The sequence below is a fragment of the Centruroides vittatus genome, unplaced genomic scaffold (assembly GCF_030686945.1).
Source record: "Centruroides vittatus isolate TY-2023 unplaced genomic scaffold, ASM3068694v2 scaffold_899, whole genome shotgun sequence".
In the NCBI taxonomy this organism is placed as follows: Eukaryota; Metazoa; Arthropoda; class Arachnida; order Scorpiones; family Buthidae; genus Centruroides; species Centruroides vittatus.
The window spans coordinates 292,617-436,795 of NW_027122719.1; the positions used below are offsets into that span (position 1 = coordinate 292,617).

At 27.8% G+C, this 144,179-nt stretch overlaps 6 protein-coding genes across 9 annotated transcripts in view; 4 read left to right on the forward strand and 2 right to left on the reverse strand.

Moving 5' to 3' along the window:
- Positions 1-6,792: 6,792 nt before the first annotated feature.
- Positions 6,793-14,486, forward strand: LOC136990261 (forkhead box protein L2-like). Of its 3 annotated transcripts, none has more exons than XM_067288648.1 (2): positions 6,793-7,350; positions 10,078-11,399. In XM_067288648.1, exons 1-2 carry the CDS (start codon positions 7,281-7,283, stop codon positions 10,920-10,922), a joined length of 915 nt encoding a protein of 304 aa, XP_067144749.1. In that variant the 5' UTR covers positions 6,793-7,280; the 3' UTR covers positions 10,923-11,399. The 3 variants fall into 3 exon arrangements, with proteins under 3 accessions (XP_067144749.1, XP_067144747.1, XP_067144748.1); XM_067288646.1 differs by lacking the exon at positions 10,078-11,399 and adding an exon at positions 11,862-12,990 and having other exon boundaries at positions 6,794-7,350; XM_067288647.1 differs by lacking the exon at positions 10,078-11,399 and adding an exon at positions 13,325-14,486 and having other exon boundaries at positions 7,014-7,350.
- Positions 14,487-16,905: 2,419 nt separating this feature from the next.
- On the reverse strand, positions 16,906-57,833 carry beta'COP (coatomer subunit beta'). Its single transcript, XM_067288701.1, has 21 exons — positions 57,681-57,833; positions 51,479-51,616; positions 50,994-51,080; positions 50,791-50,917; positions 48,106-48,254; positions 47,141-47,287; positions 45,678-45,777; positions 35,752-35,894; positions 35,474-35,673; positions 35,157-35,356; positions 34,964-35,070; positions 34,696-34,839; positions 34,487-34,617; positions 34,190-34,397; positions 22,867-22,977; positions 22,578-22,792; positions 22,379-22,471; positions 22,094-22,271; positions 17,632-17,715; positions 17,370-17,558; positions 16,906-17,295 (listed from the first exon to the last, which is right to left on the reverse strand). The coding sequence occupies exons 1-21, from the start codon at positions 57,681-57,683 to the stop codon at positions 17,257-17,259; spliced, it is 2,793 nt and encodes a 930-aa protein (XP_067144802.1). The 5' UTR covers positions 57,684-57,833; the 3' UTR covers positions 16,906-17,256.
- Positions 57,834-57,844: 11 nt separating this feature from the next.
- On the forward strand, positions 57,845-67,696 carry LOC136990316 (transmembrane protein 107-like). Of its 2 annotated transcripts, XR_010883038.1 has the most exons (5): positions 57,845-57,991; positions 58,210-58,277; positions 63,797-63,897; positions 66,125-67,095; positions 67,234-67,696. XR_010883038.1 is itself a non-coding variant. In XM_067288708.1 (4 exons), exons 1-4 carry the CDS (start codon positions 57,908-57,910, stop codon positions 66,286-66,288), a joined length of 417 nt encoding a protein of 138 aa, XP_067144809.1. In that variant the 5' UTR covers positions 57,845-57,907; the 3' UTR covers positions 66,289-67,696. The 2 variants fall into 2 exon arrangements, 1 of the variants encoding a protein (XP_067144809.1); XM_067288708.1 differs by having other exon boundaries at positions 66,125-67,696.
- Positions 67,697-71,123: 3,427 nt separating this feature from the next.
- Positions 71,124-79,743, reverse strand: LOC136990274 (ciliogenesis and planar polarity effector 2-like). The gene is made up of 5 exons (XM_067288659.1): positions 79,427-79,743; positions 79,077-79,223; positions 76,998-77,125; positions 72,199-72,338; positions 71,124-71,378 (listed from the first exon to the last, which is right to left on the reverse strand). The coding sequence occupies exons 1-5, from the start codon at positions 79,509-79,511 to the stop codon at positions 71,168-71,170; spliced, it is 711 nt and encodes a 236-aa protein (XP_067144760.1). The 5' UTR covers positions 79,512-79,743; the 3' UTR covers positions 71,124-71,167.
- Positions 79,744-80,230: 487 nt separating this feature from the next.
- On the forward strand, positions 80,231-97,202 carry LOC136990275 (solute carrier family 35 member E2A-like). Its single transcript, XM_067288660.1, has 7 exons — positions 80,231-80,351; positions 86,568-87,035; positions 88,211-88,346; positions 90,094-90,342; positions 90,455-90,508; positions 96,627-96,830; positions 96,926-97,202. Exons 2-7 carry the CDS (start codon positions 86,705-86,707, stop codon positions 97,134-97,136), a joined length of 1,185 nt encoding a protein of 394 aa, XP_067144761.1. The 5' UTR covers positions 80,231-80,351; positions 86,568-86,704; the 3' UTR covers positions 97,137-97,202.
- A 46,480-nt stretch (positions 97,203-143,682) lies between these two features.
- AstC (Allatostatin C) overlaps positions 143,683-144,179 on the forward strand; it is a 5,517-nt gene continuing 5,020 nt past the window's right edge. The window contains exon 1 of the mRNA XM_067288720.1: positions 143,683-143,868. Coding sequence (XP_067144821.1) covers positions 143,755-143,868 — 114 coding nt within the window. The 5' untranslated portion in view covers positions 143,683-143,754. The remainder of the gene's footprint in view (positions 143,869-144,179) is intronic.

The following is a 144,179-nucleotide window of genomic DNA, read 5'->3' on the forward strand; positions in this document are numbered from 1 at the left end:
TTAATCTTGAATAAAGGTTTGCCAAAATAACGTTATAAACGTTATTTTGTCATAGATTTAATTTGTAAATTTTCATAAATTTTTATAATAATAATTTCAAAGTTTGTAAATTCTAGTTTGACTGAAAATTGCATACAAAAATAAACACAAATACACTTTAATTTAAATAGATAAATTTAAAAAAATTGTATAATTTTAATAGGATAAGGCAACGAAACATTTGGGCGATCTACCAGGGCGAAGATGCCCTCCGGAGGACTTTCTATGGGAAACTGGCACTTATTTAGGTTTTAGACACACGAAGAAAACCCGGAAAACTCCACGTGAGGCGCTAATGAATTATTCAAATATAATGTTACTAGTTTTAAATCTTTTTAGACCAGGCCTGGCCAACCCAAATTGTTTCGCGGGCCACTTTGATCACGCGTAACATTACGGTGGGCCACAATTTAGGTAAACATGTTTTTAAAAAAGTAAAACAAATACAAAATGAATAAGATTTTATTGTTATACCAAGAGTTCGTACTCGCACTAGCGCTTTGTAACAATGGCACTTGCAAATTTTCATTTAATTGTTTTGGTATACACATAACGGGAAACAAACATTTTAATAGATATATAATATCGCTTAGTGGGCCACACAATTTAACCTGACGGGCCGTGGGTTGGCCAGCCCTGTTTTAGACTATCTTCTCTCTATCTTTTATATTTCGTCACCAATTTTTAGACGCCCCCATATTGATGTCACACTTAATCTGTCATCCTCGATATTAAAATTAAGCATTTCTGTAAAACAGATCTACAATACATTAATTTACTCATATTTACCTCCAAGGCAAGGCTAATTTTAAAAATAGACCAATAAAAAAAAGAAGAAAAAAAAAAAGAAATTCACCGATTTACCATAGAAGAAGTCTGCTGACACTATACTAACCTGTAACTTCTAGACTAAAGTTAATATGCTATATACTGACATTTCTTTCAGCGGTATCTTTATCTGTAATCTGTATTTGTAAAGGTTAAATTGTTGCCATTATCCTTTCATATTAAAAATTCTACTAGAGACCTTTCAACAGAGCTTGTTTAGTATAGCACCTCTACTAAAGCTCAACTATATAAATAAGCAAGAACTCGCTGTATGATCATTGATAAAAATATTTCTGCATAATGATTTTGGTAAGGAAATTATTTCAAATTTAAGTTAATTGTAAATCTTTTAATGTTTTAAAACGTTTGACGTCAAGAAATTAGTCAAAAATAATCATGCTTATAAAATACCTCGTCTAGAGGCTTAATCCGGCGCTGGGCCTAAGGCTTTTGTATTAACATTTTTAAAATTATTTTTTGAAATTTTATGGCTCCTCTGTGAAAAGTTAGTGGCAGATTAGTGTGTCGAGGTATCTTTGAGAGAAATACTGCTTTATAGTAGCATATATTTCCAATGAGATAAGCACTATTTACATAAATTATTTCAATAATATTTATCTTACATTAAAAATCAATTTTTCAAATCTTGTTTTATTTTAAATATGCGTGTAACTTGTCTATTTTAATTAAATAAATTGGATAAGAATGTGGAATTTAGAACAAAATTCAGAACATTTTATCCATATTCTATTCTTTCTGCTGGATTTATTTTCTTCTTCATTTTTTTAACATCATCAAATACAAATAAATAATGTATTATTAAAGCTAAAAAATGTAAACATTTTCATTAATTATATTTTATTATAATTTAATTGTATATAATATATTTAGAGGTTCTATTTGCATTAAACATGATTCACTCTTATATTAAAATAAAGAAAATATAAAAATACAAAAGTCCTTTTCAAATTATATTAAATTTTTTTTAAAAAACATTTTTATTATTTATTTTATTATTTTAAATGTTAAAACTATTCCTTTTTATATTCAGTCCTCTCATTGGTCGGTCTGTAGATACTAAAATATGGCCTTTAGACCTACAGTTTAGGACATATTTTGTTACGCTGATGATGTAAAAATAATAAATAGAGGCTATAATATTCGCAGAATGATTTACATTTTAATACCGTCTACCTTAGAATTAATAATTTAAATTATCACACTAAAATATCTTACATATTTGCCAATTTTTTGACGTTCTCTTCTATGTTAATAAAATAATTACGTTCTAACAATTTAAAAAAGATGTGTTTTCTTTGGCAGGATGCTAAAAATATTTCTAAATTTAATTTTCTTCATGGGTTATATCATTGTATCTATTCTATATACGAATTATTTTCTATTTTGTTTACCTTACTGTTGACATTGTATTTAATTAAGATGCTTGCTTGATACATTACGTTACTTTATTGCTTGATAACATTGTGTTTGCATAATATACTGAAAATAAATAAAGATGTAAAACTATACGTGTATTGTACCTTAAAAAAATTCGAAATAAGAACTTAAAAATGCTAAAAATATATATTAACTCTATATATTTTTATCAATAAAGTTGTATTATAGATTAAAAATACAACGCTTTCGAAATTCTGTTATAAATAACTTAACTTTTCAGACATTTAAATATATATGAATATATATAATTTTACCGTAAGATATTTGTTTAAAATTTATGCATGGAAAATATATCTTTAGTTCACTACATTAATTATACTAACGTAAACAATAGAAGATATAAGCCACTGAAGTTTTATAAAATTAATATATTTATTAAAAAATAAAGTCCTTATTTAATTTATTGTGGTATCTGCAATACATTTATTATATAGTACCTTTAGTATTATGTAACTAGAATACCGTAATGTATAGTCAGTCGCATTATAGTTCATGTTATGTCTCCAATAGCTTAACGATAAAATTAAAATGAATTTAATATTTGCCATATCATAACTATTCTAATTAAAAACTAGTTTTATAGTATTGAATTTAAAGAATTTTATAGAACATTTTTATTATTTACATTACCATAAACTGTTAGCAGTTATTCATAACAGTTATAGTGTGTCATTGGCGAGTAAAGAACAGTATTTTCAGGTAAATAATCCTATATTAAATTAATGTATCATTCACTTTTAATATTTATACCATTAGAGAAAGAGAGAGATATGCAATTATCAAAACAATATACAGTATAACTCAATGTTATAGAAGTCTAGTACCTTAATTTGTAGGCCTAATTCAACTAACGTTTTGTCATATAAAACATACTTTTCAAACCTTAGTTAATTAACCATGCATGCTGTATGTAATAAATGTAAATCTTGTTATAGACAAAATTCGGAGATTCATTCAAAGAGTTTAATACCATTAGGTTTATAGCATACATTTATACTAATTAGTACGACTAAAAATTAAGAATATATAGTAATTAAAACTGTTAAAAATCCCATTTCGAAATGAGGATGGGCGAATTTGATTCTGGAATAAGAATTGTTAGAGTGAAAGAATTGTGTGTTTTTTACAATAAATAATAAACAGTAAGCAATTTAATAATTTTCACGAACAGTGGATAAGACGAATAGTTTAAAAAATAGGCAATGCAATAAGCCATATATCATTGTAATTAAATGAAGTGAATGGGACAACTATGTGATGTTGCATTAACAGATTTACTTAAAAAGTAACATTATCTTTTCGTCAGATTTTGATCGTTCACATATTGAGTTCATTCCTTAATTAAATCCATTTTTTTAAAAGCGAAACTTTGTCGAAATTAGTGCTTAGGTTCTTAATTTTCTTTAACCTAATGAGTTTGATTTCATTTACTATGATAATGAAGCATAACTTTGATCGAATCACAAAATTAACAATTTCTGTTGCATGCAGTTCACCAAAATTTAGAATAAAACTTCATTTTTATAAGCCCGTATACCGAAAGTATTGAAGAAATATATGGATCACACGCTCTCTTACATATATATTGGCTAGCAAATGAATAAATAATAAATTATTATCCCATTTTGTCGAATGAACTTTAATCCGATATGTTTGTTAGTAATTGAAGATTGTTTAATATATGTATCTATTACTGAATATCTATTAAATTATTTTATTTATGCGATTAGGTGTTTATTATTCTTATATTATATGATTTAAATTAAACGATGATAAGATTTAATCTGAGTTCATCTTAAATATAATAACCGCAGAGGAGAATAACGTTAAAATTAATGCGGTAACTTTTAAAATATTTATTAAATAATATATATTTAATTTTAAATACTATATAGCTATATAATAAGGTTTGCTACTTTATCGTAATGTAAAATTATATTGATGTGTTTAACGTAGATAAAGATACTTAAGCTAGTGAATAATGGTTAATTTTCTAACCAAATTTTAAATATTCCATAACATAACTAGAATTAGGGGTTAGGACTGTCCATGAATGACATTCACACTGGAAGGGAGGGATGGGGTCAAGACAAGTCGAACGAGGGAGGGGTTGAGCTTCAGTGGAAGTCCATTTAGGATATTTCATTAAATTTTATAAGTTTATGCACTTTATTTCAGAATTTCTTCAATGTTTCGTTTTTACTTATGGTATGTATCATTCATAGATAGGTTTTAAGGGAAGTCGAGTATTGTTGGACGTCCGAACGGGGAAGAGGTACGGAAAATTGGACAAACTGGGACAAGAGAGGGAAGGAAAGTAAAATTTTCAAGAAAAATGCAGACGTAACTTATGGACAGCCCCTTAGGGTCCCGAATTAAAACGTGCAAACCAACATTTACCACTACACCCTATTACTCAGTGTAACCATTAGCACTGTGGATGAAGAATAAACTCTTAGATATATATACACGTGCATATGTGTGCTTGTCACATTCAAATCTTTTTCGTGTGTTTATCTGATTTTTTCTCCATTTATTTATTTACAAAGATATGGGAGACTCTCCTCCCGTTACTCTACTGAGAAGTAATCATTCTTTTTTTCAGTTAATCATTCATTTTAATCTCTCAGATAAAATAAATATTGAAATTAATTTATATATAAATAAAGATGTAAAAGAGGAGCATTTTCTTATCTACTTCATATTTTATAAAATTTGTTTGCCTATTTACTAAAGAATAAAGAGAGCTGAATTTAAAAAATGGATCCAATGTATAAAAGCAATGTAAGACTTGGATAAATAAGCATAAAGACTGATAAAAAAAAAATCTTATAAATGCTCAAGTAACTGATTTTTTAAAGATATTTTCAAATTAAATTGATTATAAATTTTCTAAAACACTCGAAAATATTTCATAATTTTGAATTCATTTACTGTATAATTGTCAACTTCAAAGATTTGTTAGATAGGTTTGATATACAAGTAGATTAATTAGTTATAGTGGTGTTTGGATAGAGTAAATATATTTTCTAAGAACGCATAATTTTTTTTAAACTAAATACATGTAAACGTTCACTTTTATAATTCAACAAACATTCAATTAAAACGTTTTAAACGGTAAAAAAGGCGACAATTTCTCGAGTAGAAAAACAAAGTTAGTGTTTACTTTGAAACAACACCAACAACTAATTTCACTAAAATAATGCAATGTCCAATTACAAATTTAAAAATGTCATTTTCTAGAAATGTTCCATTTATCGTAATTTATAACCGAGACACGTCAAACTTAAAACCATTGAAATTTACAAAGCAGGCATTTTTGCCCATCCATCTAGTCTACGCGTTACAGATTTATAACTCGCCATTATATAACACCCATAAATCCAGACCATAAAAAATCTTTTCTACACATCATCTTTTCTACACAAAATCTAATATTTAATATTAATTTTTTTTATTATGTAAAATATTATCCACTTTCTATCATTCACGTAAAGAACGTGAATGAATATTTTATTCGCTTAAAAATTCTTCAATTATAATACAAAATTAAGCAACGTAACACAATTCAATATATATATATTTTCCAATAGGTACCAATAGGACTATAAATTTTTTTTTTTTTTTTTAAACAAATAAAGAATCTTATTACACGATATCCAGCACTTCAATATAATTATAAACAATAGTAGATAATGCTTATATAAGCAATAACTTTGTTGATTTTTGCAATTAAATCCAATTTATGCTTATAATTCTCATTTTTTACGATCCTATCGTAGATCAAAGGTGATAAAATTCTCATTAAATCGGTAATTACTGTCATGATTTTTTTTTTTATTGTTGGTTCCAAGTACTTTCGGGGCATCGAGCAATTGTTCAAATTACTCTTCGTTTTTATTTATTTGTCCATCTACAAGATATATGTAATTTAGTGACTGGAGTATAGAAGAATACGACACTTAAGGTGTTTATTTGTACACGTGTTATTATTATATCCTATACAAACGTGAGTGAATGCTCTTACTTTAAAAAAAAAGAGAGAGAGAGAGAGAGAGAATGTTTAAAGCTTATATACAAAAAATATCAATTAAATATTTTAAATGGAAATAAAGGAAAACATTGATTTGATTTTAAACTAAATATTACTCCGATTTTTTTAAAAAAAATAACAATTTTCTCAATGGATGAAAACTGTGTAAATAACGGTGTTATATATATTTATATATAAGTAAATAAACATCCTTGAAAGAGTCACTGTACATTTAAACAAAAAATAAACTAATATTTATAAAAATTTCGCCACATCTCGCTTATAAATATTTTTATTATGCAGTCGATACTTTTACTCCATTATTTTATTTTATAATCATTCCTAAACGAAATATCCGCATCGAAGAGACTAGAACTTGTGTGTAGAAACGTATACAAAAAAAAAGGGGGATATTTTTTGTCACTACCGGGTATATGGAAGCTTGAAGTTGTTTGTTTTTAATATAATGTGTCCAACAACGTGTTAATTAAGTACTTTCCAAAATCAAAACAATCTTTAAGTACAGTCGGCTCGTTTTATCACCAAGCACAAAACTTAAGTAAGTTAAGACGAATTTTAGGCTTTCAAGAGGAGGAGGGATTGACGATTAAGTCGAAAGAGAGTAGAGGGATGTTGAAATCGTTCCAAAAAACTAATTCTTCACTCCTTCGCTCGTTAAAGTCAACACCTGACAGTCGTTTGTATCATTCGGTGGCTGACAATGTTGGCATCATTTCCGGTTAGGAGGTGGGATGTTTTTAACTATCCTCCAATAGTATCACTTTATTTCAAATCTTCTGTGTCACGAGAATCGCATTTTAACCCAATTAGAATAGTTTTTACACGAGAAATGTTCGAATAAGTATATGACGAGATGACGGCAAAAGTGTGATGTTAAATTGTTTAGAGATATGGAAAGGAGATGATGGAAAGATATCAAGCTAACGATAAAGAAAGCGTTTCCACTAATATCGAAAGAAATTTGCTACCAGGTAAATATTTTATTATTATTATTATTCAAATTATATATTTATAAAGTATTAAATGCTATATAAATATTATAGATAATTATGTTCTGGTTTCTATTTTGCAAACTCTTACAAAAGAAATCAAACAAAAATTTCGACTTTTGTGAATTATTTAAAAGAATTCATTTATTTTTCTAATTATTAATGATTAAAATAATTTTAATACTTCAAATCAATAATATTTATATAAAAATTAAGTTAATTTTAGTAATACATTTAATATATTTTTTAAAGTTTAGTATACAAAGAATTTCGTATGAAATTTTGATTTACACTAAAATGTTTATTCTGTATTAAACTTAATCAGGGTCTATTATATAAATAATAAATTAATATGATTAAATTAAAATTTATAATTGTTTAGTATCAGTAAATAAAAATATGAAAAAATATTTTACTACTGATACTTGATGATACATCTACTGATTGAATAGTGTTATAATTTATAATACTAAAGGACTATTTAGTAATGATTTTTGTTTAATTTTGGAGTCATGAATATAAAATTTTACGTTGCAAAATGTGTGATTAACTTTGAATGATGGACCATGCAACGAATTCTAACGAAGACTATAATCTGCATAATTTAAATGATTAATTACTGAAATATTTCGTGGCCTTCATTAGATTTTTCTATTAGTTTAAGATCTGTTATAAAAGTTTTTATTAATTACTCTTTTCGTTTCGAATTATAACAAATGTTTATTAAATAATTTGAGGCTTTTTAATATTTATATGCATTTTTTTTTTTTTTTTTTGGTAAATATAAATTAAATTTGATATTTTTTTCTGGATTGTTAGCTATTTGTTTTCTGTGTTTCCGGTAACAATGGCTCTGTCTTTAGCCAATTTAGCGAACTGTTCCAAGGTTGTCGAAACTCGTAAATTAGATGGTTAAAAGAGCCAGATGTAAATTCGTAAATCATTCTTAAAGGCTTATAAATCCATCCAAAATTATAATATTAGAAAGAATTTTTTTAAAAAAAAAGGACACAGATTCAGGTTGTAAAATAGTATCAAGATTATTTTGTAAGCCTTTTTTTGTTTATGATATTTGAATTTTTAAATGCATTAGTCATTGGTGTAGATTGTTTATGAAAATGATTAAAATATTCGAGAACAAATTACGCCATTCTTAATAGAAACAAAGAAAAAATGATATTCAACTTTTGTCCCATTTACTTAATTTGAAACGTTGTGAATCATTGGAAGATGTCAAAAATATGAACTTTTTAAAATCTTTTTCATTAATTTTAATTAATTTAATTGTTAAAATATTAATTTAAGAATATTCCTATATTTTTAAGCAGGTTAGGAATATTTGTATTGACGTTCTACTCCGTTTTGATCCTTAAAAATTCCTTCAAAAAGTTGGGGGAATCCTCTGGTCCTCTTTTCGAATTAAGTTTAAATTAATTGATATATAATTTTCCCGATAATGAGATATTATTTTTTAATGAAAACAATAACAAAATGTAATGTTATTAGCAAATATGAATAAAATTAGAGAAGCTTAGAAAGTGCGGTTTGCTACAGAAAAATTGTTTTTAGGAATATCAGAAAACTGTAAAGGATATTGCACAAACATTTGTCACATTGTATGCTCTATAAACATTGTTTACATCAACTAACTGTTAACAAACGTCAGAGTTTCTCAGGTATCATCGTCCTTCGAATCTTTCTCTTCATAAACACCTGGCTATGGGTATAATGTTATGAACTATGTACCTACCGAAATGTCATATCCGGTATCAATTTTCTTTTGATTTAAAACAAATTTAATGTTTTATGCAAGCACACGTATGACTGGCAGCTAGTTAAATCTAGTTACTATTAATTTACGTCATTTTAAATTGTTTCGTTCGAGGTGAGTTAAAAATATTGAGCTCTTTTTAAGTGGTCGCATTTTTCAATTAAACTCGGAAAGATGCGGAAGATCAGAAACATTCATTTATATCAATTTTTTCCCATATATTTTATAAAATGTAACTTCATTATGTTATACATTCCATTCGAAAAATGACAACTCTTATTTTTAGGAATTAGTTCATTTTTAAAGGAAAGATTTAACTCTAAAGAAATAAACGATTTTAACAGCAAAGTCCAAGAGAAATTCAACAAAAATCATTATTTTTCTACTTTTCTAACGACTAATTTAGCGCTTTCAACTTTGTACAAGAATATTTATATATTTCCCACGTTCAAATAAGCAGTTGTAATGTTCTTTGAAGGATAAACAAACAGTTTATCCAATAAGTTACATCGACTTTACCGAGAAAAGATACATCTTTGAAGATCCGAAAGAATATATATATATTGAAAATAATTAACAATCTGTGTTCATCGGTCTTAGACGGATTGAAAATCGCTTTAACGAGGCGAATTTTTGTCTGAATAAATAAACCAAAAGAGTTTTGTCAGCTGGAATCGATTAAACGACAGATTTAAATACCTATTTCGCAAATTTGTTCAATGGTTTGTGCCACAAATCACGATTTAAACTCAAATTTAAATGATCTTAATTAGGTTCAATAGATTAATGATGGAAAATTTTACTTATGATATTATTACAGTCAATCCAAATTAAGGTTGATATACGTGTGATCTAAGTATTTATTATGAAATTTTAATTAGCTTAATGAAATTGTATCTTGATAATGTTTAGAATTGCAGCAATTTAACTTTTTACAGTTTACAAGAACAACTATGAAGAAAAGAAAAGACTAAATATTGCAAGTTCCTCATCAGAACAAGTCATGTCGACTCCACAGAAAAGTAACGAATCATTAGACCACATTACGGATGTCAAACCACCATATTCGTATGTTGCCATGATCACAATGGCCATCAGAAGTTCTCCAGATAATAAACTTCTCTTAAACGATATATACGAATATATAAAAAAGGAATTTCCTTACTACAGGGATAAGCCTTTAGATAAAGAAAAAGCATGGAAGAACAGTATCAGACATAATCTGAGTCTGAATAAGTGTTTCAAAAAGGTACCTCGAAAGGAAGGAAGTGGTGACAGAAAGGGTAATTATTGGACGATAGATCCAGCAGTCGGAGAAATGTTTGAAAATAATAATTATAAAAGGAGACGTCGGATAAGGAAAAAAACATATCCTCCTTCATCTACTCTTACTAAAGAACACTTTCCAGATGCTCACGGCGCCTTTCCTTTAGGCCACAACACTTATTTAACTTCTAATTATAACAGTGCAGCCGTTTCGCCAAATTGGTCGTTATCACATGTTCAAACTTCAGGATACAATTCGTGCCAGAGAGTGACGACGGGACAGGCAGCATTACACTCTCCTTACGGTCATGTCCAGCCGCAGTACGATGCTGGCTTGCAGTCTCTGCAGTTGGGTACTATGGGCGGATATACCTCTCACGGTTTTACTGGTAGTGCTACAATAGGATCCTTCCCCGGAAACTTTCCTTCGTGTAGAAGTCAGCCTCCTGCTGACGGAATGCACACGGTTCATTACTATCCGTGGCCTGAAAACAAATCGTTCTCGACGAAGGAATGAAGAAAAGTTTCTTATATCATAAAACCGAAAATGCTTTAATAAAAGAGGAACAAATGGACGGAAATAGGCTATTTTATGCTTAAATATAAATTGTAATGCTTTCCTAATTGTTGCAAAGGCTCCGTGTATTTGTATGTATGATGTTCGATAGGTGTATATATCTGGATAACAGTATACATTGTTCTATGTGCTAGCCAGAATATTCTATCGAATTTTCTATTTAATCTTCTATACTTAAAGAATATCTTAGAAATAATAACGTTAATGATATTGTAGTATATTAATAATGTTTGTAATATAGGTCAACATTAGGCGTAACCGCAATTAATAAGCCTCCATTGTTAATTTTCTTTATTAAATACTATTATAATAAAATATACCTCTAATTTAAAATTTTTGTGTTTATTAAACCCTTCTACTATTAAAATATCAGCTACTTTGGGGTTAGAAATTTTAACAAAAAATTAATTTAATTCAAAAATCAGTGAGCAACCGTGAAAATATAATTACAGTTTCCTTTTCACTTATTAAAATATTAATAATAATTAAACTAAAATCTCAATTTAGTTTATTCGTTAATTAAAAATTAACCGAATTTCTTATTATTTATTAACTGAAAAATGAAAATCACTATGAAAATTTCAAAACAATGCACTTTAATGTAGAAAGATAAATTCGTTTGCTCTTATTTAATATTTTGTTTAATAATTTTAATTGAATTATATGATTAATTTAATTTGTTTAACAGAAATGAACCGTACAAAATGAAAAACTTGGTTCTTGTGTTGTTATTAATAATCATTATTAATACTTAACAAGTAGCGTAAGCTACTTCAGGATATTTGTTATTAAAATTGATATGTGTGATGTATTTCTTTGAATTATCAGCTTAATGAATAGTTTATAATGTTTGGATTTGTAGCAATTTAAATTTTTCAGTTTACGAGGACTATGAAGAAGCGAAGAGGTTAAACAGTCCAAATTCCTCGTCGGATCGAGATACATTATCTCCCGAGAAGAACATCGAATTAGGAGATCAAGATCCAAATACTAAACCACCCTATTCGTATGCGGCTCTGATCACCATGGCTATCAAAAGTTCTCCAGAGAAAAAACTCACTCTGAACGAAATATATCAATATTTTACCAAAGAATTTGCATTTTTTCGAAACAATAAAAATAAAAATTCTTGGAAGAACAGTATCAGGCATAATCTCAGTCTGTATCAATGTTTCAAAAGGATACCTCCCAACGGCAAGGGAAGTAAGAAGGGAGGGTTTTGGATAATCGATCCCGAGGCTGAAGATATGTACGAAGATAATAATTATTTAAGACGTCGGATACGACGAAAACCGAATCTCTCACAAGCGACTCTAACTACATATTTTTCAGATGCTTATAACCCAATATCTTTGAACCACGGCACTTGTTTCACTTCAAATTATAGTAATTCGACGGTTTCACCCAATTGGTCCCTATCTCATGTTCAATCGATTGGATATGCTTCTTGTCAGAGAATAACAGCAGGACAGGCCGCTTTATATTCTCCTTACGGACACACTCAGCCGCAATGCGATGCAGGAATACAATCGTTGCACTTAGGTGCCATGAACGGGTACGCTTCCCATAGTTTTAATAACGGAACCACTATTGGACCCTTTCATGGACATTTCGCTTCTTATCGAAATCCTCCTTCCACAGAAGGAATACATCAAGTCCATTATTATCCTTGGCACGAAAAACAAATTTCTCTGGATGATGATTTGAAGAAAAGTTTGTTTTATCATAAAATTGAAGATAGTTTTATAAAAGAACAGTGCGAAGCGAACAGAATTTTCTATGCCTAAATCAAGTATTTATTATAAAGTATCTGTCCACATACAAAATTCTTTCTTCTTAAAATTAAAATATGCTCAAATATTATACCATTTAGCTGTATGACAAGTGAATATTTTATTTAAGAAATGCGAAGTACGAATATTTTAGTTTAAATTAAACATTAAATATTTTCACCTCTAGTAATGCAATATATAAATTGATTAATTAAAGAGTTAGACCTAAGTAAAATATTATTACAAGTTTCAAGTATGATAAAAATTTGAAAACAACAATTTTCGCACTATTTATTATAAAATTTTCTTTGAAAAATCAATTTAGTTTTGATTTATACACAGCTTTAATTTAAAAATTCTGTTAAAAATTATATTCTTAATAATACTTTATATAGTGAAAATATGTAGATTTATTCTTACAATTGATTGTTATTAATAATTTCTAGACGGTGGAAATGTTAAAAATATATTCACTTTAATCAATGATTTTTTTTGTACTGAAAAATATTATCAGCTTAATGAATGGTTTATAGGTAATGTTTAGAATTGTAGCAATTTAAAATTTTTCAGTTTACAAGAATAACTACGAAGAAGCGAAGAGTCCCTCATCGGCACAAGTCATGTCTTCTCAGAAGAACGTCGAACAAGGAAGCCAAGATCCAAATTGCAAACCACCCTTTACCTACGGAGCCTTGATCACCATGGCTATCAGAAGCTCTCCAGAGAAGAAACTCACTTTAAATGAAATATATAAATTTTTTATGAAAGAATTCCCATATTTCCGCAAAAAAATGGAAGACAACGAGAAAGGTTGGCAGAATAGCATCAGACATAATCTTAGTCTAAATCAAGCTTTCAAGAAAGTATCCCGAGAAGAAGGGACGGATCGTAAAGGTAATTATTGGGTAATAGATCCAGAAGCCGAAGATATGTACGAGAATAATAATTATAGAAAGAAACGAAGGATTAGAAAGAAACCTTATCAACCGCCACCGTCTATAACTAAACAACTTTTTCCAGATTCGTATAATCCATTATCTTTAAGTCATAACACATATTTAGCTACCAATTATACGGGTGCCACCGTTTCTCCTAACTGGTCTCTATCCCACGTTCAGTCTCCGGGATACAATTCCTGCCAGAGAATGACAACCGGACAGGCCACCCTGCATTCGCCGTACGGTCACGTTCAACCGCAGTATGATACAGGACTACAGTCTCTACAGTTAGGCACCATGAGTGGTTATACCCCACACAGCATCGGTAGTGGTGCTGCAGCGGGCTCATTTCCCGCAAGTTTTCCTCCCTGCAGACGTCAAGCTCCCGCAGATGGTATGCACACAGTCCATTATTATCCGTGGCCAGAGAAACAAGTTGTTCTAGACGACGGCGTGAAGAAAAGTTTCTTCTATCATAAAACTGACGATGCTTTTATTAAGGAGGAACAAGTGGAAGGAAACAGAATTTTCTTCGCTTGACCGCTTTGGTTCCTTCCTTCGCGTACAATTCCATATATTAAGAATACGTGGTCCAACTTAGAATCGCTAACGAATTTTTGATAACGATAAATGTGATATTCAGAAAATTATTTTGAAATATTTCTGTTTAATCGCCATTATACCTCAAAAACTAAAGGAAACGAACTTTGACAATGGATACCTTACACACCGCATCTTTTTTATAATTTCTTGTTTATTTAGAAAATTATATCAAGAAAAAAATATTTTAAACATAAATTATAAAATTTTCGACCAAACAAAGTCTTAAATGTATGAAAATGTTTTATAAACGGTGTAGTAAGGTATACAGATTCATAATTGTTAATCATTTCTAGCAAAAAATAATGATGAAATTTTATAAATTTCTATTTACATTTTTCAATTATTTTATCATTATTACTACAAATCAATGCATTTGTAATGATTTTCATTATGCAGAGAAAATAACCATTATTCTTTCATAACAAATATTAAGATTCTCGATTTTGTTTATTCAATGTTTATAAATTTGCTCTGTGTCAATTTAAAAATAAAAATATGTAAAACTTTTTTTTTTGCAAATTGTAAACTTCTTTTTAAACACCCGAATAAATAGCCATTTTGTTTATCATTAAAATGTCTCCGAGAGTTTTTAAGTAGAAGTTTATATCTTTCATTCAAACCATTATTTTGAGGAAGAAAAGTCATTTACATAAATTGTGGTAATTCGAAACTCGTACTGTTTTTATTACGATGTTATTAAGTAAACTGATACCAATTTTGAAAACATGTTCAGAAAAATATAACAAATTATCTTTTATTTATTATTTTTTAAACTAGATCTTAACATTCTCTACAATTGAACAATAATCTTTTTAGATTCAACAACCTATAGTTTTAATTTTTTTTTTAATCAATAAAAATATTTATTTAGCATATTTTATTAATGTAACCTACTGCAAAATTATATAAAAGTCTACGTTAAATATTAGCAATGTCATTTTGATAATTTAACTATTAAAAATATTGATTCCTTATGAGTCAAAATGTATAGAATAATCTATCACTGTAAAGAATTATAAATTTCTTCTAATTTTGTGTTGGGGATTAATATGTAGTGTCAGGATGTAGATTCGGGTAGGATATTAGGAAAGAAAATAAAACTTTTAATAAGAAAATTTATAATGTGATAGAGAAAAGCGTAAACTGAGTTGTCACTTAAGCAGCACCTTTAAATGTTGGCAAGATAAACAAACAAGCGCATAGTTGATGTCAAAAATGGAAAATTATCGTCGGTGAGTAGATATTAAAGATGCTGGAAGCGTTTTAGTCCAAAGGGCCAGCTGTTAGTTGCGAATATCCTGTTACAAGGCGGCGCATCAATTGAACTGACAAGCGCCTGTTAGGTAATTTCTCGCCTGCTTTAGCTGAGGATTTGAACTGTCAACCACGTTTTCACTCAACTTCCAGAAAGCTGTTTCTATTTACTTTCACTAAATCTAATCTTACATGGAAACATCAATAAATAACTGCAGTGCTTACGTTTACTGATAATTCCAACAATAAAAACATCGCAAATTATTTAATATGTTTATATATTTTACTTTTAATTATCCATTTCTGAATATTAAATTGGAAACTTTCATCGTGTTATATGAGTTTAAGGCTTAACTAAAGTAGTTCAGACTTTATATTATAAACAATAGACAATTTTATTGTTTCCTAGTGATCATAAAACATGTGACCCTTGAAAACTTAATAATTCAATATAAACTGAGTAATATTTTTGTCAAGAATGCGTTTTGCAATCGTAACGAGAAGGGAATTTGATATTTGGCATTTATTAATTAAAGGGATCAGTCCAAGTCGTTTAATTTTGTACCAGGTTCATTTTCTCAGGAAGGGTTGGGTACAAATGACGTGGAGCATTTACACTTTGATCTACATCTGTATAAACAAACATGAGCGACCAATCATTCTCATAGACAAGGTTAGAGAAATATGAGGTGTACTGCACCTGCTGGGTCAACATAATTTAATATTGTTTTGTCCAGTTGTCATTTCTAATGTCACATTATTAAAATTTTTGTATCTTCATTTAGAATAAACAGAACTTCATTAGGACTATGGATGTGGTCTTCTACATGATAAGGTTGTTTCAAGTAATATCCGTTATTGAATCATTTAGTAACATATATGGTTGCCTGAGATAAATTTTATTGTCATTTCTTATTTACATTTACTTAATGTCAACAGCATCTAGAATGTCAATATTATTAACGGATGTGACAAACATATACAAAATGGGGTGTAATGCTGTCTTCCTCTCCTTAGTTAGTCGTGAGAAAGAACTTAAACAGTAAACAATGACACTTGGAAAACTGTCAGGAATCAAACAGGATATAGTAAATTTTAAACAGAAATTAAATACAATTGAAGAAAAGTATGGGTATCTAACTTACAACTAGAATATGAAAAAAACATATATTTTTATTTTCGTTTGCTTGTCTAAATATTTTATTAAAAATAACAATAATTAACAATTTGAAACTGTTACACTAACAAAAAAATAACAATAATATGTAATAAGTACCTTTATGTACTAAAACTTTGATGAAATTATAACAACAAATTTCACCTTTATTATGAAAAAATATCACTCAAACACATTGATTAATTATATTTTTAATTTAATTAGAAATAAACAATGACATACAATTCAGCAGTATTTTTTCCAACGTGTATCGGGCATTTCATCTTCAAATTTACAAGACAAAATATACATACTTCATTTTGTGCCGACAGGAGTTTTATTCAGAATCATGTAAAATGCTCAAAAGACGAAAATATACTTTGTATTGTAGATTTGGTTCTTGATATAAAGTCAACATTTCAATAAATGTTCTGAAATATGTTCTGGAAGTGAAATGTGATGTTAAATTGATCATATCACCAGAATCTTTCTCTATATAGAATAAGTTCTTTTATTTTAATATAATCAATTATGAAATATTCCATCATTCATTAATCTTCACTCAACAAATCCTCGTCTAAATTAAAATCCTAAAATTTTAAACAAAAATATTTATTATTTGGCATGAGTTATTCTGAATTAAAAACGGATGAAAAATTCATACCGATGTATCAATATTGTCGTCTAAAACCAAATTGTTGATATCTATTTCTAGTTCTGCATCTATTTGAGATAAATCAAACTGTCCTGGATGAGACCTTCCTTCTGCTCCAAATACTTGTTTGGTATCATCTGTTTTATCAGTTTGTTCTTGCAAAATGGGCAAATCTGATGTTAACATACTGCTTTTATCCTTCAGAAAAAATAAATAATTTTAGTACTTTCAAATTAACAATTATATTATAAAACAATTTAAAATTAAATACTTGATCATATTCATTTTCCACTTTATATTCTTCTGAAAATTTAGCACTTTTAGCTTCATTTATGGGATTTCTTTCGTGATTTGCCTAAATTTAAAACACGCGTTAAATTGTATATCTAGAATATCTTAATAAAATTGACTAATTTATTATTAGAGATAATATACTAATTTTGGTACTTAGAAGAATAAATATATAATAATTAATAATTTAGGTTATTTATACAGATAGAATATAATGACAAAGTTGTTTTTTCAGTTAATCTAGTTTCATTTCTAGAGACTGAACACTTAAGTCTAAATATGGATTATATATTGACTAAAAACATGTAACTTTATATAAAAATTTTTATGGGAATTAATATTTAAATTTAATTATGTATATAAATCAAATTTAATTAAAATAAAATTTATTACTATTATATCTTTAATAAAGTTTTGATTTAAAAAAATATATTTAATTAAAAATAATTCGCAAAATGGCACTTTCCATTACTTATTTTAACTGAATTAGTGCAAAATATGTCTTTCTATTCAGAGTTGTTATATTCCAAATAAAATTTTTTTCAAAACAAATCTTTCTTTACAAACTTTGAAGTATCAATTTTATTGAATAATTACATATATGATTAATACTTTTCAGTCTGGGGATGAATCTTACTTCTGAAACCAATTTTATTCTAGAAGACAAAGGACAAGTCTCACTTGTTCACAGTTTTATATGTTTGGAGCTGGATAATTTACACTTGTCTATAATTAATACAGGAAGTATGTTTAAAGGAAAAATTATCTATTCTGCTGCTAAGTGACTTGCTTTAATAATTCGTTCTTTAATATTTTGATGTTTTGTAAAATGGCTGAGTAGAAAAAGTTATCAGTTGATGGAGTACACTCAAACCTGTTTTTGTGTGATTTGTTTTGTGCAATTTTTTTGTGCGGTATATGAATTTCAATCAAATTGGTATACTGCACAAAAAAAGACCGCACAAAAACAGGTTTGAGTGTATTATATTTAATCCCAGGTCAGAAATACATAGTTATAACACTGAAACTGAAGAAAAGACATTCAATTTTAAGCTCAGTCAAATTAAATACTACACTTCTATATTAGACATTTTTAAATTAAAAAAGCATTTTATTCTAATTTTTTTAAACATTTTTTTTCTTTTTAATTATTATTCTGTTAATTGTTTCATGTTAAGAAAAGTACAAAGAAATAAATCCCAAAATATCATGACAAATATTATTGTTTTTTTTCTATGATTTTCTGAAAATAATGAAAAAAAAAAAAACCCAGTATGCACAGGCATTCATGAGCTTACCTCAGTACAGAGCGTTTAACTATTAACTGATAGAATTTTAAATTTCATCTCAACATACATCTACTTGTATATTATAATCTGGTTTAAATAAAACATCTAAACACCGAGTAAAATAGGTACAAATATAAATTCATTTGTAGCTGTAATTTAATAAAATTACACTTAATGATTAAAATTATAAACATATTGTATTTTAAACTGTGATAAATATTTTCTCTTGAATATAAATTGTAAATTACTATCACTATTTGTAAACATTAAAGCTCACTAAACATTATATTAAATGATCATATTATATATATATATATTTAATATATTTAATATATATATAAATTATATTATATTCTCAAAGAAATTAGAGCCTGATATTTAATCAATTCTGAAACAATATAATTATGTAAAAGATAAAACAGCAGCATCTGTTTAAATTTTTATTTTAGAAAATCTATCTAAGAAATTTTATAGAAAAATTTTAACAAAAATTTTTTTTATGATTCATAATAAATGAATCATTAAATATCACACTTTTAAGTTTCATTAATAATTTATGAACATTGTAAGTAATCTAATTAATTTTGTATATAATAAATAATTCAATTGTAATTTCCATTATTAAATAAGCTTAGTATATTTATATTTAAAATAAATTAATATTTATATCAAAACGGATACTGAAATTTTATTTTATTATATTTATTTTTTAATATTATTTTTAAAACTATTCAAAATGCCTTACCTTTGTAAGAAAAACTAAACTATAAACCAATTTCAATATAATAGAACAAATACAATATAAAACAACAAACTACTAAGTTGTGTTTTTACAAATATTTCATAAATCTTTTCCAAATGAATAATAATAGCCATATATTTTAATGATCAAATGTATAAAGAATTAGCATGAAATTAAGTTGTTACAAAAGTATTTTTCGAGTATAAACAAAATTTAAATAAATTTTTAACTAAATTAAGTTGAATTAAATTTAAAAAATGTTTTAATGTTATTAAATTTGTAATTCTGTGTAAAAATCCAAATGTATTATTTAATTTCTAAAACTATAAAAGAATATTCATAATACAGTAAAACCTTGCTTAATGCTGATTCGATATAATGCAGTCTGCTTGGAGCCTAAAAAAAAGCTCAAAATTTACACATATTCAAATTATTGCTGTATTTCATTGATTTGTATATAATATGATTATTCCCAAACACAAACCAATCAGCAAGAGGTGGCAATTCGTCATAGCACTGTACTTTCCTTAAATCTATGTTTGTTTGGTGCAATTTTGAAAAAATATATCATCATGGATACCATAGGCAATATCAACTTCACATGGCAAAAATTAACTGATAAATGCATGAACAGTGTGTGGAAGAAAATATGGCCAGAGGTATCTGAAAATTCTCACGAGAAGAGCAGATTGTCAAGCTAATTGGCAGAGCAGGACTAGGAGATGTAGACAAGTAGGATATTGAGGAGTTACTGCATGGTTTCTGGTGAGAGCCTTACCAATGACAACCTTCAAGAACTGGCAGAACAAGGAATTCATGTAGAACTGAAAAATAGTGATTCTGAAAACGAAGAACCCAAAGAATTTCTCTACAGATTTCCAAAGTAAAAGGTTGGTAACGATAACCAAAATTGTTGATCAAATTGTAGCAAATGATCCAGATTTTAAAAGGAGTGCAAAAGCAAGACAAGGAGTTTTGGATGCAATCTCTTGCTATTGACATTTACTTAAGGAAAGAAAAAGAAAGCGACAAATGAAACTATATGACTTGCAAAAAACAAGAATTTCAGAAGACCCAGAACCTTCATCACAAAAACTGAACTTTACATTTCTGTGTGCATATGTTTATGCATTATTTAACATATATTATTATAAAAATAACTTAAAGTAAAATTTATTTTTGGTCACATGTTTCCCTTTTCCTATTTACTCTGTGTTAAAATGACCTCGTTTAATGCTGTCTCATTTAGCACTTTGTTGTCTAGAAATGTATCCCCTGTGTTAAGTGGGGTCTTACTGTATTTTATTATCTTCTCTTGTTTTACCATGTTATTTTGTTATCATATTGATAAATTATATAAATATTAACAAAATATATTTACTAACTGGAGGCTCAATTATAAACTTTAAAAACTATTCTAGTTTAAAAAAAATACTGTATAGTCATAATTAGCAATCTCATCATATGTGAGTGAGTCAAAAAGTAAGTTGCACTCATACCAAAAATAAAAGTATGAAACATACGGATCAAAAAGTTTTATTTGTGTGAATGTACAATCAAAGTGCTACTTTTTGACATAATCACAAAGTTTATTTAAACATTTATCATGGTGTGTCATGAGTTTTTCTATCTCTCTTCGGAAGTATTCCTGTCCAACATACAATAACCATTCTCATGTTGCATATGTGACATCTTCATCAGATTTGTATCAGTGATTCAAAGTATCTTTTTCCATGGAGCTGAACACATGGAAATCACAAAGCAGGTCTGGACTATAGGGAGGATGTTCTTATACAGTCCATTTGAATTTTTCCAGTAGGGCCTTCATGATGCCTGCTGAATGAGGTGTGGAATTGTCATGCAAAAGCTTTCTCATCATAAACTTCCCTCAACTGGCACTGAATTTCAGTGGAGTTACTCTTTTTTTCCCCATAAGAAAAGAGTTTATGCGCAACTTCCGATTTGGAAGCTATACCCAAATGATGTGACATCTTTCTGGCTGAAAACGGATTAATCACTTGCAACCACATTGACAAATCTGATACATCTTGTAGCCTGAAGTATTACCAATGTTGCTACCAGAATTCATCTAAATATTGTTTATCAATGATAAGTTCTTGATAATTGCAACTTACATTTTGACTCACCTTCATAAGTACTAAATAATAATTTATATTATTAGTTTTAAATTAAATTCAGCACTTGCACATATTATATGACAGTTAATCATATATTTTATATTGCATTTCAATTAAAATTTCATATAAAAATTTTGAAATTCAGACATATGGAAGAATAATGATTGAGAGTTTTTATCATATGCTAGCATAGTAAATGCATATTTCTTTTTATACAGAATAATAAAATTTTAGATACATTACAAAATTAAGATTTAGATATATTACACTTACAAGAATTTTCAAATAATCAGAGGCAGGATGAAATTGATTTTGCTGTTTTAAGAACTCTTCAGCAATTATTGCATCTTGAAGACCAGGAAATAAATTTTTGTATTCTTCAGGATCAGCAAGAGCCTGAGATGCTTTTTCATTTACTTTTTTCAAACTTTCTTTCCATAACTTTACAATACTTAAAAACAAAAATCAAATATTCAAAAATAAATAAAATATTTATTAAATTATTTCATAATAAATAATATATTATATAATCTTAATCAAGAAATTAATATATTTTACTTTGAAACTTGACTCGGAAGGTAAGCACGAGCAAAAAAAGCGGCTTCTGGAAGACGTCCAGTCTGAATTAAAACTTCTAAAGCTTTTTCTTTTCTGATAAAAACATAATTAATTTATCATTTCTATTTATTTAAAATTACTAAAAAATGTTATATCAAACATATTTTGTAAGTATTTTATTATTATTCCTTAAACTTACTCGCCCAGAAGAAAATAAGATAGAAAAGCAACATTATTTTTTCCCATTTTCTCTGCACTTTCTGCTAATTTAGCAACTGTTGAAGCACTGCCTGATGATGTTGCTAGAAGAAGAAGACCCCCAAAATCTTGTGCATGATGAAGACATTCCTGCGCTAAATGAAACTCGCATCGAGACATTGCCAACTCTGCTAATTGTTTCCATTTTTGTTCACTCTAAAAAATTTCATTAAATTTTATTATATAACAAAACATTTAATTTTATAATTCATTTTTTATTTAATAATTACCAGAGCTTCTTGAGCTAACTGATAAGCAATCTTCAAATCACCAAGCTGTAATGCCAATTCAAAACGATGTTCAGGATCAGTGCTAACAGCTAATGCCTGAGCCTTAAAACCCTAATTAAAAAAAATGCTTCCATGAATTCTTAAAACAGTTTAGTCAACTATACTACACTAGTCAAAAAATATTAAATATAGTTTGTAGTAGTAACAATAATTTCACTATATTTTAAATATACTGCTGTAAGAATGATATATTTATTTTCATGTATAAAGTAAACTTTTATAAGAAACAGAAAACAATTTAAATTTTTTAAAATATTGAGCTACATAATAAAAAATATACTATAAACAGAATGTAAAGAATTTTAATTTTGAAAGAGTTACAATGCTAACAATCTAATAAACACACATACTTTCCAAAATTCTTATATTTCTTTAGACCGTTATTTAATTGTTTCTTTAGATAATTTTCAACAGTACCAGTTTTCAAACTGGACAATATATTGTACTTTAAAGAATAAAAGTATAAGAATCACCTTAAAAAAACCACGGAAAGAATAAATAAGAAAAAATAAGAATAGAAACAATTTCACAAAAGAAAAAGTAGCATCAATCTAAAATTTCAATAAATATGTTTTAATTTGAATGTTAACAAAGTTACCAATCATTAAGCTGTATAATGTGTTTTAAATATAATAAACTGATATAGTATATAAACATACTTGCACAGCTGTAAAAACAACAGTCAATATATTATTAATTCAATGTCCAAGCAATTATTGCCAATGGGATAGCAAAGGTGTTAAAAATCTCAATCATTGCAGAATGGAGGGTGGGTCATTTTAATCAATCAATTTGAATAATTTAAAAAATATGAATTCTATAAAAAATTTGTTAAATCAAAACTACAAAGGGGCTACAAGATTTTCTTAAATGGACCCTATTTTTTCTTCTACATATTTATCATGCATATTTTTTATTCTATATTATTTACAATCTTACAGAAAAGACAAAACTTTTATATGAAACAGTTTTTCAAAAAGATGCATTTATCAGAAGTTATGAGCATTTGAACTTTTGCATGGCCATGACAATATGCAAATGTGTCTGTGGATATTTGTCAGGTTCATTAAAAAAATTACCAGGCCTAGACAGTCACCAAATTTGACTTCACCTGATTTTTATTTGTGGGAATATTTAAATAATGCTGTCCATAAACAGAAATCAAGGATCCGGAACTGTCTATGAACAGGAAACAAGTAGAGAAGAAATGATCAAAAGAATTCAAATAGCTTGTACAAACATAACATGAGAACATGTTATTAAAGATGTGAGACATTTCTAACAGAGAAATTGACTTATGCATTCAAGGAAATAAAGATGTTTTTGAACAATGTTCCAATAGGAGAAAAATGTGAGAGGCAAGGGGACTCATGATAATTAAGCATGTGCTAAAAGTTTAACATAAAAAATGTCTTGAGAAAATTTAAGGCAACATTTGAACATGAGGATAAATTTTGAAAAATCAACCAAGATATCATAAACTTTATAACACACTGCAGCACATGTTTTTGTATCAGTTCATTATTTGAAGAAGAAAAATAATTCCACTAAATAATAATAGTTTCCTAATGAGTTTTCTTCCTTTTTTCTCACTGAACTTCACAGATATCCATATACATGCACACGTGCAGTGCATGTTTATGGTAGCTGCGTAAAAGTTCAAATGCTGTTAACTTCTGATAAGTGCATCTTTCTGAAAAAAATTTGTCCAAATAAAAGTTTGTCGGTCTTTTTATGTAGAATCATAACATGCAATAAAAAATGAGGATTCCCATTTAATTAAATAAAGTTGATTCCATTTTCACAAATTGGAAGAATAAAATCCTAAGAATAAAATGAACCACCCTATACATCTAACAACAGGATATAATGGAAAGTCAAACTGAAGTTCATCAACTACTTAACTATTTATTAAAAATATATGAAATATATATCTTTACAGTTTCAAGTTTCATGAACATCTTTTCCTAAATTATTTTTATCTGTTAAAAGTTAAAAAATACTTAATTTTACAAAGAGACTATTTCAAAATATTTCTCTTTTGAAAAATGTTGTGAAAAACAAGTGATATATTTTTCAAGTGAAAAAACTTTTCTGCTAGTCTTTTTTCCTTTTTAAATTACAAGAATGAGTTGAAACATATTGAGACTGATTTTTCTAGTTGAAAATGTATCATTAACAAATTCCTGATCTACTGTATATCACTATAAAGAATAGCTATCAAAGCATATGTCCAAAATTTGCATGAAAATATGAAGCTTTCTTTGGTCACTATTGCATATAGAGAAAATCTGTCTGTATAAACAAGAAGGCTTTCTCTGAAGGCTAAAAATCAACCTTGAAGTAGACAGGTGTACAGACTTCTATGAATAATATAACTGAAGAACTCATTAACATTGTTGATATCATTGAGAAGAATGCCAGTTATCATCAATGAACTTGAATATACATTGAATACTTCTCATGGGAGTGTTCATACAATTTTGCACAATAACTGGTACATATAATAAATACAATCAATCTGATAACTTCAAATATCAAGTAAACTGCCAGATTCTTTATAACCTGTCTTTTCACAAGTATCAATATGTAGCTGAAAATGTGCAATTATTCTGTTATTGGTTATCATTATTCAGTCTTTAACCAGTGCTTTAAACATTAATCATTTTAGTCATTATTTGTTCATTACTCTGAATAACAATACAGTGCAGTTTCTGGCATTTCTTATATCAATTTCACATTATATGAATTACTATTAATTAATAATAAAAATTATAACTAATAAATTTTAATTAAATTTCTTGATTGTTGAGCTGCAATTTGAAAAAACTGTAGACCTATAAATTCTCACTGCTGCCCGTCTGTCTTTCCTTAATCTTGAGAATAGAGTTATATAAATAAAAAATGAGACCAGATATTGGAAAACTTAAGGCCCCGATTAACTGTATATAAACTTCTGATGCAAACTGGAAGTCATGTTATTTCAATTCAAAAACTTTTCCCTGAAAACTGTTAGATAGATGACTGGCACAACTCTATTGTTAAAGGAAATGTATGATGTATTAGGGGCAAGCCACTACTAATTTGAGGTGGAGAGCATATATTTTAAATTAAATAAATTAAAAATATGATTAAAAATTGCAACTCAGCATTGTGACAATGTCACAATAAATAATTGCTCATTTAACATGTTTTTTAATGTCAGAATGAATAAAACTAGAATTTACACTTATTGTAGCCTTATTTACTTATCCTGCTTAATATCATCACTATAAATAAATCCTGAAGTGATTACAGAAGTGAATTCTACTGTATATATAAAAATTCTCTATCAATTTATTATAAATTATAAATTAAGAATCTCAATTTTGCTTTAAAAAACTTTTTTTTAATGAAATGAAGATAAAAGTATTCTTATTTCTTGTGTTACTGACATTGGTTTTAAGATTAAATCCTAACAAGACAACCTTATAAATCCAAATTTTTAATGAAATGCAAACAGCATTAAATCCAACGATACTATTTGACGAAAGATAAAAAGAAAAACCTACAAGAGCATACTAAAAATCTACAGAATATAAAATAACATAAATGTTTCTTTAAAAAACTATTAGCTTAAGTAAATTCAGAAATATTGCAAAAAATTAAAAATTTGACTTGCATTAGAAGGTAAAAGATAACCATAAATAATATACAGTATAATGAAAAAACAACAAACAATGCACTAAATTTAATACTTCAATATTTGTATTTTTATTAAGTGAAATGTACCACAATCAAAGTATAATTATATGTTCAATCAACCCATATGAATTCATTGAAGTTGAATGAACAGTATAGTTGCAACAGTTTCCAAATAAAGAGAAATAATCAAAATTCAAGTAAACATTTTACTGAGACATTTCAAATAAATGTAAAAATTGCTCACCATCCAAAGTATACATTTTGGCAGATAAGGAAATTGACAACAGTTTAATAAAGTTAATATAATTATAGTAAATATAAATTTCGTAAACTTAATAGTTTGATACAGAGAATAGTAACAATGTACAACGTATGAACAAATATATCCATATTATTTTACAATAATAATAATAATTAATGTTTCTTGAAATCACACTAGTCCACTAGTTAAATAAGTTCAATCTCTGTTTCTTTCAAATAATGACTGATATTATTCATATAAGTTCTTTACGCTAATATAGTAAGAGAATATTTTCTTATATGTATGTAATTTTTTTGTAAATAGAAATGGCCTTAGAACAGGTAAAAATATTGCTTAATAAAGAATAAAGGATATGTTGCATGATAAAGCTGCTTCAGTTAAGTTGCTAGAGATCCATTTAAACAATTTTTGCTTTGCTATTTGTAAATGCCATTTTTTAATATAAATCAAAATATTTACTAAAAAATGACAAAAAATTTTTGCTGATGTTATAGAAATTATATTGTCAGAGGCAATCAATGACACACATTTCTAAAATTCGTCTTAAACATTCTTCTCATTGATTCCAAACTTTGCTGCACTAACACAGTGGCTAATTTAAAACAGAAGTTGCTAAATTGTCTTTTAACAAAGTTCTTTTAAACAGCGTCACCAGTCAATGCACCATAAATTTTGGTTCCTGAAGTTAGCACTTTTATTTTTAAGTTATAGTAACTGAATCCTTAATTTTTATTATTTGTCACTCTCAATCTACTTAATTGATAGAAAATTTTATATTTATTTACAGAATTAAAGATGTATGAAATCTAGATAAACATAGTTTATTTGATTTGTAAAATAGGGCTGATGGAAACACAGTATTAACATGGAGTATCTGTTTATGTGTTTTAACATTGTTAATAGTTTATTTGAATCTAATGTGTCTTTAGTTAAGTCTTTTGTTGTCACTATGCATAATTAAAATGTAGTCAGAATTTATTTTAGAAATTCCTAACAAAATTAAAATTCTAAATTTCAACTTAAATTATGATGTAAATATGAAATAAGAAATATAGATATTCATTCATATGTTCTGTACATACATGCATAATTTACAATAAAATGCAAAACATTTTATTATAAATTAAACTATATATGAAAGCTTTAGATTTTATAATAATAATAAATATGTATAAATTGGTTATTTAGAAATACTTCATTTCTCACTATTTAAGATTTATTTTTATTTTTCTGTTTTAAAAAGTTTACTTATAAATATTTAACTACCAATGATTACATAATAAATTCAAATTTTGGAAAAATAAAATAGTTTTCATAAAACAATGTAGCTGTTCAAAAAATGGAAAATTTCTTAACAATTATCATAATTTTCTTTTTAGTAACAGTTTTATTGCTCAAAGGTTTGAAATAATCATCTTCTACAAGTAGGAATTGGACTTATTGTTTATAAATTTAAGAACATATTGCTATGACATTTCTCTCTATAATACTGATATCAATTCTTATATTTTATGCTAACATACAATTGTTATTGGTGTTGAATTTAGTGTAAAACTTTCAATGATAATTTGAGATTTTTTAATGTAATTAGTTTTCTTATTACACAATTTTCAATTATCAGTTCATTAAATATAATTTCATTTTTAGAAAGCTTTTGCATCAACTACCTAATCTTGTTAAATTTATCAAAATAGGAAATTCTATTATTTTGTCCTCTTTCTGTCCTGCAGGCACCAAGGATTTTTTTTCTTAGACCCATCATGGTTTTGCCAGGTCACAATGGGACATCCAGATGATGAGAGGTGGCACCTGACCTATCAGGACAATCCATAAAAAATTCCTGGGATTCTCTGCCCAGATTTGACCTGAATCTCTGAGTAAAAGACTGATCCTTTACCACCATTGCTCATACAGCCAACAATTCTATTATAAACAAACTAATTTGTTTATCATGTCATACAGATTTAACTGTCTTTAGCATAAAATAAAAATATTCAAATATTTTAAAATTTAATTTTTCGAACAAACTAATTCAACCTTATTAAATATGAAAACATTCAATTCTTTCATAAATGTCAAGCATATTTTTTGGCTTAATTTTTTCCCTCCATTTTACATGCTAGATAAATTTTAAAAACTATTCAAAAATTAGTCTAAAGTTTAAGTCACTCAATAGATTAAAACAAAAATTAAGTTTTCTAATGTTTAATTTTTCTGTATAGTAAACAGAAATATTACTATGGTATCAATAAACAATTATTACTTTACTTTTATTATTAGACATTTCACATTGAATTACTGATTTTATGAAACTGCAACAACTATCAGCCCCTATTACACTTAATATGAAGTTGAACTAGCTATTGTAGGTAATTTAATGAAATATACAATACACTTTTAACAAGAGGTAAAGTTGGAAAAACATTAATGTTTTTGACTCAGTTAACAAGCCAAATTCAGGCATGAATAAATGTACAGATTGCTTCCTCATAATATTCCTCTTACATCTGTTCATGCCTGTTAACTGGGTCAAAAACGATATTTCTCCAATCTTATTTACTGTTAAAGATGCATTGTTTACTTCATTATACAGTGGTTGATCGGTTAATGAATAAATCGAATAACAAACACTTTTGCAAAAGATTTTTATGTTTGAACAACGAATACCTCACAGAACAAAGACAAGAAGAAGCAAAATAAAATAATGAATACCAATTGGTCTTCCTTTATCTTCAGGCAACAACTCAAAACTTTTCTGAGCATGGGAGACGTTGATATCGATGCTCAACCTGGTCAGATAGTATTCCTCTGAACTTTGAAACTCTCTCTTGTAATTCCAGCCTTTTATTTTTCTGACAGAAACAATTCTTTTATAGTATTCATGAGACTGTCAGGTGGGCACTCGTTAAGTTTTGTGTCAGTTTTTATTTTCAAAAGGTGGAAGTATAATAGCAAAGATAGAGAGTAGGCAGATGTCTGATGTTGCTGGTAAGTATGGCCTGAACAGGTCTACAGTAGGCCGCGATTCAATTATCTAAGAAAGAAACTGTATAATCAAGAAGACTCAAGCAGATTAAGGAATAACAAAAATCACATTTGAGAAATAAAGAATATTGAAGAGCTCATAATGAAACCTGAAACTGATCTGACGACAGAATGCCAAGAACTCTTGAATGAACACCAAGAAACTTGGCAAAGTATTCTTCTGAAAAAGAGGATTAATGCTGATATCTGCTCTTAAACATCTTTTGAAAAAGTGGGAGGATGTCAGAACAATGGCCTTAGAATAGCATCCAAACCAGGTTGAGGTTAATAGGCTTGGGGATCTCTATAATTACAATGCTATTAATTACTTCTGAAAAATCCTGAAGAGAGAAAAGCAATTGACATTAGACAGATTCTTTAACCCCCACAAATGGAAAAAACATGACTAATAAAAATGCAAGACTGTATATATGTATTTTTATTATTAAATATAAATAAATGTAGTAAGAAACCACCAGAGGTCTAGAACCTGATATAAATTGGATAAAAAACTTGATAGTATAGTGAGAAGCTTGTCATTTTTAATGTAAAAATGTCAGAACCTCAAATAAAAGGCTGACATTTGATCATTTTTAATATTGTGAGTTTTTACCTATTATTATTTGTTTTTTTTTATTGAAGTTTTTCTTCAAACAAATGTAATGGGTACTTCTGTGGTTGTGTTAAAGGATTAATGGATAGACTCAAACCAACTTTAAATTAACTGGAAATTAGACTTAATATGAAAATTATCACCTTTAATTGTCCAGCACAAATGTTTTAACAAAAATAAAAACGTTTTCGATCGTTTTCAACGGTCATCTTCAGTTACAACTCAAATTAAAAAAAGAACGATAAAATAGAATTAAATACGAAAATAATATAAATGCGCTATTATTTTCGTATTTAATTCTATTTTATCGTTCTTTTTTTAATTTGAGTTGTAACTGAAGATGACCGTTGAAAACGATCGAAAACGTTTTTATTTTTGTTAAAACATTTGTGCTGGACAATTAAAGGTGATAATTTTCAGATAGACTCAAAAATTATATTTTTGTAAATAGTCAAACTTCTAATTATAAGAAACTGTATATTTTATTTTTATTTTTTGGAGTCTCTTGAATGAATTAATGGATCATTTGAACACCAAGATCAAAGACCTCAGTCCAAAAATTAGCAATGTCCAATACTGCCTGACAGTGTATTAGCATATAGAGCAAAGATGACCTTAGAGAAGCTGGCCAGAAATTGCCATTCATAAGGTGGTGAAATGGGAATAGTTTCATAATATGGGTTGTCATGGATGGCTGCATAATCTTTGTGCACTTCTAACAAGTTCTGCAAATGCTCAAGAATAAAGGGATGAGATTGTAGAACCCTACATCAAGTCTGCATGTGAGACTGGTAGCAATTTTATCCTGAAGGAGTAAAATACCTATCTTCACAGTGCCAGAACCAGAAAAATGATGGTAGGATAATAAAACAAATGTTATTTATATCTTGGAAAGTTGCTTAATAAGTTTAATTTTTACTCAAGTGCTTTAGTTAAGTCAATTTAACTGTCATCAAGATCAAACAAAATGAAAAAGAAAAGAACATTACATTTAAAATGTTGGACAGAGCTATTTACATCAGAGATAGCAGTTGTAACAGAGCTAGAATTGTTGAGTAATATCTTATGGAAAATAAGAGCTGCTGTATGAATTGGCCAGTCCATTTCCTTGAACTCAACCCTATAGTACATGCACAAGAGATTCTAAGCTGACAGGCTTTAGGTCTTAATCCTTCTCCTCAAACCCTGTAGAAACAATGCATTAGCAGAACAAAAGCCATCAATTCAAAAGTCTCTCTGAATAATTTTAGCTTGAAACATCAAAGTGAACCTGTTTTTATGTGAGAAATGACCACACTCCTTATTAACTTATTGTTAATGTCATTAATGAATTTTGATTGCTTTTGACCATGCATCAAATTTTATTTGTTAAATAAGTATATAGAAGAGCAATTCCTTTCCATGTGAATAAAATTTACAATCCTCTCAGTTTATGTAAATCTATAATGTCATCAACAGTTATACTCAGTTATGTGGCTGTTCTGCTCTTGAATTAGAGCACTGTACCTCACTTTCCACTGAAGGAGACTGACCTGAACATAAGAGAGAAATAGTTTGTTCCATTCATCTACACAAACTTATCAAAGACTGTCCAGTATTGTGATATGGCATTTTCTAATTGCTGTTTTCAGCATCCATAAGTCACAAAAGTCCATCAAGCTGACATCAGAGGACTTCACAGGCATGTCATAAAAACATATCAAGGTACCTTTTCATGAATGCATAGAAAGAGGGATGATTTTGCAGACCTGCAGAGTATCTATGTGGTGTAAACTTGGTCAACATGTTGTTGACCAAGTTTACACCACCATTTCCTTACAAGATAAACCATTCTCAGAGGTAGATTGGTTTCATAATGTTGTCTTGGAAGTACTGAACATTCACCTTGCTGTTCTTGGCTACTCATCATATTGAAGCTTTCCTCTGTGAGAGTATCCAGCAACAATTAGGAAACATTTCTCAAATGTTTCCTTACATTGTCAAACTCACCAATAAATAACAAACCATTAGAAGACTAAATAAAAGAAACTACACACCTTATCAATCTCTAGCACAATTTAACAGTCAAGAATGATTTTGATCCAGTTTGATGGTTACTGTTGCTACAACATATTCAAATGAAAAGTACAAATGCATTTGAATACAAGGGCAATTCAAAATTTAAACAAAATCTTAAATGAACTTATAATGGTTACTTGTTTAACTACAAAACTTCAGAATCATAAGAGATGAAGTAAAATAAAATATGCAAACTATGTATTATTTACAAACTATATAGAATTAAAAATAAACAAACATGCAATTAATGTGAATTGAACTGTCAAGGTTACAGTTCATACAAAGATTTCCAGATGGTTAAAAGTTCAACCCACATTATTTTTGTTTGTTAATTTTTAATTTTATATAGTTTGTAAATAATATATAGTTTTTGTATTTTACTTTTATTTCATCCTTTATGATTCTGAAATTTTATAATTGATCAAGTAACTATTATAAGTTTGCTTATGTTTGTGTTTAAATTTTGAATTGCCCTTGTATTCAAATGTGGTCATTCTTTTCATTTGAATACATTGTAAGCAACTAAAGCAGATCCATCAAACTGGATTGAAAACAATCTTGGCTATTAAATTGGGTTAGAGTTTAATAAGGTGTGTGTTTCTTCTCCAAATCTAGCTGCGATTTGATAGGTTGATCCAATCTTCATCTAGCATAGTTATAAACTTCTACTTCCTACTACCAAGGTACTCTTCATACAGACATCAGAAATCTGTCTTTCATTTCTGGCAATGCTGAGATTCAAGTTGTGTTCTTGTGTTTTATGAGCTGATGCTTTTGTCTGATGATCTTGCTGATGATTGACTGCATAATTTCTTCCTTCTGACCATAGCATATTTATTGTGTTGGTGGATTCTTTTGTAATGCCAAACACCACACAGTCCTATGGAGGGCTAGTATTGCCTTTGAAGCCTGGCACCATGGAACAACTTTAGTTGGAGTTCCTTCACAGATATTTCATGATTTCATAGCTACTTAATTATGTTGCTACTTTCAGCCTTACTAATGTTTAGACCATGTGGAAAGGAATCAACTTTTTATATTTCATTTTGGCTTGATTATTATTAATTCTGGATCACCTAACCTACAGTCCAGATCTATCACCACTTGATTGTTCTAATCGTTTGGACCTTTAAAGTATGCCTTGGAAGACAGCTACTCTATTGCATTTGAGAGTACTCATCATATAGTGGCTTCAATACCAATCAAAATACTTCTATTCTGCAAGCATACCATCAATGCCAAAACAATGAGAGAAGTGTCAGTGTTTGGAGGGAGGACATCTAGAGAAAAAACATAAATTAAGACTATAATACACACAGTTCTATCATCATAACTGAAATTCAGATAGTAGAAGTTAAACTGTCCTTGAACTTTTCCAAATAGCTTCAAATTTCACTTTGTTTCTTAAATTTTGGAAACCAGTGTACTTTTACCTTTATTAGCATGCCATAACTTACTTGAATTTGTTCAGTAAATTATTGAATGAAGACATCAATTTTTTCCAAATTACTAATAAATTATAAAATGTCTTAAAAAGTTTCTCAACTTTAATATATAAACATTTCTATACAAAACAAAAATTAATAGAACCACAAATCAATAAATATAAATTAAGTACTTACTTGTTTCTCTAAGAAGTGTGCAACTCTTGTACGTTGTTCTTTTGGAATTGTTGGTAAAACTTTGTCTGCTGTTTCAAAATCTGCTCTCATTACAGCTGTTTGATATTCTAAGACTGACAACAGTAGGGAATAGGAAACAACATTTAATTCTTTATCACCAAGATAAAGTCTATTATCTTTTGGAATATATCCCAATAAATACATAGTCCTATTAATAAAAAAGTTATATGAAATATTATTATATATTATTTTCACTTAGAAATTCTTCATTACATAAATACATATGAATTTTGTTACCTATCAAGATGAGCAACCGTGACAATTTCACCTCCTACATAATAATTTAATCTGTTTACACTATTTGTATAAATGAAACAGTCTCCAATCCAGAATCCTGTTTTCACACATTCTTGAACTTCACCTAGGACCTGAAAATCAACATTAACTTAATTGAAATTTCTCAAATATAGGAATTTTCTAAATTTTTTCATAAAATAGTTTCTTACATCAAATGATTCTTCAATACCATCTTCTGTCATTCCTTCTTTAGTTTCTTGAGCTTTGGTTACAGCTTCAGGATTATATTTTAGAATATAAAAACATTCATCTGTTGCAATACATAACAATTCTCCACTTTCAGACCAGAATACCTAATGAAATATTTAAATATATTTAATATAATATTTCATAATAAGATTTTATTAACTACTTTAAAAATATTTATATAATTTAAGATCTAAAAATTTAATCTTAAATTTTATACTAAAAACTTACATGCTTTGGTTGTATTTCAATACGTCTAATAAGATCAAGATATTCCCAATCGTAAAAAGCAAGTCCACTCACAGATCTTACTCCAAGCATATGTCCACCAAAAATAACTATTCATTAAAATATACTATTTCAATAAAAATATTTTCTTTTGGGTATTTGATTTTAATTTTTAGGAATCAATGAAATTTTTTACCATCAGCACCAAATTCTGGTTTGAATGACTTCTTCTCTTTGAAGTTCTTAAAAATTTTAACAGAAGTACTATTTTCTCTGACTGCATATTCTGAAGAATCTAATGCCCAAACAAATTCTTGAGCTGTTCCAAAACTTTTGTTTCTTAATGCCATGGCAGTATAAATTATATATTCACCATCACCGCAAACAACAACAAACCTATTATAAAATTAATGGAAAATAAACTGTTAAAAATATGTTTAAAATATTATCTATATGTTGTAATAAAATGTGTTATTAATATTTAACAATAAATAATTTTTATTACTATTATACCTTCCATTTGGATTATGAGAAATGGTTTGAGGATAAATTTCACAACTACCCATATCTTTAACTTGCAATGGTAAACGTTCTCCATCTTTAATTTCTGCATCTGTCATTGCTTTAAGATTTGCTTGTTGTAATTCTGAATGTTTGGCCCAAATTATTTTTCCAGAATTATCCATGGACATAGCTGGTTCTTCTCGTCCAAGCTAAAAATTATTTTAAATAATAATTTATTGTTTAATAAATATTATATAATATATAATTTTTTAAATTAAATTAATTACCTTTACAATAATACTTCCTTCATCATAACCAAGAGCAACACTATTTGAACCTTTCAAGCAAGCAATTGTCCAAACTCTCTCTAATCCATAATTTAAAGTACTTTCTAGACGATAGGTATTTGCATGCCAAATTCTAACAGTACCTTAAAATATAAACAGAAATTTTATATTTATGAATTCAATATCATTTAAAAAACAACAAGTTTAAACACAAACTTCAAATATATAAACTATATGTTCATTCAAAGCAAGAAATCAAATCAGCATAGAAAATTTATTGATCTGTTGAATGAAGAATCAATATCTTTGATCAGTACACAGAGCTAAAGCACTTAATATATTTTTTGATAGCATATCAAATATCAGGCAATTGTAATTAAATTAAAGTATCCCTATTTAATACTGTCTCAAAGTATTTAGCAGATCACATGCAACAAAATCTGATATGGTGACATTTCAAGATAAGACATTTCTGTAAAAAAAATTCCAATGGGCCTTGACATGCTCTATGACAACCCAGAAATATTGAGACACACTCAACACTTTTGTCGTATCCCAACTGCAGTAGCAACAATGCCCGAGTCTAGCACTTTCATAGTGACTTCAAATATTGGACATTGCTTACAGATATTTCTGCAACATTTCTCCAATAACAGTGATTAGTTATGAGTTTCCTACTTTTCCTAGTTTCCACCTTATTCTTTCAGATCTTAATCCACATAGTTTTCAGTTGAAAAGATAATTAAAAAGTGTGATTTATCAAGACCATGTTGCAAACTGTGGGAAAAACTATAGCTTGGGAAATATTTTTGATTGGGAAATTTGATTTAATTTATTATATGCATTAATTCTTAATTTAAAAAAATTTAAATTCAGACTTAATTTTTTCAACTAAGTGATATTTTGAATAATAATAATTTAAAAATTTTACTTCAGTTATCGCATTTAACTGTTTAATGTTTAACATTCACTTTTTATTATTTCAGATAAGTAGGTATTTTACTATAAAAATTTTTCAAAACTACAGTGCTTAATGAGTATGTATGTTTGCTATGCCCCTTAGATTGTTTAACCAATAGCTCTGAAACTTGGCAATTATTGTGCGTTACCATACTTTAACTTAGATAATATAAAACATACTGTCTCAGAATACTGTATTGATTTAATTTCTGTATATCAATTAATTTCTGCCTACATCAGACTTCCTGCCTTTAGATGTAGTGTCACCTGTATTTTTATAGAATTAATAATTTTATACATTTTAAATTACTCTCTTATAAACTTGGACAATGCCAAGTATAACAAGCTAGTCATTTCTAAAATTACAATATTTCTTTGTTCATATCACATCACAACTGTATAACATTATATTATAATAATAATAATAAAAATTTCAGTAATAATGATAAAAAATAATAAAATTCACAAAACACTATTTACAATAGCATTGTATAATATTCCTTTTCATTATAACATTAATATTTAAGAATTTCAAACATTGCCTAATAATGTTTTTAGTTTGTTTTAAATATTATTATTTTCTAAACTAAAGTTTCAATAATATATTGCAATTCAATATAACAACATTCTTCTAGGTATATGTGATTGTACTTTACACTGTTATGCAAAACTAGGAATTTAAGGTCTCTGTCCTGTTTTATAAAACTAAAGTTCAAATTTGTTTAAATTTAAAAATCAGTTGAAATTTCAAAATGACAATAGATAAAAATTACAAAATTATCTCTCTGTAAATATATTTATATTTTTTAGTATAAAAAATATTTCAACACTTTCACAGATTGCTAACAAAAAGTATTATTTTTTTCATTTTTCATTTTCTTTTAAATAAATCTCATCAAAACCAAAATATTGACCAATTCCAACTAAGGTAAATTCTTATGTTTAAGCAAGAGTTACATTCCAGAATGTCTTGCACAATTTAAATTAGTGCATAATATAAACAATCACCAAAAACTGTAATAATAAGCCTATGAGACAAGTCTTGCATCCTAGTTAATTTATCACTATTGGAAAATAAGTATAAGCAAAAAAAAAAAATTACACTCTTCCAATAGACAACTGATCAACAATCTTTAGTAAAACAAAATGAGATAATGATAAGGCTATTGCACTGGCCTCTTGTGCAATAATGCATTATTTTATATCTGCATAATTTAAGCACACATAAATTAAGAAGCCATTGTATTAGGCTCTCAAAATACTTTTAAACAGTCTTTAGTCTTTATTTTTAAAAAATCTTTGAAATTAATACTATTTGCATTATCTAATTATATTCTAATACAATATTTTCATTATATAATATATATTGAAATGTAAGGTAGAACTACAATTTTAAAAAATTTCCACTTACATAATTTAAATAATTCTGTTTTGTTTTCTGATTAAATTGTTAAATTACAAATAATATTTCATTAATGTGATAATACATCTAGTGTAATTGAACTTTGTAGCATGCTCATAACAGTTTTTTATTTTAATTTAAATAATGTGTGTTCCACTTACATTAGAACACTATTCTATTTTTAAGTTTTCGTTTACCAGATGATGATGATCATAAGTTTGTTGAAAGCATTAGCAAAAATAGAAAACTATTAATGTGATATATCTATAAAGATAATGTAGTATGGAAACTGGCTGAAGTAGACAGAATTAAAATTGATAATGTTTGCAAATTCAACACATGCCTTAACAGAATGAATTTAGTGAAATAATATAAATAAAATTAAAATAACTGGTCATCTGTCATGTTTTCTCAATCCCTTCAATTTTAAATCCTCGGATATAATTAACTCTTCATAAATTCATTGTATTATATCATAAATTCGTGATCAGAACCAACCATAATGCCATCTAACAGGTCACAGTTAAGGTAAACATCAAAATTTTCTATAATCATTTTCCACAAAAATAAAATAATTCATCTTTTGACAAAGGATGATGATTGAAAGCTAAGAATTCCAATAATTCATCACAAGACTTCAAGCATTCTGCTGCTTATTGTCTTGAGTGACTTTGCAGAGGGTGTGTTTACAAAGTATAATGTTTACAAATTGCATAAACAAAGCTTTTATGTAGGAAATATCAATAATAGAAATTGTAAGGCTTTGTTCATATTCCTCATATAGTCAACTTCCAGAATTTGTTATTAGATGGATAGCTCTACTTTTTTTATACAGTTTCTACTTCCATTTCCTCATCTAATTTTAAATTAAGATTAAACTTTTAAATAGCCAAATTTTTCTAAAAAGACATGTAAATTACTCTAGGTAACAGGTCAGTTTTTAGCTACTTTATACCAAGAGGTCTATTTTCTGTCAATTTAAGTCTTTTGCATAAAACATGGCAGCATGATTTTTCAGCTTAAAAAATGTCATACAAATAAAAATTTGTTTTGGTCTTTGAAAGAAAAAAATTTGATTAATTTCTATGAGAAATAAAATTGCACAAAGATAACTTTTCCAAAATAGTATGGAATCTTGTGGACTATGCTAAATAATAATCTCTCTGTGAAAGAAAGTACCAAGGTAAGTAGGGGGAAAAAAAAAAAACAACACACACACATAATTCAAAATTTGACAAATGAAATTTTTAATAAAATATATGTGGGTCATGTCCCCCATGCTGATATGACTTGGTCAAGTCCGATGTCGTGCACAGGCATCCTGCGCAGGCGAGAAAAAAGACGAACCGTTAGAGAGAGAGAGAGGGAAAAAAAGAAGCAATGACGTAGCACAAACAACGTGTCCGCTTCAAGACGATTAATATTCGTTTAATAATCAGTATCAAGATGATTTGTTTAGTGTTCTTCGTTTTGTAATGTTCTCTGTATTGTATTAAAATATACGTCATTATGTGTCATAAGAAGCTCTTCATATTCTTTCTTAAACTGCATTCTGCATATGCTTCTTAACACCCAGCCCAGCCATCTACAGACACAACATATATTTAATATATATTTTATAATCAGATAATCAAAATGGATTTATTATTGGACTACATTTAAAACAAAAATGCAGTTTTTAACCAAGAAAATTTCTTAAAGTTATCCAAACTAAGAAAATAATTTTAAAAAAGTATTTAAAATTCACTTAAACAAATTTTGTGTTTATTTTCAATTTTTCAACTCTTATTTTTTATTTTCTTCATACATTTATTTACAGAGTAAAAGATTATGCTGTAGTACCTCATTATATTGCTCATTCAGATATATTATTATTTGTCTGTCTTCCAAATTAAAAACACTTTAGCCAATAAATACTATATACACTGATTATACCACCATCTGATTATGGCTCATTTGGTCTGTCTCCCTACATGCTCAATATAATGAGGGGCTACTATTAAATTATTACAATGGTACCTTGTACTTCAAATGACTAACTTTGAATGCTAAATTTGACAAAAATTCACTTTGGAGTTTGAACTGTGCAAGCAAAAAATGCACTCAAAGTATTAATGTAATCTTTTATATACCCAAGTTGTCTCTCACTCTCACCTATGCATTATGCTCATATGTTTTCAATGCTATTTTGCTTTTTTTTAAAAATCCATTTGGTTACATATGTTGTATGTTATTTGTCAATTTTTAACAATTTCTTCCTGCAATCTTTCTTCATCAACAACTTTTGGGTGTCCCATAAGTTTTGTATTTTTTAGTTCAAAATTTCCCAAATGGAATTTGACATGTCGTGGTTTAGGAGCATCTTCATCATATCCATTATGAATATTTATACAGTTAGTATGGTATTATATCCTTTCTGAAATTCAAAGCATAACATGCCTGCTATGATTTATATGAAGACATTTCAACTTTGTTTCATTCAAACAAAATGTGAAGTAAAAAGTTTAAAATAAGCTTATAAACAAAGAATACAGTCTCACATTAGCAATAATATATTAAATTTTATAACTGTTATCACCAAATCACAAATTATATTAAGTAACAACAGCTATTAAAAATATGCAAAGACTTTCTGTTCAACCCAATATAACCTTCAGTTATTAACCATGGCATCTGGAAAGTGTGTGAACGCAACAAAATCTAAAAGCCAGGCTATAAATTCGACAATTGAGATGTAAAAAAAAAAACCTATCACAAAGCAGAAAGCAGTACACTTGCAACAGATCTAGCAGCCATATTTAAGATGCTGAAGTCAACAGTGCATGTGATCAGTAAATGTAATTTTCATTTTATTATACAGTATTTACATATTTTATTTATTATTTTTGTGTTTTAATTAATTTATTAGGGCATTTAATTGTGTTATTTTTACCTTAAATTATATGTATTTGCTGTTTTCAGTTTATCAAAATGGATATTATTTAGGGTCTGGGAATTGTTTCTTATAGGAAAAATTGATTTGGACTTCAAATGATTCAGAGTTCAAACAGACTCCTAGAATGAATTAAATTTGAAGTATGAGGCACCATTGTACTTTTTATGTAAATTATGAAGTTTTAAGGTATTAGATTGAAATCAAACAAAAATAAAAACTCATTATTTTTTATTATATTTTAATGAATATTTTAATCATAATTAAAATTAAGAACATAAATTAATAAATGCTATGTTAAAAATGTAATTTAACTGTCCACTGTTAAAAAGTAATATACTTCTGCATTGAAATACAAATTCAGAAATGGCTTTTATATTTGTTTCAAGAATTTTTCAATTAAATCATATTATCTCCTTAATATTTACATTGTATGTTGACTTTAACCTTCTAAAAATGATGGTACAGAAAATACACTATCCTGCAACAACATGTTATTATGATATTGATATTTATTTCTTGTATTTAATAATTGGATGGCTAAGATGGTTAAGGTGTTAGCCTACCCCTCTGGAAACCCTGGATCAAATCCTAGAAATTTTTCATTAGCAATCTATTCCAGATATATTGAACCCTGTCCTCCACCAACTACACTTTATTACAGGTCTGGTTGAATGTACAGTGGCCAAGGAGAAAGGCCCTTTTAGTTTCCACAGAACAGTCAAAAATTAAAAAATTCTTACATTTAGATATTATTTTGTTAATTTGTTATTTTAGGGCAGGGGTGTCAAACTGGTGGCCCCAATGTGAGTTTCCATGGCCCGTGGCCACGATGCTCTGAAATTAAATAAAACGATTTACAGATCAAGACTAAAATAAAGATCTATCTGCCATAATGAAGATTGTTTGTTCTCAGTCTTTGAATCCAGATATTGGAAAACTAGGAGGAGGAAAATAGTGCTGGCAAGTTTCCAGTGAAACAATTAATTTTAGTTTTATAAATATGTACATTAAATAAAATAAATGTTTAAATAAAAGTAATACTATAGCAATTATGTATTGTTGAGTTGTATTCACTGAACTAAATAATGTGTTTTAATTGCCCTATCTATATTCCTGCATTCTCACTTCAAATTATAATTTTAAGAAAATTTGTAAATGTGATGTGGCCCATGTGAATCTTACCAGTTGCATTAATGGCCCATTGTTTAAATGAGTTTAACACACCTGTTTTAGGGCATAGATAAATATTGTTCCTCTTAGAAAATCATAAAATTTACTTTGATTAACTATAAAGTAAATATATACACAATACTGTGATAATTATTTGTTAAAAAGATTTTTTAAAATATTTTAATTTAAAATAGTAAATAATTAAAATATTTATAAGTAATTATTATAATTATTTCAAAATACTTATTTTAGGAAAAACTTAGTAATTGAAATGATTATTGTAATAATATTTTTTGTTATACATCATTTGCTAGTTATAAACAATATTTCTTTAACTGTTAGCAATTTAAGTAATCACATTGATGCTGTTAACTTATAAAGCTTAGTGATTATCAAGAAAAGTACACGGAAAAATTACTCATTCTGTTTTAATTCAATTGAAGCTGAAAGAAATAATATTTTTACATAGTAAAATAAGACTTTAAAAAATTAAAAAAGAAAAACTCTTGTAAGATTTAACAAAACTATCAAATCCATAAATTAACTCACATATTTTTCCAATATTCTAATCAAATGAAAAATATAAGTTGATCAAATGGCAATACAGTAAGCTATCAGCTCTATCATGTAAGAGCAAGCTTCAAATCCAATTAGATTTCCATAATGTCTCATGAGTACAGGGATGCATGCTATTCCATTTTTTAACCATTTTGCTGATCTCACTGGCTTCCAATAATTGGTTAATTTTAAATTAAATAATTAAATTATGTGAATTTTAATGTTTCCAAGAGTGTTAAAAGCAAAGATAGAATATCTAGGCACTAAAAAATCCTATTTTTGTAACTATTTTTATGATTTTTTAATACTTAGATGTCATAGCTCTAGTTATAAGTTACATAGAACTCTTAAGACATAAAAACGTGGAGATTCAAATATCATTAACAAGCCTTTATGGGTGATCTTTCTACTTTGAATAAGGAATCATGATGCAACAATACCAAGAATGTTCTGTTAAGACAACTTGCTGTATATGGCATATTAAAAAACAAATTAATGTCACATAAAGCATCTTAGCAGCTGTGTACACCATTTCACATCAGTTTCTTTTTGGATAGTAAAATATATTAAATGAACAGTTATGCATATTGTGCTCAATAATGTAAAATTAGAAAACTATTAGAAAATCACTAAATTAAAGAACAATTTTAGATGTCTATTATAGCAGTTGACTTATGACAAGAATCAGATCCATATCTTGCTAACCTGAATTATAATAAGCAAGCAGTATATGTATGAAGCAAAATCATTACAAATAAATCTTTGGAATACTGATGACAAAATCATTAATACTTAATGTTTAAAAAACTTTTTTTCAATTCTAGATAAAAAATGAATATAAATATTACATTCTTAAAAAAAATTAACAAAGTAACAAAGAAACTATAAAATAGAAAATTTTTATATTATTAGAACATTGACAAAACATTTTTAGAAAATTTATATTATGAAATAATAAGAAAATACTAAGTAAACTAGATTATTAAATTAATAATAAATTTAATCTTGTATATAAAATTCTCGTGTCACAATATTAGTTACCTTACTCCTCCGAAACGGCTTTACCGATTTTTACCAAATTTTATATGCATATTCAGTAGGTCTGAGAATCGGCTACTATCTATTTTTCATACCCCTACACCATTTCCCCCTTTCAAAAATATATTTATATATGGATTAAGGCTTTTATGTCCAACAGATGGCGCTAACTTCTGACGACCTAAGTTTGCTTTTCTGTGAGGCATTCTGCTTTTCTGTGAGAATCGACTGAAGCAGATCATTTTCTATCTATCTATATAAATAAAATATAACGTTCGTTTGTTCCTACCGATTCCTTTGAAATTTTGACACAACGTTGCATTCGAATACGCACGTGTTTTTATATAATATACATGTCGAAATTCCCCCCAGTGGGGGGAGATGGACGGGATTAAGGCTTACCGTGAAGAACTCGGCTTCTATTATACTATTTTACATGCGATTTTTTGCGTTTTTAATTGCGTTTTAATAGGTTACATCAACAGAATATACACTAAAAAGGGATTTTTCGATATTCCCCAGTGGAAAAAGTGACGGGATTAAGGCTTACTGTGAAGAACTCGGCTTTTATTATACTATTTTAGATGCGTTTTAATAGGGTACGTCAAGAGAATGTACACTAAGAAGGGATTTTTTGAAATTCCCCCCACGGGGGAAGTGTTATACATTTATAATAGATACATTTTGAGCCACAACAACGCGTGGCCGGGTCAGCTAGTTTATTATAAAATTAACATACAAGTTTTTAAAAATTAAATACATAGAAAAAGTCATGTAAGGACTACAGTTTTCTGCCCATCCAGAGAACAAGCAAGCTTAAAACAAGTAAAACATATAACAAAAACAAGACAATTTTTGGAAATTTTGTTCAAAATGTGGGAGCTGCCATGGCCAAAATCAGCAAACCATAGTCAACAACAGATGTTTGCAAAGAAAACAGAGCAAATAACATTTTTCAAAGAAATACCAAAATATACCTTGACGCATGGTAAGAGATTTTATTATTTTATCTATGTGACTTTTAAAAGTGAGTCTGTTATCCCAAATTATATTAAGGCCATTGACTGAAGAAATGTATTTGATATTGAGCATATTAATAGAGAATGTAGGTTGTGGAGTATTGCATAATAAAGAGTAGCTCATGATGATGGTTTTCTGTAGATTAATTTTTAAATTGGCTTTAGCAAAAAGAGTTGTTAGAAGTTGCCGATCAGACTGAAGTATATCAAAATTGTAATTAATTAGTTTGATATCATCAGCATAGCATTAGCGTCAGCATTATTGTTGATTTAAGTTGACCTAAAATATTGTTAATATAAACTGAAAAAAAGCAATCCACTTAAAATTGAACCTTGTTGAATACTACATGTTGGAGCAAAATTGAAAAATTCATAATTCCCTAATTTAGTTTTGTAGGTACAGGATAAGAAGTAATTATTTAACTAGGAGTAAAAAACAGGGTCTAAGTCACAGAGCATAGAAAGAAGGATATTACGCAAAACAAAATCAAAGGTTTGGCTAATATCAGCATATACTATATAAATGGGTCACTTTTTTCAAAGTTGTCAATAATTATAAATACAGTTTCAAGAAAGTTGATGGAGGTCAAATGATGACAGAGACCACAGTGCCGGATAGGTAAGAGGTTAGATGTGGATTGTATTTATCACCAGATTTATTATCCAAATTTCATAGATCTTTGGATAACTTACATGGCATTATCTAGAAAAATTCGGAATAAACCCCAAAAGGTTTGAGGATCAGTAGCGAAAGCAGAGGTAATTTTGTTAAAGTTAAATAATCTAGTTTTAAAATTTCATATCAATCAAAATTAGCTGAGTGTTAATTTAAAACAGAGCTTACCATCTTCAGAACCTGTCATAATTATAGGTAATTCTGGATGGAAACAAACTGCAGATATATTCTGTGCATGTCCTTCTAATGTCTGTACACAAGTTTTATTCTAAATAAAAATTAATTTATGGCATATTAATTTAAATTTTTATTATTTAATTCAAAATATTTATTTTACTAAAATATAAAATCTAGAAAATTTAAAGATTATGAATAAAAATATCAAAAAAACAAAATATCTAATTGAATTGTAATTCTTAATATAGTTGATTTATAATATAATAATATATAGTTCATCATTTGCAATTATAATAGAATTCCAGTTATCCAAGAAAATATGGACTGAGAGTATCTTGGATAATCAAATATTCACGTAACATGATATGTGTGAGGTCCCAGACGAGGTTCGAAATTGTGTAAATTGCAGAATTTGTGTGTTTAAATTATAACGATAGATTACATATGAGAGAGAGATAAAAAAACTTTGATCTAAACAACACAAAACAAAATATAAACAACGAGTCCCAGGATGACTCCAAGACTCCAACACGTGTTAAATGATCTGTCAATGTCAAACCAAAAGGTAGAACTCTGACTCAAGACAATTTCAGAAAAAGGGAAAGATTTGATGGATGGAAAAACATCGCATGTGATCATTTAAGTTCCAAGACATCAGAAATCACAAACAACGGGTTAAATTATGAGCACAAGTCTTATGGTTTTATCAACAATCTCTGAGTATAGTCGACAAAAAGGTGTCAAATAAACACCTCAAATCAGACCTTTCTCGTGACCTGAGTTGGTCTCTCCCTGGAAACAAAGGGGAGACCAATCAGGAAGTGAGGAAGTGAGGAATGGGACAAGGGACTAATCTGAAATGTGGATAGTGGAAGAACTTATTTACTTTGACAAACTTCCCAGACTTTGGGAAGTTTGTCAAAGTAAATAAAAAGTTTTCTCTGCAAGTTGATTTCCTTTTACCTTTTTAACTGTAATCTTTTTTATTCATTGTTAACACAATGTTTTAGAAAATTTTTTAGTTATACAATATCATAAGTCAGAACGGGAAGAAAAATATATTTTTTCGTATACTTTAAGAGTAAAACGTAAGAAAAATTATAACTGTATTTATTAAAACAAATATAATTTTATGAAGTTCAATTAAGATTTCTTTCATCTTTCTTAAAATCCATATTATTGTCGAAAAATCACCAAAGTAAATTCTTTTTAAAACTTCTAAAGTTGTATTCTAGTAGTGTACATCCTCTGATCAAGATTCAAGGAATAAACTATTCTATACTATTTTTCTTTTCTTTATTTTAAATATTCCTTCATAATTCACTTCAGATAATACTGCATCTTGGTTAATTGGAACTCTACTGTATTTTTGCATATTATTGTTTTATATTGTAAATATTAACTTATATAATATTGTAAAATATATTAAAAATTTATAATAAAAAAATGTTTACTTGATAATCCCAAATTTTTACAAGGCGATCATCTGCTCCTGAAATAAGATATGGCTTATCACCTCCATGATAATAATCTATACAATTGACACCCTTTTCATGTCCTTCTAATGTGAAGTTAGGAGAACTTGAACCAAGCTGCCACACCTAACAAAATTAATGGTAATATATTTTCTAAAAATTAAAATATTCATCTGGAATAAATAATTACAAAGCAAAGTAATAATCATTTCTATTGTTAAATAAAATTCATTAACAGAAAATAAATCTATGAAAATTCAAGTATGGATATTTGTTGATAACATAACTACATAATAAAATCTCAAATTATCTGAAATTTCTGACAATTAAATATCAAGAAAATATAAACTAAAAAATTTTTCAAGATCAAGAAATTACATAGAATATCTTTTAGAATGAATGCATCACTGTATTTCATTTATTTTTCAACATCACAAAATTTGTCTCACTTGGGCAACTTTCATGTTATGATAAATTTTCAGAATATTTAAATTTTTAATTTTGTATTTTGAAAGGCTAAAAAATTAATATACTAAGAAAATCTAATATTGATTTTCATGTGATAAATCACAATTTCTTCTAGAGAAACTTAAAGAAGCATATAAATAAAAACAAATTTAAGACTGGTTACATAGTAGTAAATATTTGTTTATTTATAATCTTCTAACAAATTACTATACAGCCTCTATGTTATTTTAGTCATAAAATTCAGAATTGGGATTAAAGTTTTCAAAATTGATTAATATTTTAAACTAAATAGTTAATATATTACAAATTAAGAGTGTAAAAGTGCATTAAATCTTTATTTTTCATCACAAGAACATTGAGATAACTTGTAAAATAGTATTAACAAATACTCTTCATATAATTTATAAACTTGAAAAGATGCGAAATAATTGCTAGTATATTTAAATAAAACAAAAAAATCTACACTGAAAAATTACCTTTACTGTTCTATCAAGTGAAGCACTTGCAAAAGTATTATTATCTTTTGGGTTTATTACAATTTGCATGACATAATGTGTATGTCCTTCAAACACTTGAGTACAACTCCACTGTTTTTCCCAGTTCCATAACTTAATTAGCATATCATCTAAAATTAAGAAATAATTGTGGTAATATAAGTTAAAAAATTTCAAATATGCTTATATGTTATAAGAACTGTATAAACATTAAAAAAATTACAGTATTCTAGAAAATTAATTTAAAGGCAAAATTCATTTAATATATATAAAGTGTTCTACAAATTCGGTATCACATACCGAGTTGTAATAAAATTCAATTTAATCAATTTGTTCACCATTACATTTGAAATGTAAACAAGATTTCTAATCATCAGATGATATATTGACTATTTTTAATAATGATATAACATGCATTATATGCTGCACATGTTTGTAATTTTGAATCTTCTCTATATATTATACATCAATATCATCAAATAATATTTGAAAGTTTTGATCTATACAAATAAAATGAAAAGGAGAGATCATGATTATTTTTTGTCAAAGATTTTTAGATTATTTTATTCAATGTCTGGAAAAAAATCAGCATTTAATTATTTACAATAATAATAAATTTCAAATTTATGGGATTGTTTAAAGTCAAAAATCTATAAACTTAATTCAAATTAAGATAAATATATTCATTAAACAAAAATATTCATATATAGATATTATAGAACAAAATAAAAAAAAAAATGTATTTTTGAAATATTATAAATGTATAAACTGCTAAATAAATTTCATTAAAAGTTTTGATTTATATTGGGAAAATATCAGATAATAAAGATACCAAATTTTATTTTATTAAACAATTTTATTCAAAATTCTAATGAAGTTTATACAGGGTTTTCATAAGTCACATGCCATAAAAGATTATGCAGAGAAGCATCAGGTGACTGTAGGCAAAACATTACGAGCAAGTGTATAGTGTACTGGTTATATGATATATCATTCTGGATCTGCAGTACAATCAAATGAATAGTAGAAAATAAAATATTGTCATTGAGGTCTGTCATTTTTTGGCACCCCATCAAGTTTAGTGAACTAAAGTATGTTCTGCAAAGCTGGAAATATTTAAATATTTACTGTACCCAACAAAATCACTTAGTTGCTGTACAACAACTCGGTTGCCGAACAAGCTATTCGGCAAGAGTCGGTCAGAGATTAGGGAGAGACAGACAGTCAACTCCATATACTTCCTGTGTTAAAGTAAGTTGACGATCCAACCAATCAAGGATAAGACTACTGATTCATAAGTTAGTGACACTGAGATCACCTTGAATCATTTGATATCACAACAAAAACCATAATAATATTGTTATTCAAATTAGATTTCAATGCCCATGTGGGTAAGACACTACTCCCATTTTTCAGTACAAATCACAATTGAATTTAATTAACAAATCAAATTAATTAATAAAAACCAAATTAATTGACATTGGAAATATTTGTTTTGGTTTGACTGTATAATATTTGTACAAGATTGTCTCTTAAAGTTATATTTGTTTCAGAAAGAAATAAATAACAATATTTTTAAATATCTGACTTTAAACTTTTTTTGTTTTATTTTGTATTTCATCTTCCTTTCCCTCTCTCTCTACCAAAATGAAATTATTTGTCTGAATATCAAATACAAATGTTTATTATTTAGTTAAATACTGAATACTTTGTGGCCAGATATACCCAAATACGAAATAATGCTCAATATTCAGTTCAACACTAATATAAAATATATTATAGTAAATATTTAATAAATATAAAACTCTCTCATACACTGAAATAAAAATAAATAATTACCAAATTTCTATCTATAAATCACATATATGAATAAGATGTGGATACAGTCAACCTCCACCTCCAAACAGCAGCCTTTTTTTCAGGAAATTTCTTTTTGAACAAAAATGTACACAAAACCTCCAAATATTAGCCCTGACCATTAAAAATCTTATTTTAACCTCTCAACAACAGCCACTGCTTTCAAAATGATGTGCAGAAAATAATAATGCACTATACAAAATTAGTCATTATCAATAAAATGATTAGTTAGGCTACTGACATTTCATATGATTAATAAACTTGATTGTAAATATAAAAAATAAATTTTTCTTAAAATATCAAGAAGTAATTACATTTAATATTTGTAAAAAGTTCTCAAATGTGCAAACTACAAAACACCTAATATTAATCAACCTTTTATCATAGACTACAACTTATGTTAAAACGTATAAAGAAGAGTGTGTCCTCTGCCATAGTAATAATTTTAAAAATTCAACAGCAAGGATTACTTTTTACATTTTTAAGAATTTGAAAAAATTTTTTAATTCTCACTACTGACAAAAAACACTTTTTTAACATATTTTAATTTAGGTCATAGTCTACAATAAATGATTGATCTACATGTGTTTTTAGGAGTTCTCTGCACATTAGCAGACTTTGTAGAAATAATAAATTAACTTTTTTTCAATTTATACAATCTCTGCAATTTTCAGCTCATCTCTCAACAATGGCCATCTTCAAGTAACAGCCATTTTTTATGTTTATGTCAGGAGTAGTTGTTTAGCAGTTTGACTGTGTAATAAGTTTCTTTTGGTAGATGTAATTATTTAAATTAGAAAAAACACTTACCACTGGAAGTCAATATAAAAGGCTGAGTTGGGTGTACAACAATAGAACGAATGTAATCTGAATGTGCTTCAAATACATGAACTCTTTCTAACGTATTATAATTAAAAACCCGTATTTGCATATCATCCTATAAAATTTATAACAAATAAAATTAAAAGTTATATTCTGAAATTATTAAAAATAAAAAAAATAATAATACTTACAGAACCAGTAATAATCCAGTTTTTCCTAGATACAAATTTAGCAGCTCTAACTGGTAAATCACAAACTTCAAAAGATTTCACTAATTGCTGAAAATTATTTTAATATGAAAATTTGTAAAAATTATTTAAAGCTGCATAAAGTTTTAAATATATATTAAAAATATTATCAATAAATTTTAAGTAACTACATTCAAAGAATCTATAAAACTAAATAAACAATTTACTTCAAAATGCTCATTTGAGACTCCATTTTAAATCAATGGTATCAGTAAATGATCTTAAAATCTTTATCAACTGGCTTCTAGACTTTAAAGTCTAGAAGCCAGTTGATAAAGATTTTAAGATCATTTACTGATACCATTGATTTAAGCCATATTTAAATATCATTCATAGTTCATTTATTTATTTCATAATTAAAAAACTTAATTTAAATAATTTAATATAAACAAAAAATATGTGAAAAAAGAAAATAATATGTTTAATACTTGTGATTCATGATTCCAGACATGAACATTCCCATTATACAAACTTGCAAGCATCCATGGTTCAGAAGGATGAAGATCTACACATTTGACTCTATCTGAACGTGCTAATAATTTTCTTTTTACATCCAATTTTAGAGGCTAAAATGTAAAGAAATATATGTATAACTTTTTATAAATATTCATATATATTTTAATATTTCATAAAACAATCAATACTAACTAATTTTTAGAAAAATAACAGTTGTATTTTTAATAATTTATATTATTAGAAATAAATATACAATCAAATCTGTTTATTGTAAGCACAATATTTGTTATCAGTTGTCTGATATTATCAGAATTAGTATATAAGTTAGTGTGAAAACATTTAAGTTGATCATCTTCAAGTTCCAACCCTACATTACATTATAACATCTTAAAAATGCTACTCTGACTAAGAGGTCAATATTTATTTTGATTAGAACAACATTTTAATTTAAAGTGTATAACTATACTCAATAACTTATTAAAATATTAATTTAATTATAATTATTAAATTTAGCAAAGGATGGCACCTAATGCCTGACCCTAATGCCAAATTACTTAGCATTTAATTAATAATAGCAGTAGTAATGTAACTCAATATAATTTGGCAATCGTTTGGCATTAATATATAACTATCGGATTTGGATGTTTATATCAGAGTTGTATCTGAAGATGAGCCAAACAGACTCAAACATCATTTAATACCAAAAATAAAAGTTGACCTTGATCAGATTACTGTTTGACATGTATCATATAAATTAAAATGAACTTAGAATATTGCTTAGTGTAATCAAAATTTTTCTTATGGTTACCATTATCTTCACATAAATAGCCTAAGTCATTTTAAACTTTTGTGTAATGGTTGTGGTATGATATGATGCCTGTGCAAGAAAAGATTACAGACTCAAGTACATTATCAATATCTGTATAAATGCTTTATTTCATGGACAAGTTTTGAATATTTACTAATTTTTTCCAATGTATGTTGTGGATGTCTGAAATAGCTATGTCTACAATGTATGTGATTTTGTTTTGTTTCAATGAATGCATTGTCTGGTCTGTTGTGATGGACTAATTTTTCTGTGATTAAAGTTCAGTAATAGTGTGTGCGTTATTTTTTATGACCATCTGAGATGTGTATTTGTAGTATAGTTCCTAGGCATGCAGTAGCGGTGTGTTTATGTGCAAGCTCTTGATGAATTATATTTGCTATATAATGTAAGTAGTCAGTTTGTGTTGAAAGCTTGCAACCTGATGAGATGTGTTGTACAGTTTGTGCAATTTCCTGGTCTTGTAAGGTGATGTGACATTTCCTGTGTCATCTGTTAATGTTGTCTTTTAAGTATGCTTCCTGTAGTTTCTTGTATTGCAATCATGAACCTTCTGTCTCTTTAAAGAGGCATCCATAAATTAGCCAGCAGTTTGATGCAGTTGTCAACATGATACCCACTGAAATTGTCAAGTTTCTACCATGGAGCTCCTCCTGAGCTCAACACTGCCTAATGATGTCTATGTACAAGAGTGAATGAGTGCAACTTACTTTTTCATAAGTTGTACTCATACCAAAAATAAAAGTATAAAACAACTTTAGTTTTCTGTTAGTTATAGCAGGTCTGGTGAGCACCATCTCTTTTTCCATGCTACTCTATCTTGCACCCTTGTCTTTAGCTACTTAAAACTACTCTTTTTAAAGTCATCTACCATTTTAATTCTCCTTCTCTCTCATTTCTTTCTACTTGCAACCATTCCTTCTATAATGTAATTCCATAAGCCTTCCTCTCAAATCATGTGTCCCATCCAAAACATATGAGTCAAAAACTTTTATTTGTTTAAATGTATAATTTTTCAACAAAATTTCACAATAAATAATAATAATAACTAAATAAGGGGGTGGCAAAATTTTCCTCTTGTGCTACTTTTCAACATAATCACAAAGTTTATTTAAACATTTATCATAGTGTGGCATGAGTTTTTCTATCCCTTCTTGGAAGTATTTCCATCCAACATACAATAACCATTCTCGTGTAACATTTGTGATGCCTTCATCAAACTCGTATCAGTGATTCAAAAGATCCTTTTTCATAAGGCTGCTGAATGCATGGACCTCATAAGGTGCAAGTTATGGACTGTAAGAAGAATGTTCCCATACAGTCCATTTAAATTCTTCCAGTAGGACCTTTGTGATGCCCACTGAATGAGGTGTGGAACTGACATGCAAAGCTTTCTCCCCAAACACTTCCTTCAGTTGGCATTGAATTTCAGTGGGGTTATGCCATTTGCCTGTAAGAAATGAGTTTCTGCGTGAACAAATTTGGATGCTAATCCAAATGAAGTGACATCTTTCATGACTAAAAACCAATTAACCTCTGCAGCCATGTCAACAAATCTACACTTTGTAGCTGGAAGTACTACCAATGTCGCCACCAGATTTCATCTAAATATCATTTATCAACAAAAAGTTCTTATCAATTGCAACTTACTTTTCAATTCGCCTTCATATTTTCTATACTATGTTAAATACAGGTCAGTGTTGTGTAGGTTTAATGGTGTATTATTTTTGTCTGAAGGAGTTAAAACTGTGTAATTGTGATGTTATTTTTTGAAGAAAAACTGACAGTGTCTGTACTTGTTGGTAGTGAAGATTTAATATGTACTCTTCCTTTCCCTTGAGACCTTGTCCTCTCTCTTTATGGGAAAAGAGTTAGCCTTTTTTAAAGTTTCAAAAAAGGATTTAGAATAGCATGCATTACATTTTGTTAATGTTTTCCTTTAGAACTGTTCTAGTTTTGTATGTGTCTAATTTATAACACCAATTGAATGTGTTTATCACTTTAAAAGGTGTTTGCATTAACCTATATTGTTAGTTATTAAACTTAATACTAGCAACATAGGCTATTGTTATCTGTTATTGTATTCCTTTTTAGTCTCTGATTGACTTGTGCATATTCTGTAAGCTTTGAATCCTAAATATGTACAGACTTTGCTTTCACCACAGTGGCATAGCGTGGGTGTCAGCTGCCCGGGGCGGAGGAAAATTTTGCCACCCCCTTATTTAGTTATTATTATTATTTATTGTGAAATTTTGCCGCCTTCTTAAAGTGTCGCCTGGGGTGGGCCGCCCCTGCCGCCCCCACCATGCTACGCCACTGTTTCACCATTAATTAGGTAAAAAATAATAATGTGAAACTTCTTCTCCTGTTAAAGTGCATTGATTAATTCAGCTGAATAACTATAGTAGCTAGTTTATCCTGCTTATTTTTCAGTTTAAGTTATGTATAACTATATTGTTTAGGTAAACATTTATAAATCATAACAGAAATGTGGAAAATGTCACAAAATGATATAAAATGCTGGGATTAAACCACTAAAGGCAGTCAGAAGTAACACACATATATATAATTTAGTATATATAAAATTTTAAATACAAAATAAATTAAACCCAACGATATATGTTGGTATTCAAAAAATGGAAAAGTATTACTACAATAAATCATACATATATGTTTATAAAATCAAATGAATTGCTAACAAGGGAAACATAAAGTACTATGTTAATGACATTTTATATAAAACTCTTAGAAAACATTTAGTTCACATCATAAAAAAAATTATATCCAGTGACATTAATGTTTATAAAGTTACTTGAGTGTATAAATTGTGAATTAAAAGGTGAAATGATATAAGTAATTGCCAAAATGAAGTAATCCCAACAAAAATATTTCACAGATATGACTGCACTAGAAATATTAACAATTTTGATTTTAGAAATATTCATTTTGTTGCAAACAAATCAGTAAAAATGTTTGGCAAAAATAAGAATAATAATAATGTCATTCTTGTTCAACTTATTCAATTTTACAAATGTAAAATATTACAAATTAAAAACTTACAACAAAAAGTATGTTGTAACAATTAGAACAGGCTTAATTTAATTAATTCAGTTTTATTTAAATAGTACCGGTCAATGTTAATTCATATACCGTATATTTCTGCAGGTAAGACGATAGTTGAATCATAAAAAAAGGCCCCCAAAATCCGGGGTCATCTTATAGGACAGATACAAAAGAATTAGAGTGAAATTTATATAAATTAAAACCATTATTAAAAAAAACGGACAAACCGTAATTATTTATTAGTAGAGAGTAGGGCATGTCTACAAAATAGAATAACCCATATGATGTTTTTGTGAATAGTCAAGGTCATTACCCAAATGCTGGAATCAGTGCAAACATTTGCAACAATAGCCTGGCAGAAAATAAAATTTGTTCATTCAAAAAATTACAAATAGGACATAATTCCATATACACTATACAGTATTATTATCCAAATGATGATTGCTGATCTAAACTAAATTCATAGGTCATTGATAGTTTGGGGGTCATCTTATAGGACAGATATATGCTAAAACTATAAACTTCAACAAAAATTTATACCTTGTCATATCTAAAGGTCGTCTTATCCGCAGAAATATACGGTAATACTTTTATTAAAAATTAACTTTATACAAGAGTCAAACATATAACATTAATTTAAAGAAAAAAGAAAGAAAAAAATTTAAAAAAAGAAAAAAAGAAATTACTCAAATATAAGATGTACCAGTATAGTACCTTAATTTCTACACACATACTCACAAAAAGTTTTTTTGAAAAATAGGTGTGAGAAATTTATGAAAAAATCAATGTCAATGGAACTGATTTTGTTGAAATAAATTTGTTCAATATTTATTTCACTGTAAAATTAAGTTATATATAACTGTCTTCCATGGTAACCAAATCAGAAACCTCTTCACTTTATATATTAGGCTCTACTGAACCTTTATTAGATTTGATGCTCACATTTTCCCACATACAATCATCTTCATTGCCATTTAAAAAAAGTACAGCATTTCTTGAAAAAGAGTACCGCACAACATTTTTGGGATTTTCATCCAAGCACTTACAACATTATTGTAACATATTAATGAGTTTGAGCTAAGTTGACCTCAAACATTTACTACTGTAAATAGTAGTCTCATAAAATCATTAAAATGATGCAACGAAATTGGTGACTTCTACTGCTCACTAATTATGAAGTATTACATCAAATCTAAGACACACCCTATTTTCAGAGATAATAAAACGTGAAAAGCATGCATCCTACATTTGAGTAAATACAGTATATATTTCTGTCCATTTTCAAAAATATTAGAATACAATGAATCTATTATTTTATACTTAATTTTTCCAGTAATACATCTTATATTGAAGAAATTGTGAATATAGCTTGAAAATTTTATAGAACTACATTTTAAAGGTTTGTATAATTGTTATATTCTTATTAAGTCTTATAAAAACGACTGATTAAAAAATCTAGACTAGGACTTCCCAATGGGGTCAACAAGCAAATTAGATACATAATGTGCATGCATATATATTATTTTAATATTGTTTAATTATTTAGTAAATACAATTTTAAAAATTCTTGAAAATATTTTCATTATCATTTTCAAAACTTCCCAAATATAAAAAATTTGTTTAGAAAATAGTACACCTGTCTGTATTTTTATATATAATTTTTCCATTAAACCTCCTTAAATATATACGAGAGGGTAATCAATGGAAAAACTTTTCTTAAAAGGGGTCGATACACGAAAACAATCAGTACCCCTAATATAGGTAAACTTAACATTATATCGAAGACTCACCAACAAACAAATGCGAAAATAAATTTTCTATCTTATTAAGCCAAACCAATCAAATTATACAATCAAAAGACACTTTCATTTTTAATTAGTCATAATGAATGACATAAAAACTTACACAATTAATAATTTACTAAATTGAATATAAATTTGATAAAATATTTTTGATATGAAATCTGAGTGAATGATTTTTTTGTACAATTTATAATAATGTATTTTATATGTAATGACAATTTATACATAAAGTATGTTACTATAAATTATTTAATTATGTATATTTCATTACTCATTACCTTGTAATGTGATTAATTTACATAGAATTGGTTTTTGTGTGTATCAAAATGTGTTTTTTTTTACATAAAATTGATAGGAATTAAGAGCATAAATGCAGAAATTATTTTATAGGATTATATTCAATAAGCCTAAGTTACTCATAATACATTTGAGATTTTTAAATATAAATTTATATATTAAAATCGATAGTAAGAGAAAAATTACCATTATTGTACGAAGCGTTGACGTTCCTATTTAACTAAATACAATTAATATATTTGTAATTATTATACAAAAACGAATAAAATGCAATTTTTCTTCTCAACATCAACTCTTCATTAGTGACGTGGCCTATGACGTGGATGAAATGAGCATGCGTCGTAATTGTTACGTATAGCAAGATGGCGGTCGTTTCGTTTGGATGTTTTTGTTTTTATTTTTGAGGCGGTAAAATGCAAATATCCGGTTTGGTTCCGGCGCGTTTTTTAACGATAATAAGTCATCTTGTTATGTTAATAACTATTCTTTGGGCGAGAGTAAGCATTTTTTTCTCTCTTTACGTTTATTTTCGAAAAGCACATGTTCTCAATCTCTAAGTGCATGCTTCATGCATGTGTATATGTATAAATATGTTATTTTTTTAATTGGTTTAAATATTTGTTTAATTAAAGATCGTTGTAAATGTTTTGTAATATGCAGGTAAATAAATATGAATTTCTTTTTATTGTAATAATATATTTTGTACATTTACTAGGATGAAAATGTAAAAGCATGTTTACCTTGGACATATACAGAAGAAGAATATAATCATAAAGACAATCAGTAAGTATAATAGGTAAATAATTTAAAAGTTAATGAATTTATACAAATTATACAATTATAAATACATTTGGTCTCTTAAACACTATATAGTGCAAACACACAAACACTTGGCAATCTTCACCTTAAGTTTATTCAATTTAGTTGATCGTGCGACTGAGCTAGAATGGTGGACGCAAATGTCTGCTCTCCGCTTCACCGAGTCAGTAAAGAAACAATGAAGAGACATGAGACATGAGACATGTAGCATAAGTGGGAGGCCTTCCTCAGGGTCACCATTGAAATACCACTGCTTTTGTCATTTCACTACTAAGAGATGAAAACAATTACCGACATGGTTTCAAGATTACTAAAATAAATACATTTATTTTATTAAAAATTTTCATAATCATCTAATTTTATCTTCAAAATACATAAAATAAATAATAATTTTGAAATTTCAGAAAAAGCATAAAATTTATATTAGTACTTGTTGTTTTAATGTTTAAATTTCTCTTTTTCTGTTCTTGTCATATTAAATCTTGAGTATCATGTCATGTTCAGTACAACATTTGTTTAACATTTAAATATCCTTTCTATACAATATGATTTCTAGTATTATTACACTTTATTAAAAAATACAAACCAAACCATTACATACAAACCAAAAAATACAGATGATAGTTCAATTCAGATGGATTTTGAGAACTCCAGCAGAGGAAGAATGTTTGTTTACTTCTACACTTTCATATGGTGAAGGTCCCACTAGATATAGCAGATTTTACCAACAGTTGATGTTGAGACTTACACATACTGTGAAATAAAGACTTTACACCCAACAAACAGTAGAATGACTCAGTTTAAATGGTGAATGGCAGAAAGAGATAGAGAGAATAGCAGGATGAGTTGTAACTAGATGGAAAATGGACAACACAAGCAAACTGACAGGCATGTACAGCAGACACACATCCACATCCACTATTCCATTGCTGTACTTTTCCACTGTGTCCTTGAGATGAGGGTTTTTAAAAGGTTAGGTTGTTTAATCTGATATCAATTTGTTTCAAATGTTTTTTGCAATCTGATTGGTCCTTCATCTGTTTAAGCAAAAATTGAGACCCCTTCAGACCACAAGAAGGTTGGCACCAACATTAATATGACACCAATTCCATTCAAAGATGACAGATTCAATAGAGATCTTGTATATATCAGATCTACTAGAAGATTGCTCAGACAATGCCTCTAGGAGCATAAAACCGATATTGAAAAGAAGAAAAATACTACCGTCTTAGCTATATATGCCAGTGAAAACGGCATTACACCCGAATTACAGCAAAAAACATGATCTGGCAAACTCATCATATACTCCAACTTAGGAATTTGGAGGCATTAGAAATTTTTAAAGCGTAATGCCAAGACCTTTCAATCAATTTTAAAGACGAAAAACAACTCTCGAGGGTGTAGCAGGCTATATATCCAGTGTTATAACAGCTGACACAAACACACATCATTAGGAATTTAAAATTTAAAAGGAAATTGGAACACATCGGAAATGGAATTGCACCAGAAAAGATTTTCTTAATAGAACTCCACCTGAAGAAGGTGCTAGGGTGGACCAAAAATGTTTGTGATATGTTAAAAAATATCTGCAAAGCTTTATAAGGTTAGAGTGATATATATTTGTCAACTCTTTGTTTATGAGATAGATTTTATTAATATGATGCTGACTTTAATCCTACCCTGAGATATTTATTTGATCTTAGGATCATCATTGTTTTAAATCAGACAGTGTGTGTAGTTCTCAATGACAGTTATTTTCGGCTCTGAATGTTATTCATAAATTCCCCCCTGGAAATGTCAGCCCAACAGGAATAATCAAACATTCTTGTTATCACAACAATGTGCAAAAAATTAAAAATGACAATACATTCATTACAAAATATAGAGGTAAGGATGTTAAGGATGCCTGGGTATTCCAATAATCCAAGACTTTACATATGAAAGAAAAGCTTAAGAAAACAGATCATTCAAAAGACCTGTATCTTCCAGAATTCATTCTGCCATATACCATTAAAGTTGCCAGTTGGTGGAAATATTGATTCTTTTATATATTGAATATTTTTCATAGTTCTTTGCATATTTCCAGTTAAAGTCATTGCATATATATACTGTATATTCAAATTAATAATTATAAAAAAAATGACAAATTTTAAAAGCAAAATTCCTGAAGAAGAGCAAGTAAAATTAATAGTAAATAGAAAATTCATAGTTTGAGACAGTGATGAACAGTATCATAATGCTTTTGGGCTGAATTTTGAAAAAATTTTAGATCTATAAATTTCTACTGTTGTCTGTCTGTTGTCTGTTGTCTGCTGTTTGTCCTTCCTTAATCTCGAGAACGGAGTTAGGTAGATGAAAGGTTAAGACCAGATATAGAAAGCTTAGGGGCAGGAGGCCCTGGTTAACTGTATATGATCTTCTAATGCAAACCAGAAGTTATGTTATTACTTGTAAAATTCAAAAATTTTTTCCATAAGGAATAAGATACAGTAGATGATGGCATGACTCTGTTGCTAACAGGAAAAGTATGATGTACAGGGGCTTGTTAACAGGAAAGTATTATGTACAGAGGCAAGACACTACTAATTTGAGGTGGAGAGCATATATTTTAAATTACATAAATTTAAAAAATGTGATCAAAACTTGCAGCGGCATTATGACAATAACACGATAAATTTAAATATGTATTATTTAAATTTGTTATATATTTATGTGTAATTAAAATTATAAATTATTTAATATCTTTGTAATTTTATTGAAAATACTGTATATAATTTAAACTAATTAATACATATTATAAATACATGTACTGTACAAAGTATATAAAGAAGTTGGAGTGCTGCAAGAAAAATTATCAAGTTGGGAATACTCCTTATTAGAAAAAAGTTGAAAAACACTGGCTTAGGAAATGAATAATAATTAAAATTAAAGTTCTGATTTTATTACATTTATTTAGAGAAAATCTAAAAAATTTGAAAATATATTAATATTCTGTATCTGCAGCTTTGCTGCCTTTTAATTTTTAGACAGAAATTAGGCAGGTTTGAAGAATCCTACAATATAAACATTTATCATAATGAATTATTTAAGGTAAGAAAAGAACTTAAGCATACAAACTGTTACCAGAATGTTTCAAATATGGAATATTATCTTCCCAGACATAATGAGTTTCTCCAAATGTCAGAGATTAAATTTAGATCTTTCAGACTTCAATATACACCCAGGAAATTAAGAAATAAAAAGATTCATTTCTGATAAGAACAATATGATAGAAACATATTTTTTTTTTTGTTTTATTTAATACTTAGAGAAGAAAATTAGTTTGTTCTTCATACCATTCAATTGTGATTTGAACAAATGCAATGAAACTTTTCAGGAGATCAACAACTATTGGTCAAATTAACTGCAGTAACCTTTCTGCAACAGGCATCCCTTCTATATTACCAGCAGGATGATAGCATATGAATAGGAAAAACACATCATACAAAGTTACTAGTGTGCACAGAATATGTTTTTAGGGTTTTCAAGTGTATCAAATTTAAATATCTATATTTGGTCCATTTTTTTCAAAATTTGATTGGTTGGCTAATTACCATTTCATATTCAGATGTAAATGGTATGCTAGAGTTAACGTTAGAAAAAATTTGGGTATCTTAATTATCTTCTCCTAGCTCTTCTTTTTTTCATTTAAAAACACCTGTTGAAATTCAATGGTCATGTATGTTAGTAGAACTATATTTCCTCAATTCTAAGATGTATTTTTTTCATAAGATAAAAAATACATCTTATCATCATTATTCATTCAATTTTTGCTTGTTTGTATTATCTGAAATAAATATTACTTTTAACAAAGTCTTTCTCTAAAATAATTTCATTGATTTCATATATTTTTTATTACATTATTTTTCATTTTATACCTGAAATGTAATGATAGTCCCCAAAAATTTCATACTTTGAGCCATGGAAAATTTTACAATTATGTATCTGTTCTAACTTATATCAATAAATTAAATTGGGAAACATGACATTTATATACAGATATTGCAAATGATATATGCTTTTTATTGAACTTCTTGCAAAAAATAAATTGTTTATGATCTGAATCATTAAGTCAGACAATTTAATGGCATTTAAACAAATATTATATAAAAAAATCTTATAAAATTAATTTCGTAATAAATTACAATTAAATTTATAAAAATATGTAAAATGTAAAATAAATATATTTTTTCTAAATTTAAAATATTTCAGTATAGTCAGAATTATATATTAAATTTTTTAATAAATTGGCCAATTGAGAGATAAGTATTATTATTAATTTTTGCTGTGTATCATTTTTGGATTGTGTCCAGTATCAAATCTCACAGGTTGGCTGAAAAGCCAAGCTTATGAAACCAATACGAAACCTTAAACAGTTTGGAGAAATTTTCTGACAGCATGACAAGCCAGAATGGTAGCTTTTTGTAAAAATCTATATAAATTTGAATGAATGTCTATTGTCTTCAGGCTTTTATGTAATGAATGTGGGATAATTCCTGTGGCTATAGATATGGTATGGACTTTATTCATTTTCCATAGGCATTTTATTTGGTGAGAGAGTTCAATATATTTATTTTGAAGATTATGTGTATTTGGTATAGTGATGTCAATGACATAAAATAGTTTTGTGCACTTTGTCAATGAAGATAATATCCAATCTTCTGCAATTGATTATATTATCTGTCAAAGTATAGTTTGTTGTTATATTCTCAAGGATTATTAAATAATTCCACTGCTAACTCATTTTTTCTTATTTCATTCAGTTGATTGTTTTTTCAGACAGTATATTTATTATTTGATTGACACATTTAAACTGACTGAAACAAACAACAACATAAACATTAACCTGATTCTATTAGATATACCAAACAAACTGCCTGATCATTTATTGGGCTGTAACAAACCTAATTTAATTATTAGAAATAAATTTAATTTATAATTTAAATTTAGAATAATTTGAAAGAAAAGATCAGCCCAGAGCAGGATTGGAACCCACAAATCCTGCTTACTGTGCAGATGTATTGCTGGTTAAGCTACCTGAAAAAAATTAAATGTATCATTAGATGGCACCCTAACTGCCTACCTAATGATTTTATATTTTATTATTATTAATAATTTTTATTTATATTGAATATTATATATTTAAATAAATGAAACATACTATAATGTAAATTAATTTTAGATTTGATATTGAATACAACTTTATTTTCCAAAAAGTTTCTTTTGAAAGTCTTGAAAATAAAGTTGTTTTCTTTTCTTTTTTTTTTGTAAAGTAATAAAATTAGTTCATTATATTATATAATTCAAAAGAAGTAATTTTAATAAAAAGAGTAATTGTAATTTAAATTCATTTATTAATATCATTATAGAAATACTTCTGTAATAAAAGAAGTAATTGTATTTCAAATTCATTTATTAATCATTTTTTAATTTTATCTTTATAGATTAATTGTTGGTTTAAGTTTAGCAATTTTATTTGTGGGAATAGAATTAATTGGATTCCTTTCAGGAATTACTATGTTTTTTCCAACACAAAGTTTACTGTGTATCCTTATTTTGTGCTATAATGTGTTAAATAGGTATAAGATAAAACAATTGCAATAATTATTAAGAGTAATTATAAAATTTTCAGAATAATGAAAAATACTTTAAAATGCATATTCTGAATCATTAATAAGTAATATAAACATTTAGTTGTGTTAAATATTATCTATTATGTAAGATGCAACAGACATGTTCAGGATCTGCACATAGCAAAGCAATAAAAAACCTTTTTAATTACATGAAAGAAGCAAGAATAAAACTTGAGTAAGTTTTTTCACTTCTATCTAAAACTGCTTTTAGTTTCTGCTAATATTTCAGTATTTGAAAGTGCTTTTTAAGTCTTATCCTCATTTTCCCCCATGTTATTAAATGTTATATTTATAATGAAATAGTTCATTTATTGGATTTGGCAGTTCATTGCCATTTCAGGAAAAATAAGTCAATTTAAAAAATTTTAAATATTCAAATTAAATATTTTGATTCCAGAATAATTAAATTTGAACAAATTAACCATTTTATTAGGAGAAAAAGTCATTTATGAAGATAAATAATGTCATATTTAGTTAAATTAAATCAGGTCAGAATCTATGATTTTCTATCTATATGGCATCTGATCTCCAGGATTTTTCCTGGAGCTTTGTTGCAGTGTCATTTTTTTTTTTACCAGAGATAGGGTGCAGGCCTATCATCCAAACCGCCAACCTGGAGGACCAACGTGTCTCTTTTTGTCTAGCACCTACTCTTTGACCTGTCTGGATAGGGTGGCCCTACCAGTAGCTAAACTACCGCCAGCATAGCTCTCCAAGTCATCGGTGTTGCAAGCTCCTCCACCACAACAAGGTAGAGACACCATCGAAGGAGATCTATGATCTTAATTTGAAAATAACTGGAAGAACAATTATCAAAACCACATCTACAATTGCATTTGTATTCATGTGTAGTCAAAAACCTACATCTTGATCCACAAGATTATTGGCTAATTTAATATGATTTTCTTGTTAATATTTTCTCTTCTATTTACAGTACTTTTACTTAATTGTTATTTTTTTAATTACATTGTGAATTTTTTAATACCACATATTGAACTATAATGTTAAAATCGACCTTGCTAATTTGTACATTTAATTTACTTCATATGTGAGAAATTTGTTTTACATAATTTTGTTCTAAACCAGTTCCTGATGATGGCATTATGTAACTAATAAAATTAAGAAATTGAACGTTTTTTTTGGCAAAGTTACAGAATATGAACACCAAAAGCTGAGTAATTTCCCTATTTCATCAAATTAATACAGTCAAGTCTGCATAAGTCAACACCACAAGGGGAAGTGGAAATGTGTTGAGTTATTCAATATGACGACTAAAACAAAGTTGAAAAAACTACAAAATTACAATTAGAAAAATACAGTAGTGCTTTATATCTCTGACCATCATCACTGGCACTAAAGTTGGTTTCTACTCCAAGTACCTCAGCTATTTCTATCACTTTTTGTTTCAGCATTGGCCCTAAAACAGGAAGATTTGACGAATGAATTTTCTTTAGCCAACGTATCAGAGCATCTTCAACATCTTTGAATGGCGACTATCTCTGGCATTTTTGAGACAGCCATGACAAAGACACAAGAAAAAGTTTCTTAATTTCCTCCTTCTTCAGAATTCCTACCAATGTTGTTTTTAGGTTTTTTTTGGTTTTGCAAATTTGGCTTTACAAAGTTTTATTACATTCAAATTCAGTTACAAGTTCGTATTTTTCCTTCAGCGTAAGTGTTGTTAGGTTTCAAATACTCATTTCTAACAGAAATGTGAAACACTTGCTGCAAATAATGCATGAACAAAAAATGAGAAAATGCATAATTGGATTCTGCTGTGACATTACGTTAAGCGTGTGGTGTGAACTCATTTTTTCAAGAGGGGAGTCAACTTATCAGATGTCTAAACGAGTGTGGGACAAAAAAAGTATGTCAATTTATCCAGTGGTGACGAGTTAAACGGTGTTGAGTAAACCAGAATTTTTTTAATATTAATGCCTATGTAAGTTGGCCGGGACCACAGAAAACTGACTACTTAACCAACAGTGTCTAGTTATATCTATGATGATTTATGCAAGCTTGACTGTATTTAGTGATCATAATATAATGAAATATTATTGATTTGGATGATGTAATTGTTAACAATATAATTTTGAATAATATCATTCTGTTTTATTACTTTCCTTAATTTTATTTCAGCTATAGTTACTCATTCAAGTGCAACAATTGCTCTTGCATATTTTATTACAGATATATGGGATTGTGATCTTTATTGGTGGATATTTGGTTTTTGCAGTGCCTTACCAGTTTTTTCAGAAATATTAGTGTTGATTGGAGTTCTTGCATGGAAGAAAACAATATGAAGTATGACAACATATCAGCATATTTTGTAATGAAACAATTGTGATAATATTTAAAGGCATTATCACATCTTAAAGGATCATTATTATAATCATATCATGTTTAATTTGTAATTAACATAAAAATATCACTTGTACTTAGACTGGAGTTAATACACAGATCATAAAAAATGAAAAATAATTATTTAATATTTATTATATATTATATTTATTTAAAGTTGAATTATAGTTAACATTACAGTTCAGATGTGCTCAGCAGAGAATAAGTTACAAATTTACGATCACACCTATGCATTGCTGAGAGAAAATGTTTAATTACTAACGTTTTCTGCTTACTCCTATAGTCCATCATCAGTTTTCTTAAAACTGTCTTTAGAAACTGTTCCACAAGTAGAACATTCAATTTAAATTTTAACATTTGAATTCTAAATACAAATTTAAATTGTATCCCCCTATAATCATATTTAGCTTGTGTGTTATACTCTCGTATTTTTTTTTTTGTATATATTTTTTAAATTTATTTTTATTTATTGTTAACCTCATATTTTTCATAAGTTATTTATTTAACTCATTTCAATTTAAATTTGTATTTAGAATTCAAATGTTAAAATTTAAATTGAATGTTTTACTTGTGGAACAGTTTCTAAAAATGGTTTTAAGAAATCTGATGATGGACTACAGGAGTAAGCTGAAAACATTAGTAATTAAAAATTTTCTTTCAGCAAATGCATAGGTATGGTCATAAATTTATAATAGTTAACATTAATTATTCTCAGTAACATTTCTCTATTTCATTTGTTTAAAACGAAAGTAAGTAAACTCAAAATACATTTAGAAGTCATTTGATTCTCATCTTTGATTAAGGTGTTACAAATGACTTTTTAATGTAAGAAGTTTATTTATTTTGGTTAATATTAATTATTCTGTTTTCGTTGATAAACAATACAGGGTTATTCATTTAGGAATTTTATTATTTCTAACTGATGATTATTTTATAATAAATTATAATTTTGCTAATAAAGTCATAAATCATCAACTTGGTGCTGATAAAATCTCATGAAAAACTGACTCATAAATCATCTCAAATGTACAGATAATATATTTTTTCGTATTAAAATATAAGAAACAAATCAAAATGGATCCATTGTGCATTTTTTATTTGTTATAAAAATTAATTTTTAAATTGTTCTTAATTGATGATAATATGATTTGAAACCATTAAATTTTTTAAAAAACTGAATGTACTAAGTAATATAGAATGTAAATTATTTATTTCATATTTGATATATTTGCTAAATATAAAAGAATTGAAGCTGTGTATTAATAATTAAATAATAAAGAACGCTTTTGAATTTAAAATGTTCATATGAAAACATTTTTAAAAATAATATATAAAGCAGTATATTGTAATACTGAAATATAATTCATTATAAAAGTTACTTAACTTGATATAATCTTCTGAACTTAATATATATATTTGATAAAAATTTATTTCAAAATTTTTGGAATTAAAGTAGATTAAATATTAGAATAATATGCATAGATCAGAGGAAAACTAATGTTAATGTTAATTGAGAAGAAACATGAGAGAAGTTATTAATTGTACAGTCATCTTAAAATTATTTGTTCAAAATAAATGCTATTCATTATAAAATGATAGTATTTTAATATTAAAAAAATATATTGAGTTCTTAAATCTTTGAAATAAAATTCTTGATATGGTGCTAATTATGTTAATCCCAATAAAGTATATTTCAAAAATCCTATACAAATTATCTAAATGTACCATGTGTGTAAATTTATCTAAATGTACCAAATTATCTAAATGTACCATCTAAATGTTTTAATACCATAGTTTGTTTTTAAAATGATTTATTCTTTAAAAATCTTTTTTGTCTTTTATTCATTTATATTGTAATTATTTATCATCATTAAATATAATTATAATCACTAAATTAATAATAAATTGTAATATTTGAAATTTTTGAAAGTTTATTAATATCAACAACATTGCTTAGATTCTTGAAAATTTAGAGATTTAACTGCTGAGATGTGTTCATTGTATCTTCTTTACATGTAATTTGTGCTTATTGAAAACGTATTATAACATAATATTGTAATCATATAAATTTTTAAATTAAGATGTAGTGCCAAATAGTTTATATCATTTACCTTACAGTATTTCTCAAATATAATGAATATGACTTATGAGTTTATGTGAATTATCAAAATATATGTTTATATTTTGTAACTATGTATATTGAAAAACTTAAGTCACCAATGTATAAATAATAAATTAAATTAAATATTATCTTAAAATTGAACTATTTGTTGTCTTAAAATTTGTTTATATATTTTTAAAATAAATGTGTTCTTCATTAATCAAAATGAATAGTAATTTAAAAAATTAAAATAATTTAATTTCTAATTAATTCAAGCTAATGGGAAAATTTAGTTTATTACAATGAGATATAGAAATCTTTTTAAAGTATTAAACTTGATAAGTTTTGGGGTTTACTGTAAATTCATTACCTATCTGTTTTCTAATATTTTATAAATAATATAATCTATTTAGATTATAATAGCTAGAATAAAATACTTGAAACATAAAATAACTTATAATTAAATATAACTTGAATGTAATTATTATTTATTTAAATTAACACAAATTTTGTGTATTGTAAATATATTCCAAGTTTAGATCCATTTCAGACATTTTTTATTATGTGTCCTGTATTTTATGTTATGAATAATTAAAAATATCTATTCATAATATTCATAACTCTATATATAAAGTCCATAACTCAAGTTCATGTTAATGATTATTTATAGAAAATTCTAAAATTTAATATGAGGAAACAAGCAATACCACAAAAACATTAAGCAAAAAATATGAAAAAAACCACTGATACTTTATACATCTTACTTTACATACTTAAAATGACAATCTTTAATTGATGAATGCTTAGCTACAAATCTCTGCATAGCTAGCTTGTCATCCATTATGGCAATACAAGCAGCTGTTTGCAACATTTTAGGTATGGAAACTCAAATGTATACAATAGTGATTTTTATTATTCAACTGAATTATTTGGTTTCATCTGTGGCTATACAAATGCCACAGTTAGTCTGTCATATTGCATTCTTATAATGCAGTGGTGCGTATAGGAGAAATTTTTGCAGTCTGTTTTTGGGTCCCATTTAGAGTTGACATCTTTGGAAAGAAACGTACCTCACCAGACAATGTAATAACTAGAGGGGAAGTAAACAAGAACAAAATTTAAAATTTGATCAATAATTTAATGAACAACTAATCACATTGAATGCAACATTCAAATTAAACATTTTAACAAATTTTAATTAATAATTTAAAATGAACAAATACTAAAATCGTATTCAATTTGACATTTTAACAATTTTTTAGACTGGCTCATCTTAAAAAATTAATTTTTAAAATTCAAAATAGCAGTTGATTTAGTCTAAACAAGTAAGTATTTTTACTTAATTTTTAAAGATGGTTTACATGATTCTTAATGTACTACAGCACCATTTATGAATCATAAAAACATTCGTAATAATGAGAAAGTTGTTTTATCATTTTAAGTAAACTTATTGAATATTAAAAGTAATTTTATATATTTTTTCAATTAAAATATAAATTTATTTATATTTTAAACTATTTTGTTGGAATTTAAATATTTTTGCTGATCACCATTTCACCATTCTGTACAGAATGGTGAATAAAAGTCAATCTTTTCAAACAAATTACTTCTTTATTCATCAAAACCGATGTTCATACATTTTGAATTTATCAGCTTCTTTCCTAAATAAATTTTTAGGTAAAAGTTCTTTTAAGCAAATTAAAATGAAGAGAAGAAAAAAAATGTAAAAGAAGATAATGCTTATTTTTCTTTAGAATTTATTAAACTGAAGATAATGTGTAATAATTACGAGGGTAAGCTGAAAAGTAATGCACATATGCTTGTAGAACACAAACAAAAACAAATAGCAAGATCAGGCAAAAAGTACATTAAAGTACCATTCTTAAGCTTCAAAATCATATATTTATTTTTCAACATAGTCTACCATTAAGGCTAACACATTTCTCCCAACATGTAACAAGTTTTTCCATTCTGTCACTGAAAAATTCTGACTTTTCTCGAATCCAGGACTTGACAGCTGCCTTCACCTCATCATCCAAGGTGTAATGATTACCCTTGAGGTCTCTCTTGAGTAGAGGAAAAAATTAAAAATCACAAGGTGTAAGATTGGAGGAATAAGGAGGATGTGGAATCAGTTCAAACTTCAGGTTTTGCAGAGCCTCTTCAGTTGCACGCAAAGTGTATGGATGAGCATTGTCATGTTGCAAGATTATTGGCATCAGGTGATTATTTGTTGTGTTAGAGACAGCCTGGTGCCAATAATCTTGCAACATGCAAGTGCAAGTGAAGATATAAACTAAATTATTATTTAACAATACATCTATAATACGTGATTAAACATCTAATAATACATGATTATTAATTTTTAAGAATTGTATGTGCTACCGCTAGAGGACTAACTTTTTTCATTGGATGGCGGACAGTAGCCTCCAATAAAAGGTCAGTTCCGCTGTAGACTTGTTAAATCCTCTACAAAAGCGTGTGAAGGGACCAAAGGATAAGGACTCAAGTATATGTACGGTCTTGTAAGAAATATATTTTTTTCTTAAATGAAAAATAAAACTATATTATTTATAGTTTTAAAAAAAGTTTAAAAGTTTAGTCTTAAAAAAAAAGGTCCTGATTAATGTTAATAGTTGATTATCATCTCCAATACAGACAGTCTCAAAGCAATTAAATTAAGTAGATTCCATTTACATTATTTTATGGAATACTATAATTCATCTTTTTATTCCACAGGAACTTAAAATTTGATCTCGTAAACATAATTCTTCACAAAGAAATAAAATGAATTCTTCCCTTTTATTTTTCCAATAATTTTCTCTTGAAATTGTTGAATATAAAGGTAACTGTAGAACTGGAACTTTCCATGTACCTTCAAATTCTTGTATGTCTCTCTGTCTGACAAACTGCTGTTGTTCAAGATTCCAACTAATTATAAAAATATTATTGTCGTTAGTTTGCAAATGACTCATTATTTTTAAATTACATGAAAATTATCTTTGTAATAATTAAGATTTTCAAATTACTTGGAATTACTCATTTAACAAAAGAAATAAATCAAGAACATTTATAATTTGTGATGGAACATTAAATTATAAAAGTTATTACATTAATTTATTAATATTCTTAATTTAAAATATAACAAGGCAGATTTTTGTTATATTTTAAAGAAATATGCAGTTTTTTCTTATTTATTCCTTACTTATTTTCAAAAACAGAACATAAGCTGAATTGGCCAAAGGAATTACAGTTTTGATAATAGAATAATTGGGGGGTTGGGGTTATTCAGATGGATCAGGAATGAGTTAAAAATTTTTCTGTAAGAGATAGTGAACTCCCTGATTTGAAATTCTTAATAATCAAATCATTTTTGTGAATGCATTAGATCCTGATAACATAAAATTTATCTGTATCCCATAACAGAAAAATTTTGTCGAGGTTATGCCACGACAGAGATAACATATTTGCTTTTATGAGTGAACTTTGAATTGAGCTACTTTAAAATACAAAACAGACTGACTGAATTCTCATTTAAATATAGTATAAGGAATTGTATTAATGTCAGGGATCATATAAAGGACAAAAATTGTTTTAAGTTCCTTCTTTGAAAAAAATAAAACTTTACTATAAAGTTAGTTTTTTTTAGAAATAAATTATTTCTAGGCAGAATTAAATCAGAGAGCTTTTAATTAATATTTTTATAATAGTAAATAATATTTTTGCAAATAAATATAAAGAAAATTCTTACCCACTACCAACAGCTATAAAACAAGGCTTATAAGAATTGTGTTTTTCAAATTCTATCATAATATCTGATATAAACTTTAAACTCTCCTTTTCAGCATATGAAAACATCAAAAGTACAGCATCAGCATCACTTGGACATTCCTATTAATTAAAATTTTATGATTAAAATTAGGATGTAAATTTTTTTAACAAAAATTAATAAGTTGATCAAAAAGTTTGTTCTTTTTTTTTTACATAAAATGTACCAAGTAATGATAATGGTCATTAATGGCAATTTATATTGAAATCACACTACACTTTACACACTTTTCTAGCTCTAGTTTAATCAAAACAAACATTTTTGACCACATGCAGAAGTCTGCCTCAGGTTAAAAATGTATTAAAATACAAATTAAAGAAAAGACTGTGTTCTAATGATAGAACTATAACTTTCTTTAATTTGTATTTTAATACATTTTTAACCTGAGGCAGACCTCTGAACGAGGTCGAAAATGTTTGTTTTGATTAAACTAGTGCTGGAAAACTGTGTAAGGTATACTGAGATTGGTATATTTGTTTCCAGTTTTTCTACAAGTACCTTATATTCTGAATTTATATTCAATTGTTTTTGTCAGTTTCAACATAATGTTCTGTAACATATATTACAAAAATTTTCGTTATTGTTGCTCAAGATCCACCATTGTTAAGTTCAAAATTTAAATATTTGTACTTAAGCAGTATGGTGACTTAAGGTGGATCTTAAGCAGTGGCACCAACAGACTATAGAAAAGGGGAGCACAAGCAATGGGAAAATGGGTATAATACATTATGTAAGAAGCTTCAAACTATGATTTAACATTAAATCAGTGCTTCCACAAGGTAGCACTGGTTGCAATTGGAGCTAACTAAGTTTTGGTCAACATACAATGAAGTTGCATGGGCCAATAGACAAATATCATTCAATAGTTTTTTTATATATTTGTAGAATAGGCTAGAAGTCATGAATTTTCTGTTTTCTGTTAATAATGGAATTTGGGGACCCTTTGGTGATTAGGAAAAGGACAACCCAGATGGAAAAGGAGACCTATGGAGAGCAAATAATTTATGTAATTTTATATGACTACATAAATTATTTGCTATAATTTGTATTCTGTTTTTTATAATTTACATAACAATTTAATTTATATAGTTTAGTTTATTGCGTGTGTGGTGATAAAAACTACCTTTACAAAGCTAATAACACAGTCAAATAATTTTATTGCAGGAATAAAAACATATTGGATTTATCTGCATGTTATTTCTCAATAAAATCATTTAGTCTGTTCAAGCATTTATACAATGCACAATTAGCTTCTTCACCTCAACATCAAGAAATTCTTGTCCACGTTAATACAGTCACCTAGTGATGACAGCTTACATCATCAGCAACAAAGTGCAACCACATATGTGTTTTAATGTTTTCAATTTTCTGTATTTGCTTCTAATCTGAGGACTTATCACACCTTTCGGGGAATGTTTTCAATTGGACACCAAGAGACTCTTTAGGTGTTTATAATATATAAGATATCCATAGAAAAGATTTCAGGGGAGAGAAAACCAATAAAAATGAATGTAATAAAAACAAAAAACAAAAGTTGTATACTTAATGTATAATCTTTACCTAATTAATGTGGTTGTAAAAGAACTTGCAACCTGAAAAATATCTACTTTAAAACTGAAGAGAGACAGAACTGTCCAAAAGGCATATATAATAAAGTAGAACAGTTAAAAAAGTCTCTTGGCATCCAACTGAAAACATTCCCCAAAAGATGTGATAAGTCCTCAGATTAGAAGCAAATATAGAAGCTTGATAACATTAAATTTCAAATTTCTTGGTTAAAGAAGGTTATATCATGCCATATCAAAGTAAAGAAATGCTTCCAAAGGAAAACATAAGAATTCCAAAATTAAACGTCCGAATTAAAACTCGTAAACAAAATAAATGTAGACCAATTATAGACTTTCGATTTACATTGCTATATAACCTAGAAACGTTTATTAAAAAGTCATTACAAAGTCGTTTATTAAAAAGTCATATACCAAACTCAGAATATACCGTTAAAAATGCTGATGATTTAATATCAAGACTACAAAAAGGAGAAATTTTGCCGAACTATAAACTAATGAGCCTGGATATAACTTCTACGTACCCTTCCATCAATAAGGATATGATTGTGAAAAGCTTATGTAATTATGGTGTTTCTGAATATCTGAGAGATTTAATCACTTTTACATTAGATGATAATTACTTTACAGTGAATTAAAAAATTTTTATCGTCAAACTGATGGCATTTCTATGGGTTCCGTAATAGGGCCAAAATTAGCTGAGATCTATATGTTGGATGTGGACAAGGTTTTATCGACATTGAACGGCATAAAGTTTTTGCGAGGTACGTCGACGATATTTTGATCATATATAATAGTGCTGTAACAATACATTTGCAAATTTTGGAACAAGCTAACAAAATCAACTTAAATATTAAATTTACTCAAGAGCATGAATTAAATAATCAGTTAAATTATTTAGATATAACAATTAAACGATTTGACGATCGTTTGGAATATTGTAAATTTGAAAAATTGTGTAATACAAAGAAAGTAATCAATTTTAAATCATACTGCTCTTTAAACCAAAAATATAATGTATATTTAATGGAAATAAAGATTTTTTCTGGAATAACAAATATAGATCAAAGAAAAAAAGAAATCGAAGATACACATAAGAAATATATCCTAAATGGATACCCAAAAAGACTGCTAAATGACTGGTACAACCGATTTTTAAGAAATAGATTTAAAGTTAAACAACGTCAAGAAATAAAGCAGTATGTATCATTCTCGTACATAAAAGGTATTTATGAGAAATATAATAAATTTTTTAATCAAAAATTAATTACATTGGCTCCATTCCAAAATAACAGGTTATCAAATATGATGATTATAAGAAGCACTAATAAAAAAAATTTATTAGAAGAAGAAGGCGTCGTTTATAGAATAGAATGCACATGTAACAACCCTAGTTTTTACATTGGTGAAACGAAATGAAGACTGAAGATTAGACTGTCAGAACACTTGGCTGCTGTAAGGTTAAAAATTAGTAATTCTTCTATCTTCCAACACTGTAATATTAATAATTGTCAGATTAATACTAATAAATTAAAAATTGTCTTTAGGGGAAAAAACAATGTAAAACAGAAAGTAAAGGAACATTTTGCTATCATTATGCAAAACAATAATGTAAATTTGAATATGGGAATGCTAACAGCAGAATGCTGGGAATTCTTTGTAAACTATATAAGTGGTTTCTCCTAACAAGTTATTGTCGGAATATGAACTGTGTACGATTAAACTTACTGAAGAGGCCTTTCATAAGAGGCGAAATGCATTTAGGAAGTTTGTTAAAGTAAATAAAAAGTTTTTTCTCTGCAAGTTGATTCCCTTTACCTTTTTAACTTTAATCTTTTTTATTCATTGTTAACACAATGTTTCAGAAAAAATTTTTTAGTTATACAATATCCATAAATCAGAACTGGAAGAAAAATATAATTTTTTTGTATACTTTAAGATTAAATGTAAGAAGAATAGAAAGTCTGACTCCATCGTTTTTTACAATTATTTTGGAATATATTCTTTTTTTATCTTTTTGCCAAAGAGAAATGTTTTCATTCCACAGAAGGTAGTCTTTTGGGTGGATGTAAAGTAGTGGACCAAATTCTTCACATCTTATGTAGATATTAATATTTCTATTAAGTTTTAATTGATTTACTAATTAATTGATTTTTATTGTTATTTATATTAAAATGAATAGTTAATTTAATATATTTCTTGTTGTGAAAAGCAAACCAACTGCTGTTTAGTTCTAATTTTATTTAAGAAGTTTCTTTCAATAAAATTCAAGTTGAAAATAAAAATTTCTACTATCGTTTTGAATGTACCTTCTTTGAAAAAATTTGTCCTAAATGCAAACTTGTGCACTCCTGTAAATATTAACAGTAACAAAGGACCAGACCTATTTTATAAATGGAGTTATTTGTTCTTAATGTAAAACTTTTTGAGTCTATAATACCCAGTGAGATAAATATGTCATTCTTCTGGAAGCCTACAAAGGAAGGTCAGAAATGGTTGAAGCTTCATGCATTTGAAATGGTCGTCATAATATGACTGTTTATTCAGACAATTGCTTTTACAATATTTATTTTTTAAATATAAAATCAGTGATTTTATAAAAAATATAAAACTATTTAAACAATTCTAGTGTATCAATATTAACCAATGGAAAACAACAATAAAGTTTTATTTGCTTTTAGCCCACACAATACTGGGTCATCTACTAATTATTATATAAAGTGATATAATTTTATCCAATTCTTATCTATGTTAATTTTTAACTACATTTAAATTACTATTTTAATTTTGCTTACCTGAGATTTATTCATCAATATAAAATGTTCACCAATAATCAACTTAAGTAGAACTTTAACATTTCCCAATATTGCTTTACATTACAAATAATTGTCTTTGTTTTTCCTTGCTCAACATAATATTCAAAATTCCTAAGAAAATCCAACTAAATGCTTTCAAAAAGCTTCTTATAGAACAAATACAACAAAAAAAATCATAAAGTAAGATGTGATTCAAGTTGTCTGAAATTAATTTGAATGAAATGATACATAATTTTGTAATAGCATCACTTCTATGAAAAATACCAATAGCAAACCACATTGAAACTAAATTGTTAACATAAAATTAGCATAAAATATAAACTTAAAATGATTGCAATACCTCTATTAAATCAACTGGCTTTCTTCTTCCCACGGATCCTGATTCCCAAAACTCAATAGTAAACATCAATTTTTTTACTTCTGATGAATATACTTCACACACACTAGAAACTGCTTTAACTTGTGTCCCTAATCAAATATTTTATTTACAATTTTTATAAATATTCTAATATAAAATGAATATAAAACAATTACTGGTAAAACTTCACATATAAATTCAGCATAAATATATAAACATTTTGTTTAAATTATAAAAATATACTATTTGTAAATTTTCTTTGTTATTTATCTTAATATAGAAAATAAATATTAGAATCATAACAAACAATGTTATTTCTTAATGATTTATTGTACATTCTTACTATATGAATCAAAAGAACTCTCTTCTGTAAACCAATGTTTATTAGTAAATTGTATGTTATTTTTCCAACAATGTTTTGGGCAATCTAAACGTCTCTTATCTTTGAAGTCCAGTTTCTGAATCTCTTAATCCATCTGTTTGATATCCACCCAATCAGTATTTTCATTCTATTTTAATTTCTTGTTCAATAATTTATTTGCTTATTCTGTATAAATTTCTGATAATAATCTTCTTGATGTCTGGATGTCTTCTTCTTGTCTCAATGATCTAAATATGCTGCCTATGTATTTTAATAGTTTCTTTTCCTGTACACTCTTAATCTCACAAACTCTTCTTTGTAGCCATATTCAGACATTTTTACTGGAGAGGCATGGAAGCATTTTCTTGGAAACATGATTTTTTCCAACTATTCAGTGAAATTTACTGATTTTAGGAGGTTGAGATGATTCCCAAATCTCCCAGTTGCTTTACCCTGTTCCTATTTTGTCTAATAATATAAATTAGATGTTACAGGAATTTATAGGATTAAAGGAAAGGGCGTATAAAAACAACAAATTCAAATGCACAAACAGCACTTGTAGATCATTGAAAAAAAGAAACTAGAATATCAAGAAGGCCAAAAGAAAACAAGAATAAATATAGCATTAGAACAATATTCCTTGAATAATCAAATAGAAATAGATTGTGAGAGAAGACAAAAGATATCCAATACATTGGCACAAGACTGTATGAAGCAATTTATGGCCTAAATTCAATAAATAAATCTAGTGACGATGTGAATCTATAGGTGTGAACAATAAATGAAATTTATTGAAGTAAGAGGAGTAAAAAGAAAGAAAGTGAAAGATTAAGACAGATGAATAATTTTTATATAATGATAATGCAAAAGAATTTTTTAGATAAATATGTGATTCTTAGAACATTTAATCAATTTAAAATTTTGAAATCAATACCAAAAATCCAGCAATGAGTTGTGTAACTTTTCTAGCAAAAAAGTTAAAATTGTGTATAGTGCCATCTGTTATCAGATGTTGTTAAAAAGACTTTTTAGATTATTAATTATTACAAAATTCAAAATGTTTAATTTTGAGGGTGGAGATGCATTTTATAAAATTTGTAAATGCTAATAACAAGTAAAATCTTCATGAAGTCCAACCCCACTCAGTATATGATACATGACCTATCTCCCCATCCCCTTGACCTTTAACTAAGAAAGTTTAATAGCATCAATGCTCCTAATACATGAACTTCTCTACAAAATTTCAGAAATTTTCAACAAAAGGTATGAATTATTAAGCTTCAAAGTGAGTGACAAAATTGTATCCCCCATACACATACACTAACATTCATACATACAGATAAAATTCTAAACTTTTTTGAATTTCTCAATATTTCAAAGTTCTGAGTCCAAATTTTAAAAATCTTGGAGGTCATTTTTTGATAAATTTCTATACACCAGGAAAGTGAAAAAGAAATTTGAATGTTGAAGGTTACATAAATGCATTTTAATACTTTAATAAAAACTTTAAAACACACTTTAAATAAATGTTTTAATGTTCTGAAGTCAGTAGTGTTAGAAAATTTTTTGTTATTAAATTTAAAATGGCAATTCTTATCGTGAAATTTTTATAAAACTTTTGTAAATATTTGTCTGTATTATGAGTTTTGAAGAATTAGGTTGCTAAAATCAATTTATCAATATCTAACATATTAAATTACCTGAAGTAGCATAATATGAAGAGTTGTTATTTAATCCGGACAACCAAGATGACAAGAAAGATTTTCCAACTCCTGCTTTACCCACAATATATACTTTATATTTGATGTGTCTTATATCTAGAGGTACATTTGGAGTTTCTAATAAACCTATATTTTAAACAGAAATAATTAATTTTTACATAAAATGGAAAAAAATATATTTTTGTTAGTTTTAATATAATTTTAAAGTATTCATAAATTCATATACAATAACTGAAATATATAGTTTATTAAAAACCAATTATACTCTTTATTTTTGTACTTATTTTAAAAAAGTAATTATAAAAAAAAATAATTTTTAGACTGTTTACCAAATATTTTCTTTGATTTAGGATTGCCTGAGTCATTCGTGCAGAGATGAAGAAATCTTCCACTTATTCCACGTTTACAATTCATCTTTTGTGTTTCTCAATTAAGAGAACAATTATAATTTCTTTTTACAAAAATATATGAATTACACTTATAATTTTCATCTTTAATATTTATATTTAACAAAATATTAATATTCCTCCCACATTCTATATCTAACAATCATTATTTTATTCTTTATTATTATAAATGGCATCAAACATCGTTTAAAAATTAATACAACAAATTGAACAGAATAACCATGTGTCTCTGTTTATCATTTAAAAACTCCGCCCTCTGGTATCATTTTGCGACGTTAATCATTAAATTTTGTTCTTAACTTTTTTTTACAGATACTTCAAACCTATAATTTTATATTCGAAATAAATAATTTAGAAATCGATTCATTTTTATTTTTTATTCTAATTTCTACAGATGTTGCACCACCTGCTAATCTACTTTCTATTACATTGCACAAATACTTTTTTCTAATTATAATGTTATTTAAAATTTTTCTGCTCTATTATAAGTTAAAATTGAAGGTCATAGGATGAAAAAAACGTATATATGCTTTCAATTAAAAATGAAAATATCTTTTTAAAAACAATAAAGGCAATATACAGCATATAATTATTATAAAATTTATAAAATTAATACATATATATTTTTTATAAATTAAATATTTATATTTATGAAATAATATTAAGTTTTATAATTATAATTATAAAATTAATTAATATTTTAAAATATATTTCTATGAATTATTTTAAAAATATATATATTTATTGTAGGTGATGCTGCGAACCGTAAAATCTATTCAACACGTTACTGTAGGATGTGACGTGTATTAAAGGTGTATTCGGTTTACTTTGACGTTTGGAGAAACGTGTAAGTTATCAAAATTTACTTTATGAAAATTATATTTGCTATTAAGCTTTATATGAATTTGATCGTAAATGAATTGTGTTATGTTTTATTACTGTAATTTTCTACCACGTGATGTATGAAACTTCTATTGGAAAATGCCCTTTTAAATAGATAATTCATACAAAACGTACCAATACAATCGCGATTTCTGCTAAAAAAGTACAAGTTTTTAAACTTTTAAAGACATTTTCATTAATAAAATGATATATATAATAATGAAATTTTATAACAATAGTAATGCTGATTGAAGGGACTTAATACAAATGAAATGCATTACCCAACTGGGTTAATGTAACCCTTGGTGCCAAGATGGCGGCTCGTCTCTGATTCCAGCAAGGAAACAGTGGGACGCACGTTCTAACCTAACCTAACCTATTCTAATAAATTACCATAATTATTAGAATAGGTTAGGTTAGAACGTGTGTCCCACTGTTTCCTTGCTGGAATCAGAGACGAGCCGCCATCTTGGCACCAAGGGTTACATTAACCAAAACCGGATAAACAATATAGTGAAATTTCAGTTCTGAGTGAGGAGTTTAGACCCACCCAAATTCTAGACCTTGTCTAGAGGATCACATGTAGACAATTGGTTCCTTTTGATATTTTTACACCTATGGGCATTGTCTACAGCCCAACTGCCTCATTTAGAGCTGCATTTGTACCATTACTTTCATAATTTATGTATGTTTTAATTTCTCAAAAAAAATGCAAGGAAATATTTTGTATAATGATTGTATAATTATAATCATTAAGATGATTATTGTGCTTGCATGATTAGAATTTATCTAATCAATGCCAATGTAATATATGAATAATTGCATCCAAACAATTGGCAAATCTTAAAGTTTAATTTTAAAATAGGTAATTAATGTTGCTTATCGTAATTATTGAAATAAGAAAAATCAAAACTTTTATTCGTGTTAAATGTAAATGGTTTTTATGCATATATAATCTTGTTTATTTTATGTTTTAAGATTTAAATGGTATGTGCTTATCTGCCATTTATATATGATTTAAGATTTAATTAAATTAATTATTCCAATATTTTTATTTTTTCTTTATACTTGGAATTGACATATAAAATATTAGTGTTTTCATATACATGATAAATTTATATCAGTTATTACTAATAAAAAATAGAAAAGAACATAAAAGGATAATAAAATGATTTAAAATAACATAAAATTAAATGTTAGGTGATTTGTAAATAAAATCTATATACTTAGATATATTTTTTATCTGTATACTTAACATCTGATATTAAAAACTGGCTTGGGAAATTCAAGGTTAATTGTTATTCTTAGTTGATTATATTATATAGAAATAGCTTAAAATTTATTGCTAACTATTGAGAAAACTATAAAAAAATAAATAAGTTTTGCCTCAAAAAATTAAATCTTTATTAAATACATTTAGATTACATTTTTCAAATTCTCAGAAGAAAAAGATATATGTGAAAGTATTGTTATATATTTAGTCAATAAAAAAAATATTTTAGGCAAATTCTCAAAATATTAATGATGGTTACCTTATTGAGTAATATCTATTTTGTTTTCTTACTATTGAATTCTTAAACAAAAATTGGCCAAGCCCATTTCAGTATTGCTATATATTTTTAAATTTCATTTTATTTAATTTATTCTTTCCATTAATTTTAGAGATTTCTATTTCAAATTTATTTGAAATGTCATTAAATATTTATTTATATGGATTTGATATAATTTAAATTCTTCTATGACTGCGTTATGTACAAATATAAATAAACACTCTTAAAAACCTTTATACCACAGCCGTTTTTTACTATTCTTCTAATGTTTTGATATAATGATATATTTAATAACTCATGAAGGATATAACTGCTGCATGGTACATTTTTTTTTAAAGTTAATATGCAACTACTAGCTAACAAAGTAAATAAGCAACAGCTGTTTCTTATTTATTTTGTCATATTATAATTAAAGTCAAAAATGATAGATCTTTCATATTATTTTTGTAGACTTTTCTTTTTCTTTTCATTAGCTTAGAATAAATTGCATCTTGTACATGTATTATGATGAAACACCATCAAATAATATTAATCAGGCTGATAGGCTATTATCTTATCTATGCTGTTTGTAAATTATTCGGGTATACTATAGATTACTCCCTATGGAATTTCGTGTGTTTGGGTATATATCTGAACTCGGGACCGAGACGAGTTCAACGATACTCTACTTTTGGACCGGAGACGAAAAATAAAAAAGTTATCATACTTTTTTCCGGTGATCGCGAGATGATAGGGAGTTGCGTCGCTCTCCGCTAAGTCGGCCTCGCTATCGCAATCGGGAGTCGCATGCTTGCCGTTAAAATTGCCTTTAGTAGACGTTTCTCCTCTTTATTACTTTGTTCAAGAACTACCGTGAATCGATCACTAGTTTAGCACATGGCAGCGTGTGGTGGCTCCCATATGAGAGGTCGGTCGGGCCGCCATGTTCGCTGCCATAAGTAATCTTAACTGAAATGGCGATCGCGCGATGATCGGAAGTTGCGTCGCTCTCTCCGCTCTTGTATCGCGTGTTTAACGCTCCGGGAGATGACCGTAGTCTGACGTCACGGTTTGCAGACTTTACCACAAGATGGCAATACTAGCAACTACGGTGCCGTCTGCATGAGAGCATTAAAGAAGTATGGTAACTTAAAAAGTGTGATAACTTTTTTATTTTTCATCTCTGGTCCAAAAATAGGGTATCGTTGAACTCGTCTCGGTCCCTTGAGTTCAAATATATAATCAAAGTCCTGAAACTCCATAGGGAGTAATCTATAGTACACCCAATTATTCTTATAGCATTCTCCAATATACCAGGTTTTTTTTAAATTAATTTTATATACATAAATGTAAAAATCTATGAACAGTGACCATTAACAAGAATGTAAATGACTATTGTTTGAGATTATTTTGTATGTACAGGAGGTCCTCATTTAATGTGACTAACTAGGACCAAAAAGTTGTCTCTTTAAATGAATCTATGTAAAGTAAGGATCATAATTTCATAGAAAATCATATGAAAAATGTTTAATAAACTTACTAAATGTACTTCAATAAAGCAAAATTCAATGAAAAACATGAAAGAAATGTTTATATAGGTGTAAATAGGGACAATAAAATATTTACTATTAACATAATTGAATATTAGAAATTATTTATAACTAAATTTTAGAAGGACCTGGTTGTTTCATTTTTACTGACTGCTGAGTATTTTATATATGAAAAATGAATTTAAAGTTGTTTTTAAATCCATAACATTTTTGAAAATGGTGAAACCAGCCTTTTAATGCCAAAAAATTTTTAGCTTTTGCTGCCTCTTCCTCTCTCACCTCACTTTGAATATCTTCATACAAAGATAAAGCTTTTCTTGGATTAGGACTAAGCTTATAAGTATATGTTGTTGATAGATATCTTCAATCCACATTGCCAGATACTTTTCCATTATTTCCATTACATCATTCCTCAGTTGTTTGTTTTCATTTACAGTAGCATAGCCTAGTTTTAGCTTTGGCTTCCAAATCTAAGGCTTTCTTAACAATTGTGGAAACTGTAGTCTCAGGGATGTTAAAGACATGAGAAATATCAATTACACATTCTCCTTTCTTCTATCAATTAATTATGTCTATTTTTACATCTAGACTGTATGAAGCAGGTTTCTTTTACGAACTCCATCATCATCATTGACATAATTTCAATAAGAAAATCAGAAAACGAAACAGAAAAACCAGCCAGAACTGAAGTCAAAACAAAAAATGCATGTAGATCACATGGTGAAGAGGAAGTTACCATCCTCCAGGGAAACCTTGTAAGTGTGGGGAATTATTTTAAGTGGTGTTCCATAATTTTTTGACCACTTAACTATAGGAACTCAGATAACGAATACTTGTTAAACAAGGACCCCCTGTATATCAAAAAGAAATGTTTCTGAAAAAAACGGCTGCTGTTTAGAGGTAGCTATTATTGGATGTTCAACTGTAGTTTGTTATATAAAATGTTTTTATCCACTTATTTTAGGTTTATCAATAAAAAAAAAACAGTGAAGCATCAAAAATCTGGACTAATTGGGTCTCGACAACATCCACATTTTCATTTTGTCTGGATTTTCAAATATGTGGGCAAATTCATTTACACATTTATTTTAGGTATTGTATTTTAGTGCTGTAAACTCCAAATATATTGTAATTGAAGTTTAGGAGTCCTAAGTTAAGGCAGTATTTCATAAGGAATATAGAAATACTTACAATGATTCAAAATATAATTTAGAGAATCACTTCTACATTTAAACAAAAAAAATACACTAATCAGAATTTCAAAATTAAAAAACTACAAATTCTGAATGAATGTTAGTATGTCGATAATTGAAGGATGAAAGAATACAGATTGAAAGAACATCAATAATGACATTTTCATTAAAAGGGTTAATTAATGATAATAATAATAATAATAATATAAATAAACAGCATGTGTCTGGGGAGAACCTCACAGGTCACCAGATAGGTTTTACAAAAGGTAAAGCATTCCTTGAAATTATTTTAAAAGTGGCCCAAAAGTATTAGTCTAGATGGCAAACCTTTTTGAGTCCACTTGCCATATTGTAAGCATACTTAACTTTAAAGATGTTAATGCATGCCAAAGTCTTAGACTTCGAATAATGATATTTAAAGAAATTAAACAAATACGCTTTAATTCGAATAAATGTAAAAAAATCTGATTGAAAACAAGATGATCAGGTGATAAACAGAAAGGATGATTGAAAAGGACAGAAATCATATGATACATTACATGCCAGATGATTTCTCTTACGTGCCACAGGTTTGCCACCCCTGGTCTAGAGCCCTACAGATATCTCAATCTGTTACTTGTTGCTCATTCTTGTAATCCCAAAACCCAGCTGTATTTTATGAAATAAGAAAAAAAGGGGTAATCTATATACAAGGTGACATCTGAAAATGTGTTACTGTAAAACAAAGTCATATTGACTATATTGGAGTTGTTCTTGGTCTATTGTTCTATTACAGCATGGAGGAACTTTGATCTAAATGAACAAGTTAACCTATGCACAGTCACAGAATTTTCACTTTGAATTTTGAAGTAGTCATATTTCAAATTAATTGAATTCCTTAACATATAAATCTCTATATCCTCAGCTGGGACAAAAGTACAGTTACGAACTTACAGGATTTCAAACTATTCAAGTTCAAATTAATGAGGATTTCCTGTATTTATTAATGAAAATACCAATATGTAATTTTTTCCCATCAATCAAAAGTTTTGTTGCAAATAAAGCTAAATTTTTTCTTTAGTTGATATTGACTTTTAGCTATATGCAGAAAGTTATCTATTTCAATTAATTATCTTCAATTTTGATTTGAAAACAAATATTTTACTCAAAGATAATATTGAATTCCAATATCCTTTTTGGATTTTCAGATTTAACAGATATGTATAACTGATAAATAATTAAGCCACAATTTTTTAAACAATATTTATATTGTATTTATTTTTCTTAGTGATTAATATTTTGAATAAAAACAAACTTAATAATTAATTTTCAACTATCTATATGTAGATTATATATGAAATACAAGTCTATAATATAATGAAACAATTAAAAATATACTCGAGGTTCAAAATATATTCATTTATTATATAGGTATTGTTATTCTCAATACTTAATTATGCATAAATAATAGAAGTAACATAATAATCATTAACTAATAATTTTATTAATATATAAAGTGTTAGTAATTTACAGAAAAAAGAGAATAGAAAATCTTAAGTATTGTTATTTCAATGAAATTTTTGTTTTTTGACAAATTTGATATTAAACTAATAAACATTTTTTTAGGGTTTATGTATTGAAGGTTGAAATCATTTAAGACTTATTTGATCTGTCAAGGTTATTTAAACATAATTTTAAAGAGAATAGAATTACAGTCATTAAATCAATGAAGCACAAGATTTCAGAAAACCTTGACTAAATTACTTATAAACTTACAGAATGTTCTGTTTTTCACAACACAATTATCAAATTGCGAAATGATATAAAATTTGAAATAAGTTTAAAGCAGTGTATTTGCAGAATTGCCGAGATTTAGAATTTAGTTTCATTTATTTGAAAATAATTATTAATATGAATATTGTTTTTTCAGATGGTTTCTCTGATGTGAATTTTAATAAACATTTGGTTTTTGACTTAAATCAAATTGAGAAAACTCACAAGGATGAAATTTCTTGTTTTGAAAACAGTGATGAAAAAGCAGAACTTCACTCACCTATATTTAAGAAAATGACAATATCAGTCAAAAATTCAAATATGGATAATTCTGATACAGAAAACTTACGTTTACAAAGCAAATATGATGCTATTGTCAATTGTGATAATTCAGATGACTTAGATAATTATCAAAAACTTTCTCAAATACCTAATGGATTAATAAATCATTCCTCAAAGATGAACAAACTGAAATCAAGTGACTGTCATATAGTTGATATTTCTAGAGGACTGTGTAACTGGAAAGCGATTATATTTTTAGTATTATGGTATTTTTTTAGTTTCACAACACTGTTTTTGAATAAATATATTCTTGCATATCGAAAAGGTGATCCAACTGTTTTAGGTAAGTTTTTTAATTCTTTATAATTCTAAAAATATTTTTATTAAAAAGTTAACTTTATAATAATGGTGCATTAGATTTTATTAAAATTCATTATTATTATGAATTTTTATATGAAACCATAAAACATAGCTTTGTAGTGTTTCTAGTTAATATTTTTAAGTATGTAAATATTTAAACATAAATATAATGCAATAATTTGTGTGCTTTTATTACATATTAAAAAACAACAATAATGTTAAATCATGTTACATTATATTTATAATATAATAATAGTTTTAAAATTAAAATAATTTTAAATTAAAACTATCATCTTATACAATAAACAATAATAAAGAAACTACAAATATAGAAAAATATCATTTATTGCAAGGTAGCAATTTAAACTATTTAAATATAAAATAATACTATTGTACTTTATTTCAAAATAAAATACAAAAGTATTATTTTATATTTAAATAGTTTAAATTGCTACCTTGCAATAAATGATATTTTTAAAATAAGTAAATAATATTATTACAATAGTTCTTGTATTTTATAATAATAATTTTCAAAAACTAAATTGAAAATTAATACAGTTCTATTAAAATGCTTATAATCAGCTATTTGATTTTATTCCAAAATCTCACTATGATTAATCATAATAAAAATATTGACTTATCACATTTCCTCTTGATATATGATTTTCTGCCAATATCATATGTTTAAAATTGGTGAAGAAGCATAACTTTTGTTTCAAAATCAGATATGACTATGATATTTTCATTTAAAAAGCACTTCTGTTAAAAGTCAGTGTAATTTTAAAAATAATTAATTGAAACTAATATTAAAACTCTTTCTTTTGAATAAATTTTAAATTGTAGTATTCAAAGTAATCAGAAATTACAAGATTTTTTTTTTACATATGTTAGTTTGTGAGTAGAAAAATAATTATTATTGTATTCAAATGACATTTTAAATGATTTTATTTTCTGAAAAAGTTAATACTTTCCAATGCTTTCTATTAGTATGAAATGATATTTTAATGTCAAAAATAAATATATATTAATGTAAATATAATTATGAAAATAAAATTCAAAATTTTATGGTAAAATTATAGTAAGTTTTAATTTGAAAAAACATTTTCATATTACATTTATTTCAAAAAAGACTTTTTAATATAACTTTCTTATATATAGGAATTGTTCAAATGTTTTGTTGTGCTATTTGTGGATATATTCAATTACATTTCTCGTGTGGATTATATAAAAAATTACCTCCAAGAAAAATAACACTTCAGTGTTTATTACGAATGGCTCTCGTTGGCAGTTTAAGGTAAGGATATATTCATAAAAAAATAGTTTTTTTTTATTGTTAATCATGTCTGAGTTAAGTGTAATGAACAAGTTAATCAAAAATAATTTGTTTAATTAAAAATAAGAAATATGGCAATCATATGTACAATTTAGCAATAGAATTATTTTTAAACTATTTTATAAGAAGGTTTAATAAGTATATCAAACATCTCTTAACTAAATTTATTAATTTACTCAAGAGATAGTGCCTAATGTCTGTCTAGTAGCAAATTACTTAGTTAGTATTAATCATTACATTTGAAGAGTTATATATCCCAATTATTTAATGTGATCATTTAGTTATGTTTCTAGCTTTAATAAGTTAAATTTTTTAGAAATTCTTTAAAAATTGTTTAAACTGAATATTGTTAGATCTTTCTTAAAGACTAGTGTTAATTATTTAATTTCTTCAAATATTTTGAAATTACACAAGTGTATAAAATAAGTATTTTGTGTATGGGGAATGCTAAGACACTAATATGACAATAATTAAACCATGGGTCGATTACTGTTCCTTTTGCTAATTTGTTAAGTACTGTATAACATCCTTTGATAAAATTTTGATGGTGATCCTATTTTTGTTGTTGATCTCTATTGATCTAATGCAACACTGAAATTAAATATCAAATGTAATTTGTGTGCTTTTGTGAAAAACAAAGTTGATAGAAAATATTAATAATAATGCTGGTGGATAGTTGGAAAAGATTTAGCTATACACACTCAGAACACCTTGTAAAATTGCAGCCGTATTTATTACTAGATTCGAACGTTTTCGGTCATTAAATATGACCCGAAAACGTTCGAATCTAGTCTGTTCTGAGTGTGTATAGTTATTAAGAAATGCAGTCTACAAGAAGAAAGATATTTAGCTCAATAGAATGATTGCTAATATAAGTATGTTAAAAGAAAATTACTTTATAAATGTTTTTTTATCATTATCTTAGTAATATCATTTAAATTCAAAAATATTTTGTAATATTTTAATTTTTTATAACTTATAAATTATATTTACAAAAAGTAATTCTAGAAGCAAAAGTAATTATCCAGTAAAATAAGAGATCTGATAAATTATCATTTTAAAAGTTACTGATTGAAAGAAAGAACAATCTATCTTAATTATAAATATAAATGGCTTTTTTAGATTTCAAGAATGGAGATTTTTTAAATTACATTTTAGATTATTATACCATTAAATTTGGAATCAAATACAGGATTTTTAGTTAACAATCATGAAAACTAGTACAATTCAATCTCAGTTATAATATATCATACAGTAGCATGTACAGTACAGTACATTTAGCAGACACTCAAGACTAGAGTCTGTCTGCTTAAGACTGGTGTCTGTAAAAAATTGCTATATATTTTACAATACTTGGTGATATTTTTAAATAATTGATACACAGTTTTGTGTTGTAAAAGATGTAATCAGAAATTCTTTAGATATTTCTAATTTCTTAAATTATAAAAGCAGACAACTGTTTTTTTACAACACAAAACTGTGTATCAATTATTTAAAAATATCAACAGGTATTGTAAAATATATAGCAATTTTTTATGGACACCTGTCTTAAGCAGCCAGTCTCTAGTCCTGAGTGTGTGCTAAATTTGCATGCTGTTATATCTTACATTTGAGATTGAATTATTGTATTAGTTTTCACAATTGTTAATTAAAAATTCTGTATTTGATTGAAACAACATTATATTAATTTTTTTCATTTATTTTAAAGGTTTTCTACTGTCCTACTTGGGTTAATTGCACTTTGGTATGTTCCTGTTTCATTTGCTGAAACAGTGAAAAGTTCAGCACCTGTTTTTACAGTTGTAATATCCAGGTTAATTCTTGGTGATAAGACAAGTCTTTTGGTTATATCATCTCTCTTTCCTGTCATGGGTGGATTGGCTCTGTGTAGTGCAAATGAATTGAGTTTTAATACTTTAGGATTTATTGCAGCTGTGGCAACAAATCTTTCAGAATGGTTAGTAGAAATTTTTCATAATTAAATATTTAAGATTAGAAAAAATTTATAAAATTTTAAAATGCAATTTAATATAATTTCATAAAACTTTTATTATTAATTTTTTATCTAGTTTTCAAAATGTATATTCTAAAATGTTATTAAGTGGAGAAAAAGTTACCTATAGGTAAGTTGCTAATCATTGTATTAAATATTTTGTAATTTTGTCTTTAGTTTATTATATTTTTTATTATAAATTTAGTCTGATAATCAAAATATAACTTTAAACTGTATTGAAGTAAAAACTTCAGTACAATTTAAAACATTTATTTTAATAAAATTTTACTATACAAATTAACATAAATATTATTACTTGTTCAACAAAACATATCTGTAGAATGCAGAGCTCTGTATATACAAAATATACATAGAACTGTTTATAGTGTGCATTGAGAAACTTAAGTATTTTGAAATTGTAATCATATGATTATAAATATAAAAGTTTTGAAATTTTTGTTAATATTGTTTTCGTGTTCAAAATACTTCGAAACATTTAGTTTTAGTTAAAACTTTTAGCATTTATTAGAATACATCTTTCAAACTTTTATCTTTCATGAATATTTTATTATTTGTGATATTAAATTATTGTCAAATATTTTATATTTAACATTGCTGTCAATCCATTTAATTATTACTAATTTTATACAATTTCATTAAATTGTAATTGTAAGTAATAAAAATAATTTTTTATATAATGGACATATCATACATTAACAGCCTAATTTATATTAATATACATCAATTTATATTTGCTTAGATGTATACGTATGCAAAAATGCATTTAGGACCTGCTGGTCCCTCTTCAATTGGCTTTTCCTTATAAATGTATATACATTAAAATTATAAATGTCAGTCAAAAATTTACTATATTTTATATTAAAATTTTTTATTAATTCATTTATGATTTTTATATTTTTTTTTTGCAATTTCACTATTTAATATAATTCAAAATCTGTATATATATTAAAAGCAAAATGTTCTGTTCCCATTAAAACTTAAACAAACACTTTACAAAGTAGCAGCTTGTAAGTAGGTCACATGGAATCTCCTGTGGAGTCTACAATTCCGTCCTCAAAAGGACCACCCATTAACTTCCTCTGCATGAATTCATAAAAAGGGTTAATTAACAAAGGGGAAGGGAGATCTTTGCATAGGATAGGAGATGTGAGACTTTTGACTCAGACTTGAAGTTGAAGAGACTGCTATTTGTTTGCTCCCATAGCAACTGCTCTTTAAATTTGGTGAGTGAATAATAACCTTTGGTTATACACAAAATACACATATGCAGATTTAGAGTCCATTTATACACAACAGCGATGTTGCTGGCACAGTGACCGTTTCGTAACAGTGACGTCTGGCATGGTAATGTGATGAGTATTTACACACAATAGTGATGTGGCCATACTGTCGGTGAGTGGTCGTGGGCTTTTCTGAGGATGAATTGGCTGTGATAGCTAAATGTTTGGATGAAGAAGAAAAAGAAATGCAATCAAGAAAGTGCTGCTAGTGGGTACATCAAGCATGGACAAAAAAAAGCAACAGAAGGGGAGTTTCATACTCTTTATAAAAAATTAATAGATGACGAATCTATATTTTTTGAATACTTTCAAATGTCCCAACATGCATTTCATATTTTATTAAACAAAACAAAGAAATATTTATTTTGTACCTAATGTCCATGTATTTCAAATGAAATAAATCAAATAGAACAGGTATTGATGCACGATTTCAATTAAATGTTCGTCATCCATTGGAAAACAAAATTTGCCGTCGGTGAAAATATCGTTCAGAAATGGACCCCTAGTTTTAGTTTTTAAATTAATTTCAATAATATTTATCTGTGTGTGTGTGTATATATATATATCGGATATATGTAGGGGGTGCAAAAGTAGGTATACAGTTGTTGTTATGGGAGAAAACATACAGGGAGAAAATAGGAAATAAAACATTTATTTTTATGTACAAATTAAATCACAAATAAGATAATAATAATAATGAACTGCAAACATTTGTATTTTTCAGATTCTCAACTGTTTACCTACTTTTGCACCCCTCTGTATATTAAAAGCAAAATGTTCTGTCACTGCAACACACAAATAACATAAATTTAAAATTAATTTGATTTACAATTTGAAAATTTTAAAACAGTTTTAAACAGTTTTTAAAAACATTTTAATTTCCAATTGATTTGATTTTAGTGTTTTGATTTAATTTATTTTAAATTTTGGTTTTAGTTTAATGACCAGAGCTTTAATTATTTTATTAGTTTTAGTTTTAGTTAATTTTTGGCTTAATTTATTTAATATTAATTTAATTTGTTTTTATAATTATTTTTAATAATTATTTAATATTATTATTTATTCAATTTTGCCTTCATTTTTTGAGCCCTTACAATTTTTTAATTAATTGCAACTCTTTTTTTTATTATTTATTTATTTTTATTATTTTTTTTGCACAAAAGATAATCAAATTTAAATTTATTTTAATTTTTTAGTAATTTCATTGATTTTTGTTTTATAAATTTGCCTGCTTTTAAAAAAAATTTTAATTTTAAGTGAGTTAACATCAATTGAGCTGTTGAGCCACCTAGTACAAAATTAAAATTCTAACATTACAGTTTTTAACATTCTTGTTTTTCATTCTTATACTGTTTCTGCCTCATTAAAACCAACAAAATATAATTTTAACGATTACAATATCTTAAAATGTATACAATTTAAAAAAAGGTAAAAATTTACTACTATTTACATTTGTATAATTTCTTCAGGATTTACAAAGATTAATAAATCATCTATAATGACATCCTGTGACAGCACTGTTAACTAATTTTTGCAACATACATTGTTAAGAAAGGCAAGGAAACCACATTTTGTAAACGAATTCACTTTAACAAATCATAGTTTTACATGTGAATGTAAATTACTTGTAACATTTTTATTTATTATATTAAAGTTAGAACTTTAGATTTATCTAGAAAAATCTTATTTTCAGTACATTTTTGAATTTGAATAAATAAATTATTTCTTGAGTTTTGAATGATAGGAGAAAGATTTATTTTTACTATTAAGAAATCAGACAAATATTTTGAATTTAAGATTTTTATATAGAAAAATAAAAATTGATAAAACAAACTATTCTTTGGTTTTTATTTATCTATAATATCTATGAGATTATTGAAAATATGTCTGTTAAAAATAATTTAGATGCTCCCTATATACTATAATACAGGGAGCATCTAAATTATTTTTAACAGTCATATTTTTAATAAACTCATAAATATTACTTACTAATGATTTTAAATCTTTTAATAATTTTAACACTCAACAGTTGTTAAATTAACCAGTTTGTGTGGTAATTTTTCCTTGTTACTGAAATATTCTAACACACAGTATCATTTTGTCATCTCAAAATAACTTAAATAATATTTTTCATCTAATTGAAATACTCAAATAACATTTGATTAAAAATATGAGAGTTGACTAGAACAAAAGTTTATTCTTATTTGCAAAAGTCAATCTTACACTCATTGAAATTATTCATTAATAGTTAAATAAAATATAAAAATTTGTTAAGGATAAACCAAACTGTCTTTTGGCACTAAAGTTGTTTACTTGAAAAGTTTTTTAACAGTTTGGTTTATTCTTAATCTAAGTTTGGAGTAGTTAGATAGTACATTTTTATATGTAAAAATTTGTTGTTTTAAAAAGTAAAATATAATTATGAGATGCAACATTTACACATCTGATGATTTTGAAAAACTGTCTGAATACATTAAAGTGTTAGCTAAGGGTGAATACAATTAGTAATATCTTTTAATATGGAAAAAAATGAAGAGTTATCTAGCAAACAAAAATCATTTTAAAAATATAGCTATATCAAAGAATTGTGTAAAACTAGGTACTGTATTCAGATATTTTGAAAGTAACTGATACATTAAGGAAACCAAATTATTTATTCTCTTAGAAACTTTCAGTTTTAGTCCGGCATTAGTATTCTAAATAGAACTTGTGCAAGTTGTTCTTGGACTCCTAAAACAGTTTGATAATGGTTATAAATGAATAAATGTTTTTGGTTTCTCTTTAATGTAGCAGTTACTTTCAAGATATAGTTACAGCACCATAGCTAGGGCTGGCAAAAGGGACATGCATCAGGGGTGCAAAACCCCAGAATATGCAATCAGCAAAGCAATTTTCAGTATTTCAAAATATCTAGTAGTTTTTGAGGGAGTGAAATCAGAATCTTTTCCTTGGTGCCAAGACCCTAGCTACAACACTGTGTAAATATTTTATATAATTATATTTTAATTGAAAAGAATATATTTCTAACATTTAAAATTTTTCTTTTTATTCTTGATGATTGACTCCATGTTGTAAAGAGAAGTTCATTAATGCTAAAACAAAGTTTTTTTTCCTTCTAAAGATCTCTTGACATTATATATTTTTGAATAAAATTTGAAACTAATTTCTCTTTACCAAAGGGTTTTTCACTTTCAAATCAAAAATTTTTTTGACTTTTTTTAAGTAGACTTTATAAACTAACATCTACGAATCAGACATACGTAATAAACCAACAACTACCAGATTATATTTAGCTATTATATTGCAATTATTTTTAATTAATAACTAAGTAATTTGTACTAGAGAATTTGAGTCCTGCTCCAGGCCTATTCTTTTCTTCCAGAATTTTCTAAATTATTTAATTTAATTATAATTATTAAATCTTGTAAGAGATGGCACCTAATGCCTCCCTCTAGTGATAAATTAATTAGTAGTTAATTTAAAATAATCGTGATATAATAGCTTGATATAATCTGGTAGTTGTTGGCTTTATTAAATAAAATTTAATAAAAGAATTGGCTCTGGCATTTTATAACATTTTCAGAACATATTACATACATTTTTGGATTTAAATCCAATAATATGAGAGATGCAGAATCTATAAAATAAAGTTTTAATAGAAAAAGATGAAAAATTATCTTAGTTAATCGAGACTACAATAATTCAATAAGATTTGTTTTCAGTTTTTTTATAGTATATTTTCTCTAGTGTAAATTTTGAAACTTCATTTTTTATAAACAGAACTTTGATACTTATTTTTATTTAGTTCATTATCTTAATGCTGTTTTTAACATTCAAACTTTACATGTTATTTTATACTGGTAATATCTAGTCTACATATTTAATATAGTGAATAATTTGTCATTTTGACAGTTTATCTATTTTCTCTGAAGCTTTATTTTTCTATACAATCTTAAAAATTATAATAAATGGAATCAAAATAAAAAATTTTACTGATCTGACTAAAATGAATGAATTAGATTAATTGAAATAAATCTGTATAAAGTATGTATTTATTATTTAATGCATGCAATTTTGATTATCTATTTTTCTTATATTCATTTGTTACATGTTATTGTTTGTATATATACATGTTTATTTGTTATATGATATTTGTTGCATGTAAAAACAACTATCTCTCTTATTTGTAAATTAGGAATTTCAGATATAGTTTTTGTATCTATTATTCTGAAATGACAAAAAATGATACATGTTAAGTTTACTTTGACGAAAATTATTACTGATATTATTTTCTTTATATGTATAAGTATAATAATCTAGCACCTTAATATTTCAAATATAAGCAATGCTAAAAATCAGTAATACTAGGTTACTATGAAGTTTTGATTAATTTGGAATCATTAATTGTATACATTCAGTATGTAGAAGTTGTAAATTCAAATTCTTTCAGTTTGTTCTTTTCTAAATTTCTAAATAAATAAATCTATAATTATTAATAAATTAAGTTTTAAACTGATTAAGAAATGATCATGAACCTGAAATAGCAAATTATAAAATTAAATTAAGAAAGTTATTAATGCAAAGCAAATTCAAAAATATTTTAATTGAATAATTTTAATACATTGCATTGTTTATATTTGATATTGTTTTATATAAATGATAACTTATGTAAAATATATAAAATTAATTAATTAAACAAGTTTATATTTTTGACACTGTACATTATCTACAAAATTACTCAAAATTCTGTATACTGTAATGCTAATCTTTTATTCAGTTTGAATATTGAATTAGTTACTAAATACTTAATGTAATGAACTATTATAGACTATTTATAAATAATCCAAATAAATAAATAATTATTTGGATTATATAAATAATAAATATATAATATTTAATAAACTTTTACATTGTATTAGATATAATTTTTTGATTTAATATTTGTAGTCCTCCTGAACTTCAGTGTTTCAGTAGTTTAGCATCTATAGGAGTACAAATACCAGCATCAATTATGTTGGTTAATTTTCCTAAGGTTTGGGCAGGCCTAAACCATGAAATGATATTAATATTAGTACTTGGAGGAGTTTCATTTCATTGTCAGAGTTTAATGGAATATATGTTGTTGGGATATATATCACCTGTTACACACAGGTAAAATTTGATTATTTTTTTTTAATAAACATTTATTTTTATATTTATTTTAAATAATTTAAAAGTCTAATTTATGTTATAAAATTTTATTTCAGTGTTGCAAATACGACTAAAAGAGCATTACTTATTTGGTTATCGGTATTAACATTTGGCAATAAAGTGACATTTTTGAGTGGCTTGGGAACAATGATTGTAATTTTTGGTGTTGTATTTTATAATAAAGCACAAGAATTAACAATGAGAACACCAACTCCAATAGTTCCACCTTTTTCTGCTGGTGCCAAAGGAGGAGTACATGCAATTTGATATTTATTTATGCTAATGGGATGTAAATTTTAGTACATATGTTTAAAAATAAAACATTAAATTAAATATTTTGCTAATTTTTAATTATTATTTTCTGTCATGGAGTTACTTAGAATTAAAATATAAGTACTTGATAAAATAATAGCTAAAGAAATAATATAACAACTTAAATAAATTTTCTCTGATAATCATTCTATAATAATAATGAATATAAATTACATCTTATTCAGTTATAGAATAAATTAAATGTGATTTAAATCATTATAATAATTATAGTTGCTTGAAATAAAATTATAAGAAATGTTCCATTTTTAGATATAAAAAGAATTACAAGTAATCAAATTCTAGGAAATGTAGCAATGTTTAGAAAAAAAATGTCTTCAAATTTTTAGTGAATACAATATTGAAAGAATTTAAAAATGTAAAAAAAAAATTAAACATTTGTTTTATCCAAACTATTACTTTATATATAATCAAGTTTTCAGTTCAAAAGATTAAAGAATTTATTTATTCTAATCAAAGTTATGGAAATTAATATTGATCATTTATATTCATAACTGAAGCCTGAATGAATTTAAACATTGATTCCATTTGTCATATTGTTAAGGATTTATAATTTGATGTGTTTAAAAATAATTTATTTACATTTTGAATGCTAAATGAATAAAATGTTAACTTTTTATAGCAATCAGAATAAACTGCCAGCCATTACAGTTGAAGTAGTTTGACACAATCAGCTAGTAAAAAAATTGAAATTTGAAATATTTGAAATTTCAGTTCTACAAAAAAAAAGGAAGAAAATAAACAATTTGATATCTTTAACTTAAATTAGTTTTCCAAAAAATAATAGCAAAAATTTTGTTTGTTTTGAATATTTTTTTATTTTTTTTCTAAGATATCAATAGTTTATTTACATTTATAATTTTGGTTGTTTATATTTTGATGATTTTATTTAATGATGACAAAAGTATTACTGTAATTTGAGTGAACAGTAACAAAACTTTAAGAAAATTTTCAGACAAATTAACTGACAAATCAGAAATTTTTCAATGCTATTTCTTTGGAAATTATTCTTCAAAATACAAACATTATTTCGTTTGAGTAATACTAATAATACTCTATGTGAGGCTGGCAAGACTATTCTAGATACCAGTCTCATTTACAAATTATAGTGACACAACTCACAGAATAAAACAGCCTTGTCACAGGACAGAGATCCCATAGGTATGCTGTTCCAACTCATTCTTTCCACTAGGAGGAGGCGTGTTTGGACTATATGTCATGTTTTTATCCGTTTTACCCATTGCAATGAATACCTAAAAAAATTATTGTTAATTCTCCGAAATAAAAGTAATAATTTTAATTTATAATGAAAGTACATTTCGTGTTCAAAGCTTCTTGTCCTATTCAATTGTTGTACTTAAATCTCTCAACTGGACAAATGTAGGACTTATCATACAGGATATGTATTTAAAAGCATGGCAAAATTAATCACTAAATTGTTGTTTTAGTATACACTTTGGGTCTAAATCCCTCTTCAGTTGTTGACAATTATTAAAAAACTGGTCCCGAGTAAAGTCACATAGGAAAATATATTTTTAGTTCAATATTAATTAACAGATAAAAGACATTTAGTACTGGGCATATGATGTATATGATATGAAATAAATAAAATAACCAAAACGAATTTACCTGGAATGGAGACTACTGCAGAGAAAAAATGTACTTTTTTTTCCTGCAGTAATATTGAAATTGGCATTTTGATCCAAACCATTACTAAGGTAATACATTTAGAGTAAAACGTTTTATCAATAAAATGCAATATTGCAAAGCCGTTTTTATGCTAGACTAATTTTCCCTATTTTTCTACAGCTTATAAATCTTAATCTGTAAACGATGATGGCGCTTATTTTTCTGCTGTAACTGCTGGACTTGAGACTTTTAAATAAACAATCAGAAGTCCAACGTCATAACAGCAGCATTTTGGGCTTGTAAGTCTGCCTTTAACTGTTTAACATCAGCATTTTTGGTTTTTAACTGATTATCAGCATCTTAGATTGCTTAGCTGATCTTGTAAATCTATTTTTTTCATTTTCAGCTTCTAATTTTTGTTTTTCCTTGTTAGCTGTATCCAATTGAGTTTATAATACTTCCTTTGCCTGCCACAAGTGCTGAACTTCTGTGCTTTTAACTTACTGATCAATTTTGTAGGACCCAACCTCTTTTCGAAAGTTTGTATGACATGGATCTTTTTCATGCCAAAGCAAGGAAATCGTATGGTACTGTACCTTTCATTGAAAAAATGACATGTCTTAGAACTTATAACTAGGGTTTCTGAAATGGGATTCGGGTTGTTTTTTTTTAACCCGGGAAATCCTGCAAATTTCTTAAAATTCACTTTTTTCTTATTTTGTGTTAAGGTTGAGGAAATTTTGCAAATAGAAAGTATAATTAACTCATAAACTGTTAGAAGATTTGTATTTATTAATTTTAAACCTACTTAGTTTTTAAATCTTTGCTCGTTATGGCATGACACAAATGGTCAATAGCTTATTTGTGACAGGACTGTAAAAATTATTTACTTGTCCTGCCTGTAATATTTGGAGTAATTGTGCTTATGCTGTCTTAATTTTTAATGCCCAATAGCTTCAATAACTGCGTAACGCCAGGTTGTGCAAATCAGGCAAGGATACAAACGAGTATGAAGTTTTTCTTTATAAACCTGATTATTAAAGACAAACGAACTGCCGAATTATTTAGCTATAAGTTTGATGTTTCTATTAAAGCAGTAGAGGTAGACAAATCAAGAATACTAGAGAGCAAAAGAAGTACTACAATCTCGAAAACGAACTAGAAATATTCCAGACTACGGGTGAAAAAACACACATCTGTCTTCTCTTAAATGCATTAATAACAATTCCACCCACATCGATTGAATCGAAAAGGGCATTCTCGGTAGCAAGACTTTTCATTACTAAAATAAAAATCAGATTGAGTGATCGGAATATTCACCATCTTTGCTTTTTAAAATCTTAATACAAAATATTATTGTAAATTTTTATGTTTTACTTAAATATTGAAAGATCAAGCTTCTAAAGTTAGAAAGTAATTAAGTCCAGTTTATTCTTTAAATTTTCAACTCAATTCAAAGGCATTTTTGTTGTTGTTGTATGCAGTTTCCAGCAAACTTTAATAAATTTTTTACGTAATTCAAAGATAATTTTTAATATATATATCTTACACAGCATTATTAATATTGATTTTGGAGGTTGCAGAACGTATTAAATTACTTCAAATGATATAATTATTTTTCATTTTTTAATTTCAAGATATTTTTTATATCTTAAAAATAATTAATTCTATCCCGGGAAACAGTTTATTTTTATCCCAAAAGACCGGGAAATGAGAAACCCTACTTATAACCGAGGGTGGTGTGAACAGTGTGACTGCGCGAGACCCCGCGAACCTGCATGATCCAACTCTTGCGAAATTTAGCGAATAATGAAATTATCAATTTTTAATTTATTTAACGGATGGTATGTTTATTATTAAAATATTATTTTGTTGTTCGAAACTGTTTTATTATTATTATTTAACCGGCATTGTATACAGCCACCGGTGTTAACCGGTGGCTGTATACAATGCCGGACCAAAGTCAAGGCATAGTAACCAAAACGAAAATTAAAGAAGTGTATCAGTGTGTGTCTGTATTCAGGAATTTCCTCACAATATGACATGCATTCAATATAGTGGCCTTCTGTAGTGTGATGTACGTGTTTCTATTCAATTGTAATGTGCCCAGGCTTTTGTGTAGTGTGTGTGGTATGACACCTGTAAAGGAGAGAACAACAGGTACAATAAGCACCCTATCCATCCTCCACAGATGCTTTATTTCCTGGGCAAGTTCTGTGTACTTGCTGACTTTTTCAGTGAATGTTTTTTGTACATTGAGTGTTTGGAATGGATATGTCTATAATGTATGTGATTTTATTGTGTTTGTCAATGAGTGTGATGTCTGGTCTGTTGTGGTAAATTGTTTTATTTGTGATTACGGCTGTCAGTACATTTTGTGCGTGTTGTTTTCCAATACTGTGTGGAATGTATTTGTAGTAGGGTTCGTGGATGTCTATTAATTTGTGTTTGTTTGCTAGGTCTTGGTGTATTATATTTGCTACTTGATTATGTCTGTTTAAAGAGCTTGCAACCGGAAGTGATGTGTTGTATAGTTTCTGGCATGATAAGACATTTTCTGCATGTGTCATTTGCGAGTGTTGTATCTTTGAGTATGTGTTTTCTATAGTTTTTAATATTTATGACCTGATCCTATATGGCAATCATGAATCCTTTTGTCTCCCCAAAGAGGCATCCCCGAGGTAACCAGTTGTTTGACGCAGTTTTGTCAACAAAATCCTGGACAGGTCATAAGGATGCCTGCCATGGAATGCCTTTTGAGCCTACAATTGCTTAACAGAGTCTATGCTTTTTATATGTTGTGAGTGTATATTTAATGGTGTGTTATTTGAGTCTGCTAGAGTTACTGCTTTATGTAATTGTGATGTTTCTTGCTTTTTGTAGAAAAAAACTCGCAGTGACTTTATTTATTTGTAGTGAAGGTTAATTATGTCAATCAGGCCATGTCCGCCATCTTTACGTGGAATGGTTAATCTTTCTATGGCGGATTTAGGATAATGATGTTTATGCATAGTAAGTGTTCTTGTTTTTGTTTGGAGTTGCTCAAGATCCGTGTGAGTCCAATGTATAACTCCAAAAGAATATGTGAGTACTGGGATGACATACGTTTTTATTAACTGTGTGTTTTGCATTTAACTGTGTTCTGAGAATAGCATTTAACCTACTTTGATATTCTTTAATTAATCTTTGCTTTATTTGTTTATGTTCTGTTAGTTTGGCCTGTTGGAATCCTAAATACTTGTAGAACTCGCCCTCTTCCATGGATTCAATAACATCCCCATTTCCAAGTGCAAAATCTTCTTTCTTCAGGATTCCTTTTTCTATGTGAAGTGTTTTGCATTTATCTAGGCCAAACTTCATTTGTATGTCTTTGGTGTATGAATGTGTGAAAAAATAAATTGCTTACTTTTTGTGGTCCTACTCTCCAGAACTATTCCATCTGGTCTCAAATTACTACAGAAGAAATTTGAACTTGATATATTAATATTTAGAAGTAGCTCAATGACCACAAAGTTTATAAAAAGAGCAATTTATGACAAATGAAAACATACAAGACCTGTTTTGGTAAACCAGACTTGTTTCACTCTTGGACAATTACAGACAAATTAAACAGTCGTGTAGACTCCACAATATTCAAAAACTTGATGGATTACAAACCAAAATGCAACGAAAAAATTTTTAAACATCACAATTCACAAAATTTGAAATTTTCAGTACTATGTTCAACGAAACTTTATCACTTTATTTTGGTAGCGGCAGAGAATGTCTCTTTCTTGTTGTCTAGATAATCTGTCTCCAACTGCTTCCTCACTAGTTACTCCGTCTCCTTCACAGCTTGCATCTTCTTCAGTATCTGTGCTGCTGCTTGAGGATAGTTCTGCTATTTCTTTGCCACTTTTCTTCAAATCTTCCATTCTACGTTTTCTGTTAAGCATCTGTTCCTGTCTTTGTGCTGATCGTTTCTCCTTCGCAGCTAACTTTGCATACACACCTACCATTGACTCTTTACATCCTTTCTCACGCTGAGCTAACAAGAACTTGTGATCCTCTGAAATTTTTATCATTTCGACTGCTCTAAGATGAGAAATGTCAAAAAGTTCATCTAGTTTACTAACAAATTCAGCCTCATTTGTTTGCTTTGTTACAGATTGTCGCCCCTTGTTTTTCTTTAGTAAACACCATTATTCAAATGTTCGTTCTAGTTCAGTTATGCAGTTTCTTGGATCCATCATTGGAATCCTTGCCATTTCATAAAATATTGCCAGCTTTTCGATTCTAACAGCTGATGACTGTCTGATAGTTGGTTTCAGTTGAAGATGGTAATGTAAAAACAAACCAAGAGCCTGACGTAAGGATGGCAACTTGTTGCCAGTTAATTCAGTTACTGTTGAACCAAGGAGATACTGTACACTTCAGTTTTAAATCTAGTTGCTGCTGCCGCCATATTTATTATTTAATAACTGAAATGAACAAAAATGTATTGTGATTTGCTTGAGCAGTTTCTGGATTATATAGCCTATGCATCTGATGATATCAGCAGTCTTTCAGCGACGTGCCGAATTTGTCCATACAAGCCAAATAGCCAATAGGTGCTGATGTAAGCAGTATGAGTCACTGAGTCAGCCTAAACCAGAAACAGGGAAAAACATTTGCAGCATGACTTGATGTCAGCAAAATAAAGATTACGAGTGATGACTGAAATTAATTCTGTGGGAATGTCATGTAACTAATGTGTGATTAATTTAATTGTTTGTTTATTGAAATGACCAACTACAGTTTTACAAACTGCTGTACTAAAATGGATACATTGTGGCTGAAGCTTGTGATTGCCATACGCTCATCCATACTATTTGGAACCTATAAAACCTTCAGTGACATTGAGCTACCAGTAAATATTCACCAATGGAGTAGACTTTTGTCACGAATGTTTTCTATATATATATTGGAACAGAAATAGAGGATAGGAGGTTCACATTTACAAATTGTAAAAATAAGCTCCACCCTACTCCTAACATTTTTGTCCCTAATCCTAGTGCATAATTCACATTAGAGAGGTTGCGGCGCAAATACAAACGTTACTCGTACACGGCAAGCAGAAGTACACGGTTTACGTTTTAACTCCAAGAAAAAATCGTTGCAGCGCACGTTCACAACATCACGTGACTCAATGAACGTCGCGCATTGACTCTCGGGAAATTTGTTGAAAAAATGGCAGATACATTTAACGTTGAGGGTTACCAGCAAAGGTAAATAAACAAATTAAACTATTTAAAAGTATTTATAGGATGTTTTAATAACACTAAATAATTATTTTCAATTAGCGTTGTTTCTCCTACCGTACGATCAGATGATAGGACTACCTCATACTTTTGTCGAGGCTTATGTAAATTCGAAAGCAGCTCGGAAAATAATTTTTAGAAAATTTACGAACGTATTACGCTGTTGATTGTAGGTTTATTCTTCCACGGCGTCTTCTATCTTAAGATAAGCTATTATGAAGACAAATATATATAAATTCGGTTAGATTTACCTATGTATACAAAATGGCGGCTCGTGTCTAATTCCAGCAAACAGAAGAAGGAAAACAGTGGGGACGCGCGTTCTAACATAACCTATTCTAATAAATTACCATAATTATTACTAACCAAATTATTAGGTTAGGTTAGAACGCGCGTCCCCACTGTTTCCCTTCTTCTGTTTGCTGGAATTAGACACGAGCCGCCATTTTGTATACCATAGGTAAATTTAACCGTAAATTCTATAGGCACTTCACATCACTTGCTAAAAAGTTGAATAATTAAATAGACGATTTTAATTGTTTGTTTATTGAAATGACCAACTACAGTTTTACAAACTGCTGTTTTACAAACTCCAGAAATTGTTTCTTTACAATATTATTCGTAAATGCTTAAATAATGATTATTTTAATGAAATAGGTCATAATTTTAACCCCAAACACAAAAAAATTGAAGTTTAAACCGATCTTCTATTCGCCACGCTAGACGCAGCGAACGCCATTATCGACCGTCTAGAATTGCCAGATGGCGGCGCTCGACGGTCTGCCGTTCATGTTTTGGGCTGAATACGACGGCCGCAACCTTCCTATTGTAGTAAAAGAGGTTGAGATTTCCGCCGCTTTACAATACAATTAAACGTGTCGTATCTCGAGAGGGGTCGGACTTAATGCAAATTTTTATAAAACTCACCTTACTCTCAAAATTAAGCTTTTTGCCATTTTATAATAATTAAAAATATAAAAATTTTATAACAAAATCTCATAACAGATGGCGCCACACACAATTTAGTTATGAGATTTTATTAAAAAGTTTTATACTACTAATCATAACAGTAGGGAAAGTTACGCAACTCGTTGCTAGATTTTTATTTTTTTATTACCAACTCCTAGGCACTGTTTTAATTGAAAATTACTGGTCTCAAGCTTTTACATCTTTAGATACAGTACTTTCTCATGAAAATATATTCTTCGTTGTTGCTTTAGAACATTTTACAATAAGTACTGTATATATAGTTTTACTTATTAAATTATTTTAAAATTGAAAGAAGAAGAAACTTTTTAGTTTATTCTTGAGAAGAGACTACGAAACTTCTTAAATCATTCATGTTCTTATCTTATTGTTTGTGGTGTCATAATGAAAAAGGTTATCCGCTTGAAGAGAAGACTTGTGTTTCTTTTCTTTCTATACCAATGTTACTAGACATAATTTCTTCTAGATAATGAAAATATTTCTTAATGACATTCTTCATTCTTTTCTTTATCGTACCTGAAATAAAAGTAGAAATTTCAATTTTGTATTTTCAATTGAACATCAAAAATGACAATTTTTTCATATAATAAAATATATATTTATAAATAAACAACTGGGACATTCTTTTGTTTCGAGCAATTCAAATTATGAGACTTAATACTAAAAAATAATTTATGTTCGTTACAGAAATATTCAAAGAAAAAAACTGAAAAAATATAAAAAGCGATATACTGTATTTACCTTTAGTTCAATTTTATTCTGGAGTTACTTCAACACATCTCTTAGTAAATGTCAATACTTCACGAGTTTGAAGAAATCAATAAAGTAATAGCGAGGTTGAGGCCGAAGTTTTCAACGCGAAAACGTGTACGTCGGACGTTCGGCGCCTCTTTCCTGTAAGCCTATGAGTTTGGCAATGGCGTTTGGAAAATCAGTGGACCAAAGGCCATTGCCAAACTTCTAGGCTTACAGGAAAGTGGCGCCGAACGTCCGACGTACACGTTTTCGCGTTGAAAACTTCGGCCTCAACCTCGCTAATATCCGAAATTACTTCATAAATTATTTTTCTGCTGTAATAGCTCCCATGGCCATCGATAGCTTGTATAGAGAGGGCTTCTTTTGCCTTCAGTTTTTTTTTTAACGAAATAAAATAACATTAATTTTGTAGGGGTAGGAATTACCAAGGGCTCCAAAGGTTTCTCTGGATCCGAGGTAAGATCCCTAGCTCTCCCTCTCGATGGCCCTAATAACATTTATTATATAAATAGTACAGTATATATTAATTGCATAAATATATATTCAATCAAACCTCCAACGACGACCGCCTCTAAACACAAAATGCATGTACAATAACATCCAAACAGCCACCAATTTTTATATTCTTTCCTGCAACCGTTGTTTAGAGGTTTGACTGAATTTTAAACCGCAATCAACTTAATTACAAATTTTTATCAGCTGTTTTTATCGACATTTCATTCTTTCAAATTGTCCCCAACGAAGATTTTGTCAACGTTTCCACAGCTAATTATCTTTGTTTTCTTGTCCTTACATTCATCTCATTTCACATAGAACAAGTATTTTAAATTTGCATAATTTGCTATTCATTGTCCAACTATTCTACAGTTTAATGTAATTCCGTTTCTCTCCATTGAGATTTGATGTTTAACGACTTAAAATTAAACCTATCTGAACTTCTGCTAGAGCATATTTGCTTATATTGAATATATTCTTCGATCTTGAGAGCGTTTCTTTATCCTTGTAAAAAATATAGCTTGGTGAATTTTGCATTAATTAGTTTATAGAAATATTAATTATGCATTTGAAATTATTACGTTAAATCAACATTTAACTGGGGTTTTAATGATCTTATATTCTAAATCGTTAAATAAATTTTTAATAACAAATATTTCCTCAGAATGTTTTGTTTTCGAATTAAGAACAGAACTTTATTAAATACTGATCTAATAACAAATCGTCACTACTGAAAAATAATGAAAATTTAGATATAATTAAATAAAACATTAATTATATAATTTAGATATTAAGAGATGGCGCTACATGAATATGAAGAGACAAAGAGAAAGTTCGAATAATTATAAATAACCAATGTATATTTTACTTATCCCTATACTCTTGTGTACAAATAATGACCTACAACAATAGCGACAAATTATAGTTTCTAATATAGGCTACTGTATGTTTGCTTTAATCGCCATTTTTCTTTTAATTCAGATATTAGCAAAAATAATTCATCTCCCTTTTATAACTGATCTGCACAATTAAATTAAAATGTTAAAACTAATTAAAATATAACCATATTAAAATGTTTACCCTATAACTCGTATGTGATTCATCTTTAACTTACAGTTCATACAATGAATATTGACTATTTTTTTTAATGTAATCATGAAACAGTCCAAATGCAGGACATTTTTCAAACAGTTTAAAAATCAGGATAGCATATTAAAAAACAGGACTGTCTCGCCTAATTCGGAACGTCTGTTCACTTTAGTGTACACGTCTACTGCCTTGCGTAATGATACGAGAGTCGAAAACTATACAGATCAAATGGAACGTCTCCAAGAACTGTTCGTTCGGTAGCTCTGAAGTAAGCAAAACGCCGATTTTACGAACGCATGCAAGCGCCGGTCGTTATCGTAACGTAGATTTGATACGATAAGCTACCAGTTTGACAACGTTGATTATAGAAACATAGCAAGATTATAATCTGAGACAAGGACGTATCCAGGAAATGCTTATGGTACTGCAGCATCCCATTAATACCAAAGCAATCAGTTTTGTTACTTTAAAATAAAAATAAATAACGCATATCGTATGATTAGGAAAGAGTAACTGAAGTAATTCTAAAGTGATTGAGTAACATTCTCCGAAAAACGACAGGGACACATGGTTATAATTAAAAAGAACAGGTATAGTTATATTGGGCCTTTTTGCCATTTATTTTTGAGCAAATGAATTATGTAAACTAATTTTTTATTAATAAAAAAGCATTCGTAAATATTTTATTTTTGTTAATAAAAATAACGTCAATGTATAAGGGGTAGGAATCACTAGGGCCCCTAAATTTTCTAAGGACCAAGAGAAAAATTTCCACGATCTTCGACGGCCCTGCTAGTTAGCATTCACTTCTCTTGGTTTTTGAGAAGCTACCGTATTTTACAGCATATTTGAAAGTAAAATTGGACAAGACAGCTTTTGTCCAATTTTACTTTTCCAGCTATTATATAAAACAAAGGGAAAGTATGACGATAGGTCAAAAAGTGACTCTGCCCGAGATTTTTACATTAGCGAGGTTGAAGCCGAAGTTTTAAACGCGAAAACGTATACGTCGGACGTTCAGCGCCGCTTTCCTGTAAGCCTAGAAGGTTGACAATGGCGTTTGGAATGTCAAGCATGATTTCACTGACTTTCCAAATGCCATTGTCAAACTTCTAGGCTTACAGGAAAGCGGCGCCGAACGTCCAACGTACACGTTTTCGCGTTTAAAACTTCGGCCTCAACCTCGCTATTGTTTTAGTCAAGGGTCCTTGAAACGTCGAGAAAAATTTGAGGTTTTTATATATATATATATATACACTGTATATGGATGTTAGTGTGTGGAGACACGATTTTTTCACCCACTTTGAAGCTTAACCACTAGCTTTGGGAGTACAGTACTTGTATACAAGTAATCCACATTCAATAACTTCTGTGCCTTTTGTCGAAAATTTCTGAAATTTTATAGGAGAAATGTTTCTAGAAATTTTCAGGAAAATCGAAACATTGGTTCCGGAGATATTAAGGGGGATGGGATCATATCGCAAGATGTTTCCAAGTTATGAAGTTTTTTACTCGTACACATTTTTAGTTTACCGAAAATTAATAAATGTATTTGTTTCGATAATTTCTTCAAAAATCACATCCACTTTCAAATATTTTTCGATATTTTTTAGATTTCAACTTTCAATAGAATAAACCAATTGTGTTCTAACTTTTTCAATATGTATATATTAATAAAATAGTTTTAAGAAATTGATATTTCCCCCCCAACTCTAAGTCCGATGAAAAAATTCTTCGAGATAAATATTTTTTGTTACTAATCGTAATTTTCATCGAAATAAGACCGAAGGATATTTATACATTGAAGAGGTCGGGGAGTAAAATAGTTAAATGAACCCCATTTTAAAAGTAATCATTCGTATCAGTAGTTTTAAGTAAATCTGAAGACTTAAAGGCAATAGTAGCAATTATTAGAAATGAAAACAAATCAAGAACGCCGGAAAAGTCTAGTAAGAACGTTGCCAGCTTTTTTCGTAAATATTCTGTGTTGAAATGGAAGTACGTTTTATATGCCGAAAATACAGTAAGTATTGACTCGAGTGTGATTTGATTTGACGTGAACAATATCATTTTAATTCTATTACATTTTAATCGATATTATTATTATTATTATTATAATTAAATTGGTAATCGGTCACAAAATGACCCTCTAATATTTTTACATTTTTGGACTCAGGGAACCTTAAAACGTCGAGAAATGTAAAACATTAGGGAATATTTTTCTGTATGTATGGATGCTAGTGTATGTGGGGGGCACTTTTGTTCATCCTTTTTGAAGCTTTTTGAAGTTCCTGTACTCTTTTGTCAAAAATTTCTAAAATTTTTCAAGGAGGTTTGTATATTAGGGGATTGATGCTATTAAATTTTTGTTGATAAAGGTTTGAGGATGGGGCGATAGAGGGGGCGTGTGTCATATCTCGAGTAGGAAGTTAAATGAGGATTTTATTCGTTATTAGCATTTACAATTTTTTAAAAATGAACTCATCCCTACCTTCAAAATTAAGCTTTTTGCCATTCTAAAATAATTAAAAATATAAAAAAGTTTTTTTTTATAAAATATAACATATAAAGCCACGCGTAGTTATAAATGTTGCCGGAAAAGTTAAGCAACCCGTTGCTGGAATTTTTTGCATTGTTCAACAAAAAACTAATCTCTATACAATTCCATACTTAATTTTTAAAATTAATTTTAATTTAATACAGGTACTCCTCACTTTACGACCGAGTTCCGTTCCGAAGACTACGTCGTTAAGCTAATTGGTCGATAAGCGAGGAGCTTGCGTCGGGAATATAGGACCGTTGTAAAATTATACAAATTATGCAACAAACTTCAAATTTATTCATAAAAAGACTATTATAGTATGCTATTAGCCTATTACAGTATTATAAGACTACAGTCTAACTTGGTTATAACGTTATCGGATGTAACGACAACCCTTATGTAACTGAGGCCGGATGGCCGAGCGGTCAAGGTGGCAGCCTACCGCTCTGGGGGACCCGGGTTTGAATCCCGACGGGTCGAAAAATCCCCAGGAATTTTTCGGGGGGTGGTCCGTCCGGATATGTCGGGCCCCGTCCCTCACCACCCGGTCGCCCCATTGTGGGCCTGGCCGAACCCATAATGGCTTGCAAAAAGAGGCCCTCTTAGTGCCCACAGGGCGGAAAGAGTTAAAAAAAAACCCTTATGTAACGTCAAATTTTTATCGGTCCCACGACTTTATTATACTAGATAATGTTAAAAATCCCGCTTGTAACGACATAAAACCCTGTTTTAACGTCATATTTGAAGCACTCCCAAATTTACAAATTTTATTTCACAAAGAAAATACTACGTGTTTAGACCTAGGGTCAGAGTCCACTTTCTAGAACGACTGTGGGTGGTACTCTCCCCACCTGACTTCGGTGGGGTGAGGTTTGCTACGCTTTAACGACGTGACGATCGGTTATTATGTACTCATTTTTAAATTACTTTATGCTAAATTGTTAAATATTCTATTATTTTTAATATAACATTACATTAAATAGTTTATAAAGAAATAATTGAATTATTTTTAATTGGCATACATTAGTTTAACCTTTTGTTGCCTTTTGATTCGATATTATTCTCAAAACCGGAAGTTCCGCCATTATTGAAACTTATGACAAATAGAAATTTCTTATAAAAGGAAATTTTTGAAATTTTTAATTACATTGATGTAAACTTCGACATAATAATGTAAATAAAGTTGATTTAAACATGTAGTTTGCATTTTTATACATATAATAATAAATTTATTATGATAATAATAGACTTCGCAGATAACGACACTCGGTTATAACGTCAAAAAATTGCCGGTCCCATGGATGACGTTATAAACGAGTTAGACTGTATTATAGTACGCTTAGTGCGCATGTCACCATCCACCACTGACCGACACTCAAGCTGAGAAAGGGGATTCCCCGAATTGCAGGTCGAAACTTGATTGGTCGTAAGTGCGAGTGGTCGTTAAGCAGATAGGTCGTAAAGTGAGGAGTACCTGTATTCTATTTGAATCATTTGCAGAATTTTCAATATACAGTCAAACCTGTTTTTATGCGGGGGATAGGGACCGCATTAAAAAAAACGCATAAAAAAATCGCACGAAACTTCACGAGGGGCTATAAAAAATAGTTTTCACAACACAATTTAAAAAATATTTTTTTATGCGGTCAATAGGGACCGCATAAAAGAAGTCTCACATAGAAAATAACTCAAAATCGTACGAAATAGAATTTATTGACAACAGATGTCAGCACTTGACTGCATCGTCTGGTCTATCGTCTGTTTTACATATTTTTGTCCAGGTTGTGTTTTGTTGACTTAAAAAGTAAATTATTTCATTTTTCGCATATTCATGCAATAATATTACTATAATAAGTTCATTTATGCTATAATAAGTTTATTTAGCTATAATAAGTCAACGTGAGACATGACGAATCGCACGAGACTAGTCGCCAACTATACCGCACAAATAAAAAATCGCACAAAAAAACCGCACAAATTAAAAATTCGCATAAAAAAATCGCACAGAAAAAGACCGCATAAAAACAGGTTTGACTGTAATCACTTTAATGTTTTAATAGTTTAATGATTATTGATAATGAAAATTGGGTTAAATATATTTATTTCTAAATGCATTTAACTAGAGTAAGACCTTAAGTCATTTCGAAAAACGGGTTATAATGAATCCACCATAGAGTTGCTTTCTATCAGTCCATATTTCCATTCTTTTATTTCATACTAGTAGGCCGGGACGCCCCCTAGTGGGCGTTCTAGCAGCATTACAAATTCCTACGAGGCACGTTTGATGCACTTAATATATGAAAGTTTTATGCGCTTAATTTTTAAAAGTTTGATACACTTAATATATATAAATGTATACAATTCTTCATCTTAAAAACTAAACTTTATATTGTTAATTTAAATAATAATTTATATCGTTAATTTAAATGTTTGAAATATGACACACAATAGGGGCGCCTCTAGTGCCAGTTTTTGGCATAACGTTACACCGTCGAACGGACGGACATGCGTTCAATGGGTTATATATCAATATAATATATATATATATATATATATAGATTATTGGCTGTCGTCGTTATTTTATAGCCTAACTCTATATGTCTTGTTATAGAGATGAAACCTAAATATTTATTCTAGAATGCAATCACTTCAATTTACATACGATTTATTTGCATATTGATTTATTCAAATACGTGTTTTCCCTAAATATTATTTCAAAACATGACATGAAGATAATGCATGGTATTCAACACAATATTACTACGGTTTGAATTAAGATTGTACTAGCGATCTTTCATTGTGCATACGTCCTAATATTTTCCCATGTATTTTCTGAAATTTTAAGAATTTTATTCTCAGTATACAGGCGATTCATTTCTTAAAAGTATTAAAAATTTTAACTGCAATAATTTGATATTAAATAGAATCATTGTCCTATATTAAATCATTTTTATTCAAATTCAAGCTTGCTTAACTATAAACGATAAAAACGAAATGTTAATATACTAATGGAAATTTCTTGTGATTAAATAAAAAATCATTTAATAATTTATTTAATAAAATATTTAATAACTTTTTAAGGTTTCATTTAATAATTCCTATATATTTAAAAATGAAAAAATTTCATTAAATATCTTTTATAAAATTTATATATTTTTATTTTATTATTTTTTTTTTAACTCTTTCCGCCCTGTGGGCACTAAGAGGGCCTCTTTTAGTAGGCCCATTATGGTTTCGGCCAGGCCCACAATGGGGCGACCGGGTGGTGAGGGACGGGGCCCGACATATCCGAACGGACCACCCCCCGAAAAATTCCTGGGGATTATTCGACCCGTTCGGATTCGATCCCGGGTCCCCCAGAGCGGTAGGCTGCCACCTTTACCGCTCGGCCATCCGGCCTTGAATTTATATATTATAGTTCTTTATCTATACTTATAAAAAGTTATTTTTAAAAATAATATATTTTCACATATGTATTAATCTAGTGTAGTTAATTTCACTAATAAATATCAGCAATATTAATATACAGTATTTTTATTTTATATAGGCTAATTATTTCGATATGATTTTATAACTTCTTAATAAAAGAGACGTTTAAATGATTGATTAAAGAAGAATGTTGCTTAATTACTTTGATGAATGATAAATGATAAATTTCAAGTTTATAAAAGAAATAAATATCAGAATTATTTTTTAAAATTTTAATGAAGTCATAGACTTATTTGTAAAATTAATGTTTAATTTATTCGATTTCGAAATTAGACTTTTTTTTTTTTTTTTTTTTTTTTTAATAAACGAAAATTATATTAAAAAGGTTTAATTTAAAATGAAAAATAAATTATCGCAATAAATATTTAATTAAATACTTTAAACGAAATTAACGTATAGATTTTAATAGATTCTTTGCCTCGATTTTAAAATTATATAATAATTTGTGATAAATAAAAATAAATATACATTAATGTTATAATATCGTAAATTTAATCAAGTTTCCTGCATAAAATTCAATAATTTTAAAACTAGAGTTATGTAATGCTGAATTAACATAGAAATTAAACGAATATTAAATATTAAATGATGTTTTAAAGATAAATTTACATTTAAAATACAGTAATATCCTTAATAAACTCCCTTTATCTCCCTACCCCGTTGACCTCTAACCACCAAAATTTAGTAGCATCAATCTCCCTAATACACAAACTTCCCTGCAAAATTTCAGAAATTTTCGACAAAAAGTACAGGAGTTATTAAGCTTCAAACAGGGTTAACAAAATCGTGCCCCATACATACATACACACTAACATCCATACATACAGGAAAAAAAACGAATTTTTTTTTAAATTTCTGGACATTTTAAGGTTATCTGAGTCCAAAAATACCAAAATTTTAGGGGGATCATTTTTTGACCGATTGCCATACCTTCCCTCTGTTATATATAACAGAGCTGGTAAAGTAATAATATAATGGCCGAACGACCGAGGCAGCTAATGCGTTAGACCAGGGCTGTCCAACTGGCGGCCCGCGGGACGTATACGGCCCGCCAAATTATTTTTACGGCCCGCGAGTACACTTTACTATGAATAAATTTATGTTACTAAATTATTATTATTAATATTAAAATTATTTTACTATGTGAAAATTACGGCCACAATGTTCTCATTAATATATTACGAATATTTTAAAGTTTTTTTTTAGTATAAATAAAATATTTTTTTAATTAACATAAACTGACTTTTCATTTATCAACCTTCTTGACCCCCGAAATGTTTGGTGAAGAAAATATGGCCCGCGGGCTATGATAAGTTGGACAGCGCTGCGTTAGACTATCGCTCTGGAGGATCCTTATCGAATCCGGGTAAGCACTCCGTACGAATTTTTGGGAGAGATCCGTCCTGTTTCTCACCATCCAACCTCCCGACCAGCTGAATTAATAAGAAAAAGGAGCCACTTAATGCCCGCAGGGCGAAGAGTTTGAAAGAAAAAGTCATTAAATTCCTATTAAAAATTTATTAGAAAAAATCGTATAACTCAAACTTGCTTTTAAGAAGAAAACAATACAAAAATATTTTATTTTTATGGATAATGCGTATTGACTTCCATAAAATAATTTTGAAAAATTTTTATACATTCACAGAAATAATGAGAATATTTAATAAGCATACGATATAATGATATAAGAATATAGGATAATATAGGATATAATGATGTCGATTATTATTATAAACAAATTAATTTAGAATAAATTTAAATGTAGATATATGAACTTATTTTTTTAATAAAATGTGGTAATTTCATAATGTCCTTTTCTAATATTTACTTCAGATTGATGGACTGCATAGTTTATTGATTGATCGAGGTGCATAATTTATACAGATATCATTTAATAGGAGAATTAAGATAAAATGCTATTAGAAAACTAGAGACTGATCAAAAGCAAACCAACTTCAGTTAATAGGAGGTTTCAAAAACTATCAGCAGGCAAATATATCCAATAGCATGTGCTAGTTTGCCTAATCAAAGTTGTTGTGCAGATATACCTGCACGACATTATAAATAATGATCAAAACAGCCTGGCGGTCTGATAAATATTGATTAATTTATTAAATTGACTAGTCATTCAAATTTATTACAATGCTCTATTTTGTTTGTCGTTATTTATAATGGCCGGGCATTATAAATAATGTCTGTATTAATCACTTAGTCCATAATACATATATTGTGTTAAAAGTTTTAATGCCGAAATACAGTTGTTTAGCCATTTAGTAAGTTTAAAAGTTTTTATCTCTTAAATATTTGCTATTATTAATATTGTAGTAATAAAAATCATTAAAACGATGCAGTCGAGTTAGTGACAGGGAAATAAGATTCATGGCACTAGAGATTGCTAATTATGACGTATTACATAGAATTTAAAATCTACCCTTTTTTCAGAAATATTAAAACCTGAAAAAAATGTACCTTACATTCAAGTAAATACAGTATATTTTTTATTTGCATCCTATGATAGGTATTCGATGTCATAATTAATATCAATTTTAATTTCTTCTTGTGTAAAATGTCATATGTGATATTATCACAATAAATGAAATCATATAAAATTGGCAATTAAAAAATTCAGTTTATCCAGAAATATCCAGAAAGTTCCAAAAAACAAACTAGAATTTTCTTGTATTTTAAATATTGTGTTTTATTATATTTATTTCTTTACTATACAAAAGAAAGACAAATCTATATACAAATTTACTTGTTGAAATAATTATAATTCTGGCTTAGACATATACCGACTTCAATGTGTTTTTTTGTTTTATTTAAGCCCAACCTTGAAGTAGTTTTTCTCTTGTAGTGCATTATAATGGCCAATATCAGCTATTTTGTGGTGGAAATCTTTTAGTAGTAGAACACCGCTTAAAATACAGTGTAAATGTTTATAAGTTGTCTTGGCCGTTTATAAGTTTAAACATTAGCGTGGCATGCAGTCTTTGAACTCGAGAAACACTGCTAATGTTTTCGTTGTCATTTTGACCACGATAGACATCACGGTCGTTGTTCTGTGGATTTTAACCGAAGTGGAAGAACAAATCTTCGGATGGTGCCGGAGCATCCGTCCGTAAATTGGAAAGGAAAATAACCAAGCCGAAATGAAAAGTCAAGTCCATTTCGTTAAGCTGCAGCCGGGTGAAAGGTCATTTCCGGGTGGCGAAATCGTATTCCATATGAAGCCGATCTCCGTGTAAGAAAGCCTCGGCAGAGAAAAGGTTTACTTTTTCCAGAAGAAGAATAACCTTTTCCACCAAGGCTTTTTATGTTTCACGGATTTTTTCAGGGTCACTTTAGACTTCTTACCGTCGAGTCCATCTCACGTGACTGTCTCTCCATCGACCATTCCGGAACTTCTGGCATCGCCGTTCCAGGTAATCGATGTGAGACGAGATGCTTTCATTCGGAGATATTACAACTACCCGTTTGTTGTTGGGTGTATGGGACTACTTTCGGCTCTCCTCCGTATTTTTCAGAAACACCCGTATTACTCGAAGCAAAGTGTCTTCCACTTTGCTTCGAGACTCGTCATCCTCCTCTTCGGAGGAGAATGACGAGTCGCATTCATCCTCCTCCTCCTTAACATCGCCCGAGGTCTGCTACTTCCTTAATTCTTTGAAATTATCCATCCTGCAAAGAAAACGGAGAGAATATTGTGAAAACAAAACTTATATTACCTGTAGCGGGGATAACATGTTTTATGTATTTATTAATTTTCATTTTGCTTTAACAATTCAATTGAATTTGGGCTTAATGAAATTAACAATGAAAAGAGGGAATCGGTTTCCTTCAAAATAAATGAAAAGATCAGATTCGTCGTTGTTTCTCCGAAAAAACCGCGCAACGACCGACCAATTGTTATTGAAATCATTGCAACTAATTGTGATATATTGCTTATCAATGTTTAAAAAATTACTTAAATCTAGAAAGATCGTAGTATAAACTTGCCTCACAATATCTTCAAATGAAATAAAATTTTAAAAAATACTTGAAATAAATTTCAATGGCACAAGTTGAAAATAGAACCGCTCACGACAAGAAGAGAAATTGTCAAAATTTTATTGTTGCGTTTCGGTGCTTTTTAATGTTAAAAACTTAAGTTTTTGGACGAATTTCGGGATTTCCGCGCGCCTCTCTGACTTTAAAGAAAGGGATTTTGACGGATTATTTCACGGATTATTGTCTTGAGCCTTTTAGTCGTCATCACAGACACAAGGTATGGTCAATTTACTTAAGATATGTTCGAACACTCGTAAAATAAATATATAGTATCAGAAAAGATAGAAAACGGGATTAGAATTAGAGGGAACAGCGGTAGAATCTTGCAATATAAAATTATAATTATAATTTTTATAATTCTTAAAAAGTTACACAAAACAAAAACTTAGTAATTTTATATTTGTTTTATATCAATATTTGTGTTCCTTGTTTAATCATCTGCTAAAGAGATTCTAAGCGTCTACACACGTAAGAAAGGATTTAAAACATTTTTGTTCTCTTATTGAAAAATTTTGCTTGATGTTTTATTTCGATAACAATCTTTTGCCTGATGGAGAGGTAATGCACGTTAAAGTACTTACTTATACATGTTTTGGACAAAGTGACTAATAGGACATTATTTATAATGCCCGGGCATTATGAATAATTAGTCCATTTATTGAAAAAATTATTTTAAAATTTTAATGACTTTTAATTTAATTTTTATTTCATACTAATTTTTAAATAAATAAAATATATTTATATAAGAGTGATACATATTTTGAGACCTAACAGCGGCAATTTTTATAAGCCACTAAGTATTTACCGGAGATTTATTGAAGAAAGATTCACGTTACAAATGGAAGGGATAAAAAGACGTTTGAAATACTTTAAGGAGATGCCATGTTATCCTCCACTCTTATCGCGAAAACTCAAAAGAACTGGAAAGAACTTTGTGAAATTTTATAGCCAAATAAATATTACAACAAAGAGAGCTTCTGGACAATCTTGTAAACAATACGAAACATCGCTGCGAGAGACATAGGCTTATTTCTATCAAAAGTTAAAGCAATACAAGCATTGTATCAATGTTCTGTCGGCATTATTTAAATGTATTTTTGCCATAAATATTATTATTCAAATCGTTTTTTAAATAATCGCGATTTCAGTTTATATATATTTGTTGGTTTTTTATAATAAAAACCGTTTAAAGGTAAAATATTCCAAAAAATGATGAAACAGCCTGTGGAATAGATAAACAACTTGACTATTTGGTTTTAAATAAAATTTATCATTTTTGGTTTTCAAACTATTTTCTTTCTATAAAATATAATAATTTGTATACTTGTATAGTTCAATTTTATTTATTGTTTAAGGATATTCATAATCCTGTTGTTCACATAAAAATTATTTAACTCTTTGATTTACATTCAAAAATAGAAAAAAGTAATGCAGTGCCTCACTTAAAAATGATGGATGTTTTATGAATTCTATACTCAATTCATATGAACATAGAATTCAAGTTATACAGCTACAGTTATAATTGGGCTGCAAATTGAAAAAATTGTAAACATAATTTCCCATTGTTGTCCGTCTGCATGTCTGTCCTTCCTTAATATCGAGAATGGTGTTAGCTAAATGAAAGTCTAGACCAGATATGGAAAGAGTATGGGCACAAGGTCTCGATTAACTATATAGAACTATCGATCTAGACTGGAAGTCATGTAAATTTAATTTCAAAAGTTTTCTCCTGAATGGAGTTACATAGATGACCGGCATAATTGTTGTTATCAGGAAAAGTATGATGTACAGGGGGCAAGACACTACAAATTTGAAAAGGAATAACATATATTTTAAATTGAATAAATTAAGAAAGTGATTAAAAATTGCAGTTTGGCATTGTGACGATGTTATAATAAATAATTGCTCGTCCATATATGAATTACTAATGCTATTGGTAAAATAAGTAATTTCTCTAAAGATCCCACAATGGGGCGTTTAGGTGGTGAGGAACGGACCATCTCCCGAAAAATTCCTAGGGTTTCTCGACCGTCTGGATTTTTTCCTGGATCTCTCACCACAATAACCGTCCACCACCCTTTTATAGATGTCATTGTTAACGTTATTATTTCTTTCAAAATATTCTTCTTATCGGATATTTTTGAAGAAATGATTTATACGAAGCAAGTAACTGGAATCAATTTATGCAAAAATAATTTAACTTGTAAGAGAAACAAATCGAAGTGAAAATTAAAAATACAACGTAAACTTTACAATAATAATGCTTGGTTAACTGTTATAAAGTTAATACTTATATCACTTTAATTTTTGTAATAATTTCCACTTTTAAATGGCAAAATAAAATATTGATACAAATTAAATTGAAATAATCGGACAAATTGAATATTTAAAAGTAATAAAAAAATCAATTAAAAAAGTTAATTTGTAATTAACATATCCATCAATGGTTCTAGTGTGTAAAACCACTGAACACTGGGTACTATTAGGACCTCTTTCCATACTCATTATGGAAAGAGGCCTATAATAGGGAGGATAGGTAGAGAGTGACGGTCCGACAGATTCGGGACTGGTTTAGCTTAGTTTGGTTTAATGGGATTCGGCAACACAACGCAACACATCAGCGCTTGCTTTGGGAAATTGGTCTTTGGGTATCTTAAAGATTTTCTTCGCGTATCTTAAACACGCGAAGAAAATCCGGAAAATTCTACATACAATTCTACTCTTTGATCAGATGCGAACCCACGACCAGTGTTCAGCGGTTTTATCCTCGGCTATCCGGATATCCGTTTTTAAAACTCTTTCTGCCCTGTGGGCACTAAGAGAGTCTTTCAGCAAGCCCATCATGGGTTCGACGGGCCCACAGGGAGCGGCCAGGTGGTAAGAAGCGGGAGAGACGTATCCAGACAGACCAGCCCCGAAAAATTCCTGGAGTTTTTTTTACCTGTCCGAATTGAATCCTCAGAGTGACAGACTTACCACCCTACCGACCATCAATATTCGTAATTTAAAATAAAATAAAAAATTAATATCTTAATATACGAGTATAAAATTTACTAAAAAAAATTCCGAACTTTGAAATATTTTAACTTTTATTAATATCCGTTTCTTTCTTTAATAATATTCAAATAATTTAGTTTTAAAATAATTAGAAATAATTTCTTTTGTTAGTTATTTAAACTTGGAAAGTTTTCTATAAAATAAAATCTACTTAATTAGAGTAGTTTTTTTATCGCCGTCTCTTGAGAATATAAATTCATTTAAACTGTAAAATAATTTTCAACTATTCGTATGGAAATGCATATTTCTAAGTAAAAAATCTATGATTATATGATTATATTATATCTCTACCTTATATTATTGTAAATATAAATTTAGACAGATATAGGAGAGCCAGGATCGAATCAGGACAAGCCCCAAGAATTTTTTTGGGTGATATGTTATGAATATGTCAGGTCTTTCACTATTCGGTCTCATTACGGGCTTGTGGCTCCCGTCCTTCTCCGCGATGCTCCATTATGGGTCTGGTCGAACTTACAATAGGCATAAATAAAATTTTCTTAGTGTCCATAGGGTATAAATAGTCAAAAATAAAAAATAACAAATTTATATATTAATTAATGTTTTGTAATAAGGAATTTCCATTAACTTCTTATATGTTAAATAGAAATCATATATAAATAAATAAATTAAATTATATTACTTTTTTACAAAAAAAAGAAGAAGCATTATTAATTTTTAAAATGGTTTTCAAATTCATTTTTAAACATTAGATATAATAAAATATGGCGTTGACGTCTGTATTCTATTTCGAATACACTACTTTATTTAAATTTTTAACACTGTACAACTGTTTACATAAATAAAACATGTGTAGATTTATATATATTATTCAGCTCTACTTTATTTTACAATATTTTAAAATATATAAAACAATTTTATAAGTTCTGTAACTATTAATATACTTTAAATTTTAACTCATACTTTATGCTAAGATACTTTATGATAAAAATATAAAATGCATTTATTATGCTTTTTTTTATTTAATGTAATACAAGAAAAAAATTCTTGTAAATGAGTTGCCTTGTTTTATTCATTTTTAAAGTAAATTTTACTCTACTTTTTATGGACCTCAATAGCGCCAGATAAACAGATTTCGAGGAGGACTATATCCCGCAAAAGCTCACAAACGGCCATTGGTTTCTTTGAATTCCCTCAATCCAATTCACTCCAATACTATTATTATAACAATTTTAAATGCACATTATACATTATAATCGTAATCATAGGCCGGCCGAATGGCCGCGGTATTAAAGGCCTATAGTCTTTAATACCGCCACCCTGAGGGACCCTAACCTACCACCCTGAGGGACCAGGATCCCCACTGTGGGACTGGCCAAACCCACAATGGTCTTGCGAAAAAGAGGTCCTCTTAGTGCTTACAGGAGAAAGAGTTAAAACTATAAGATCTTAAAAATATGAAGTAGATTAAATAATAAATATATTAATTTTGCTTGGTATTCGTATATCTCATAAAAAGAAGAATATATCACAGTTTTCTGTAAGAATATCTGAAAAATTCAATGTACATCCAAGAATGAAATATTTATATGGAAAAGTTCAATGTACAACTAAGAATGCAATATTTCTTATTCGGTTGGAAATTAAAATTCTAACGTCACCGATACAAAATGAAACATAAAATACATTTATATCAATGCCAAACACGATAGCAATACTTATAATTGTCAAGATTCCAGGCATTTCTGTAACAACAGTATAAAACAATCATTGCTGCTTCACGTATCTCTAAATCATTAGAATCAATTCGTGGAGAATCACCAGATTAAGGTTACTTCACATCCTTTTTCTGTCGTATTAAAAATATTAAATAAATTGGACTGCAGTCAGAGGAATGACGTCGTGCAAATGTAATAATTATTTTATTGTTACTATTTGTTTTATAATTTCAAAAACGAGACTTTAACTGGGGAAAACTGAGGTGAGGTTTATTTATATTAAACTCATGAAATTTTCAATTTCTTTTAATAATATTTGAATTTATAGATAATTCAGATTCAATTGGTTTAAAGTTTTTATGCTCATTCTTTATTAAATTTCCTTTATATTCTACCCTCACTATATTTGATTATCTTTCTGCATGAGGTGACGAAACATAAGAAATGATGTTGAAAATTTAAATATATGTATTGCAATATATATAATTTTAAACAATATACTATTAAGCAATGCACAATAAATTTCAAAAGTACGTCATATGTTTCTTCATACATATGTATTATGATATGTGTTTCGTTATAATATTGGTTGTGTGATGAAATATAAAATATATATTTCTTCGAGTTACTTTTTATACCTCAGTTTATCATAATATATTTAAATGTATTTGTATTGTATAATAATTGAAAACGTATAATCCTACACTTTATAATTAGAGATATCATATATCATACTGTGATTAGTTCGGGGAGAAAATTTATCGTAACAATTTAATCGACATTCTCGACAATCACGCTTGTCGTCGCGTATTTTCTCTTCCAAGTAATTTATCTATCAATTTAATAGTGTTTGTATAGAATTCTGCCTTACAATAGAATATAGTAACCAAAAAGTTTACTGAGGAATTTTTTTCTATATTTCTCCACAGGAATGGCATCACTAGGGGTTGCAGGGGACCACACTGGATAACATCTTCAAAAAGGGTCATACCAAAATGAATATCTATAAAATTTTTGTAGTATTTCAGCTGAAATTTATTATTGTTTTTAAATTTTTAATAGTTCTATAATTATTAGTTACAAAATTTTTAAAAAACTGTAAAATACATTAAAATACCTTACAATGCTAAAACTCTATGCTAATTTACTTTTTGAGTTCCTCTTTACTTTTCTAATGCATTGCAATCAGAACTGTCATCATTATCAAATTACAGTAAAAAAATGCAAAATATTGCATAGTTTACAATTATAATATAATTACAAAAATAAATATATATTATATATGTAAATAAATGTAGACTGTGCGTGTGATATTGTAATTTAAAGGTATAATTTTAATTTTGCAAGTCGTTTACATTATTACCATTACAAACGGAAATTACGATTTACGAGTAACATTAGTGCGTAGAAAAATTACTAATAATTCTGTATGGTCAGTTACGAAAAGCCACTGCTCCATTAGGATGGTATAGAATTTTGTTAGGCATATTATTCGTAACAATACATAAACCTTCTACGTAAATAGTCTTAGATTTCGAAAATCTGATAGTAATTTTCTGTATGATTAATTGACACTAAATGATGAAGGCATACATACAAGTAGGCTTCGTCATTAGGTGTCAATAAATCAGACAGAATATAATACAAAGCACCTGTATCTAGTATAGATAGAGGTGCCCTAACTTGTATGCTTCGTCACTTAATTAACGTCATTTGAACATAAAATTTAAAAAAACATACTTCCTTATAATTAGACACAATTATTTTATTTACAGTTTATGCCAATTGTCATATATAGAAAATTCTATTGTAACTATTAATCGATATTTCTTGTGTTACAGCTAGGAACGCTCAGAGGAGAGCAGAAAGAATAAACTGCTCTAGATCCCTACACAATGTTTTTTGTTTACTTCCTTTATTTTAAAATAATAATTTAAAGACTCAAGACCCCAATATACATTTTTCCCTAGGTTCTCATTACCCTTTAGGCGCCCTGATTATAGCTAGTATGCTAGTAAATAGAAAGCAATTATAATTTTTTAGAATATAGAATAGTTCTCATTCAACATAACTGTAATGTTATCAAGTATGATTATATGTTGCGAATGTACTGTACGTTCTTAATTTGAATTTAGAAATTAGGTTAATCCTTTAAGACAGGTTCCGCTATTCTCAATCTTTTGAAAATAGTGGAACATTTTTAGTGTTTAAATATGAAATATTCAGACTTAGAAACATTTATTCTACATTCATATTAAATAATAAAATGTTTTTAAAATTAAATTAAATAAAATAACCCAACTAAGTCATTTTAAAAAATTCTGTTGAAAATTAACAGAAAGAGTACACATAGATTTTAATATAGGATAGACTACATACAAATACATTGATTTAAGCTTAATTATGTATAATAATTTTAAGAAATATATTAAAATATTTGATTAGATGGGATGGAGTAACGCAATACATGGACGATCTGCCTCTCAGAAAGACTTTCTATAGAATGCCCCCTATTTAGGTGTTAGGCCCGTGAAGAAAACCAGGAAAACTCCACGCGGTCAGCCCGTTGGTCAGGGGGCAAGCCCACAATGTTCAATAATTTTATCAATTTGGCTACTGGAAAATCTTAAAATGTTATTTCTGATGGCTTTAATTTTAGCTTTTACAAAAGAAATTATGATAACATTTGTAAATTATTTATTTAATGATGTAAAAATCAGTATATTAAAATAATTTGAAAATATTTTACATAAATAATATGAAAATTCTTAGCAGGAAATGGTGTTATATTTTTATTGCTAGTATTCTGACTTCTGCTATTACATTACACACATGAATAATGCAATAAAACAACTTATGAATTTAATTTAAAATATTGAATTCTCAGTTTTCTAAATACTTTTATTTGATTCTCCAATTCAAATATAAATTATCGTATATCTTTCTTATTTTTTAGTAAAGAAAATGACTAGACTGTAAACTTCCCATTTCTGTTTTCTTTTTCTTTTTAAATATTTGTTTTATAAAGCAATATTAAATTGCATTTTTTGCAAGTAGAACTCGAGGAATTATAAAATATTGTATGAAAGAATTTAAATTCGAGAATCGATTTAAAATAATGTAGTTTGAAGAGAGAATTCGTGGAAAGCGTTTAAATTTTAAGTGACAACAAAATTAATAAATCTTTGATAATTACTATTGCATTCGTGTTTACTATTCCTAAATAAATATTTTCTTTTTACATAATATAAAAGAAGTATCTATGTTGCATATTAGCTTATTGTAGATCAATTCTGTAGGCTATTTACAGTCTTAACTTATTTAATTTTTTTCTATCGATTCAAAAAAAAGTAATGAAAATTTAAAAATGCATGAAGAAAAATGACGAATGTGATTGATTAAGAGAATTATACATTATTAATAACTCCGAAACAGCTTTATAAATTTATAGTATTTGATTTAAACAAAAAGAAACAAGTATTTCTGGATTAGTGAGAAATCAATAAGAGAAAGAACGATAAAAAAACGACACATAAAAAATAAAATACAATAAAAAGTATTGACCATGAAATAACCATGAAGAGGAGAAGTTGTACTCTTTATGTATCTGGTAACCTTGCTCTGAACTTTTTAAATAGGGCCAATATTACATTTCTGATTCTTTTGTTGCCTTAATGGCTTAACTCCTTAAAGTTTTATTATTATTATTTTTTTTTTTATAATGAAACTATAACTATCTTACTTGTTATAGTTCATCATAAAGAATTTTCGATTTAATGCTTTATCACTTGTTAAATTGAGATAAAACTGTTAAAATTTTCTTTTATTTTATCAATTTATATAGCGTTCTGAGGAGAAATTTTGCTGTTTTTTCTCCTTGCTGCAGATATACATATATTATAACTTAAGCAGAGATGCTCAGAAGGGAGCAACAAGAGCAAATTGCCCTGGTTCCTAAAATAAGTAGGGAACTCTAAATAATGCTTTTTGTTTACTTCCTTTACCTTAATTAATAGAAATTTAATTGCTATAGGATCTTCAATATGTACTTCGCCTTAGGCCTCCGGGAAGCCCTGATTATAAATAAAAAATAAATATTGTTTAATTTTATGATTTATTTAATCATTTTGTTGTGTAAGAACTTTTAAAAAGACAAATTTTGAAGGTGAATTTGATTATTTAAACTTCTTAACGAAAGTTACGACTGAGCCAACGTCATATTCAGTATATATTTGTTGCATTTATAATAATTAAATTAAACTTTAGTAAATTTGCTGTAAGAAGTGATAAATCTCATTAAGACAAACGAATTATTATCACGGAAAAGAGAAAACTATGTTTGTCAGATATCAGTGATGAATTAGCCAACTGATGCTTATCCTCATCACCGAAGTGACGTAATAAATTCTCGTATCATTCGTTTCATTAGATAGATTTCCTTTCATCATTTTATTCTTTGATTTGCTTAGATCTAATGACAATACCAAAATTACTTTAATAAAAAAATCGACATTAAAATTGAATTTATTTTAAAATCGTTATTTAGTACGAGTTCCGAATAATGGCAACAGATGTCGCTATATTGATTAATTTAAAAAATTGATTTAAACATATTATTCAGTAAATAAAACTCTTTTCAACTTGAAAAATATAGATTTTTATTTTCCAAATTACAAAGGATAAAATATCTTTTGTGAATAATGAAAAGATTTTATGATAAACTCTCGATGGCAATCGTAAAAAAAGGCAATAACGTGTGTCGATGACAGACGTTTTATTACTTTAGCGTTTATTTAATTTACAAATGAAATTTTTTAGATAATTTTTCAATAGAATTTTATAATTTTAAATCAAATTTATATTAAAATAGCTCAATAAATTATCGTAATGCGGATGATGCTTATTTTCGACACCAGACGGCAATATATTCGATAAATTTGTTTTCGATTAGACACGTGTAACATAGAAGAAGAAAGTAGCCGTTCGTTTTTAAGGTATTTTTATTGCATTGGATTCACTAAATATTTACTTAAAAGGCACATCACAGCTTATCGAAAATATAAAAACCTGAATGAGCCAAAATTCTTCATATAACAGAGTTTATATATGTTATTAAATTATAAAAATTGATAATTCATAGTAGACATTTAAGAGCTTAGAAAAATATCTTCCAAGTTCTGAATCAAATGAACGGAAAATTACTTTATAAACTAATTATTGACTTTAGAATCTTCCTCGAGGTTTAATTTCTGAGACGTTGACGAGTCAAATATTACGTTTATTACAAGAATTAAATGAAAGGTAATCATATTTTTCAAACTAGAACTTTATAGTTGTAGGTGATTTGTTTAAACCTTCATACTTGACGTGTCTACGAAAAATACAAGAGAATAAGTAAGATAATATTCAATTCTATGTCTTTAATATATAGATTGTTGGATAAACTAGATGTTAATCTAACTAATATACATAATTGGAGTTTATAATTAGAAAACTTTAGTTTGTTTAGATTTTAAACAAGCTCACAGAGTAAAATTTAACATTTTTTTTCTTTCTTTCAAAAACTAGCTGAAATTCGAGAATATTAAGAATGGAAAATAAAACAGCAAAGATCTTAAAGGCGTTTCATGGAATTTACACGTTTGTAAGGACGTAGTAAAAGTAAACATAGAATTTAAGTAGATTAAGTTTTTTTGTAGAAAAATAAATAAATTGCCTTAACAAAGTAAGTTTTTTTTCGGATCGGCTGGTATTACAAAGTTTGAGATCAGTAAATATTCGGGATAACAAAGTAACAATGGAGAAGTGGAGTTTGAATGTTTCCTTTGGGAAATGTTTACAAACTTAAACAAAATTTAGTAGTTGAAAAATTTAATATTACGCCAAAATACTTTTAGTAAATGCAAACTTAATAAAAGCCTTAATATCTATATAAAAATCGGATTATTTCCGAAGAAACAATTGTTTAAAATACTGATTAAATTTAAAAAAAAAACTGTTTAAAAAGCTGTTGAATATATAAACAATCATCACAATAGCAGATTTATTTTGAAAGATGTAGCCGAAACTTTGGCTTTCAGACTATGAAAGTGGAACTAAAGTTAGAGATTTATATATCGATAGATCTAAATCTATAGAAAATAAAATTTTTCTGAAAATAATATTCTTAAATCAAAGAATAAACACTTAAAATTTTTAAATGATCTAATATCTAAAAAAATTAACATTAGAGTTAAACTTCAAAAGAAATTGTTAATTGTGGAATGAAATACAAGTAAACATTTTTATAACCTTAAAATTGATATTGATTTAAATATTTTAACAATTATATATCATAAGTGTATTAATATAAATATATAAATTTTATATTAGAATTATTAAAACCAATCAATCAAGATTAACTTTAAAATTCTGGAAAATAACCCGATGATAAAAGATGTGTCATATTCATAAAATTTCATGAGATGCTCTAAATCAAATAATGTTTATTTCAGATTATATTTCTAAAAGTTTAGAGCTTTTACACAATTAAATATTATATGTAAAATTCACTCTGAATATACAGTAAGGTTAGTCGGTGCGAAAAAGAAATGCCACAATGATAAGAGTAGAATTGAGTTCAGCCGCTTTCCAACTGTGCAAACATGTGTGATTGAATGTGAGTGGATACATTAAACAGTTCTTGGCCCACTATTTGTTTCCGTCGAGAAACTCTTCCACGATTTTTTCCCAATAACTTTACTTGGAATCTCTTTAAGAACATTCCACAATTTTCTTATATTATTCTCTATAAGATAACCGATTTTAAAATGATTTTTATGACTTAAACACTTGTGAAATAAGTCAATATGTCATAACAAAGAAAACAAAATTAATTTCCTTAACTTAAAGAAAATTAAATCAATTAAGAAATAAAATTAATTTTAAATTAACGCTTAAATTAGATTTAGTTTTCTTTAAGGAATTAATCGATTCTTAATTGAAGTTAGTCTTCGTTTTTTGTCCAATTCATGCTATATAAATATAAACTGTGTTTTAGAATAATTAATGTACAATTTAGGTCTTAAAATATTTTATCAGTATTAATATAAAAATAGGTAATCTGTGAAAATTTGATAAGATTTGCGGTTTTTATGGTTATCTCGAAATGTCTGGTATAATCAAACAGCAGGATCATATCTGGCTGTGATAAAATTATCTCAGCTGGATCAAGAGTTGTAGCTTACTTCTAATATTGCCAATCTTCATCTTCTCACTCTTATACAGAAAGATATACATTAATAGGAAAGAAACATGCAGATAAGAATAGGAAATTATATGTGACTTTTAGTTTTTCATTTAAAAAATCATTATTCTAAAATTATTAAAAAAAAATACATAATTTCTAATTAAAAAAAGATAGTAAAAATCATTTTAAATTAATTATCTAATGTTTTAAGTGTTAATTTTAATTCTTAGAATCATAATTTATTATTCATAAATATTAAAAGTTACTGTTTATAAATCTGTATATATATATAAATTAAGTTTACTTGGCTCTCTAACTGACTAAAATAAACATAATAATGCAGATTAAAAATTTATTAGATTTTAGTATTTAAATAAAATACCGTTTCAAAGCATTTAAGGAATATTGATTTAATGCATTTATTAGTGCATTAAATCAATATTCATCGAGTTAAATACCACATAAACAGAATAAATAATCTAGAGTAAATTTGCCGTTCTTTCTGAAAAGATTTCTTATGATACATAAAAGTTAGTATAAGATCCCATTATCGTAGACTACATAGTGGCAACGACCATTCACTCATAGCGTTAGCAATCAAGTAGAAAGGTATATTGGGATGAGGTTAGGCCTATACCTGCTGTATTAAAAATAAAACCTCTTTTTATATACATAAACTATTATGTTTTATTCATTTATCAAGAGATCTGTAAGAATATCTCGTTGATTGTGTAGACACAGTATAATTTATTATAGAAATGTTCCGAGTTCAGATTTCTACAGTATAGAGACGACTGAGCGAGAAATTGTTTTAAAATCGTCAATTTCTATGTCTAATATCGTAGAAATTTAATTCTTTAAAGCAAGAGGATGAAATATGGTATAAATTGGATTGGATTAATGGGTTAAAGCAATGCCATGGATGATCTGCCAAGGAGGTGCCTCCCGGAAACTGGTTCTTGTTTAGGCGTTATACACGCGAATAAAACCCGGAAACTCCAAAAGGCGAGGCATGAACCCACGACCAGCGTTGTGGGTTCGCCCTGATGTTCAGAAGTGTCATCTACTAGGCCGCCGGCGGGTACAGTATACATAATGATTCTATATTAGTACAGGATTATAAACTCGTCATCTCTTTGTGAAAGCTATTTTATTCATTTATTTATATTTTCGTGCCGGTATTCGAAGATACCATTCTAGAAACCAACTCGAACACAATTTTATTTGAACGTCGTCTAAAATTATAATTTTAATAATACTGTACCAACGATTAAGAGTACATTATTAATAAACATAGTCACCAAACATTCCATCATTACGTGATGATATAATAGGAAGAAGTACAGTACACTTATATACATGCATTGTATTTTAATTTAATAGCAAAAACACTTACGAAAATCCCCCTTTTAAATAAGATTTTCTTGTTAATTTTTTTAGAAATTCTCTACGATTTTTAATTTGTAAACTGTTTAGATATGTTATTGTTAAGTTAAACGTTAAACTGAATTCATTTACTTCATGTAAAAAATAATAATAATAATAATAAATTCAAATGAAGAATTTCTGTTTGACAAACTAATTGGATTTTTGAAATAAAGCAGATGTCAAACCTGCATATTATTACAATGTCGACATTCGCTACAAGGATTCAGTTATATTTTTATTTGGCATCAACGTCAAATATATTTTTAATATAAGCTATACATGAAGATAAACTTATTTAATTAATTAAAATATTTCGTGAAATTCCTATCTGGTAATGATATAAGGACTAAATGCGCGCTTTCAAATTAAAAATCATCGAATTCTTTTCATTTTAAATATAATTTTGTTACATTTTTGGACAATATAAATTGATTGGTTGGTTTTGATGAGATAAAGCGAAGCAACACGCGGACGATCTGCCAAAGGGTGTCTTCCGAGAAGACTTTCTACGGGAAACCGGTTCCTATTTAGATGTTAGACACCTGAAGAAAACCCGGGAAACTCCTCGTAACCAGCACGTTGGTGAGGTGCGAACCCTCGACCAACTATTTATTCAGTGGTTTTATCCATTTGGCTTGCTGGCCAAAAATTGAAGGACCATTCACTCATAATATTAGTAGCCATTTCATATTTTTTAAGAAATTATTATTTTTAACAATAACGTTTAATTTATTTTGCAATTTTTAAAGAAAATTAATAATTGTTAATATAACTTATAATTTTGCTGTGATTGTTTTTTTAATTTAAGAAATGTTTTAACAATAATTAATGCCATAAATAAAGGAACCTTTATAGATTATAAATTATCGAATATATTAAGTTTAACGCGGTTATATTATTAAATTTTTATAATCTAATAATTTCGTTAATTCCCTCATTGCTACTCTTTTTAGTGTAGACATGGTCTATTAGTGCAATTGAGTGGATACACCGAACACTGATAGTTTGGTGGGTTCACTCCTCACCAACGGCCACGTGGTGTTTTTTCAGGTTTTCTTCACGTGTCTAACACCCAAATAACGTTTGCCACAGAAAGTCCTCCCGGGAGGCTTCCCCTCTCATACGTTGCATTGTCTCATCTTATCCACTCCAATCTTAGGACGAACATCTACTTTACTCCCAATTTGTTCAGACTAGGAAGAGTCCATTATATCCTATAAAGTTTTATTGTAAAATTTCTAGATTCTAGAAAAGATCTTCCATCACAGTTTCCGCTTCTCTGTCAGATATAAAAAAAAACTTTTCAGAATGGACTAAAGCGTACGTTAGAAACCGGTAAAAATTCTTCAGATTAACCCACATTGTGAAATTTTTAAATTAAAAAAATATATATATTAATACAGATAGAAAACCCTTCGAAATCTTCCAAAGACGAGGAAGAGCGTAAGAATTAAAACACGATTTTCTTCACTTAATCTCAACCTTTCGCCCATTCATCGACACGAAAAGTAGCATTAAAGCAAAAACATTTCCAGTTTAATCCGCCTAAACTCACTAAAAATCGATGTATATGAAAGAATAGTTTGTTCGTTGTTTATTAAAAGATTTATTTACACACAAAACTCAATCGTTACTTCCAAAAAAGAAGAAAAAATAAATAAAACTCGTTATAACAGAAGCGATAAACTCAATATGGCTTCCTGAGTTAAGATGGAAGAAGTAATTGATTCTGTTCTCAATCTGAAACTGTAGATGACCTATTATGACAGTCATTGGACTGGTGCAGGGTGACCGATTGGTTTCTGCCAACAGGACATAACCACCTATAGTCAGTAAAGGAAATGAAAACCAAGTACCTGCTGACACATGCTACTACTTGATGGAACATTCTAAGTGATAAGCTGAGAAAACTTCTCTTTAAAGCATTACATCAATCGACATTCGCCATTTTTTTTAAAACATTTATTACGCTTTTCTATCTCGGTGTGATCTATAATCGTTTTATTTTATATTTACAATTAATTATTAATACATTTCTATCGAATATCACCGGCGAAATCGTTAATAGATAATTTTAATTCGAATAAATGGTTTATTTTTAAAAATAATCAAGTTGTTTACGGATTTTCTAATTGTTTTAAAAGAATGATTAACAAGCTTATAATCCTCTTATGAAAATAGTTAAATTTTGGTTAATTTATTTTCGTGTAATTATCTAATTTTAATTGCGAATTTAATTTTTAATAACCGAAAAAAAACACCTTTATATAAAATTTAATCGAGGAAAAACGTTTTTTTAACACCTGAAATGGCGTCGATATATTTGTAAAACGTCACAGAAGAAAATCTTTTTTAATTGGTTAAAAAAAAAACAAAAGAAAAATCTACGTCAGAAGTAAACAAATTGAAGTCGCCGTCGTCATGACGACATTGTTGATAATAAGCTTTATATATTCGATTAGTGTCTTCTTACAAACGTCATAAAAATTCATTTAAGCTTATTACTAGATAAACTTACAATATTGGTACATTGAATTACTATAATTTAATATAGTAAATAAGTAAAAAAAAAAAAAAAAAAATCCAACAAACGGTTTCGAATTTCTTCTAAAATTTCTATAATTCTACAATTTGTTTATTTATTTTCCGTATATTTTATTTTTCTGCTGAGGAAACAGCGAAGTGATGCGGAATAAATCACCCCCCTCCGTGAACATTGCAGATTTTAGTTCCTTGATCCCGGAAATCGCATATTATCATGGAGTTATCCGATCGTTTTCACCTGAAATATTGATCTAAATCGATTGAATCGAAGTACTTGGATATCGCGTAATGTTTATAAAGGACTCGGGTCAAAGATCTTTCCATTTCTTTATCACGTGATCGAAAAACTATGAAATTCATTCCTATCATATAAAGCGCTTCTATGTGTAGAAAGCCTGAACATAATTATTAATTTTAAATTATAAACTCGGCTTTTATAACAAAAAATAATCCTCTGTGCAACTTTTTTCTCCCTCTATAAAAATTAATTGAAAGAGAATAAAAGCTACAATTCGGCTGAATTTTCCAATTGCATTCCCAATTGCGTGTCTGTCTGTCCCTCGTTAATCTCGAGAACGTAATTAGATAGATGAAAATCGAGACCAGATATAGAAAGCTTAGGGGCTGGAGGCCCGATTAATTATACACGTGACTTCCGGTCAAGACCGGAAGTCACGTGTTTTCAATTCAAAATTTTCTCGAGAGCGGAGTTACATAGATGACCTTCATGACACGATTGTTATCAGGAGAAGTATGATATACAGGGGAAAGACACCACAAATCCTGACCAGATATGGAAAGCTTAGGGGCCGAGACCCCGCTTATTTTCGGTCTTAACCGGAAGTTACGTGATTTTGTAATTAAAAGATTGTTTAAACTTGCTGTTTAATTATTAAATTCAAACTTTATACGGCAATTTAAATATGTTTATACAGTATATATATAAACGTTTAAAATAAAATAAAATTCTTAGGTTTTTATATCTTTAATTAATTTCTATAGAGAAAATACTATTTTATTTTATTTTATTTGCTAGAAGAACTGAGCTTATAGATTCCTACAATGATTTTGGATTTACAATATTTTTTTTATTTGTTAAAAAATATATATATATATATATATATAAATTTTTAAAATATAACTTAAAAAGTCGCAGAGGGATTTTATGAAAAAAAAAATATGAAATTGTTATTGCGTTTTTTTCCTATTTAAAATGATTGTTTTCTATCCACAGGATGAGATGTCAAAAACTATTTTTATCAAAAATCCAACAATATATTTACAGATTTGTAACGATATAAGATTTATAAATAATATTTTTAACTTTTTAAGACAAAAAATATTGAAATTTTAAACGAAACGTGTTGAAGTTTCTTAAAATTTTTTATAAAAATTATTTTTTTTATTTTTTAATTTTAAAGTGAGATATAGAAATTTGCCTTTTATTAGTTGAAATATTATTTTCTACGTTTAAAAAATTAATTAACGAGATTTAAATTTTATATTTAAAACTTTTTGTTTAATTTGGAATATTTTTTTTTAATATTTAATATATTTTTAAAGACAAATATTCCCCATCTAACGCCTTTTTTATGTTTGTATCTGTAAACAAATAATACTAGATGATGAGGAGGGAGGATAATATTACTTTATCAATCATTTTCTTTTATTTTTTTATAAAATTTAAAAAGAAAGTAATTAAAATTAAGGAAAATTTGACATAATCTTAAGCAGAAATTCAACTTTCGCATCAGATTTTAAAGCTTAATCCTTATTAGAATTCACTTTGAAATGACAATTTTATCTCTTAATGAGACTTTCCAAAGCTCTTTTAATTATTCGAAATTCAATTTATTGAAGTTTAATCGACTTTTTTTTCCTTTTTATCCGTAGTAAAATCTTATTTTTCTGTAGAGAATTCTCTCCTTATTTATAATATTCTTATTAATTTTACGTATCAGAGACGATTAAACGTAATGGAAACAATTATTTATCAGAGTAGAATGATTAGGGAGGTGGTTTCCATCTATCAATTTGTAATCTCGACTTAGAAAATTTCAACTTACATTAAGTTTATTTAATATAGAAATCAGTTTCGAATCTCTGATTAAATGGAAAAATCTATATAAAATGTCTTATCCTTTCTTTGAATTTTTCCCATAGAAAATGTTCAATTTAATCAGAAAGGAGGAATTTATTTTCAGTTTTAGATCCTACAAAAGTTAGAAAAAAGAAAATAAAATCGCTCTAAAGACTTCTATAATAGATATTTTGAATTTCTTTGATTGATATATTTGCAGTCGAAGCCAATATAAAATTATGTAATAGCAATAAATTCGCTGCTTCAATCTATTTTTATAATTATATTTTGACTTAAATATAAAACTAGAATATATTATTATTTACTTTGAAATATTTGAATCAATAGTTTACATTTAAAAATTTTAAATTCCAACTTTAAAATATAATTTCTTTCGATATAATCGCAAATTTTACGTAAAGGGAGGAGGATTTCCATTATAAAGAATGAGATTCGGTTCTAAATTTATCAGAAATGATCAAAATAATTGAATTATATATACATATTTTATAACTTAATTTTAAAAATATTATAATTTTAAAAGCAGAACTTTAAAAATATTCATAAAATAAACATTGAAGAAGATTGATTTAATGGCCATTTAGGCGATAAAATACAATAATAATTAGCGAATTATTAATGGCATAACAGGAAAAATTAATGAAATAAACGTGTTAAGTAATTATTTAAATATTTATTCGGAATTTTTCAGTTTAATAATTAATTTTCTAATACTTTTTTCCAAGGAGGAAGAAGATTAATAATTGTAATAAGCATCTTCAAGTTACGGAGAATTGAATGAATGGAGAAAAAAGGAAATTGGATGGGTATCGAATTTATAAAGTACATTAAAAGATGACTTGACAGAATTAAAGATATATAATTTCGAAAGTTTTTTAGTTGAATTGCAAATCTAGACGTTGCCTGGAGACGTAATATTCTCTAGGATTCAAGTAAACTCGTATGATTGGCACATTGTTGACATATCCGGAGTTGTAATGTCAAGATAGGTGATGTTTGGTTATCTCTGTCGGACTTAATTAAACAATGTGAATTAGAAAATCCATCATGGAAAACCACTATAAATATTAAAATCCAAACCGATTGCAATTATACCAAGAACTTGATACATAATGAATCGTTAAACAAAGTTGTAAATCTTGGATCCAATCATTTACAGCTGTTTGTTTTCACACAAAGTAGAAGTTATTTTAAACTAAAATCACTTCTAACCACTATTAAGGCTACGAATTAAGGTAAACAATCGTTATATTCCCGGATAAGGTTAGATTCATTAGTGCTATGGATAAGTTACGCTTAACAATCTACTAAATGAAAACTTCCACTTTTAATTACTCCCTTCGTATAATTGTACGAATGATAAATAGAAATTAATAATTCAACCTTTAAAATAATCTTCATTTTTTTCACGTATGAGAATATAATGAAACGTCTCCTTTTATCTTAAGAGAAAGGGAGACATTGTGTTATGAGTGAGGAGGATTTGGAGCCGGAGGGTGAATCTAAGATTTAAGTTGTCAAAATTTATTTACGCTTGATAGACGTGTCAGAAATATTTGAATCTTAAAAAGTCTTCTTACGGGGCGACAATTGATGCTTCGGGGGGTTCCTTTCCAATATTTTCAACGACTTTTTCAACCTTGGCTCTTTGTATTTGTGAAGATAAGCAAAGAAAGTTAAAACTTACCTATGAATTTCAATAGTATATATGCAAATTTAGTTTCAAAAAATTCGAAATTTATCCACAATTTCAAAATTAAATGTTAAACTTAGGCGTGGGTTGTTTAAAAAATAAATCAATCAATCAAAATATATTATATATTATATTTTTGTTTTTACTTTTTTTATTTATTCTTAAATTGTGTTTCTAAACGTTCAAATTTAAGCTTTTGAATAAATTTAATATAATACATTTGAGAATAATGTTCAAGTTCAACGCTTAAATTTTAGAATATTTTAAATTTAAATTTATGTAAATTTAAAAGTAGAATTTTACTAAATTGTTTAAACTTTTAAAAACTGAATTTATTGTTTTGTTTTGTATTCATTTTATTAAAAAAAAACTAAGTAGAAGAAAGAGATTTAATTTATATTCCTAACTATATTAACGTATAAAATTTAATGCAAACATAAACAGTGGCTTAAGCACTTACCGTCCTAAAGGGAGTGAAGAATAGGGTTTGTGTATAAATTTATACTTGTAAGTAAACCTGAAAAGACATATAAAGGCGTTATTTAAAATATTTGGACTGCAATTTCAAAAAATTGTAGACTTGTAAATGCCCGCTGTCGTCCGTTACCTGTCTGCTGTCGTTCCTTAATTTCGAGGACGAGACCGGTGTTAGATAGATGAAAGATTGAGACCAGATTAGGAGCAGGAGGCACCGATTAACTATACTCGAATTTCCGATATAGACCGGAAGTCACGTGGTTTCAATTTAAAAATTTTCCCCAGGACGGAGTTACGTAGATGACCAGCATGACTGTTGTTGTCGGGAAAAGTGGCAAAACACTAATAATTTCAGATCCAGATTATATATTTTAAATTAAATAAATTAAAAAGATACGATTAAAAATTCTAGCTCGGCATTGTGATGGTATCACAGTAATTTTTGCTTGTTTGCGTATTTATTTTTTAATATTCGATTAAGAAGATGTTTGTACCCACCGGTGGCCGAGTGGATAAAACCACTTATCATTTGTCGCGGGTTCGCGCCGGTCAACCCCACGTGACCGACCAGTCACGCGGGCTGGCCACTTGGGGTTTTCCGGGTGTTTTTCATCCGTCTAAAACGTAAATAAAGGCCAGTTTCTCGTAGAAAATTGTTCCGAAAGGCACCCTCTCGGTAGATCGCCCACGTGTTGCATTGCCTCATCCAAGGGGACATGCGCTTCTCTCGCCCTCTCCCGAATACGTCAACGAACATAAACACAAGCTTAATTTTCCTATATAAATTCCCTTTCGTGTACTACACGAATCTCGATTTCTTTTATTCCTCTTCATAACAAATTCCAATGTATTTGTGCACAGTCTGAAGATGAATGGCTTTCTACATCATTTAAATTCACGTCAACTTTGGAATATTTTCTTAATAATTTTTATTTTTATCATTTTTTAAAAAAGTGATTGGATAAACATAGGATGGCGTATTTTAAATTTATATATAGGGTTATTAAATTCCTTGTTTGTCTGACGGGAGCGCATCCGATCATTTCACAGATCTTATCTTTTCTCCCTCAGGTCTTTTAATATTTCGTCTCGGACAAATAATAATAATAATAATAATAAAGTACATTTCTCTTACATTTTCTTACAAATGCCATCTTTACTGACAACTAATAAAGTTTGTTCAACAACCCGAAGAGACTTTGACAACTATGAATTGCAAACACCACTTTTTCCCTTTAAATATTCGATTAAAATGGCATCTTACAAAAATCACGTACATTTAAGGAAGAAAATAAAGCATTATATAACTATTAATTTGCTATTTTTACTCGTTTTAACCGGGTTATTTTATAGTAAATTCGATACATGAAGCTATAGTTGCGCTGGGTGTTCTCTTCCTGAACTACGTTTCAACGCTTAAATATTGAACTGCCAAGAAAACTAATGGATTATAAATAATAAATAAAGGTTTTATTTAGTTTTTTAAGCCAGAAAAATGCTGGTATCGAAGCGTTTTTATAAGAAAAATCGTTATAGTTGATATGGCTTACGTCCCGCTTTGTTAAATGGCGAGAAGTGCTGTTAAAGTGTTTGAACTTTAACAGAATTTTTTGAAATATATTTCCTGAAAAATAAAGATATGTTTCTTCGCACGTTTTATCTATTTTCGTTTTTTTTATCTCTTTTCCTTTGGCACGTTTTGTTTTCGAGCGAATTGAAACTTTTATCGAACATACAACTGAATTGTTTTTTGCGGCGTCATAACATCACAAAAGCACTTTACGTCACACACTTTTTTTCCTTATATGGAATTTACCTGATCGATTGAAATAGCTACTGTCAATACTCGAATACCCCATAATAATTTGGATTTCTGAAAAATCCCTTTAAAAAAAATATATATATTCAAAAAGCAATTTCCAGTTGGAAAACTCGATCTTTGGAGAGTGTTTTTTTGCAGCTTAGAAAAGGTTTTATATTCGAATTAACTTAAAAATTAATACGTTTCCAAGCCAAATTATCGGAAAAAGATTAAAGTTGTATATATTTTTATATGCTAATAGGTGTATAATAAATCTTATTTTACTGTTATGGATATGAAATGTTTTTGCTGCTCCCATATACACTAAACTCTAAATTGCACTGTACCGTACAGTATATAGATTTATAGGAATACGTGTTTATATTTATACATAAAATCTACATTTAGAAAGCACTGTAAGCTGTATATTAAACAAAGTCTTCCCGATTTTTACGCTTTAAGAATAGTAATTCTATAGATATTTTTAAGTAATTTAAAAATAGGAAACGTGTTTGTGTAACTTTTAATAATAATTTTATGTAAATATTTTTGTATTTTTACTTCTTTTTCTAGAAAAAAAAACAATAATATTTATCCCTATTTTTTATAGAATTTATTAAAGTTTACAATGAATATCATTCGAAACTATTTCCAGTTTATTTACTTTGTTAATACTTTAATAGAATAATTAATCTACGTTTAAACTAATTTTTCTTTTATAAAATTGCCTTACAATTTTTTATTTTAGTCATAAAATATTCATAAAAGGTAAAGGAACTTTTCGAAGATTATCACTTTCTCTAATAATCCCTTGTATAAACTTGTAATAAATTCTAAAAGAAAATAATATAAATCATCATCCTCATTATTATTTTTAAGTTTAAAAAGCAAATAATTTTATAATTCGGCTTCAGAAATTCTTCAGATAAGTCATTATTACTGTGTTGAATTTTTATATACAGTTATTCTTATAGAATGCTTAAGGAATGGAAATTATTAGTTATTTTTACGGATGTGATTACCAAATATTTAAAACACCGTTAATTAATGTTGTTTCTTTAAAATTATTTTCAAGATTAATTAATTTCTGTTAAAAGATTTGACACTTGTTTTATGAATCAACTGATTTAATATTTAAAACGCTTAAAAGGTTTCATAACAAAGAAGTGAAGAAGAAGCAGAAGGAGGAGAAGAAAGAGGAGGAGGAAGAGGAGAAGTAGAAAAAGAAAGATGAAGGATGAAGAAGAGGAGGAGGAGGAGGATGAGGAAGACGATGGCTCCGTTATTCTTCACTCAATTTAATACTTTTAACTTTTAACATTGCATACAATATTATAAGGCCTATAAGCCATAATCGGTTGTTTTATCCCTCTATAAGACGAATACCTTCGTGTTAAATCGATGAAATCTTACAACAATACTAACATTTTCAGAAAATTATATATAAAAATTTGACACTTTGACAGTTTTTTTGTAGGTTTTTTTTAAACAAAATGATTAGTTAAAATTGGTCAATGCATTTTAAGACCACTTAAGTAATGAGTTTGCTTTACACTCCATCAAAAGGGGGTATATTTACAATTAATGGATACAGTTTTTATCACGAAACAACATTTTAAAATTGATTAATTTAAATTTACATTTTAAGATAAAGTACGCTGTTCAAAACAAGCTAATTTTTCAACTTTTAACAGGAAGTAGAAAATTGTTGGAGCGAAAGTCATTTAAGTGGAGGGAGGAAAAAAAAACCAGCAATTGACGACATTAATCTTTTTAACATATACAAATTACACGTGATTATTGACTTCACGATACACTTTTCTAGACAGAAACTCTCGTCTACAAAAACATCATTGGCTATATTAATTGTGACATTAACTAGAAGTTAGCGTAACGTCGTCCCCCCGTTACGGTGGGTTAGAAAAATACCAAGAATTTCACTCAAATATTATAAAAATCGAATTGGAAATCAAGGCATTTACGGGGAAGAAGTGTAGATGAAATACTCTTCTAGTTTGGATATTGGCAAGAGCAACGTTATGATGTTATAATTAAAAGATGTCGTGGACATTGATGAACGAGCGTGTATAATTGGACATGCATGGTGTGATATATTCTCATAAATATATCAAAATTTCTTCTGATATATATCACCTGTCATATAATATCATTAAAGAGTTAAAAAAATTAGGAAACAAAAGGGGTGTATTAATTACTTTTTGATATTGATAATACACTTAAAATGCGCTTAGATAATTTCTCTTCTAGTTAAATTACTTAAGAAAATAATAAATTATACTTAAGAATGGAAGATATTTTTATAAATTATGGCCCTTTGTTTATTATTTTTTTATAAATTTAATCACTTTATCGATTTATAGGAGGAGGAAAAACCAAAGTTGAAACCCGAGAAAGCTTTTAATCAATCGATTTATGGTTTTGTGCTAATAGGATCAAGTTTTCTGTTGTCTGACATATAATAATCTTATACAAATAATAAGGAATATGAATTAAATCATGTAATATTATCTAGATTAATTATTTCTCTATTTAATTCACTATAAAATTCCCCGTCTTACATAAACTAGCGTATCAATTAATGAAGTTTTGCCTAGTTTTAAACTCAAGAAAAGTTTACTTAAACGGAGATTTAACCTCTAGAAATTAATCAAATTTGTTATTTTAATAATGTATCTATCGATAATATCTCAGGGGATACAAATACAACGATTATGTCATGTAGAGAATTCCAGATTCTGTTTGTTGGATTTATTAGAAGATAAAAAAGAAGCCATAAAGTGGAGGAGAATAAAGTTAACAATGCTGTAAAGTAAGCGATTTGGGAATTAAATCACAAACAGTAATCTATGTAAATACTGTTTTCTCTTAAAATATTAATATTTACTTCTATTCTAGATATTGACGTGGGTTCAAATCCTTCGTTTCTTCTTTTTCTTTCACAAACACACGCTTAAATTGCTACGTCGAGTGAGGTTCAACTTTTATTTTAAAATGTTTACTTCATTTTTAGCATACAGATGATAAATAAATATAATAATCCCGTGTTTTCGCCGTATTCAACAAACTTAAGCTTTAAAATAATTCGAGTTTTATCTAATTTAAAGATATTTTTGATGTTAAACAGCGCTAATTTTGTGCCAAGAGTTGGTGAGAGAACTTTGTACTTATTTTAGACTCATTAGAGTAAACTGCGGCATATTTTAAGCATTAAACTTAGTAGAAAATGGAGATAAATGATTAAAAACGATGGAATTCAATTAAGAAATGATAATTTTGAGAGTTATAATACCAATTTCTGTACTTTTAATTAATAAAAATCGGCAAATATTCAATTATATTCCAGTCGATTTGTATGATTCCAAATTGGATTTACGAGTGGAGAAGTCAAATGAATTGTTATCATTGACAGGTAATGAATCGAAGAGGAGTAGATTAGAATTTATCAGCGATAAAAATGACAAAAGAGGATTATTTAGTATTCTTCTAGCGTTAAGTTTGTATGGTAATTGTGTAAGACGAGCTTTGGAATTCAATTTAAGATATAAACCAATTTCCGCTTACAAAATAGGCCATTAGCTTAAAAGATGGAGACGAAATAAGAGTTGAGAATGATTTTCTAACGCTTGCAAATCATTCTGAACTATTGTTACTATCTTTCAGTTAAATTCGACCGATTTAATCGACTATACTCTCGCCCACTATTCAGTCAAATTTATCAACTTCTTTCGCTCCGTATGTTACAAACCCGCAAACAAATCTCCCAAATTAAATTCTCTATTTTTAATCAAATATTTAATTTTTAAAATATTCCACAAAATTTATTAATATTTCATTTACCATATATTTTCACTTTCCTCTCTTTAAAACTCGTATAAAATTCCTCCCTCTTGATTTTATTTATATAAAAAAATAATAAAATAAAATTATAAAATACATTTCGTAATAATTAAATTGTCTTTTTGTTTTTTTCTTTCTTTCTTTCATTTCGATTTTGAATTTTGAAATTTTTGTAACGTAAACGGTCACGTGGTTAGCCGGCCGACGTCATTACCATCCGTCGATCGGATTGGTAGAAAAGGGAAGAGTTTTCGGACGTTCTTCCCACACCTGCCAATGACGTCACCAGCCGTATTTTGCTATAAAGGCGAAAAGAGAAATAGTATAGTTACAGCCCCTATACGGTCGAGCAATTGTCACATTCTCAAAAATCGCCATGTCTTTTTCAACAGGTAAATATCTCATCCTGATTTTGGTACTGATATCCTTTGCAGCGGCATCATTTGCCAGAGAATGGTCAGCCGCCGACAGGAATTTCATTAATAGTCCGGTAAGTTTCTTATTTTTCCCATCATTTAACGTAAAAAACAAATACTAGCGAATGAAGAAAACATGTTTGCTCTTCTCCATTACTATTTTTAACGTAGAAAGTAACTTATTTTACCTATAAACGTTCCGATTTTTATACAAATTCCAACCTGGTTTTGCCGAAAATTTCAATTCTTTAGCGATTTTTAACGCTCAAACTAGCGTAATTTAATCCATAAAAGTCTTAAAGTTAGCGATAAAACTGTATATTAATACTTGAATAAATGCTCAGAGTTTTAAAATTTCATTACTCAGACACCTTATACCTGTGAG

Coding starts and splice junctions, on each gene's coding strand:
- LOC136990261 (XM_067288646.1), top strand. CDS start 7,281: ATGATGGAAAGATATCAAGCTAACGATAAAGAAAGCGTTTCCACTAAT. Junction 7,351..11,861: donor CGAAAGAAATTTGCTACCAG/GTAAATATTTTA, acceptor TAAATTTTTCAG/TTTACGAGGACTATGAAGAA.
- beta'COP (XM_067288701.1), bottom strand. Junction 45,778..47,140: donor TAAAAATTTGGGATTATCAA/GTAAACATTTTT, acceptor ATTTTTATTTAG/AATAAAACTTGTGTACAGAC. Junction 17,716..22,093: donor CTGATTATTTGAAAATTCTT/GTAAGTGTAATA, acceptor TTTTAAATTTAG/GCAAATCACGAAAGAAATCC.
- LOC136990316 (XM_067288708.1), top strand. CDS start 57,908: ATGCAAATATCCGGTTTGGTTCCGGCGCGTTTTTTAACGATAATAAGT. Junction 57,992..58,209: donor TAACTATTCTTTGGGCGAGA/GTAAGCATTTTT, acceptor TACATTTACTAG/GATGAAAATGTAAAAGCATG. Junction 63,898..66,124: donor TCCAACACAAAGTTTACTGT/GTATCCTTATTT, acceptor ATTTTATTTCAG/CTATAGTTACTCATTCAAGT.
- LOC136990274 (XM_067288659.1), bottom strand. CDS start 79,511: ATGAATTGTAAACGTGGAATAAGTGGAAGATTTCTTCATCTCTGCACG. Junction 77,126..79,076: donor TTCATATTATGCTACTTCAG/GTAATTTAATAT, acceptor ATATTTGATTAG/GGACACAAGTTAAAGCAGTT. Junction 72,339..76,997: donor AGCCAGTTGATTTAATAGAG/GTATTGCAATCA, acceptor TTTAATTAATAG/GAATGTCCAAGTGATGCTGA.
- LOC136990275 (XM_067288660.1), top strand. CDS start 86,705: ATGACAATATCAGTCAAAAATTCAAATATGGATAATTCTGATACAGAA. Junction 87,036..88,210: donor AGGTGATCCAACTGTTTTAG/GTAAGTTTTTTA, acceptor TCTTATATATAG/GAATTGTTCAAATGTTTTGT. Junction 90,343..90,454: donor GCAACAAATCTTTCAGAATG/GTTAGTAGAAAT, acceptor TTTTTTATCTAG/TTTTCAAAATGTATATTCTA.